The following is a 144,179-nucleotide window of genomic DNA, read 5'->3' as shown; positions in this document are numbered from 1 at the left end:
AGTTGGTTTTTTGAAAAAATAAACAAAATTGATAAACCTCTAGCCAGGCTTCTCAAAAAGAAAAGGGAGATGACCCAAATAGATAAAATCATTAATGAAAACGGAATTATGACAACCAATCCCTCAGAGATACAAGCAATTATCAGGGACTACTATGAAAAATTATATGCCAACAAACTGGACAACCTGGAAGAAATGGACAAATTCCTAAACACCCACACGCTTCCAAAACTCAGGAGGAAATAGAAAGCTTGAACAGACCCATAACCAGTGAAGAAATTGAATCAGTCATCAAAAATCTCCCAACAAATAAGAGTCCAGGACCAGATGGCTTCCCAGGGGAGTTCTACCAGACGTTTAAAGCAGAGATAATACCTATCCTTCTCAAGCTATTCCAAAAAATAGAAAGGGAAGGAAAACTTCCAGACTCATTCTATGAAACCTGTATTACTTTCATTGCTAAACCACACAGAGACCCAGTAAAAAAAGAGAACTACAGGCCAATATCCCTGATGAATATGGATGCAAAAATTCTCGATAAGATACTAGCAAATCGAATTCAACAGCGTATAAAAAGAATTATTCACCATGATCAAGTGGGATTCATTCCTGGGATGCAGGGCTGGTTCAACATTCGCAAATCAATCAACGTGATACATCACATTAATAAAAGAAAAGAGAAGAACCATATGATCCTGTCAATCGATGCAGAAAAGGCCTTTGACAAAATTCAGCACCCTTTCTTAATAAAGACCCTCGAGAAAGTCGGGATAGAAGGAACATACTTAAAGATCATAAAAGCCATTTATGAAAAGCCCACAGCTAACATCATCCTCTATGGGGAAGAACTGAGAGCTTTTTCCCTGAGATCAGGAACATGACAGGGATGTCCACTCTCACCGCTGTTGTTTAACACAGTGTTGGAAGTTCTAGCATCAGCAATCAGACAACAAAAGGAAATCAAAGGCATCAAATTGGCAAAGATGAAGTGAAGCTTTCACTTTTTGCAGATGACATGATATTATACATGGAAAATCCGATAGACTCCACCAGAAGTCTGCTAGAACTGATACATGAATTCAGCAAAGTAGCAGGATATGAAATCAATGTACAGAAATATGTTGCATTCTTATACACTAATAATGAAGCAACAGAAAGATAAATAAAGAAACTGATCCCATTCACAATTGCACCAAGAAGCATAAAATACCTAGGAATAAATCTAACCAAAGATGTACAAGATCTGTATGCTGAAAACTGTAGAAAGTTTATGAAGGAAATTGAAGAAGATATAAAGAAATGGAAAAACATTCCGTGCTCATGGATTGGAAGAATAAATATTGTCAAAATGTCAATACTACCCAAAGCTATCTACCCATTTAATGCAATCCCAATCACAATTGCACCAGCATTCTTCTCAAAGCTAGAACAAGCAATCCTAAAATTCATATGGAACCACAAAAGGCCCCAAATAGCCCAAGTAATTTTGAAGAAGACCAAAGCAGGAGGCATCACAATCCCAGACTTTAGCCTCTACTACAAAGCTGTCATCATCAAGACAGCATGGTACTGGCACAAAAACAGACACATAGACCAATGGAATAGAATAAAACCCCAGAACTAGACCCACAAACGTATGGCCAACTCATCTTTGACACAGCAGGAAAGAACATCCAATGGAAAAAAGACAGTCTCTTTAACAAATGGTGCTGGGAGAACGGGACAGCAACATGCAGAAGATTGAAACTAGACCACTTTCTCACACCATTCACAAAAATAAACTCAAAATGGATGAAGGACCTGAATGTGAGACAGGAAACCATCAAAACCCTAGAGGAGAAAGCAGGAAAAGACCACTCTGACCTCAGCCGTAGCGATTTCTTACTTGACACATCCCCAAAGGCTAGGGAATTAAAAGCAAAAATGAACTACTGGGACCTTATGAAGATAAAAAGCTTCTGCACAGCAAAGGAAACAACCAACAAAACTAAAAGGCAACCAACGGAATGGGAAAAGGTATTTGTAAATGACATATCAGACAAAGGGCTAGTATCCAAAATCTATAAAGAGCTCACCAAACTCCACACCTGAAAAACAAATAACTCAGTAAAGAAATGGGTAGAAACATGAATAGACACTTCTCTAAAGAAGACATCCAGATGGCCAACAGGCACATGAAAAGATGCTCAACGTCACTCCTCATCAGGGCAATACAAATCAAAACCACCCTGAGATATCACCTCACGCCAGTCAGAGTGGCTAAAATGAACAAATCAGGAGACTATAGATGCTGGAGAGGATGTGGAGAAACGGGAACCCTCTTGCACTGTTGGTGGGAATGCAAACTGGTGCAGCCGCTCTGTAAAAGAGTGTGGTGGTTCCTCAAAAAATTAAAAATAGACCTACCGTATGACCCAGCAATAGCACTGCTAGGAATTTACCCAAGGGATACAGGAGTACTGATGCATAGGGGCACCTGTACCCCAGTGTTTATAGCAGCACTCGCAACAATAGCCAAATTATGGAAAGAGCCTAAATGTCCATCAACTGATGAATGGATAAAGAAATTGTGGTTTATATACACAATGGAGTACTACGTGGCAATGAGAAAGAATGAAATATTGCCCTTTGTAGCAACGTGGATGGAACTGGAGAGTGTGATGCTAAGTGAAATGAGCCATACAGAGAAAGACAGATACCATATGTTTTCACTCTTATGTGGATCCTGAGAAACTTTACAGAAACCCATGAGGGAGGGGAAGGGAAAAAAAAAGAGTTTAGAGTGGAAGAGAGCCAAAGCATAAGAGACTCTTAAAAACTGAGAACAAACTGAGGGTTGATGGGAGGTAGGAGTGTGGGGAGGGTGGGTGATGGGTATTGAAGAGGGCACCTTTTGGGAGGAGCAGTGGGTGTTGTATGGAAACCAATTTGACAATAAACTTCATATATTGGAAAAAATAAATAAAAAGAAAAAGAAAAAAAAAAGAAAAAAAAAAAGAAAATGACATTATATGAGAAAGTGGTCCCCATACTGGGAAATCATGAGTGATGAGGCAGGAGCTCTTCTGCCAGCACACTACAGTCGGTCAGATTTCAATAATATCCTTGCCTATTCAGTTTTGTGATCTCACAAATAAAGGATCTTTAGAGGCTTCCTGTTATTATATTGGATGTATTTTCAGATGTGTTAACAAACAAGATTTGTGTTCTTAATAATTTATTACATTTTATTTTACTATCAAAACCCACAAAATCTTCCCAAGCATATATAAGTATATGATTATACCTTTACAGAATGTAAAGTGTTTTAAAATTTACTATGTTAATACATCTCCCTATTGCAGTACAATGGCTTTTCCTTCTGAGAACATCAAACATATACTAAGAATGCATGAGGTGCACTCTACTAAATGCCTTATCTAATTTGGTAGCTTTTATTATCCTCTTTACAGATGAAAATTCTGAGGACTTGGGGAGGTGAAGTAACTTATTTGGGGTCACAGACTTAATAAAAATCAGTCAGGATTTGAACTCTTTACCCCCAGAGTACCCACTTTTAACAACTACTTTCTACAAAAATTTTACTCAAATGATAATTATATCGCGTGACCATTTCCAGTATAACACATGAATTCAAAGGTGGGTCCCTTCACATACTATTCTTTTTTTTTTTATTTTTTTAAATGTTCATTTATTTTTGAGAGAGAGACAGAGTGTGAGTGGGGGAGGAGCAGAGAAAGAGGGAGACAGAATCCGAAGCAGGATCCAGGCTCTGAGCTGTCAGCACAGAGCCCAATGTGGAGCTCAAACTCACGAACCACGAGATCATGACCTGAGCTGAAATTGGACCCTTACCGACTGAGCCACCCAGGCGCCCCAATACTATTCTTGTGGCAAGAGTTAGTATTTTAAAATTTTTATTTTAATGGACGTCTTAATCTAACTCATGGAGCTGACTTGATAAAATAGTAATTTGTTAGGAAGACTAACCAATACAATGAATATCGACTTGAAAATAATGAAAATTTTCACTGTTTATAATTACTATAATTTTTTTTAAGTTTTTTTAAATGTTTATTTTTGAGACAGAGGGAGACAGAGCGCCAGTGGGGGAGGGGCAGAGAGAGAGGGAGACACAGAATCTGAAACAGGCTCCAGGCTCTGAGCTGTCAGCACAGAGCCTGATACAGCGCTTGAAACCACGAACCGTGAGATCATGACCTGAGCCAAGTCAGATGCTTAACCAACTGAGCTACCCAAGTGCCCCTATGAATTTTTATTTTTATTTTTATTTATTATGACATAAGCACCAAGCACTGGAAATGTGAATGTTAACCACATTTGTTATCTAAATATTGCAGTTTTAACAACAAAGATTAAATAGGATAAATTGTAGATACAGAGACTTCATTGATGCTAAAGTCACTTCTAGATCATAAGAAAGATATTCTGAGGGTGAAACTTTTTTTATATATATACCAGGTAATTTAATTTAAATTAAACCAAGTATAAGGCAATAAAACATGTTGAATTAATCAAAGTCAAGGTCATGAACCTTTTATATGAATCCACTTTTCAGCTAAAGTTAAAGCTTCAAGTAATCTTTCTCTGCAGTTCTTAATACCAATAGATTTCTTATTTCTCATAAATGCTGTGAAGTCATTTCTTTACACTCTAACTTTATAACTCACTTTCCCACAGAACTCTTAATATGTGTGATTAAAATTTTCGTTGATTCTCTATGATTTTCAGATTTGCATATTATAAATTCATGGGCAATAAATACATTTAGATGCAATCCACTGTAATTGTAATCACTTACTCCCTGTTAGTGTACATCTCAGTCTTGTTAGATTAACTTAACACTTAAACTTCTGTTCACCAAATTACTTTTTACATAATAGTTATCAAAATCTTTACTTAGAAATCAGGTTTATTGCTGGTTTTCTTTTCTTAAATGATACTGCTTTTAAGATAAGATTATACTTGCCTAGGAATGAAAATACAGTTTATTTTATTTCACGATGACTTAGAGCATGAAAACACAGCTAATATTAGACTGGCAAAAACCTATGAGTACTTTTTATAGGCACCACTGCATGGAACTACTTCTCCTTACTTTGGCCCATAAAGTAAGTCTGTTTTTGTGATAACTTTGGGCTTTATGCTGAGATTGGCCTGAGGCTAGAATGTCACCAAGAGTATATCAGAGGATGTGTAGTCAAGTCTTATGAGTAAATTTATTCAGAAATTTTTCATGTCCATGATGATTTCTGGCATTTGGCCTTCAAGAAATAACAACAGATTCTTTGTTTTTCTCCACCAGTATCACCCAAAAATCTGTCTTCCATCCACAACCCACATTCTTCCAAATACCTAAATAACTGTCTTATCAAAGTGTTTGTTCTATTTCCTTAAAACTTTCCTTTTCACTTCTACCTAAGTAAATGTAATCAGATAAGGATACTTTCCTGTGGGAGTAGTGTCTGGGTAGGAGTAAATGCTTTAGGTTATTGATCATTATTCTATACTATTTTAATCCCTATCTAACTGTGATAAGTAATCTCCATTTTTTGATCTCTTTGACTCATTTATAAATTTTTATTTTTTATGGTATGGTCTATTACTCTTTTAAATCTAATACAAAAGTACCATAGTCCCAGAGCCAATAAATTACCCTTTATGGTAATAAATTACCATAGAGCCAATAAATTTCCTTTTCTGCCACTACAATGGAAAAAAGCAAAAACAAACAAACAAACAAAAACAAAAATCAAAAGTGTTCTGTGCACTTAACAGACCTTAAATTGTCAAAAAATAATAAAGAATACAAACAGTGAGGATTCTCCAACTTGAAGTTTGAGGATGTTAAGTTAGCAATAGCAGAGCTCCCAAATTGTTGTCTGTTGTATCTTTAGCCCCTACCCATTTGTCTACCGACATTGGGACTTTAGGGAACTTGGTAAAAAAAAAAAAAAGGCAGGATATTGGTATATTTGCTGCCTATTACCTTCTTTAATAATATCCTACTAGAAAAAGCCAAGCTTTTATTCAAGCTACTCATGTAAAAAGAGAAAGAAAATATGGCTTTGTTGATAAGCACTGTCTGCTTAGAGTCAGCAATCCAAATGGTTGAGAGTCCAATAATTATGTGCTTTGTGCAGTTGGAAAAGTCTCCAAATTATCTGTCTTCAAAATAACGTTATCACATGGAAGGATCAGAAATTGGAGATGCAATGGGAATAAAATATTAGGACCTAGCTAAAGACAGAGAACAGAGTAAAACTGGATGCCATAGGCTCTGTCTAAACACTTTTCTTCATGTACTACCAGAGGTAATATTTATATTCCTGGAGTGCAGTATGGGATTATAATCATATTAGCTAGGTCTCACGACTATAGCCTATCATTTCTGAGGTAAATGCAAATGGAAGTCTTTTAACTGAGGACTGACAGATAAGCAAAATTATCAGAAGCACTGCTAAAGCAGAGAGCCTTAAGGCAAGGTCTAGATTTAAAGACTATAAATAAACGATATCTTTAGGTTTATTTACTGGATCTTAGAAAATTCAAGTTTTTCCATACCCAAGTTCTAAGGTTTATCTCCAGAGAAATTTCTAGCAAGCAAAGACCTGGAATGCTTAAAATAACATAACAACAATTAGAGTAATGAAAATGAATACAATTTCCAGGTCTTTGCAAACATTCCAGATAAAAATGATAGGCTCAAGTAGTGTAACCCAAAAAAAGTCTTCTCTTTGGCCAGTGAAGAATAAGAGATAAGGGAGATGCCCTTTAAAAACAGAATGTGAGTCAGGCAAAGTGGCTAATAACTCAACAAATGCAAATTGGCTGAATTACACTTGACCAAGAAAAATTCATGTTGCCCAGAGATCCTAGACCCAGCACTAGACACAGGGAGTAAGTTCTCTCTATAAACAGCAGATCTTATTTCTATGGGATATACACACTATGTTAGAGAAAAGAGTATTTATGTTAGACAGAAAGCCTACTTCTAGGCAGGCTTTTTTTTTTTTTTCATTGTTACTATTCTTAAATTACTTCACAACACTTCTTCCTTCCTCTGGTAACAGAACACTTTTTTTCTTATCAAAGATTGTCCTTTCCCATCTGATGAGGTGGTCAATCACATGAGCTCAATTCTCCACTACAAAGGAAGGCTGATACAAGTTTGATGTGATAAAATCAAGGCCAGTTAAAAATCTGATATCCACTAAGCATCATATAACATGTTGCTGCTGAGGACCATCTTTGCCACTGCATGGAGCTCTTGATTATAGCTGATTATAGCTTTGGATCATTTCTGTCTTTTTTACTGATATTTTCTATTAAATGATACCTCATTCTTCTTATTTCCTTTAGTCATATGTCCATGGTTCTCTTTAGCTCCTTTGCAAATCAACAATAGGGCTCAAGCTGAGTGTGGAAGTTTTGTTGGGAATAGGAGTCACAGATTAGAACTTGAGACTGACAGAGTATCTGGAAGTTGAGGGAGGGTCCTTTGAGTACAAATTCTCCTTCAGGAAACTAAGAGCACCTGGAAAGCCTAAGAACTGAGCAAAGACTGATGCTTAGATGATAAGAGGAAGAGTTTGAGGTCCAAATTCAACCAAACTAGTGGAGCAAAGTAAAAATATTGAGCTTAATCTACTTGAAAGGCCAGTAGCATCAGTCACAGTTTAGGAGGACACAGACTAAAGGATACAGTTTAAGGCTAAGAGAAAAACTGAAATAGGTCCACCCCGATAAAGCCTAACCTGATACCAATACTTGGAAAGAGTCTACAGGATTCTTTAGTAACTTACCACCTGTTGGAACAAAGATCAACAATCTTTAGAGAAACACAATGGAATCCATACTCCCTGGTATTCAATAAGAAACTCCTAGTCACACAAAGAGGAAAAAAAAAATGTCTTAATATCAAAGGAAAAAAATCAATAGACACAGTCACACAGTTGACCTAGGCTTTAAATTCAGCAGAACACAACTTTAAAGTAACCTCTGAATATGAAAAATAATATCAAGAAAAATATAAACATGATGGACATCGAGGACTTCAAGAGAGAAGTTGCAGTTTTAAAATTGAAAAATATAATACATGAAATCTTTTAACTGACTTAGCAATGGTATTAAACATTGCAAAAGAAAAGATAAGCAAATCTGAAAATAAGTCAGTAACAATTTAAAGTGAAGCATGGAGAAATTAATGATTGAGAAAAAACAGTGTCAGTGACCTGTGAGACAATATCAAGAGACCTAAAATATATGTAGCGGGGTTCCTGGGGAAAAAAGGGAGAGAGGAAGGGGAAAAAATACATCCCAATATTTAATATTTGAACTTTCTCCGTTCTCACAAAAAACAAAACTCCGTGTGTTCATGGTGCTTCATGACCCCTAACAGGAAACAGACAAACCACACCTAGGCACTTTTCTTCAGAAACAATAATATCAGCTAAGAAATTAATAGAATGACATTTCCAAATACTGAGAGAAAAACAAAACAGAACTGCAAACCCAGAATTCTTTATCCAGCAAAACCAAAATCCTCACAAAATAATGGTGACCTGAGTGCAGTTTCATATCTTTGTCACCAGCACATATACCTGACAAAACATGCTAACGGAGGATCTTCAATGGGGGAAATTACATTCGATGGAAATGTGAATCTGCAGGAAAGAATGAAGAGCACTGGAAATGTGAGTAAATATAGAAGACGCCCTTTTCTCCTGAAATTTTTTAAATGTTCATTGAAAGTGGTAAATGTAGGTATGTTACATTCTTACGTTATACGAAGCACTATGATGTTAAGTCAAGATAGACTGATAAATTTAGGTACATATTTTAATCTCTTGGGCAAATACTAAATAAAGGAGACAGTTATAGTTAAAAATACCAATACAGAAGATATAATGTAATGCTAATAAATACTTAGTTAATGTAAAAGAAGTTAAAAAAAATAAGGAACAGAAACAAAGTAAAAAGGGGGCAAAGAAAAAAATAAGACTCAAGAGGGGAGACTTAAACCCAGTGACATAAACAATTTTAATAAATGTAAAAGGACTAACCAAAACCAAGTTAAAAAACAGAGCTGTCAGGCTGCGCTACAAAGCAAGAACCAAATATGCACACACTTTAATTATATAAAGACCTGCAAACATTAAAAAAAAGTAGGATGGTTATATTAATGTCAAATGAAGAAGATTTCAAAAAAAGGAGTATTTCCATAGTTAAAGAGAGTTTATATCATAATTGTAAAATGTATCTCATCAGAACAACGTAAACAATTTTAAATGTGTTGCACCTAATTAAAATTGCGTGATTCCAAAAAAATACAGATCTAAAGGAATTAACAGACAATTCTATAGCTGGAGATTTTAGCACTCATCTCTTAGAAATAGGCAAAAATGTAGACAAAACACCATCAAAAAGAAAGAAAAATGGAAAAACACTCCTAATTAACTAAAACTACACCAACAACAGCACAAGGCACATCCTTTTCAAGTGAATATAGACCATATGCTGGACTAGGAAACAAATTGAAGGAAATTTTAAAGGATTGAATCATAGAGAGTATTTTCTTTCACTACAAAATAAAATTAAAAAAAAAACCAGTAACAGTCTAGAAAAAAGACTACATTATTGAAATTAAGCAACACAGTATCAAGTAACTCAGCATTGCAATCTACCACATTAACTGAAAACAGTAGAAAATTACATGATCATCTCAAAAGAGGCAGAAAAATCATTTCATAAATAGCAATACCTTTCATATTAAATTCAATACAAAACAATAACTTCTCAGTTACTGAGTTATATGAGTTCCCTTTTTATCTTGGTTGTTAACCCTTTGTCAGATATATGGTTTGCAAATATTTTCTCCTTTCCACTGGTTGCCTTTTCATTTTGTTGATTGGTTCTTTTCCTGTACAGAAGCTTTTTAATTTGATATAGTCACACTTGATTATTTCTTTTGTTGCTTGGCCTTTTAGTGTTGTTGCAAAAAAATCATTGCCAAAGATGAATGTCAAGGAGCTCTTTCCCTATGTTTTTTTTCCCCCTGTAGGAGTTTTATGGTTTCATGTCTTCTGGTTAGGTCTTTAAACCATTTTGAGTTAATTTTTGTGAGTGCTGTAAGATAGAGGTCCAATTTCATCCTTTTGCGTGTGATTATTCAGTTTTCCCAGCAAAATCCTTTCCTCATTGAGTATTTTTGGCTTCCCTGTCAAACATTAGTTGACTGTGTATAACTTCTGGGCTCTCAATTTTGTTCATTAGTCTAAGTGTCTATTTTTATGCCAGTACCATACTATTTTACTACTTTAGTTTTCTAGTATAATTTGAAATCAGAAAGTGTGATGACTCTAGCTTTGTTCTTCTTTCTCAGAATTACTTTGGCTATTCGGGATATTTTGTGGTTCCATACAAATTTTATGGCTGTTTTTCTATTTCTGTAAAACAAAAATGTCATTAGAATCTTGATAGAGATTATATTGAGTCTATAGATGGCTTTGGCTAAAGTGGACATTTGACAATATGAATTCTTTTAATCCATAAACACAAGATACTTTTCCATTTATTTGTATCTTCTTCAATTCTTTTTTTCATCACAGTTGCATAGTTTTCAGGGTACAGATCTTTCAACTCTTTGGTTACATTTATTACTGTTTCTTTGTATCATTTTTGATGTTGAAAATGGAATTGTTTTTCTTAGTTTCATTTTCAGATATTTCATTGTTAGTGTATAGTCATGCATCTAATTTCTGAATGTTGGTTTTATATTCTGCAAATCTCCTGCATCCTTTTGTTAGTTCTAATAGTTTTTTTGATGGTCCTTAGGATTTTCTATACATAAAATTGTATCTTTCTATTCAACCTTTTGTAAACCTAAAGCTGACCTGAAACTAAAGTCTCCTTGTTAAAAATATCATTTATAATGGCGGAGAAATTTAAATACTTAAGAATAAATGTAATAGAATTGGCAAGTAGAATCTAAAATTTATTTAGAAATTCAAAGGATCTGAAATAGTCATGACCATCTTGAAAAAGAAGAACAATGTTGGAGCACTTAAAAGTGCATGATTTCAAGACTTACTATAAAACTTACTAGGAGCTAATCATAGTGTAAACAAATATGTTGTGAAACACAATAAAAATGTATGTAGTTGTTGCCCATGTGGTCAATATGTTTTGCTCAGAACACCAACACAGTTCAGTGGAAATAGTAAAGTACTCTGAACCAAGTAAGCGGGTTTCCAAATGGAAAAACAAACTCCACTTTTCTCTCGTATTATGCACAAAAATTAATTTGGTTAAGAACATAAGCCTTAATGTACAAGCTAAATTTTCTAAAGTAAATACAGAACATCTTCATGATTTGGAAATAGGTAAATATTTCTTAGATAAATTGAAGCATTAAGCATAAAAATTTTAAATTATTAAGTTTTGTTTCATGAAAATTTAAAGTGTAGACAACATTAAAAAAATAAAAATGTAGTTTCTGGACTGGAAGAAAAGATTTATGATACATATAACTGGCAATGGACTTTTTGCCAGGAAATCTATGAAGTTAAAAATATGTAGCCTATGACCCACCAATTTTACCAAGATTTTTATTTTTTTTTATCTAAGAGAAATGAAAGCATATATTCACAAAAGGATTTCTACAATAATGTTAATCTCAGCCTTATTTATAATCACTAAAAGCTAGAAACAATGATGGAAATGTTCTTAATGAGGTGAGTGGCATATTCTTGTAATGGAATAACTGGAAAAAAGTACTGATACACACAGTGGTATGGATGAATCTCAAAAGAAAAAATATGCTGAGAGAATTCAGACACAAAACTCACGCATGATGTGTGAGGCCATTTTTTAAAAGTTAAATATCAGGCAAAACGAATCTACGGTGATAAAAATCAGAATGGTAACTGCTTCTGCTACAGGGGGAGTGGTTTTAATGGGCATGAAAAAACTTTCTTAGATGATGGAAATATTCTACATCTTTGTTGTGGTTTTACTTACATGGTTGTGTTAATTTTTCAAAGCTCAAGAGAATTATGCCTTTTCCTATAGGTAAATTACACCTCTATAAAAATTATTACAAAAAAGAATTCCAGAACAAAGTCTTTAACATTAATTACATTCATTGTGTATTAATTTCTTGGTCCATGATTCCTAATATCTATTTGGAATTTTATTTTATTCATTTTGTGTTACTTGTTGTTTGTGGTTTTGTTGTTTGTTTTTAAAGTTTATTTATTTTGAGAGAGAGAGAGAGAGAGAGACAGAGTGTGAGTGGGGGAGGGCAAAGAGGGAAGGAGACATGGAATCCAAAGCAGGCTCCAGGCTCTGAGCTGTCAGCACAGAGCCCAACTCAGAGCTTGAACTCATGAACCGTGAGATCATGACCTGAGCCCAAGTCAGTCACTTAACCAACTGAGCTACCCAGGTGCCCCAAGGGTTCCTTTTTCTTCATATCCTTGCCAGTACTTATTGTTTCTTGTTTCTTGTGGTTTTGACTTTAGCCATTCTGACTGGTGTGATATATCATTGTGGTTTTGATTTGCATTCCCCTGATGATGAGTGATGTTGAGCATCTTTCCATATGTCTGTTGGCTATCTGTCATGTCTGTTGGCCATGTCTTCTTTGGAAAAATGATGCCTTCTGCCCATTTTTAATTATTTGTTTTTTTGTGTGTTGAGCTATAGAAGTTCTTTATATATTTTGGATACTAACCCTTTATCAGATACGTCATTTGTAAATTTCTTCTCCCATTCTGTAGGTTGTCTTTTAGTTTTATTGATGGTTTCCTTTGCTGTGCAGAACTTTTTTGTTTTGATTAGTCCCAATAGTTTGTTTTTGCTTTTGTTTCCCTTGCCTCAGGAGTCATCTCTAGAAAAATTGTTGCTATGGCTGATTTTACTGCCTGTGTTCTCTTCTAGGAGTTTTATGGTTTCAGCTCTCACATGTAGGTCCTTACTCCATTTTGAGTTTATTTTTGTGGACGGTGTAAGAAAGTAGTCCAGTTTCATTCTTTTACCTCTTGCTGTCCAGTTTTCCCAGCACCATTTGTTGAAGAGACTGTCTTTTTCCCACTGCATATTCTTTCCTCCTTTGTCAAAGATTAATTGACCATATAATTGAGAGTTTGTGGGCTTTCTAAATGTTTTGTTTAAATGCATTATATATTTAGAACCAGCAGCAAATATAAATTATTCTGTGCAAAAAAATTGAAATTTAACATTGCAATATATCAGTCTGAAGCTATATATATCCTACGTAATTTACTTGTTCATTAGTAAATCTTTTTCAGAACTGAATAATATAATTTATAATATTGTAATATTTACCCTGCATAATATTTACCCTGAAGCTATATTTACCCAGTATAATTTATTTTTTTGTTGTTAATAAATACTTCTCAGCACTGTGTAATATAATTGTGGGTACACTAGATAAAAAGCCAGAATCTATGCTATCACAGGAATCACAATCTATCCCGGTACAGATTATGGTATGAAATTGCAGTTAACACATAAGATTAACCATCACAATCATCATAAGATCTAAGAAGCGTCCATCAATCTAGCAATGTGTATGGACATTGTTGGAGTTCCTATAAGAACACTGTCAGTGGGATATTAGAAACCAAAGTCAGTTTAAGGGGGAGTTGGATATGAAATGAATACAGCAAACTGATTTGTTTCATGACTCTGGAGGTGAGAATATGATAAGAAGGCATTTGGAAAGAGATCCAGGGTCAAGTAAAGTGAATTTGTTTTTAAATTGAGAGTTAAGCATATTAAAAGATTAAGAGGAAGGAACTGTTGGTTAGGTAGATATAAAAATACAGGGACTAAGATAATTTTTAAAGAAAATACGGTATCTAAGAGGGTAGAAAGGTATGGGATAATAACTACATCTAGAAGGACTATCTTTATAAAAAAAGGTGGGTGCCTCATCCATTATCATTTGAGGGAAGAAAAGATGTTAAATTTTAAAAATATTTTTTTAATCTTTATTTTTGAGTGGGGGGGGAGAGAGAGGGAGGGATAGAGAGAGAGGGATACCCAGAATCCGAAACAGGTTCCAGGCTCTGAGCTGTCAGCACAGGGCCTGAAGCGAGGCTCGAACTCACAGACGTGGGGCTTGAACTCACAGACAGTGAGATCTTGACCTGAGCTGAAATTGATCATTTAACCGACTGAGCCACCCAGGCGCCCATTGAATTTATTTTTATGGGAGAGAGTAAAGTGCTCTCCTCATGCTTCTGTATTCTGAATGGAATGGGAAGAGACATGATCTTCTGATGATCCTGAGGAAGAGAATGAGTTTTTTGAGGATCAACATATGAGGATATTGATAAGATATGAAACTTCTGTTGTGCACAACTAGGAAGGTGTTGACTGAACAAAAGAAATTCAGAATAGTCATAGGGGCATGGTAAGGTGACAGAATTGATAATTATATCAACCTTTGTGGTGGTGTGAGTTGGCACTATCATGGCTCAATTTCCATCAAGTAGTGATAGAGATGGATAGTTGAACTGACTTAGTGCTTGGGTTTCACCAAACAGGACTAAGAACAGAACAATGGGACAAGTCATTTTAGTACAATGGCAAGAGAATGATTAAAATAATACCAAGGAGACAAAGTCAGGAGGTGGATAAAAGATAAAATACAACCAAAAAGATAAATACAACCCATGAAAAGGAACAAAGAAACAGTCTGTTTTATTTTCTGGCGAATAGATCCAAATTGCAAATAGTGTGCATTACCCCCCCCCCCCCCCGCCCCACCGCAAAGTCTTTATATGTCAGCAAATCAACAGAGTAAAATCAGAAAATGAACAGATGGTCCCTGGAGCTGCCCACTCTTTTTCCAATGCAGAAGATGGTTTTCTAAAGGACAAAAATTAAATTACAAATAATGGTAATGTTTGATCTTTTTAGTTTTAGCAAGCATTTTACCTGGTTGTTATCTGCAATGGCATTGATCACATCATCACAGTAAGTCATAAATTTTGTGAGTAATTATTCTGCTTTATGGGGATATCTAACTTCAGGAGAAATTAAAGATTTTTTTAAATCCCCAGAGGTTTGGCAGAATTGATGTACAGAAAACTTCTTTCAGAATAAAAATCTCGATTTTCCAAAGTGATATCATGAAAGACATCTGTTTATTATAGGCACTAAACTATAAGCGGTCTCCTGAAAAAAAGCAATGCTAAGAGATAGAAGTAGAGTGGGATGAACATGTGAATGTTCCAGAAGTTAAGTGAAAGAAGAAAACATACCTTTCTTTTTAACAGTTAAGTACCTTTCTTCTTACCTTGACTGGCACAATAAGCGAAGAGAGATAGCTCATCACTTCTTTTCTATTCTAATTTAATTTAGTTTAATTCCTCTCTGCTTCTCTAATCTGGGTTACACAATACACATCATGATGTAAGTTTAGTTCTGTTAATCAACCAAGCAGACTTTGAGCACCTCTCTTGTCATTCTGAATAATTCAGACCCTCAAAGTGATTTTTCTTCCATTATTATTCTGACTAGAAGAGATAGAAGAATGTGTTTTTCCCCCTGTGAGTAGACAATAGCTTATTTGCTAAGTGACATGAGACACCCAACCAGGGAGCATTTTTATAGAGTGTCTGCACGCATAGCAATACATGCTTCGGAGATAATTGACGTGTGTATTTATTTAACTTACAGCTTAAAAAAAAAAATGAGAAATGGAGATGAGATGTTGAACAGAAATATATCATAAACCACTTAAATATCTGTATTGTAATTAATCTCATTTTTCTGCAGCACCTCTAGGGAGACAGAGATATCACACTCTAATTTTTTTAAATAGGTAACATAATTAAGGAGTGCACTTGTTGTGATGGGCACTGGGTAATGTATGGAAATGTTAAATCGCGATGTGGTACACCTGGAACTAACATAACACTGTGTGTTAACTATACTGAATTTTCAAATGATATTTGAAAAGGTAACATTTATATTAGATACATGTACAGTATCTCTAGATTATATAGACATATAATAAAAATTTTAAAGGATTTATAAGGTGAGAAATAGAGAAAAATTTGACCTCAAGAAGCTCACGGACTGTACAGTGTTTTGATAATATTTGCTTGACTTATACTATAGTATTCTGCAGTACACTCTGCTATATTTTATCTCTTGCCTCAAAGGATCATGATAGCATACATAAAGAATATATACTACAAACTGACCATAAAATACAAGCACAAATAGGGAATCCATAGCAGTTAAAATATAAATAAGATAGAAACATGTGCAAGCTGTAAGTTTTCTTTAGGCTTCCTAACAGCCAAAGGAAAATGAAAACATGATCAGTAGATACATATAAGGAGAAAACAAATATCAGTAAGATAAAACAAAAAAAAATGTTCATAGAATAAAATTATAAATGAAAGTTCACATGTGATGGGGTGCCTGGGCGGCTCAGTCGGTAAGGCATCTGACTCTTGATTTCGGCTCAGGTCATGATCTCATGCTTCATGAGATCAAGCTTGGCATTGGGCTCTGTGCTCAGAGCCTGGAGCCTGCTTTGGAGTCTGTGTCTCCCTCTCTCTCTGGCCCTCCTCTGCTCACACCCTGTCTCACTCTGTCTCTCAAAAATATATAAACGTGGGGTGCCTAAGTGACTCAGTTGGTTAAGCATCCAACTTACCTCGGGTCATGATCTCACAGCTCATGAGTTCAAGCCAGTGTTGGGCTCTGTGCTGACAGCTCAGAGCCTGGAGCCTGCTTCAGATTCTGTGTGTCCCTCTCTTTCTGCCCTTCCCCTACTCATGCTCTCTCTCTCTCTCTCTCTCACTCTCTCAAAAACAAATAAACATTAAAAAATTTCTTTACAATAAATAAATAAATGTAATTTTTTTATTTAAAAGAAAAAACAAATGGCAGGATCTCATTCTTTTTTTTTTTTATATCTCACTAATATTCCATTATCTCTATACAGGGATAAATATATAGTTAAAATTCTTGGTAAATGATTCACTCTGAAGTCCCTATCTTAAACCACACTTCTTTCTCTGTAAGCACTGATTTTCAGTTGTCTTCTTGACATCTACATCTAGGTTCTTCAAACTCAAAATTTGCAAAACCGAGTTCTTTATACTCTTTTATAAGCCTGGACTTTACTTTTTGTTCGTGTTAACAGTGAGCAGCATCACAGTATTCCTAATTCTCCCCTATCCAAAGAGTTCCTTATTCTTTACATAAAATCTGATTTGCTTTCAGAGATGAAGTCATTCTTTTTTTTTTTTTTTGAGATGAAATCACTCTTAATTCCTTCTCTTATTACATTTCCAATGTTCTAATTCAAATCTCCACATATTTCACCTTAAAATTTGTCATAATCTTCCAAAATGGCTTCTTATTGTCCTTTTTTTTTTTCTAGTACATGTATCATCCTACTGCTTTTTTTTATTTATTTTTTTATTTGAGAGAGAGAGAACACATGCACTCATGTGAGTGAGGGAGGTGCAAAGAGAGGGGAGAGAGAGAATCCCAAGCAGGCTGCATGCTGTCAGTGCAGAGCCCAATGGGCTTGATCTCACAAACCCTGAGATGATCTGAGCTGAAACCAAGAGTCAGACAGTTAACCAACTGAGCTACCCAGGCACCCCTCATTCTACTGGGTTTTGATTGAATCAGTATGATTGCTTATATTGATTGTTTCTCTTTTGGCAGTCTCAATAAAAGACTAAATGACTGAGCCTTGACATTGGAAGTGAGCTTCCAGGAAGAGTTCAGTTCTGAGACACGAGACTAGCAGGTGGTGAGGGAAGGTATTTTCTTAATTTTCCAAAGGCAGAGAATTAGTCCCCATATCTGCAAAGTTTTCCTTCACATAACCCTCAGTCATCAGGGACTCTAAATAGAAATAGTTTCTATATGTCCCTCACTGACTGAATCAGACATCTTTCCCTCTTAGTCTTGACAATTCCACTTTCCCTGAAGGGTGGCGGAGTATATATACCACCCTAAAATATGTCACTTCAGCATAGGATAATTTCAAGCTCTAGGCATTTGAAAAATAGCATATGCAAGAAGGGCACTCTAAATCTTTCCCTTTCTTCCTGAAAGCAAGAAATTTAACTCCCATATAAAAGATTTCCTCCTTATACCAGAAGAGAAAAAAAACAACATTTTTATTTTCTTAGAAGGAGGGCAAAGCTGAGGGAATTCTGTACAAACAGACCTTTAGCCTCTGCATGTATTTTAGTTACTTTCCCACAATTGCCTCTCTTTGTTCAACCTACTATAAAAGTATTTAGGTTTTCCATTTCTTTAGGTCTTCCTTTCCTTACGAAGGCTCCTATGCTTCATAAAACTTAGATTAAATAAATGTGTATGCTTTTCTCCGTTAATATGTCATATGCCAATTTAATTCTCAGCTGAACAGGAGACCCCAAGAGAATAGAGGTAAAGTTTTGCATCTCCTACATACCCATGATTGAGCCCCTTTTTTCTTTCTCTTCAATATCAGCTTCCTTCTCTCTCAAAAAAAGGATTTTTTTTTCTTTTTAGAGAGAAAAGGAGAGTGTGAGCAGAGGAGGGGCAGAAGAAGAGGGAAAAAGAGAATCTTAAGCAGGCTCCATGCCTAGTGTGGAGCCCTACATAGGGCTAGATCTCACAACCATGAGATCATTACCTGAGCCAAAATCAAGAGTTGGACAATTAACTGACTGAGCCACCCAGGTGCCCCCAAAAAATGATTTTTAAATGTTATTTTAAGATTGTTTAGAAAAATTCTGGGTCTCATCCATTTTCTTTCTGCTATGAACTATTTTAATAATCCTGAGGACAATGATTTACTCAGAATTATGAAACTTTGGCATCTCCTTGGTGAAGGTAGTGTGCAGAGAGGAGTGTAAGGAAAATAGCCCTAAATATAAAGGTGCTTTCATCCTGCTTCCTTTCTGGAAAGAAGAGGAAAACACTAACTAATTTCCCAAGATCTTCAATTTGTAATCAAGGATTTAATTCTTGGGGCACCTGTGTGGCTTAGTCACTTAAGCATCCGACTTCAGCTTGGGTCATGATTTCACGGTTTGTGAGTTCGAGCTCAGTCTCCAGCTCTGCGCTGACATCACAGAGCCTGCTTCAGATCCTCTGTCTCCCTCTCTCTGCCTCTCCCCAGCTTGTGCTCACACTCTCTCCCTGTCTCCAAAATAAACATTTAAAAATATTTTTAAATTTAATTCCTGTTTCAGCTATTTCATAATTTTTTGTTGTTATTTTATTTCTCTCTAATTACATAGCCATACTAGAGAGATAGAAAAAATAGTTTAATCTGGGAAGTGCATAAGACAGTCTAATAATTGATATCACCAGTGACATGGCCTGGTCTTGAGTAAACTTAGAAAAACACTCACTGTGAAATAATGGAACACTGTATTTGTTTCATGAGACACATTGCTGGTTCTATCAAGAAGGTGTTAGTATACTGTCACTCACAGTGATGTCCATGAACTACAAAATAATGAACTTCACAGTCCAAGAAGAATTTGGGCAACTTATTTTTGGTATGAAATTTGACTCTTCTTTGTGTAAAATTGAGAGGAGGAAGGAAAGAGAAAGAAGATAACCAGCTTTTAACTGGCTTCAATGTTGTAAACACTACATATATCATCTTATTGAATCCTCACAATTATCATATTCTTATTCCATTTAAAATCTAAAGAAATTGATGCTTAGCAGCCAATAATTTGCCTTGTCTTGTAGACAATAAGGAAAAAATACATAACTGAAATTTGAATTCATACATACTAAATACTGTCCCATGGCTTTGAACTACACAATGATGGTTAATTGACAGAAAGTTTTTATGACTCTAAGATATCCCTGGGTAAAATAATAATTCTCTAACTCAAACTGATATGAAGACTTCCCACTGCTAGCCACTGCTTTGGAGGGTTTGGGGAGGATACAAAATGGATAGCAAGGAACTCTGTCCTTCAACAGTTGAAATATAATAAGTGAGTCAACAAAGTAGTACATATTATAATAAGCCTATTCCTATATGATTAGAAAATTATAGTTCAATAATTGTGATCTGGGGAAAATAGAGGAAGCAATTGATTCTTGAAAGGAAAAAGGGGTACTTTTAAATAGTCAAATAGATGCCCAAAAGATGGCTATGGTCTCAATATATGGAACTGGGAAGAATACTTTAAGCAGCAGAAAATGTGTGTTCAATGTGTAGAAGGGGCAATAACATGAAGAGTAAGTAATTCATCATTGTTGTGATCATTATTTTCTGGGGGAAAAGATATAGAATAAAAATAAGTAGTATTCAGATAATAAGAGCTTTGAATGTTAGGATAAACTGAATATTACTTTCTTACTATAAATCCATCAAAAAGTCTTGAGCAAGGAATGGACATTTTTAAAACTGAACTTTGAGAAGTTTTCTGTAGCTGTATTATCTTGAATTTACTTGAAGGGAGTTGGTGTACGACAGCAGAAAGACCAGATTTGTAAAAAGCTTTTGCAATAATGAAAAAGAGAAGATTAGGTCATGAATTAAGGATATATCAGTGGAAATGGAAAGAGGAGAACACACATGAAAGACATTGAGGCAAGGAAATTAGTCATTTTCATTAATATTTCCCTTTACTGAAGACTTTAATAATCAGCTAGAAGATGCTTCAATATGGCTTCTCAATGATCCCCATCCATTTCAGATTTTAATCAGGCAGTTACTGTCTGGTAATAAAATGACATTTAATGTTATAATGATAGGCCTTTCAAAGAGCTCTCATCAATGATTGAGTTGGTGCTCAGTAATGAGTTGATCTGTATTTAACACACTGTGCTTAGTTTAATGAACTTATATTTAATTTTTGCCGGAGCTGAGAGCTTTAAATCAAAGTTATGCCATTGTATCCTCACTAGAAAAGTTTTAAAGACTCTTCCATAAATGTACATTGCATAATTATTCTTGGGTGGGCACTTGGATAATATTTCTGACTTTTTCTAAACTGGATACTTTCCTTGTTTAACCACTGTTTAAATCACCAGTTCTTCACCAAATAATTCACAAGACTTTATAGCTAGAGGAGATAAAATTTGTTGTCTCCAAATATCTGTTATGAGGGATGACTCATGAAATATATTATAAAAAGTTGGGGTTAAAGAATGTTTTCTCTAAAGTCAATGGACAAGGAAATTACACAACTCAATTAAAAGACATTTGGATTGTATTTCCTCTCTCTTTATCTGTACTTTTGTTTGCAAGTTAATAATTTGAATACAATATTGCTTTATATCCATGTAATCATTCCTGAAACATACCTTTTATGCAATTGATAACAAGTAGGAAACAGAACTATTTAAAGATTCCTATTATTTCTACATATTATCTTTATATCACGAGACATACGAAAATTACAGTAATATTAATGAAACTCTCACTAAGGAAAGGGAACTGTTTACCTGCCATGCGAATTGTTTTCATTTGGCCATGTTCCCTTGTTTTCCAAATGAACATGTAAGTTTTAGTTATAAGTTTAGTGTGAATACAATTTTAATGTAACATCCTTTTTCTACATATATTCACCGTAGAAATATCACCTGAATATGTATACCTTTTATTAGCTGTACAACTTTCCATGTATGTATAATAATGAAAACGGGCAATCTTACCATAAACATCTTTATGCATAGAGATTCATTTTGTTTTCCTTTAGTGTTATTTAAAATATTCTTTTAGAATATTTTTATTGTAAAACAAGTGGCATGATATTTAACATAGCAGTCTAATCTGTTTGGTAGCAGAGGGGATTTGGGGCCAAGTCTTTTTCTTATTTAGACATAGCACCAGATGTACATTTTATAAATTGTTTTCTGAATAACTTTAGAAATACTAGGCTTTTCAAAGAAAAGAATGTCTGCTCAGACATGTAACAATTTTTAAAAGAACTGTTCTATGTCGGTGTATGAGCTCATGTTAGCCAATCTCTTGGGTTAAGTATTCTAGACCTCTAGAGACCATTGCTACTGACCCAAAGACTTAAATACAATCTGTTTGTCCAAGAAAATGAAGCTTTTAATAAGGAACCTAAAATAAAAATGTGTTCTCATTTCTTTTGGCACTTGAGGGGAAACACTGCAGAACAGCTGAGAGATATAACTATAAAAAATGGCTTCTGTGAGAAAGCAGCCACTACTTTTCATGAAGATAATGTGACATTTTAAAAGCAGCACAGTATGTAGGCTACAGAATGAGGGGTCCCAAAGGAAAAATTATGATCATCACATAAATTAAATATTTCCTAAATGTAATTTAGTTCTCTTCCTACTAATAAAAGTAAGAACTTCTTTAAAGTATAGATCCAGGTCATAAATTATAACAATATTAAAGAGGGCCTTTGTGGTCCACTGAACTAAGGATTATTTGGAGTTAAAGGAATTATAACCCTGTCAACAGAATTCACAATGATGTGCAAGCTACTGAAATATTTTGCTTTATTTGATTGATATAGGCAGCTTCTCATGATCACTCAAACCTCAAAGAAGATGCTAGGCTCCAGGGAATGATTTTGCCTCTCTACCATTGTAACTCTACTGAATAATTGTCAATATTTTCCTTCACCTTATGCCTGAGAAACATTCCAGGTATCTGCATAGACTTTTCAAATTGGATTTCTATTTTCAAAGCTATTAAATATGAACTTTTAGCAGCCATTAAGATTACAGCTAGTCTTACTTCCCACACTGCTGGCTGAGATTCACCAGCTCACGTAAGCCTTGGTATCTTGGCATGTGTATGAAAGCTATTCACTATTTAATTACAGAACTAAAACTTCACTGTAAAAGCTCATCTAAGGTAGCCAATCAAGCTCTGATGCATGTCAGTAATGAACATAAAACCAAACGCTTCCCAAAGTAAGTGCTAGATTTGTATCAGTACACATTTGGTGTCATGTAGGACCTCTTTGACTTTAAAATAGGCAGTAGATCAATCATTTCCACATGTCCCAGTCAGGATCAGCCTCCTACTACAAACTGAGTTAGGTAGACTGTTATCCAACAAAACATTATGGTTCACTTTTGAAAAACTAGCCCTGGACCTTCTTGCACTGCTAAGGAAGAAGTAACTAGATAAATCACTAATTTCTTACTCCCAGAAAATCCTAATTGTATAGATATCATATTAAACCTATCAGAATTTATGCACTTGAGGAGAGACATCACCCATCTGAATTTTCATACTGCTTTTTGGCAGGACATTTAACTGAAATGTTTAACAGGTATTCCTGGTTCCCTGTTGTACCACCATCCTTTCAAAAGTAAACCACCAGGGCGCCTGAGTAGCTCCGTCAGTTCAGTGTCTGACTCTTAATTTCAGCCCAGGTCCTTATTCCAGGGTTGTGGGATTGAGCCCCACATCACACTCTGCACTGAAAATGGAGCCTGCTTGGGATTCTGTCCCTCAGTGCCTCACCCAGGCTCATGTGGTCTCTCTTTCTCTTTCAAATAAAAAAATAATAATAATAATAATTAAGAAAAAGTAAACCACCAAATTTTTATCAATGTGAAAAATACTGAACACAATAAAAGGATAACAAATTATATACCCGTGTGTGGGTGTGAGTGTGGGTATCAGTGGGTGGGTGATAGAAATATCAGGTCCTGAGGAGAACAGCATATAACTTGCTACTAGTAAGAGCTGTGAATGTGCTGAAATAAACAATAAGCCTGTTGCAAAAAAAAAAAAAAAAAAAAAAAAAAAAAGCATGTTTTGGGGGGGGCGGGGTTAGAGCAGGGAAGAACACTGTCTTGTGAATATATAAGGGCAGTTAATAGTTCCACTCAGATGCAGTATGGTACTAAAAGGCCACAGAGTGGATAGTAAGTAAATGCAGACGCTTTTAAAGACAATGTGAAACACCATTTTACTGTAGTTGTTATCGCCTGGCAATTATGCTGACTTGTTTAGTGTTGTTTTGACTCTTTTTTTAATTCTTTCAGGTTTAGGGGCTAATGTTCTAGTGTTCAAAGAGTGCTGCCAACACAAAAGGGTCAAGAATTCCTGCCACAGCAGGAATACACAACAAACAAACACACACATTAAACTTTGAGTCAGAAGATTGTCTTCCAGCTGTAAATAACCATCTTTGCATCCTCAGATATGACACTGTGTCTCTTTAAAGCTGACGTATAAGGATCAGTACCCTAAGTATAATAATACCTCCCAGATAGCAAGATCTTTGTGAAATGAAATAGATGAGATGCTGCATGTAAAAGAGCTTTATACCCAATAAGGAAATTTAAAAAGATAAGATTTCCAACTTTCGTAAAGTAGAACTCTGCGGGAATGAGACATAAAACAGCAATGGAAAAATAAAGAGAGATTTACAGACTATGGAGCTTGAATAGTAAAAGGCAGGTATCAGGAGCCTATTCAGTGCTCATGTTCAAAGCCAACAGGGACCAGTCTTGGAAACCAAGTAGATGGAGTTACATGTGTCTCAGTTTTGTCAAAAGCTGACTAACAACTGCTCCCTTCCACGGGCTGTTACAGAGGTTGTGACAACTTCAGGAGAAATGCTGTACATTGCCTAAGATATTATGGCTCCGTGTCCCCTCTGGAGAGTTATATGAAGTTACATCAAGAACCACATGCCTGGCCACTCTCCCACTTAAAATGGAATTTCCTAAAACTGAATGAATTGGAATAACCAGACTGGGTAACATATGGATTACTTTGGAAGAATTTACGGTATAGATCAAATCCAACTAATTTTTATCAAAGCTTACTCCATTCCTAAGTGTGTCTATACAAAAACCCTAAGGGGAAAAGTTATGCTCTTTGCTGTTTCAATTCAGCTATTCTACTGGAAATGTTAGCACTTTATAGAGAAAATAATCTTTAGAATTACATGAGAGTAGAAATCTGTAATGCACAGAAAAAAATAGTAATAAAAAGCACTGAAAAAAAGGGTTTTATTTTTTTCTATAATCCCTCATACTTTGTTATTGTTGACCACCCCCACTAGAGATGAAAAGGTTGATATTTAGAGTTGTGACATTTTTATGAATGATGTCTTGTATAGTTCAGTATTCTTCCATCACAGCATAGTCTTTACATCTCAAAAAATATTTTTAAGTTATTTCAGTAGAGTCCTTCAGGCTAAAATATAAGTACACTAGACAGTAATTCAAATCCACAGGAAGAAATAAAGAGCACCAATAAAGGTAACTACGTGGATACACATTAAAGCATTATAAATGTATGCATTTGTAAATCTTTTTTTTTTCTCAATGTGACTTAAAAGAAAACTGCATAAACAAATGATCATAAAACTGTGCTCACGGGTTTATAAAGTATAAAGATGTAACTTTTATGACAATTTTTATGACAATCTCATGAAAAAGTAGAGAGAATGAGACTATGTTGGAGCAAAGTTTTTGTGCTGAAAATAAGATGATATTAATCTGAACTAGGTTGTTTAAAGTTAAGATGTTAATTGCAGTCCCCAGGCAACCACTATAAAAATAACTCAAAAATATGTTAAAGAAAAAACAAGAGAATTAAAATGGTGCACAAAAAGTATGTTTTTAGCAAAAATACAAAATTGAGAACAGGAAACAAAAAAATCTATAAAATATATGGAAAAAATGGCAAAATAGATGAGGAATCCTACCTTATCAGTCATTACATTGTATGTAAATGATTAAGCATTCAAAAATTCCAGTCAAAAGGCAGATTGCAGAATGAATTTTTTTTAAGTAATACCAATATGCTGTATACCACAAGAAATACACATTAAACTCAATGACGAAAAGAGTTTGAAAGTAAAAGGATCAGAAAAGATAAACCATGCAAACAGTAAGCAAAAGTGAGCTGTGGTGGCTGTACTAATACCAGACAAAAAAATGTTACCAGAAGCCTTTCCCCAAGATATCCATTCGATGAGGAGAAATCATTGCCAGGTTGAAGTTAAGCTGGAGGTATGTTGGATATTTATGCAGCACTTGTCCTGTTTCTAGGCTCAGACTTGATCAGACAGACTCCACCACACCACCCAACTCACCCCCAGTCAATGTCCAACCCTCTCTGTGTTCATAGCACACTGGAAACTTGTTCTTGGAAGTGTCCCCCATTCTGAGGTGGAGATTAGTAGGGATGAGTCTTAGAGAGATGAGTCTTAGTAAGAGAGACAGATGTCCCCTCCCATTCTCTAACCCCAAAGTTATGGGATACCCTGGACTTTTACCATCAAATAATGCACAGGCAGAAGACAGCATATGACCATTCAAAGAAATAAATACATTTGGGAACTATAAAAATCATGATAAAAGAGACCATCTTCTTCAGAGCATCAGGGTCATTAAAGAAATCTAAGCGTATGCATATTTTCTAGAGATTTTCAAGATTTGTAATCCACTTCTAAGTCATTTAGATTGAAGTGACCATTTCCTTGCTGACTGTCATCTGGAGCTACTCTGTGCTCTGTCACATAAACTTCTCCATCTTCAAAGTGGCAATGACATTTTGAGTCCTTTTCACAATTCCAGTCTTTCTGACTTCCTGTTCTGTTACCAGTTGAAGCGAATTCTCTAGTTGTCTGTTTGTTTGTTTGTTTGTTTGTTTTTTCTATTTTGAAAAAGAGAGAGAGCAAGCATGGGAGGGACAGGGAGAGAAGAAGAGAGAGAATTTTAAGCAGACTCCACACTCAACACAAAGCCCAATGTGGGGCTCAATCGCTCAACCCTGAGATCATGATCTGAGCCAAAATCAAGAGTCAGACACTAAAACGATTGAGCCACCCAGGTGCTCTGAAAATTCTCTAGTTTTAAATGGCTATTGTGGTTAAATTGAGCCCACCCAGATCATTTTCCTTCTCACTATCACAAAGTCAATTGGTTAGTAATCTAAATTGCATTTGTAATCCGTTTTTCCATGTGATTTAATGTAATTATGAGTTTGGTATCTCATAATATTCAGTCTTGAGGATTTTGTCTTTTCATCTTTCTTAGCAAAATTTCTATACATATTCACATCCATTAGCCATATTAATAGAGTCTACATCATGGTATTATTAAATGAAAATAACCAATTCATATACCATGTTATAACCATAAAACCTTGGTTAATCAGATTAACAGTAAATACATTGATGAATGCTAATGTAAAAAGAACTTCAATGAGCGTGACTTCCATAAATATATGAATGATCCTGGACTCATTCATTTATACATTTTATTCACTTTATCAGTGAGTTCAAAAGTACTAGGTTATATCCATATTAACAAAACACTCATCAAATCAAAGCTTTTTATTGAGAGAAATAAATTCCACAGTGACAAGTAACAAGAAAATGCAAATTACTTTGTGTATAATTACACTAGATAAGCATTTATTAATAAGGGAGGAGAGAGATCCAGGAGGATAAGGTCATTTCTTCCCCCTAAAAGGAACTATAGTGTTTATACAAGAATTAAGAGTATTTGTTTTTATTTGTTTTGATGTTTCATTAATTTTTCTATTGCTTATACAGTGGTGTGTTCACTTGTACTTAATATAATGTAATTATATGAACCCCAAGTAACTTTAAGAGCTGTCAGGATTAATTGAAGATCTTTAAGAACGACTCTCTCTTAATTATTCAGAAACAAATGCTGTTCAGCACATTGGCCAACTGCCCTCTCATTTAAAACAAAACAAAACAAAAGAAAAAAACTGCAGAAACCTATCTGAAGAAGTTTGAACAAAAAGAAAAACAAAGGATCTTATAATAACTATATGAAATATTAGGAATCTGTCAATACTTTGAGGAGTCATTGCTAAATATGATCCATATTAGACAGGTTTTAAAGGAATGGCTGAAGATGGACTCATTATCCACTCAAAAAGTAACATTTAATAATTATAAACTGAAGGAAGGTATCTGATTATATTAGTAAAAATATAAATAGGGGAGAGGAGTCTGGGTGGCTCAGCTGGTTAAGCATCCAACTCTTGATTTTGGCTCAGGTTTTAATCTCTCAGTTCTTGAGAGACAACTGACAAGGGTCATTAAAGAAATGACCTGCTTGGGATTCATTACACATTCATGCTTCTACCCCTGACAGGCCTACCAGGCTTCCTCTCTCTTTTTATCTCTGGCTGCAACTTCTGCTTTCTGAATGAGTGCCCTGGAAAGGCCAGATGCTGTCAGGACACCTATTGTGAGTTGTGTGCATTTCCAAATGCATTTGTGTGCCTTTCTAAATGCCACAGATGTAGATGTCCTGTGGAAGATGCTGTCCCCTCTTCCTGCTTGGGATTCTCTCTCTCCCTTTCTCTCTGCTCCTCCCCTGCTCACTCACTCGCTAAATATAAATAAATAAACATTTTTAAAATCTGTAAGTAGGGGAATTATGGGATGGAGAAGAATGGGTTATTGGTCTGTTGTGTATAAATTGTTTGGGGGGTTGTGTATTAGTTATTTGCTGCATAACAAATAGTTACAGATCTCAAGGACTTAAAAAAAAAACTTATTCACACTATTAGGTTTCAGAGGCATTGCTACATTCTGTAGGAGCAAACCCTGTTGCTAGAGATTTTTCTCCTTGGAAGGTATGAAGGATGGATTTTTGACTTGCAGAATATCCCCCAAAGCCTGACCTAGGGGGAAAGGTGGTCTGAAGAATCTAGTTTCATTGATCTAAGCTTCAGGACCTTGGATCCTAGCAGAAATTAATCAAAGAGTTTGGGGAAGGAGAATAAATAGGACAGATGACTGATAATTGAATCTGACGGTTTTCCAGGGACATATCTCATGGTTTCTGAAGCCCTTATACCTGCTGGGACACCTCTGACTCCCAGAACCTGTGTTGTGATTGTTGATGGTTGTGTGATGATGCTCTTTTCCCTTCCTTTTACCTGGATAGGAGGAAGCCCTGTTGACTCAGGAATTCCCATCTAAAACCTATCTGTGACTGGAGTTTCCCTTCTATCTTTTCAGACATGCTTGAAGTCTCCCTCTCAGTCCTTATTACTCTTCTAGGATCATGCCCAAGACCTGCATGTAGCCCTGAGTTTCAGGATTATGAAAGTCCATAATATCAGCCCCAATTTCATCTGGGTCTGGACTTAGCACACAGCTGATACTGATTTGTTTATTTCCTGTGAGCCTTCCTACCTCTTGCTTTTTTTCTGGGCACAAAGTCACTAAAAATAGCAAATCTTTGTTCCCATTTTCCTTTTGGAATAAACCTGTATGTTCTTTGGCAAGACTGGTGAGGTGTTCCTCTTTATCAGCCATTCAAACCACATTACTTTTCTGGTTCTTCCTGTAGCCTGAAGCTTAGAGTTCCCCAGCTGGCACAGGCTGCTTCTTCTGACTTCCCTATGGGTACCCAACACCTAAGAAGCTGCTGGGTCCCCAGTGAGTTCACTCTGGTGATGAGACTTAGAGAGCCAAGAAGCCAAGCATTTGGAAGCAAGGAACAATGCAGTGAACAAGCCTGAGGCTGGAGCTGGGCTGGAGCTCTATGTCTAAATGCAGATTTATGTTATCAGGAAGCTTCTCTTTAAAGCATAGTTGTCCTGGGCCTCGGGTGATCAGCATGCTTAGTGCTCAAGACTTTAGACCACACAGATGCCCATCTATCTCCTTGTAACTCCCAGGTCACCAAATCTTCAACTTACTGTTAAGGATAACTAGGGTGTTTGCCCTCAACTTTTTCACAGAATACTTTGACCATAGTGGGAACACTTAGAACCATCCCCACCAACTCCTTCCTAATATACAAATTGGGCTTACAGGAGACTCTCCTGTCTTCTCGGATGAGGCTGAAATGGGCAAGCTGAGTCTCTTGTCTGAGATGGTTGAGAAAGAAGAGGCCAGCCAGGAGGGTTTGTTTGTAGTGGACCTCAGTAGTATCGCAAATGACTGTACAATGAAAGTGGAGGCTGGTGGTGGAGGTGTAGACACAGTGGGTGATGGTGGATGACAGTCAAAGGCATCACTGGAATTTATAGGATGACCCTGAATGTTATGACACTTATGTCCTGAGAGAAGGTGTAGTCAGGAAAAACTATGGAGTCCAGAGGCTTGGTGAGGTGAAGGGGTCCAGTGTCAGTGTGTTCTGTGGAAGAGAGGAAAAAGCAAGTCACGGAGGTGAAAAAAAGGTGCCTTGCAAATTTGGAAATCAGTAGCAAAAAAGGCAATGCTGAAAGAGGATTCCAGAGGTAAGGATGAGAGCAAGGAAAGTATGGGGAAGAAGACCTATAGTCAAAATACTCAGATGAGGAAGAGAACAGGGGAAAATGGAGGAGTCAGGATCTTCTGGTTAAGAGGACTCTGTCAGTAAAGATGAGGCAGTTGACGGAGGGGGCAACGTTAAGATAAGTAAGAAATGAAAAGAGCCACCTGGCAGGGATACCCTTGAGGAGAGGAGATGAGATTGTCACTGAAAGTAGGAAAAGGGGCATCAGGACGCATAAAGCAAATGTCAGTGAGGCCTCTGCTGGTAGGGAAAACATCAGTAATGGAGAGGGAAGCCATGATGTAGAAGTAGAAGGCAGTGGTTAATAGGGGTAGAAAATTATAAAGGGAGATCATGAGGTAGAAGAGGACAGAGCCAAGTTGGGGTGCAGTGAGGGACAAAGGGCCTCTGCAGGTCCTCTGCCTGAGGTTGTCAAATAAAATAATATTAGAGAGGACTTCCAAAGAAGGACAGGCCATTGAAGCCCAGTGGGAAGCAGTGAGAAAGCAGAGACAAGTTCTGTTTACAGGGGCTGCTAACTGATTTCTCAGAGGGTCTGGAGATAGGTTAGAGACCAGAGATTCACATGACACAATTACAGAAGCTCTGGAGGCAAAGGGGACACAGAGGGGACAGCATCTTCCACAGGACATCTACATCTGTGGCATTTAGAAAGGCACACAAATGCATTTGGAAATGCACACAACTCACAATAGGTGTCCTGACAGCATCTGGCCTTTCCAGGGCACTCATTCAGAAAGCAGAAGTTGCAGCCAGAGATAAAAAGAGAGAGGAAGCCTGGTAGGCCTGTCAGGGGTAGAAGCATGAATGTGTAATGGCCCAGTACCTTCCCTTGCACCCCTGACTTTACAGCAGACATTAGACCCTCAATCAATGGCTTCCTTAAACATTCTTTAACTACTCACTCTCCTATCTTATCTACCCTACTCCCAGAATGATGTAGACCAAGCCTGAAAGGATTAAGAGGTGAGTCACCTTTTCTGAAGTGTAGGCATAACAGCTGTTACAAAGCTCCTCCCTGGTAAGCTCTCCAAGAAGGAAAACCAGGAGATTAGGTTATTTGTGGTAAAGGTAGAAACCAAAGCATCTTCTGTAGAGCTGCACATAGCAGCCTTCCAAGAATGTGTACACAATATCATGTTTGACAGTGGAAATAATGGAAACTCCCGCGTGTGTATGTTTTATCATTTACTAAAGGATTTCTCACAAATTATCTGATGTGATTCCTACAATACAAAGATGAGCAAATATTATTTCAAAGGATGAATCTCAGGTTTAGTGCCATTAAACTACTTGTCCATAGCAGAGTCTAGAATTTCTGCCTTCAGAACTAACCAAGATTCTTTCATCACACCTCTCATATGCCCCATTCTCAGTTCCTTCATTCTTTCATTCCCAAGGATAGAAAGAGCAGATAAGTGTCAGGAGCTGATGCCTTTCCTGTGATGACCTTTTCTTCTGAGTCTTTGCTCTCTGAGGAGCATTTACTCTAACAATTGACATCTACAGAAACTGTGCAGGTGGCACACACCCTCCAGGATTGGTGAGACTACATTGTACCTTTAGAGCAGGCATTTTAGAAGAGCAGAACCTTATCTATCAATGAACTGTTTCCTCTTTCTTCCTGTTTTGGCACTGATGCTGAAAATCAAGAAAAGAAGGGTGCATGGGACCCAATTCATAATCTCCCTTTTCTATACTACGTGCAGAGCTTCATTTTTATGAATAATGAATTCTTTATCCTTTACCTGTTATTTATTTTTGAAGGTATAAAATACTTTCTTTTGTTTTAATGTTTGAATAATGCAAAAAAATGGGGGGAGGGGCTTTCTGGAGGGGATCCTCAATTAATTTTGGGTTACTAGTCCTCTTTTGAACAGGGCACAGAATGTTACCCCCAAAGGTGCAGGTATGCTCCACACAATAGAATGTTATTCCCTTACAACATACAATCAGAGCCTTTCAAAGGCTCACCATTGTTTTCCAGATCAGCCCTAACAAAGAAAACACTTGACCCAGAGCCACCTGATATGCGAATAGGGTCAGTGATCAAGTGTTGACAAACTCTTGTCTCCCATGGGTACCCTGAATTTCCTAAACATTATGATACCTAGCCAGTGTACCACGTGTGTTCAGGATTTTATTCTGGAGTCTGTTGCCACACCTATGTGAATGATCTGTGAAATCTAAATATCACTCAGGAGCAGTTGGGTGGCCCAGTCAGTTAAAATGTCCGACTCTTGATTTCAGCTCAGGTCATGATCTCCGGGCTCATGAGATAGAGCCCCACATTGGGCTCTGTGCTGACAGTGTGGAGCCTGCTGGGATTTTCTCTCTCTCTCTCTCTCTCTCTCTCTCTCTCTGTCTCTGCCCTCTCTCCCCCACTCATGTGCTCACTCTTTCTCTCAAAATAAATAAATAAACTTTAAATAAATAAATAAATATCACTCAAACATCTGCTTTGCCCAACCTGTTCCCATAGATGACAGTCTTTTCCTTCTAAAGAGTTCATCTAAAAGGTATCACTCTGGGCCAACATAGATCAGAGAATTAGGAAGTATAACAGAAGAAAAGAGTGTATTATTGTGGGCTAGATCTAGGAATCCCTTGCCTCATTGCTGTCCAGATGTTTCATAGTAATATAATAAGCACTAATACCATTTAATTAGATAGAGAGAGAGTAGGAATATAGGGAAGGGAGAAGAAACTATTTATACACCATGAATTTTCCAGAACTGAGTTTAAAAATCATTCTCAGTTTCAAGAAACACAATGAATTTTTTAAAAATTCATTACTAATCCCATTACAATGGAACCAAAGGAAAGGAAAGCAAAAGAAAAGATTACAAAGCATTCACAACAATGAAAACCAAAGACACTGTTGTATAATCTCTTCAAAAAACTAAAATAAAGTGGATGTTTAATTAAAATCATTTAACAGTCAAAACTATCAAGAACAAAGGATGAATTCTGAAAAATGGCAGCAATGGTGACATAATTTAAGAATCCCCATACAAAATAAAGAGGGGTAAATTAGACAAAAATGTCAAAATTGCATGACAGCATTTCCCACCAACATAGGTGATATGGCATTATGATTAATTCCGTGCTACAAGAAATAGGACAAAATACCAACAGCTATGAACTGCGCATGCTATCCATGTCTGTATAAAAAGAAGCAGAGGGAAGCCATTGAACTTTTGATGGACTTGAGAATAAGAAAATCACAATAAAGTCAATAGGTAGTCATTAGAAGCAAAGTGATTGCTTAAGATTATAGGAAACTGATCTAATCACAATGAAAGGCAGGAGAAAGTTACAAAATTAAAGTAAAGATAAATAGCATTACTAGACATAGATAGAACTTACCCATCACAAGGATAATGGGTTTTATCTAAGTTGAAAATTAAATGATCAAATAAATAACATATTAAAAAGTTATGGGGCATCTGGGTGGCTCAGTTGGTTAAGCATCTGACTCTTGATTTTACCTCAGGTCATGATCTCATGGTTTGTGGGTTCGAGCCCTGCATCTGGCTGTGAGCTGATAGTACCAGCCTGCTTGAGATTCTCTCTCTCCCTTGCACTCTGTCCCTCCCCACCTCAAAAATAAATACATGAATACATAAATACATAAATAAACAAACAAACACACATTTAAAAAGGTATGATTGAGGGAATTTTTTTTTTAGTGAGAACAAAAGACAAACTTACAAATAAAATGGTGCATTGTATATACAAGGAAAATGATCAAGGAACAATTACCATTTAGTGAGAAGTGACTTCATTTTTGAACTTGACCAATTAAGAAAGAATTTTTCGGGCAATCAGGCAAAAAAAGCAACTCACTTATTAGGGGAACATCGGAAATCCATCCACCAGCACTTAACTCCAAAAGTCAATAGAGCCAAACTGAAACATGAAAAGATGCTCACTATCACTCATCATCAGGGAAATGCAAATTAAAACTACAATGAGATATCACCTCACAGCAGTCAGAATGACAAAAATTAACAACATAAGAAATAATACATGTTGGCAGTGATGTGGAGAAAGGGGAGCCCTCTTACACTGTTGGTGGGAATGCAAGTTGGTGAAACAAGTGCAGCCACTCCAGAAAACAGTATGGAGGTTCCTCAGAAAGTTAAAAATAGAACTACCCTACAGTTCAGCGATTGCACTACTAGGTATTTACTCAAAGGATGCAAAAATATAGATTCAAAGGGATACATATCACCAGATGTTTATAGCAGCATTATCAACAATAACCAAATTATGGAGAAAGCCCAAATGTCCATTGACTGATGAATGGATAAAAAAGAAGTGTGTGTGTGTGTGTGTATGTGTGTGTGTATGTATACGTATACACACATACAGGAATATTACTCAACCATAAAAAGAATGAAATCTTGACATTTACAACAACATGCTAGAGCTAGAGAGAGTGTATTATGCTAAACAAAATAAGTCAGCCAGAGAAAGACAAGTACTGTATGATTTCATTCATGTGTGGAATTTAAGGAACAAAACAGATTAACGTAGTGGGGGGAAAGACAGAGGCAAACCATGAAACAGATTCTTAACTATAGGAAAAAAACTGAGGGTTGCTGGAGGGGAGGTGGGCAGGAAAATGGGTTAAATGTGTGATAGGCATTAAGGAGGGCCTTTGTTGGGATGAGCGCTGGGTGCTATATGTACGTAACGAATCACTAAATTCTACACCTGAAAATAATATTACACTGTACGTTAACTGAAATGTGTTAACCAATTGAAATAAAAACTTGAAAAAGAAGAAATGCACATATTAAGTATCAAAAAAAAAAGCAGAGCCTCTTTTAAAATTTTCTCAGGTCAGTGTATCCTAATATTATTCTCAATCAAATTGAAAACAATGACCAAATATTTAGGAGCATTAAGATAAAATAACTAAGAACTACAATTTCTGTTTCCCATCTTTAAAAAAAATAAAAATAGTGGAATGTGAAATTTAGCTAAAGAACTGTTTCACCACATCAAATAACCCAGAAAGAGAATAGTGGTAGGAGGAGGAAAGAAATTAAGGAACACTCAATATTGTAAAGATGTTGGCAAACAGTCAAAAACAACTAAGGTTGATGGGACGCCTGGGTGGCTCAGTTGGTTAGGTGCCCCACTTCGGCTCAGGTCATGATCTTGCGGTTTGTGACTTCGAGCCCCGTGACGGGCTCTGTGCTGACAGCTCAGAGCCTGGGGCCTGCTTGGGATTCTGTGTCTCCTTCTGTCTCTGCCTCTCCCATGCTCATGCTCTGTCTCTCTCTGTCTCTCAATAATAAACGTTAAAAAAAAAAAAAACAACTAAGGTTGAAACAGTTAATTGTTACTCAGTTAACAATTGTGGATAAAGAAAAATACGATGTATCTTTATGATGGCATATTTCAGTAATAACAAGGAATGAAGTGCTGATATATGCCACAACATGGATAAATCCTGAACACAATATGCTAAGTAAAAGAAGCCAACTACTAAACATCAAATAGTGTAAAATTTTAAATAAAATGCCCAGGGGTGCCTGGATGGCTCAGTCAGTTAAGTGTGGGACTTTGGCTCAGGTCACGATCTCCTGGTTCTTAGTTGGAGCCCAGCATCTGGCTCTCTGCTCTCAGCGTGGAACCTGCTTCAGAACCTCTGTCCCCCCATCTCTGCCCATCCCCCACTTGTGCACGCGCTCTCTCTCTCTCTCTCTCTCTCTCCCCACCCCCTCTCCCTCCCTCTCTCTCTCTCTCTCTCTCTCTGTCTCTCTCAAGAATAAATAAACATTAAAATAAATAAATAAATAAATTGGGGAGCCTGGGTGGCTCAGTCAGTTAAGCATTGGACTTTGGCTCAGGTCATGATATCACCGTCGTGAGTTCAAGCCCTGCATCAGGCTCTGTGCTGACAGCTTAGAGCTTGGAACCCACTTCAGATTCTGTGTCTGCCTCTGTTTCTACTCCTTCTCTGCTCACACTCTGTCTCTGTTATAAATAAATAAATAAATAAATAAATAAATAAATAACCAACCAACCAACCAACCCATATGCCAAGGTGTGGGTGATAGAAAGATGGAGAGTCATTGTGAAAAGATACACTATTCCTTTTTGGAGTGATGAAAATGTCTTTAAATTAGATAGTGGTGCTAGTTTAATAAACTGTGAATATACTAAAAAAAAAAAAAAACCTGAATTGTATACTTCAAAAAGGTGAATTTTTTGTTATATGAATTAGTTCTCAATTTCAAAATGTGTCAGAAAAAAATATTTATTATAAGTAAAAAGGTGAAATGGAATGGAAAATAAGGTTGACTGGCCACTCTTGATCTTTTCTACCTAATTTTATATTCTTTAAAGCACAAGACAAAAATAGAGTAAATGTTCTGATAATAACAATTCCTATTTCCTGGGCCTTATAAAGAGGTCAGTAAACAGGAGAAGGAAAATATTCTGCATTTTATTTAATAATTCTAACAATATAATAATATTATAATCTAGTATTTTGTTGAAGTATTATGCTTCAACAAAAAGTAAGACCTTAAAAGACCTTGAAGGCTATTTTCTTTTTTCTTTTTTTGAAAAAAAAAGTTTTATTTAAGTATAGTTGACACACACAGTGTTAATTAGTTTTAGATGTAGAACATAGTAATTCAACAAGTTTGTATGTTATGCTCTGCTCACCAGAAGTATAGCACCATCTGTCACCATACAAGGCTGTTACAGTATCATTCACTATATTCCATATGCTGTGTCCTTTATACCCATGACTTATTCATTCCATAACTGGCTATTTTCAAGTAACATTATTTCTGTTGTTTGTTATATAAGACATATTTTATTAAAATCCAGATGTGAGGTTTTAAATTTTCATTCTTTTCTTTAATATTCCTATATCAATGCCATTATTTTCTAATTAAAGGAAGTGACATTTATTCTCTAAAGCAAATGTAAAAATATGAAAGAATAAGGGCAAAATAAAAATAAACCATTAGAACAATAGAAAAAAGAAACCAATGTTGTTTATTACTACTCACAGGAAAATCTACATATATAATGCTATCTAAAAATTTCAATAGTTTGTGAAATATGGAAATATTTATTAGTTTTTCAGTTTCTGGAATTAATGAAAACTCAGCTCATTACAATGTTTTTAAATTAAATACTCTCATGTAAATGACAATATCTTAATTCATTGTTAATTAAATACATCTAATTTTAGATTTATGTAATAATAGATAATATTGGACAATTTATGTATTATCTTGCAACTGTTTCTCTTCTTGCCAGTTGCCTGCTTATATATTTAATTTGATTTGATTTTTATTGGTGTTCTTCTGATAGAATATTAGAACTAGAAGGAAACATAGATACCATTTACTCCATCATCTTTCACAGATTTGTAGAAAGTTATTTCCCTTAAGTCAATGTGTGTGATATTATATGTAACCTTTAAATTATAAATGAGAATCCATTACTAAATAAATAATTCATTAATTCAGTAACCTTCTTAGGTCACCATTTTGAAAGGTTGTTATGGGTTAGATTCTGTGATGGCTTCTGAGGTTTCTATGAAGAATAAATATGGTCACAGTCTTCAAGGACAAAAAGGAAGATAGAGGTATTGAAGCTACAAGTTAACATGCCTACATATTGAGAAGTAAGTGATATGGTAGGGAGATTACAAATGTAATAGAAACATGTACAACATGCTTTGGTGCTTCAGGAGGAAAATGACTTCAGAGAGGAGGTACTATTTAGCTGAGTTGCAAAGTATATGTTTGGGTTTGTGGAGAGTGAACAGAATACTTTTTTTTTTATTAATTGATATCAATATGTGACCATTCAAAAGTACGTATTAAGAAAGGAACAGTATCTGAGATGGAATAAGAATAACCAGACCCAGGGATGAGTCTGAAGTATAATGATCATTTTCTCAGAGTATAGCACTAATATCTGGGTCTCCTATCTGGAAAATTTTATATGAACTTTTGTCCCTTGAGCTTACGTTGCTCTCAGGTAGTAATCTTAATATGTAGTACCAATACTTTATGTATTCAACTACTTCTCATATTTCTCTCAAAAAAAGTATTTTACTCTGCCATTTTAAATGGCAAACAAAATATTGATAAGTCTTCCCCTTTTTCATAACTATGCTCTATGCAATAAATCAAACAATACAAAAGTGTATATTGAAAAAGTGAAGAGTACTGAGTATTTTCCAACTGCTTTGCTCATGTATAGATAGATGCTGAAATGGAATGTGAATCCAGGAGTGCGAAGTGTCATGGTCTATTTTTAATAGATCCTCTCCCACCAATACCCTTTCATCTGCAGTATCCATACTTAATAGTTTATGAATAACCTTAATCTGGACATTTTAACAGCCAGCTACTAACATGAAAACATTTTATCACAATTGCTTCTTTAAAAAATAAATTGCACCCAATGCTTAAAGCAAGTTTAATTATGGGACAGGATATAAAGGGTGAGAAATAAGAAACGTGAAATGGGTTCTGGGCTACATTAAAACACTTTACTGATAAGAAAGTAAACATCTCATCGGAATTAATGTACATTAAATTTATGGCCCTTAATTTTCTGTAATTAAGGCTTTCAGCATCCTCTGAACTCATGAAATAAGAAACTAACAGAGCACAAAAACAGCCATTAAGAGACATAGACAGAGGTCTTGATTAACATCAGCCATCAGTTACACAGGAGATACTAAGTAAAGAATTCTTTTTCTGGTTTAACCTAATATTGATACTAAGCCCCATAGATGCGTAAGGAATAACTTGTGGTTCAGAGTAGGTATGAATAAAGGACAAGACAAATACAACAGCACTAGTAGTTTGTTTTTACAGGTTATACTGTCTCTGAGGTAATATAGTATCATTTACACTATGATTAAGAACATATCTTGGATTATTTTTTTTAATTTTTTTTAACGTTTATTCATTTTTGAGGCAGAGAGAGACAGAGCATGAATGGGGGAAGGTCAGAGACAGAGGGAGACACAGAATCTGAAACAGGCTCCTGGCTCTGAGCTGTTAGCACAGAGCCCGATGCGGGGCTCGAACTCACAGATGTGAGATCGTGACCTGAGCCAAAGTCGGACGCCCAACTGACCAAGCCACCCAGGCGCCCCATCTTGGATTATTTTTGGAAGCATCCTAACATTCATAGTGCACAATTTATTTTTGTTTTGTTAGGGTCATGAAGTGCCCTCTTTATTCCAATAAAGTTCCCTTAAATTGAACACAGGAGGTGTTGTTTTTTTCCTTAATTTTACTTTCCTTTCCCTTGTACAAAGAGATCATCTGGGATTAGGACAAGTGTCACTTTATTACATTTCTATCTCCTTTGTATCCTTAATTTCAATAAATATGTCCTTATGTTTCCAATTCTATTATACAAGTATAAAACATATATTTTGAAGAATATTTTAAGTGGAACTTTATTTTATTATTGTTTTAATTTTATTATTATTATTTTTAATTTACATCCAAATTAGTTAGCATATAGTGAAGCAATGATTTCAGGAGTATATTGCTTAATGCCCCTTACCCATTTAGTCCATACCCCCTCCCACAACCCCTCCAGTAACCCTCAGTTTGTTCTCCATATTTAAGAGTCTCTTATGTTTTGTCCCCCTCCCTGTGTTTATATTATTTTTGTTTCCCTTCCCGTATGTTCATCTGTTTTGTCTCTTAAAGTCCTCATATAAGTGAAGTCATATGATATTTGTCTTTCTCCAACTGACTAATTTCACTTAGCATAACACCCTCCAGTTCCATCCACGTAGTTGCAAATGCCAAAATTTCATTCTTTCTGATTGCTGAGTAATACTGCATTGTATATATATACCACATCTTCTTTATCCATTCATCCATCGATGGACATTTGGGCTCTTTCCATACTTTGGCTATTGTTGATAGTGCTGCTATAAACATTGGGGTGCATGTGCCCCTTCAAAAAAGCATACCTGTATCCCGTGGATAAATACCTAGTAGTGCAATTGCTGGGTCATACGGTAGTTCTATTTCTAGTTTTTTGAGGAACCTCCATACTGTTTTCCAGAGTGGCTGCACCAGCTTGTATTCCCACCGACAATGCAAAAGAGATCCTCTTTCTCCGCATCCTCGCCAACATCTGTTGTTGCCTGAGTTGTTAATGTTAGCCATTCTGACAGGTGGGAGGTGGTGTCTCATTGTGGTTTTGATTTGTATTTCCCTGATGATGAGTGATGTTGAGCATTTTTTTCATGTGTCGGTTTGGCCATCTGGATGTCTTCTTTGGAGAAGTCTCTGTTCATGTCTTTTGCCCATTTCTTCACTGGATTATTTCTTTTTTGGGTGTTGAGTTTGATAAGTTCTTTATAGATTTTGGATACTAACCCTTTATCTGATATCTCATTTGCAAATATCTTCTCCCATTCTGTCGGTTGCCTTTTAGTTTCCCTGATTGTTTCCTTCACTGTGCAGAAGCTTTTTATTTTGATGAGGTCCCAACAGTGCATTTTTGCTTTTGTTTCCCTTGCCTCCGGAGACTTGTTGAGTAAGAAGTTGCTGCAGCCAAGATCAAAGAGGTTTATGCCTGCTTTCTCCTCGAGGATTTTGACAGCTTCCTGTCTTACATTGAGGTCTTTTATCCATTTTGGGTTTATTTTTGTGTCTGGTGTAAGTAAGTGGTCCAGGTTCATTCTTCTGCAAGTCGCTGTCCAGTTTTCCCAGCACCACTTGCTGAAGAGACTGTCTTTATTCCATTGGATATTCTTTCCTGCTTTGTCAAAGATTAGTTGGCCATATGTTTGTGGGTGCATTTCTGGGTTCTCTATTCTGTTCCATTGATCTGAGTGTCTGTTTTTGTGACAGCACCATACTGTCTTGATGATTACAGCTTTGTAGTATAGCTTGAAGTCTGGGATTGTGATGCCTCCTGGTTTGGTTTTCTTTCTCAAGATTCCTTTGGCTATTCGGGGTCTTTTCTGGTTCCATACAAATTTTAGGATTATTTGTTCTAGCTCTGTGAAGAATGCTGGTGTTATTTTAATAGCGATTTCATTGAATATGTAGATTGCTTTGGGTAGTATCGACATTTTAACAATATTTGTTCTTCCTATCCAGGAGCACAGAATCTTTTCCATTTTTTTTTTGTGTGTGTGTGTGTCTTCTTCAATGTCTTTCATAAGCTTTCTATAGTTTTCAGTGTACAGATTTTTCACCTCTTTGGTTACATTTACTCCTAGGTATTTTATGGGTTTTTGTGCAAATGTAGATGGGATTGATACCTTGATTTCTCTTTCTGTCGCTTCATTGTTGGTGTAAAGTATCCTGCAACTTTGCTGAATTTATGAATCAATTCTAGCAGTTTTTGGTGGAATCTTTTGGGTTTTTCATATAGAGTATCATGTCAGTTGCAAAGAGTGAAAGTTTGACCTCTTCCTGGCTGATTTGGATGCCTTTTATTTCTTTGTGTTGTCTGATTGCAGAGGCTAAGACTTCCAATACTGTGTTGAATAACAGTGTCAAGAGTGGACATCCCTGTCTTGTTCCTGACCTTAGGGGGAAAGCTCTCAATTTTTCCCCATTGAGGATGATATTAGCATTGGGTCATTCATATATGGCTTTTATGATCTCAAGGTATGCTCCCTCTATCCCTACTTTCTTGAGGGTTTTTATCAAGAAAGGATGCTGTATTTTGTCAAATGGTTTCTCTGCATCTATTAAGAGGATCATATGGTTCTTGTCTTTTCTTTCATTGATGTGATGAATCACGTTAATTGTTTTGCGGACATTGAACCAGCCCTGCATCCCAGGTATAAATCCCACTTGGTCGTGGTGAGTAATTTTTTTAATGTATTGTTGGATCTGTTTGGCTAATATCTTGTTGAGGATTTTTGCATCCATGTTCATCAGGGAAATTGGTCTATAGTTCTTTTTAGTGGGGTCTCTGTCTGGTTTTGGAATCAAGGTAATGCTGGCTTCATAGAAAGAGTTTGGAAGTTTTCCTTCCATTTCTATTTTTTGGAACACCTTCAAGAGAGTAGGTGTTAACTCTTCCTTAAATGTTTGGTAAAAGTCCCCTGGAAAGCCATCTGGCCCTGGACTCTTTTTTTTTGGCAGTTTTTTGATTACTAATTCAATTTCCTTACTGGTTATGGGTCTGTTCAAATTTTCTATTTCTTCCTGTTTCAGTTTTGGTAGTGTATATGTTTCTAGGAATTTGTCCATTTCTTCCATATTGCCCATTTTATTGGCATATAATTGCTCATAATATTCTCTTATTATTGTTTGTATTTCTGCTGTGTTGGTTGTGATCTCTCCTCTTTCGTTCTTGATTTTATTTATTTGGGCCCTTTCCTTTTTCTTTTTTATCAAACTGGCTAGTGGTTTCTCAATTTTGTTCATTCTTTCAAAGAACCAGCTTCTGGTTTCAATGATCTGTTCTACTGTTTTTTGGTTTTGATGGCATTAATTTCTGCTCTAATCTTTATTATTTCCTGTCTTCTGCTGGTTTGGGGTTTTATTTGCTGTCCTTTTTCCAGCTCCTTAAGACGTAAGGTTAGGTTGTGTATCTGAGATCTTTCTTCCTTCTTTAGGAAGGCCCGGATTGCAATATACTTTCCTCTTATGACTGCCTTTGCTGCATCCCAGAGGTTTTGCGTTGTGGTGTTATCATTTTCATTGGCTTCCATATACTTTTTAATTTCCTCTTTAACTTCTTGGTTAGCCCATTCATTCTTTAGTAGGATGTTCTTCAGTCTCCAAGTATTTGTTACCTTTCCAAATTTTTCCTTGTGGTTGATTTCGAGTTTCACAGTGTTGTGGTCTGAAAATATGCGTGGTATGATCTTGATCTTTTTGTACTTACTTAGGGCTGATTTGTGTCCCAGTATATGGTCTATTCTGGAGAATATTTCATGTGCACTGGAGAAGGATGTATATTCTGCTGCTTTAGGATGAAATGTTCTGACTATATCTGTTAAGTCCATCGGATCCAGTGTGTCACTGAAAGCCATTGTTTCCTTGTTGATTTTTTGCTTAGATGATCTGTCCATTGCTGTGAGTGGGGTGTTGAATTGTCCTACTGTTATGCTATTACTATCGATGAGTTTCTCTATGTTTGTGATTAATTGATTTATATATTTCGGTTCTTTCATGTTTGGTGCATATATGTTTACAATTGTTAGGTCTTCTTGGTGGATAGACCCCTTGATTATGATAAAATGCCCTTCTGCATCTCTTGATAGAGTCTTTATTGTAAAGTTTAGATTGTTTGATATAAGTATGGCTACTCCAGCTTATTTTGTTAACCATTAGCATGATTGGTGGTTCTCCATCCCCTTTCAATCTGAAGGTGTCTTTAGGACTAAAGTGGGTCTCTTATAATCAGCATCATGATCTTTTTTTCTTACCCATTCTGTTACCCTATGTGTTTTGGTTGGAGCATTGAGTCATTGACATTTAGAGTGAGTACTGAAAGACATGAATTTATTGCCATTATGTTGCTTGTAGAGTTGGAGTTTCTGGTGGTGTTCTCTGGTCCTTTGTAATCTTTGTTGCTTTTGGTATTTATTTAATTTTTTTTACATTTTCATCTTTTCTCCCCTCAGAGGGTCGCCCTTAAAATTTCTTGCAGGGCTTGTTTAGTGGTCACAAACTCCTTTAATTTTTGTTTGTCTGTGAAACTTTTTATCTCTCTATTTTGAATGACAACCTTGCGGGATAAAGAATTCTTGGCTGCAAATTTTTCTGATTCAACATATTTAATATATCCTACCACTCCCTTCTGCCTGCCAAGTTTCTATGGATAGGTCTGCTGCAAACCTGATCTGTCTTCCCTTGTAGGTTAAGGACTTTTTTTCCCTTGCTGCTTTCATGATTCTCTCCTTGCCTGAGTATTTTGTGAATTTGACTATGATATGCCTTTTGATGGTCTGTTTTTGTTGAATCTAATGGGAGTCCTCTGTGCTTCCTGGATTTTTATGTCTGTGTCTTTCCCCAGGTTAGGAAAATTTTCTGCTATGATTTGCTCACCCTTCTACCCCTCTACCCTTCTACCCCTATATCTCTCTCTTCCTCTTCTGGGACTCCTATGATTCTGATGTTGTTCCTTTTTAATGAGTCACTGATTTCTCTAATTCTTAAATTGTGCTCTTTTGCCTTAATCTCCTATTTTTTTTTTCAGCTTCATTATTCTCCATAAGTTTGTCCTCTGTATCACTGATTCTCTGTTCTGCCTCATCCATCCTTGCTGCCATGGCATCCTTCCATGATTGCAGCTCAGTTATAGCAGTTTTCATTTCATCCTGACTAGTTTTTACTTCTTTTATCTCCACAGAAAGGGATTCTAATCTATTTTCAACTCCAGCTAGTATTCTTATTATCATGATTCTAAATTCTGGTTCAGACATCTTACTTGTATCTGTGTCGGTTAAATCCCTGGCTGTTGTTTCTTCCTGTCTTTCTTTTGGGGTGAATTCCTTCATTTCATCATTTTGAAGGGAGAAAAGGAATTAATGAGGTAGAAAAAATTAAAATTTAAAAAATTAAAATTAAAAAAGTATTAAAATCAAAAAATTAAAAACGCACAAAAAATCGAATAAATGATGCTAGATCCTAGGTGTGTTTTTGTCTGGGTGTTGAAAGTGGCTTGATAGATTAGAGAAAAAAGGTGGGGGGGAAGGGAAATTGTTTAAAAATTTGAAAAAGTGAATACACTGTAGTAGACTAAAATAAAATGATGGAAGTAAAACAGAATTTGATAAAAATTACATAAAAGTAAAAAATATAGTAAAAAATTAAAGAAAAAAATTTTTAATAAAAGTTGAAAATGGGGGCACCTGTGTGGCTGAGTTGGTTAAGCATCCGACTTTGGCCCAGGTCATGATCTTATGGTTCGTGAGTACGAGCCCCTCTTCAGGCTCTGTGCTGACAGCGCGGAGCCTGGAGCCTGCTTCAGATTCTGTCTCTGTCTCTCTGCCCCTCCCCAGCTTGTGCTCACTCTCTCTCTGTCAAAAATAAATAAAAACTTTTAAAAAGTTGAAAATAAAAATGAATTTTTTCTCTTTCTGCATTCAAGAAAAAGAAAAGAAATGAAAAAGAGGGAAGAAAAGAAAGAAAATTGAATACATGGACCTACTAACAGATTGAAATACAACTGAAATTACTTCGTTTTCCCCTAGAAGTCAGACTATGAAGTGCTTTATAGTCCATAAACCAAGGAGGCAGTGAGACTTGTGTTCTAGAAGAGGAAGGTTGGCCCATTTGGGTGGAGCTTACTGCAATGCCTCCATTCTCCACTAGATGGCACTGCTAGCCTAAGGGGGTGGATTGTAGTGGTGCTTGTAGGTGCATATGTGCATGTGTGGAAGCAGTGAAAATGGCGTCGCCCAGCTACCCAGTCTCTAGCATCGGAACTCTGTTCTCCCAGATCACCAATCATGCACCCATCCTTTGTCTTCAGCTTTCGTCCACTCCCTGCTTTTACATTGTCTGTGACCAATCTCCAGGTAGTACCCCTCTCCTGAGTTTGCCTCAGATGTGGCTGTTTTCCCTGGCCCCTTACTTCTGAGGGACTGCACCTTTGACCCGTTCTGCCTCTCTGCGGAGGGTCTCACCGAGCAATTGCCGATTGCTGACTGCACCCAGGAAAGTTCGCGAGACTGTGCTGCTGCCGGTGCCCAGAGACTGCAGCCAGGTGGCAGCCCGCCCCAGAAAAAGTTCACGAGATGGTGTAGCAGCAGCGTTTCAGGGATTATGGAAAATCACAACACACATCTGGCACCAGGCTTCACCCTTAACAACCTTATTCCAGCACCAGTGAATGTGGCTGTTTTCTGGGGTCTGCTGGGACCAGGTGGCCTCAACACTCTCTACCAAATGTCCTTCCAGCAGTGGAACCGCTTTTCCCCATGTGGCCCAAGAACCTCCCGGACCCCACTCTGCTCCTAGGGATTTGCCCTTCCCACCAGAGCACCTCCAGGTATCAAGCTGCAAAGTTGCAGATTGTGCGCTCCCCTTGTTTACAGTCAATGGGATTTAAACCCTCCCCTTTCTCCTTTCTCCCTTTTTAGTTTAGTCCCTGTGGCTGTTTCCAGTTTCCACTTTCTCACCAGCTGTTTTTGGGGAGGGGTGCTTTTTCCATATTCTCCCCCCCTCCCCGTCTTCATCCTCTCTCTGCCTGCAAAAGCAGCTCCCTGCCCTCTGTGGCTTCTCTCTCCCCAAGTTCACCTCTCCGTGCTGTGTACCTGCTGAATTCTGTGGTTCAGGTTGTGCATATTATTGTGTTAATCCTCAAATCAGTTTTCTAGGTGTGCAGGATGGTTTAGTGTTGGCCTGGCTGTATTTCATGGATGTGAGACACACAAAAAACTTCCATGCTGTTCCACCATCTTGGCTCCCTCCGACAAGTGGAATTTTAAATAGTCACTGGATAGCATACTTTTTTTCTTTTACATAGAACTCACTTTCCAATTTATAATACTTCATTGAAATTCCAAGTATCCCAGGGGAACTTTTTCCTACAGTTCATTCACTTTTCATTGATTTCATCTCACAGACTTTCAGTGAGGATTTGAGGAATAAATAGAAGAAAGAGGAGATTCATTGAAAATTAAATGATAGAAAATGTTTGTATGTCATAACATGTCACAATAAACTTATTAGATAAGGGTATTACCCTCATTAAAAATGAGAAAATGTGCATTCACTTGTATAGTGCCATACCAATATATGAAGTTATCATTATCATATTATACATAAGGATTTATGGGAGTCAGCATATAGCCATACTCATGACTATGATTTGTTACAGCAATGTAGTAAGGACACTTAGCAGGATCAAAAGAGGAAAAGACAAAGGTAAATTGTGGAGCAATCCATTTGTAGCCCTCCTATGCTTTCTCTCTCTCATGAGCAATTGCAAACATTGCACTCATAGCTGAGCAACAAAAATGCAGCAGTAGTGTTTGATGTTCTGCCTAGGGAAACCCATTAGAGATTCAGTGCCCAAGTATGCCTTGGGGACTGCTCATGGAGGTGCTCTCTGCCTAACACACACTGAAGTTCCAGAGGAAAGCAGGTTTTTAGCATAGACCACCTTGTGTGTACAAATAGTTTAGGCACAGTAAGCCACCCTTATCAATTAGAAAAGGTTTTATATCAGTGTGTGGAACCATCAGCCAAATCCCAGATGCTAACCAAGGGTTAACCTGATAAGCAGTCCTTTCTAAGGGTAACAGTCTCAGGCTTGCTACATTAACTCTTTTCTGCACACACCTTGATTTCTATCTAGTTTTCGTTGGCCAAGTATTCTTAGAATTCTTTGGATGCCTCCTATGTATTGAAAAGTTCAGTATGGTATTGTGACATTAGCTAAGCACTTTGGGTTCTTATACTAGGTCTACAACTCCAATTAAATGTAGTATACAACTCTCTCCCAGCTAGCACCTCATACAGGTTTTTAAAAAAGCATAAGGGGCGCCTGGGTGGCTCAGTCAGTTAAGCGTCCGACTTCAGCTAGAGTGATGATCTCACAGTTTGTGGGTTTCGAGCCTCGCACTCGGCTCTGAGCTGATAGCTCAACGCCTGGATTCTGCTTCAGATTCTTTGTCTTCCTCTCTCTCTCTGTCCTTCCCCAGCTTGTGCTCTGTCTCTGTCTCTCTTTCTCTCTCAAAAATAAACATTAAAAAATTTGTTTAAGCATAAAAGTATGAATATCTGCAAAAGTCATGATGTGAAAATACCCATCAACCTAAAATCCTATGCTTAGCTAAATTTCTTGCATTTACAATGGGTCAAATAAGTGTTGTTTTCAGATTAAAGTAGTTTACTACACTACAGATTATACTTCAGGCACATCAATCAAGTAAACAAATGGGATGCAAAAAAATTGAGTAGAATTATTTGTAAGCATTTTTGTAATTCTTAATAAATAACAGGTGTAAACTACATGAAAATAGTGAAAAAAGTTTATAAGTAAAAAATTTAAAAATGCAGAATGTGGAAAATTATTTAAAACATTCTAGGGTCCTGTCACTTGCAGAAGTGAGAATAGAGAAATTGACTGGCTTTTTTTTGTAAAGCTATTAAGTTTTTAAAAAGACGTTATAGTGCTCACTACATAAATAGCAATGAAGGCATACTGTCCAAATCAGAAACACAGAATGGATGATAAGGAAAGTTTTGTTAAATCAAAAGATATTACATAACAAATAAAGAATGTATTAAAAAAGGGAGAAAGCATTGAAACAAATATATTAATTTCAAACAATGTAATGTATAAATTGAAGGCAAATGTCAAAAACTAAGAAATACAGTTTAACAGAAAAACATAAAACATATTATAGTGTGAATTGGTAGAGCCATTGTGGAGAACAGTTCCTCAAAAAATTAGAAATAGAACTACCATATGATCCAGCAATCCCACTTCTGAATGTATATCCAAAGAAAACGAATTGGTATCTCAAAGATAGATCTTCACTTTCATATTCATTACAGCATTACTCACAACTGTCAAGATGTGGAAACAATCTAAGTAACCCCTGACAAGTGAATGGGTAAAGAAAATGGAGATATATAATGGAATATCATTCAGTCATTAAAAAGAAGGAAATCCTGCTATTTGCAGCACCATGGATAAACCTGGAGGACATTATGCTAGAAGGATGTCCAAATGAAAATGACTTTCTTCATGTAATCAGGAAAACTTAATGGGAGAAATCTTTACTTCTTATCAGTAAGTCATGTGTTCCCCCCCAAATCTTCAAGCTTTCTGTGGTTGGGTGATGTCATATGATTAGTTCTGGCTAAGGGATTGTGAAGAGAAATGATGACCTCAGTTGAAAGCATGCTTAAGAACCAGTGCACAACCCTCTAGCTTTCATTTTCCCTATCATGGGAACCAGGGTATCCTCTTGTTGAGGAAAAGAAGCAATCCCAATTGCTGAGTAATAACATGGAAAACTTGCCCCAAGAGAGTTTCTCACTTTTTTTTTTTAACATTTAGCCTGAATAAAAAGTAAATTTTCTGTTGTATTATACATATGATGTTTGTGGTTATTGATTGCCATGTGGTCTAATCTAACCTAACCTTTCTAAATTAAAAGAATGGTTCTAGCTAATAAACCACAACGAAGACACATATGATTTAGCCTGAATAATGTGTCCATCTAGAGCAAATCATTGTAGCCACTGATATCTGATGGGCCAGATATCAGCTATGTACCTACTTTTGTGGAGGTGGAGACAATCACATAATAAAGCCTGAAATGTATCCCTCCCAGGAGAAACAAGTCTTATTATTAGAAGGAAGGGTTCTGATGATGGATAGGAAGTAACAGCAAATAACTACTATTTATATCCCATTTTACACTATTGCTATCAGCTGAATTGTACCCCCTCAAAATTCATATGTTGAAGCACAAACCCCCAGTAACTCAGAACGTGACCGTATTTGGGAATAGGGCCTTTATAGTGGTGAGTTAAAATGAGGCCATTAGAATGGGCCCTTATCCAAACTTACCTTGGGAAGAGGAAATTTGGACACACACAGAGACAACAGGAATGTATTCACCCAGAGAAAGGTTCATGTGAGGACACAGTGAGAAGACAGTCATTTGAGAAACAAAGAGGCCTCGGGAAAAAGGAAACCTGCTGACACCATGGTCTTAGAAATCTAGTGCCCAGTACTTGAGAAAATAAATTTCTGTTGTTTAAGCCACCCGATCTGTGGTATTTTGTTATGGCAAACTAATGCACCTATACATAAAAATAACAAAATTTCCCTAAATAACTTAATGCTACTATCCCAAATATAGCCCCACACATGCTCCATAATCTGCCCTCTTCAAAGTAGACAACCCAAATATCATCCATTTATTGTACTAGTTCCAAGTTCCAGAACTCTAGTTAATATATATTTCTGTAATCACTCTCAAGTGCTACTACCCCCTTAGAGTCCATAACCTATGGCTAAATGATAAGATTTACAGAGGAAGTCTAATAATCATGAATCTATATTAACAAACAACATTAAGATACACAAAGCAAAATACCTTTAGCATACATACTAAACCTGCTGATACTCAATAGCTACAGGAATCTTTAAATAATAAAAATAGGCAGAAATCTAGGTAACATAAATTATATAATATATATATGTTACATGTATTAAGACATGTATTAAATTATGGGCTGACATAATTAGGACATATATAAGACATTTATTAAAGCATGAACATTTCCACTACAATGCATTCCAAAAACTGATCACATATTAAAACAAAGTTTGGTAATCCTTCAGATGGGTTTCAAATGTATTCAAATATTGATTCCCTCAGCTCTCTGGACAGGTTGGTGAACAGCATCATCTCTGTTAATCTTGATGTGGCACACGATCATTGAAATTTACTATGTATGCCACAATGTGAAAATTATTGAGAAATAACACAGAGAAAACCTCGGTAAATTCCAAATGAGTAATTGTTCAGGCTGCACTAAGTATAGTATAATAAAAATTGAAATGGCCATATTTTCTCAATCCTGAAGTCTATAAATTTTCACTTTTTAAATTTTCTGAAATTATGTTTTGCAATCACTTTTTAAAAGTTCTAGCTGCTGGGTAGAGGAATAAGTCATATATAGTGGTCAATTCTTGGGCATCTGTGAATTAAACATAGTTTTGAATTAATTCTAAACATAGTTGTCTTTTTAATTTAAGTATCTGTAATAGTAATACAATAGAATGTTAAAGTTTGACTCTTTCCATCTCAGTTTTAGAATTTCTGGGCTGCAGTGCCAGCAAAGGGAACTTAAATAAAGCCCAACAGTCTCCGTGAGTTAGAAAAAAAAAGTGTTAAAATGTTGGGGTGGCCAACATGGTCTCAGTTTGCTGGGCAGAATACCAGAAAGGACAGAGCTGCTTGCAGAAAAGAGAACTGAAGAGAGAGAGAGCAAGCTCAGGATAGTTTCCCATGAGTCTTCAGCTGAGCGGTGATAAATATATCACTCTGAGGAAAATTACCAAAAAATTACCAGGAGGAAATAAACAATGGAAAAGCCATTTAAGTGGGTAAGGAAAAACATTTCAACAAATGGCCTTGGAACAACTAGATAGCCATGTGGGGGGGGGGGAGGGGGGGGAAATGAACTCCTCAATCCATACCATAATCATATACAAAAAAAAACTTCAAATGGATTGCAGACAATATAAAAGCTAGAATGATAAAATGTCTAAAAGAAGACAGGAAGAAATCCTACTCAGCATAGTTTTGGCAGAGGATTCATTACACAAAAGCACAAACTATAAAATAGAAATTTAAATAAATTGGACTTCATCAAAATTTTCAAAATTATTTTTCTGCCCTTCAAAAGATACCATTACAGAATGATAAGGCAAGACACAGACTGGGGAAAAATACTTAGCATATATTTAACAAAGGACTTGTATTTAAAATATGTAAAGAATTCTGCAACTCAATTATTTTAAACAATTAAACAAATACTTTACCAAAAAAGGGTGAGAGGTGGATAGCAAATCTATGAAAAAAAAGCTCAACTTCATCAGTATTAGCGAAACACAGTTTAAAACTACAGTGAGATGCCACACCTCACACACACTGCACAAACCTTGCAAGCATTAGCAAGGATCTGGAACAACTGAAACTCCCATATACAGCTGCTGGGAATCTAAACAGTGTTCCAAAATGCTTTGGAAAACAATTTGGCAGTTTATTTAAAAGTTAGACATACAGGGGCGCCTGGGTGGCACAGCCGGTTAAGCATCCGACTTCAGCCAGGTCACGATCTCGCGGTCCGTGAGTTCGAGCCCCGCGTCAGGCTCTGGGCTGATGGCTCAGAGCCTGGAGCCTGCTTCCGATTCTGTGTCTCCCTCTCTCTCTGCCCCTCCCCCGTTCATGCTCTGTCTCTCTCTGTCCCAAAAATAAATAAATAAAAAACGTTGAAAAAAAAATTAAAAAAAAAAAAAAAAAAAGTTAGACATACACCTACAATATGACCCAGCATTCTGCTCTGAAGTATTCATCTGGGAGAAATGAAAGCGTATGTCCACACAAAGACTTACACAGTAATATTCATGACATCTTAGTTTCTATTAGCCAAAAACTGTAAACAAGCCAAAATCCCTTCAGGAGTACAAATTATGGTTATCCGTACAATGGAATACTATTATTCAGAGATAGAAAACAATGAAGTATGAACACTGCAAATGAATCTCAAAATATGCTGTGTTAAAGAAGCTAACACACACATACAAATGATAAATAATGCATGATTCTGTTTATATAAAATTCTAGAAAATTAAAACTAATCCATAGTAACAGAAAGCAGATCATTGGTTTCCTGGATAGGAGGGAGTGGAAAAGAAATGAACGATTGCAAATGAGCACGATGAAACTTTTAGGGAAGGTATATGGTTATTAACTTAATTGTGATAATGATTTCACAGGTGTATACATATGTCAAAACTCTTGAATTGTGCACTACATATGTGTGTATGTGTATACATACATATATATAATTCCATTTTCATATAAACTTTTTAAAGGGTTGACAATTCCACTACTCATCTTAAAACTATGTATGAATACATTTGCAAACAATCCAAAATACAATACCAGCACTTAATCATTTGTTAAGGCATATGAAGTGTATTTTATCAAATCGAATTTATTTAAAGACTATCAGAATGATTCAGTAAAGCAGTTTCTTAGAGAAAAAAGTAAATCAGTATGCTGATAGATCCTGAGAAGACATTGGAAAATTAAATGTCATGATATTCTTAAAATCTTGTCTGAAGAAAAACAAATTCCAATCTCAATCTAAAAACCCAACAATAATCTAAAACCAAGTATAAATTCCAGAACATGTTAAAAATTCCAGTTATCCATGTGGGTAATCACATAATTTATTGTCTGTGCAATATTTTTAATGGTTATCATGTTGCACTCTTAAGGAGAAAAGAATATGTAACATTATTTTTTAGGATGACTTAATTACTTTAAAAAGTAAGTAACCTAATTTCAAAAATCATTCAGTTTCTTTAGAAGTAACAAGAAGGTTTCATAATATAGTTGTATACAAATTACATTTATAAAAATTAATAGCTATGGTCTGTTGCAGCTTGCTGATGAGAATAACTGGTACCAGACTAGCACCCCACCCACTGTAAACAATTAGAATATTGCAAAATATATATAAAAGCCTTTGTTTTAAGACATTGGATGACAAGGGCTTTGATCCCTAAAAAAGGGAACAAATAAAATGCACCTGTGATCTTGCAGGCTTTGTAGATGGAGGCACTTTCCAGATACCAGTATAATGAGGACAGAGAATTGCTGAAGAGACAGAGAGTACAATTTGGGAAGAATTACTGAGGATGTAAAGAGGGGACAACTTTAGAGAAAAACTTCAGAAATCTGCAAGTAATCTCTTTGCTGATAAGCTCATCTGACACGTCTTCACAATGGGTGCATTTTATTAAAGTAAACTATAACTCAATAAAGTTGACTTGAAAATCTTAAACTTTCTTCTATACCAGCCATAATGTTTTACTCCACAAGAGGTAAATTACAATAACCAAAACAAAATCTAAATTCTGGGAATCAATTATAGATGAGTAACATAGAATCTCTTTGAAGAAATATACCAAACATTTACTGGAATATAAAAGATGATCTGGATAAATGAAAACGCATAGCATTTTCTTCTAATTGCAGTGTGCATATACCAATAGCAGTCATGTAAAAATATAATATTTTGTTCCACTTTAAATAAGAATGGCTTCTTATATGACAGACATCTTTTTATTTCCAAATTGTCCTGCAAATTTACATTAACCAATATCTGCTGAAGGGACCTTTCCAAAATGTACCTAAAAGGGGTCTTCGCAGGGTTTGTCTCATTTGTAATAGAACTTAGATATAGTAATTAATCTTGATACTGTAATTTAAAATGAAAATTGACAAGGCTAAGCCTTAGAAGTCACAAAATTTTTGACAGTTCATAGAATTTATGAGTGCATAATCTCATATTTAATCATTGTATAGCTAATGAATTATTTTATGCAAAAATTTAATTAAAAATCTAGGAGACCATTTTGAAAGATAAAATTATATACATTATAGCAAATTATTTATAATATGAAGTACTGCTACTCCTGCCCCACCCCCTTTTTTTTTTTATTTGACATCGATTTCTTGCCTTAAACTCAATGAAGTCTATTGGGTGAGCTTCTCCCAAATATTCACATCTTAAAATTCATCAATCCAAAAATAGCAGTCAATCTTTTAAAATAGTCTAGCTTCATTACTCAAATGTGTTTCTAATTTGAAATTTCAAGCATAGAATAGAAATAATTTATTGAGGATTAGTCACATGCAGGTTCTCAGTAGCTAATAATAAGACTGCATTACAAGAAATAACCTCAATATTTTATTATTCAGAGTTAAGTAGTATCAAATATTAAATTTTTGGTGCATTGTAGGTATCCCCCCTTTATCACCTATCAGTGTGTCTATATGGGGTGTCAGCACCAAAATGAGATGGTTGAACTGCTTCCTTAAGAGGACTGACAGTGTTTAGATCTAGCAAGTGAGGCAGAAATGAAGTCTGTGGTGAAACATTGGGAGACTTCAGTTCCTATCAAGGAGAAGAAAAAGCAGACAATTTCAAGATCAAAAACTTGGGATAATCACAAGAGAATAAATGGACCGGTTCTAAGAAAATGTTCGTAGTCTAGGGAAAAAAATGTTCAAATGGCATTATTTTGTAAGTCTTTTTAGAAGCTCCCTTCTTTAAACAATTCTGCCGTGCATAAATAAACCATCTCCTGAACACAGAATTTAGCAAACAGATAACCTACATATATGCCTATAGCCCTATTCTATTGGAGTAACTGTAAACATGAGATAGTAGAAGAGGAAAAACAACCCAAATTCCAATATTTTGTCAATGTTGGCTTCTTAAAGAAGTGTGAATATTGCTTAAACGATTCAATCAGGATAATCTGGCATGATAAAATAATAGTATTCATAAACTACTACAGAAAATTCATATTTAGTCCCCAGAAAATATAGAACTTCATTCATATGCAAAGAAATTTTTGTTTCATAGCCAGATCCTGGAGGTGCTTTCAATGGGCAAATTCATCTGTGGAAAATAAAAAGAAGATGATGTAGGAAGTGATGTACCAACCATATGCATTTATTTACATTTCTGCCATATGGACTGGATTTAAGCCCTCTTGGTAAGGGTCAAAAGTTATTAGAACTACTGAAAGTTCTGCCTTTCAGATCAGAGGCACAACTATACCTACCAGGATTCAAAGTGTGACAGAGTTGTTCAACAAGTGCTTTTCTCTGTCTCTCCATGGAACCCAGTTTAGGCATAGGAACAAAGGAAGCTTTGAAAACATGGAGAGCAAAAGCAAGAATCATTGATGATTAAAAAAAAAAAAAAGATGATGAGACTTTCCTGAATGGCCTTTCAGGCGTAAGATTTAGAAAAGTAGTATCTAGAGCAGGAGAGAAATAATCTGTTCTGAGGTAGAAAAGAGTGCATCAAGGAACTGAAAGAATCAATTTGGCTAGGGCAGAGTGAGGACATGAATTCTATGAAATGAGATGTACAGGGTTGGCAGGAGTCAGATTACACAGAGCCTTGTGGCTTGTGTTAGGCATGGGTGCACAGGACAGTCATGCAGGATTATTTGCAGAAGTCTAAGGCTTACAGATATAAACAGGAAATGTATACTATTTTCTTTTGTACCTCTTGCACTATATGTAAATACAAAAAGGAAACGTTCATGCATCTTGGTCAATCACATACTTTGCTATTCTGAAAGGTATCACAATAGTTGTGAACTTGTTAATTAATTAAACTCCATTATATTTGCCTTATTTTAGTTATTTCCTAATGTACCTATAGGATACTCAGAATTATTAAAGTAGGTATAATTTCACCAACTTTGAAAAATCTAATAGAAATTAGTTAACTGTCATTGTAGCCTCTATCAAATCTTATCACTCCTTACAATCATTAAAATTCCAATGGTCCTTTTGTGTTTTGTGATTTAATAAGCGCTACTAAAATGCATACCCTAATTATACACTTCACCTAACTCATCAGTGTACATACTACAAGTGTTCATTCAACAGTCAGACAATTATTTACTGCGGTCTTGAATTTATAGCCAAATAGCTACAATTTAAGGAAAGCACTTCTTTGCAATGTATAATGTTAATGATGCATGAGAATGCTTACAGAGGGCTGAACTAATAAAATCCATTTCATATCAGCCCATTAAATGTGTTTCCTTGGTTCAAATTGGCAAACCAACCAATAGAAGAGAACAAAACAGAATAAGGAAATAAAACATCTTGAAACAATTGTTATTCTTTTAAAATAATCTTTTGTGGTTTTAACTTGTGTGCTCTACAATGTGATTTTTATTGACACATATTTTTCTCTAGTGTATCACTAGCTGGTTTAATGTTATGTATTTATTGCAATTTTATAGCACCATTTCAAGTTTATAGAATATCTTCAGAATATGTATTTCATAAGTATAAGTATATTTTTCTTGTTAACCTTAAAAATAAAATAGCCAGTTATTTTACCAGCAAAATAAGTTTAGCAAAGGAACTACAGAGGACTGACAACTCAGAACACACAAGCCATGTGAAACCACAGGTAAATCTGAGTAACAAAGGAGGGGACAGTTACGTTATAGAGAAAAAGGAGGGAGTGGGAGGGGCTACTTTGAACTAAAGTCCATTAAAGGAAAAGGATTGGTCAGAGTGGTGATGATTTCTCATTGGCTGAGTTGTGGCAGCCTATGGCTAGGCTGATGCTGGACAAGGAGAGAAAATAAACTAGTTAAAATTCACTTAAAATATCTGCATTTGTAATCAATACAGTTAAATGGGAGGGAGGAAACGGTTAGTGGACACTGATTTAGGAAATTAGGAACAATTGGTGTTGAAGAACTTCTCTCTATAGGCTGGTCAGAGAAGCCCTTTCCAACAAGGTGTGTTTTAATGTGAGGCTAAGAACAAGTGAGTCATGTGAAGAATAGGGTGAACAGTGATATAAGCTGAGGGGAAAGCCCAAGTTACAGGTGGGGGAAAGTCTTGGGCATGTTTGATGACCTACCTACTGGTGTCCAGTGCATCTGAAGAGTAGTAAGCAGAGGAGAGAGCATCACTGGAAGAGGTATAGAGGACCCACATTGGTTCCACCAGTTCCTCACAACACCCAATTTTCTTCTTTCCTCTAGCTTGTGTTACATAATGTTACCTCCCTAACTCCTCTACCTTCCTCAGAGAGAACCAGAAAGAAAAGTCACTATTGTGTCTAATTAGTTTCATCATATGTAAGTTCTATTTATACAGTCATTTGCACTTTAAAATATGTTGGGACAGGGGCACCTGGGTAGCTCAGTCATTTGAGCATCCAACTTCAGCTCAGGTCATGACCTCATGGTTTGTGAGTCAGAGCCCCACACTGGGCTCACTGCTGTCAGAGCAGGGCCTGCTTTGGATCCTTTTTCCCCTCTCTCTCTGCCTCTCTCTCTCTCTCTCTCTCTCTCACTCAAAATAAATAAAACTTTTTAAAAAAATAAAAAATAAATTTAAAAAACTATGTTCGGACATTTGTCCTTTCATTTGATCCTTATATCAACTTTCTGAGGCAGCTGATTCAGGACTTCAAACCTTACACTAGACTTGATTGAACACTAGGGTACAAATTTTTATTGTTATGTATTTTTGTTATCCATTTTCTAACACTGGCCTGGTCGGCCCCTTGTGTTTTCTGTATTTTGTTTTCATTTTCAAATGTAATTGTCTTACATTGTAGTGCTCAGAGATTTCTACCTTGAGGAGAATTCCTGGTGTTATCACATGTCCTTCGGGGGCAATTTTCAACCACCACATTTGCTTGTCAGCTTGTTTTTGTGACTTTTTTTGACACTCACACACACAAAAAACCATTTTTTATCACGGATAAACCCTTAAGATTCTATAAAAATTCTCTTAGTTTTACTTTGGAAAGAGAAGTTGTGAAATATTCAGTCATATCCTTAGCTGTTCTCATAGAGTCTTCAGTGTGTATGTCTAGAAGGACACCCCAGCATAGAGGAATTGCTCACACAGGACCACTGAAAAATAAAGCCCATGACTCTCAGCAGGCCATTGTGCAGGAAATTCTGTGCTAACTTGGGATTCTTCTTCATAATAAGCTCCCCAAGAAGACACAAAGTAGCAAAGTCGAGCAATTGCCCTCATATTTCATAGGTCCTTACATTACTATGAAAAGTAATAGGTAAGAGTGGTAGTCATATAAGAACACAAGAACCTTCTGACCTTCCCCATGGTGTTTTAATATACTTGGGTTTGCTAAGTAGGAGAGGTTATTTTCCTCTTTGTTCTCATTCCTAGAATTCTATTATTTTCCATCAGGTAGAAGTAGAACCCTGGAATGTATATATTTACTTCATAGATAGGACCAGTATATACACAATCATTCATTCATTTATTTTTATTGAGATATAATTGATATCATTATATTAGTTTCAGGTATACAAGATAATGATTCAATATTTAAATATATTGTGAAATGATCACCACAGTAAGTCTAGTTAACATCCATCACCACACATAGTTACAATTATTTTCTTATAGTGAGAACTTTTAGGATCTATACTCTTAGCTACTCTCAAACATGCAGTGTAATAATATTAGCCATTGTCACCATGCTGTACATTGCATCCCCAGGACTTATTTCTTTTATAACTAGAAGTGTGAACCTTTTGACCACCTTCAGCCATTTTGTTCTGTGTGTCTATGAGCTCATTTTTTTTTAATTTTTATTTTTTGGTTTTTAAGATTCCACATATAAGTGAAATAGCACAGTATTTGTCTTTGTCTGACTTATTTTGCTTAACATAATGCATCCATGTTGTTGCAAATGACAAGGTTCCTTCTTTTTTTATGGCTGAATAACATTCCTGTGTGTGTGTGTGTGTGTGTGTGTGTGTGTGTGTGTGTGTGTGAATTCCACATTTTCTTTATTGCTTCATCCATTGATGGACACAGGTTGCTTCCATGTCTTGGGTATTGTAAATAATACTTCAGTGAACATGGGGGGAGTGCATATATCTTTTTGAGTTATTGTTTTTGTTTTTGCATAAATACCCACAAGTGGAAGGGCTGGATAATATGGTAGTTCTATTTTTAATTGTTTGAAGAATCTTCATACTCTTTTCCATAATGGCTTTATTAATTTACATTCCCACAAGTCCATACCCTCACCAACACTTGTTATTTCTTGTATTTTTGGTAATATCCCTCCAACTGTGGTTTTGATTTTCATTTCCCTAATGATTAATGATGTTGAGCCCAATTATTCATCTACTAGTTGGAACCATTTTGAGTACCTTCTATTCTGAATCCTATTCAAGGTGCTGGGAGCACAAAGAAAGATTTATAAAGAAAAACACAGAGACATACTAGACAAAAAGCTACATAATTAAAACATGCAAGTATTGCATCCAAATAGGCAACATTTAAATTAGAATATAATAAATGCAGGGGCGCCTGGGTGGCTCAGTTGGTTGAGTGTTCGACTTTGGCTCAGGTCTTGATCTTCTGGTTCCTGAGTTCGAGTCCTTCGGCCGGCTCTGCACTGACAGCTCAGAGCCTAGCGCCTGCTCTGGATTCTGTGTCTCCCCCTCTCTCTACTCCTCCCCCGCTCACACTCTGTGTCTCTCTCTCCAAAATAAACATTTTTAAAAGAATATAATAAATGGAGCAATAGTGGTATGCACAGGACAATTTGGGGTCACATGATAGTTGCCCTTGACCCAGACTATCTGAACTGAATCCTGAAAGATGAGTGCAATGGACTAAATGTTTCCTCCAAAGAACAGATATGTTAAAATCTTAATCCCCAATGTGATATTTGAAGGTGGGGCCTTTGGGAACTAATTCAGCCATGAAGGTCGAGTTCTTCTGAATGGGATTAGTGCCCATATAAAAGAGACTCCAGACAGCTCTCTCACCCTCTTTCTGCCATGTGAGGACACAATGAGAAGACAGCTGTCTGCATCCTAGAAGAGAGCTCTCACTATAATTTGACCATACTGGTGCTCTGATCTTGGAATTCTAGCCTCAGCAACTGTGACAAACAAATTTCTGTTGATTATAAGCCACCCATCTATGGTACTTTGTTAGAGCAACCTCAACTAAGACAAGTAACAGATTAAAATTAAATTAAAACATTTGATAGATTTTATGTTAAGAAATCTTATTAAGAAGAAGCAAAGACATTATATAAGGAGTCAAATTTCAGGAATTAGATTATCCAAGGACAATTTAATGACATACCACAATTATCTCAGCATCAGGGTCTAAAATAATCTTGTATTTTAATTTTTTCTCTTTTGCAGACTTTCAGGTACAAAAACATCCCTGTATATGTTTGTATGCAAGCAGCTCTGTCGAACTTTATAGAAAATAACTATAGTAAAAAAACTTTTACTTTTGTTTTATTCTATCAAAAGTACATAAAATAAATCTTTTTGTAGTATCAAAAAAGAGAGAGATATTTTTACCTAACCCTGCTGCTTTATTAGTTATCTAAATTTTACTTTGAAGGCAAAACCCAGAAAGTGGCTTCTTAGCACCAAAGTGCTCAAAATCCAATCTCCCTCTCTTCTTTCACCCCATAAACTTACATCTCTCTGTGTTATATTCAAATATTGCTCTAGGGAACACAATATGTATCTTTAACCTATCACACACACAAAAAATCTGCTTAGAGTTAATACTCTCCTGCATCGCAGAAAATGTGAAAACACTGCCAGACTGTGTTTTATGCTATTATTGTCATGTTTTCATTTACATTATTTATGCAGTACACTACACAATGTTGTGTTAATATTTCTTTCTTTAAGCGTTGTTTTTTTCAAAACATTTACTAGTTTTGATAATTCAATCCTTTCTTATATCTGATGTACTTTCCTTTAGCCCAAATAATTTTCTTTAGCACCTCATGTAGTATAAGTTAGCTGTCAAAGAATTGGGGTTTTTTTATTTAGTAGTTTCTCATTTTTATTTATTTTTATTTTTCCCATTGTTTTTTTAAAGTTTTTATTTAAATTCCAGTTAGTTAACACAGTATAATATTAATTTCAGGTGTACAATATAATGATTCAACACTTCCATACAATACCTGGTGCTCATCACAAGTGTACTCCTTAATCTCCTTCACCTATTTCACCCATTTCCCACCCACCTCCCCTCTGACAACCATCATTTTTTTCTCTATAGTTAAGAGTATGTTTCTTGCTTTATCTCCTCATTTTATTCCTTTTGCTCATTTCTGTTGTTTCTTAAATTCACATTTGAGTGAAATCATATGGCATTTTTCTCTCTCTGACTTATTTCACTTAACATAATACACTCTAGCTCCATCCAGGTCATTGCAAATGGCAAGATTTCTTTCTTTATTATGGCACACACACACACACACACACACACACACACATATGTATACACACCACTTCTTTATCCATTCATCATTCTTTTTTATTAATTTTATTCTATTTTTTTAAATAGTGATGGTTTTATCAGTAATTTATTAAAAATGACTTTAATGAGTACAATAGAATGTCATGCTAAGTAATAATTATTCTTTCTATCATGAAATCAGTACATCCCAGTTAGTACCACTCTTTAGTATCCAGGCCTAGTATTCTTTGAATATTATTTAATGTTGGGGTACCTAGGTGGCTCAGTTGGTTAAGCATCCAACTTCAGCTCAGGTCATGATCTCACAGTCCATGAGTTCGTGCCCTGCCTACTTTAGATTCTGTGTCTCCCTCTCTCTCTGCCCCTCCCCTGCTTAAGCTCTGTCTCTCTCTGTCTCAAAAATAAATAAAAACATTAAAAAAATTTTTTAAATATTTTTAATGTTTATTTTTTTGTCATTTTCCTCTGCTTTTTTTTTTTAATTTTACTTTTTATTTTTTTAAATTTACATCCAGATTAGTTAGCATATAGTGCAACAATGATTTCAGGAGTAGATTCCTTAGTGCCCCTTACCCATTTAGCCCATCCCCCCTCCCACATCCCCTCTAGTAACCCTCAGTTTGTTCTCCATATTTAAGAGCCTCTTATGTTTTGTCCCCCTCCTTGTGTTTATATTATTTTTGTTTTCCTTCACTTGTGTTCATCTATTTTGTCTCTTAAAGTCCTCATGTGAGTGAAGTCATATGATTTTTTTCTTTCTTTGACTGACTAATTTCACTTAGCATAATACCCTCCAGTTCCATCCATGTAGTTGCAAATGGCAAGATTTCATTCTTTCTGATTGGCGAGTAATACTCCATTGCGTGTGTATATATATATATATATATATATATATATATATATATATATACACCACATTTTCTTAATCCATTCATCCATCAATGGATATTTGGGCTCTTTCCATACTTTGGCTATTGTTGATAGTGCTGCTGTAAACATGGAGGTGCATGTATCCCTTTGAAACAGCACACCTGTATCCCGTGGATAAATGCCTAGTAGTGCAATTGTTGGGTCATAGGGTAGTTCTATTTTTAGTTTTTTGAGGAACATCCATCCTGTTTTCCAGAATGGCTGCACCAGCTTGCATTCCCATAATTTTATTTTTTTAATTTACATCCAAATTAGCATATAGTAAAGCAATGATTTCAGGAGCAGATTCCTTATTGCCCCTTACCAATTTAGTCCACCCCCCCCCCACAATCCCTTCAGTAACCCTCTGTTTGTTCTCCATATTTAAGAGTCTCATGTTTTGTCCCCCTCCCTGTTTTTATATTATTTTTGCTTCCCTTCCCTTAAGTTCATCTGTTTTGTTTCTTAATGTCCTCATATGAGTGAAGTCATATGATATTTGTCTTTTTCTCACTGACTAATTTCGCTTAGCATAATACCCTCCAGTTCCATCCACATAGTGGCATATAGCAAGATTTCATTCTTTTGGATTGCCAAGTAATACTCCATTGTATATATATACCACATCTTCTTTATCCATTCATCCATTGATGGGCATTTGGGCTCTTTCCATACTTTGACTATTGTTGATAGTGCTGCTATAAACATTGGGGTGCATGTGCCCCTTCAAAAAAGCATACCTGTGTCCTGTGGATAAATGCCTCGTAGTGCAATTGCTGGGTCATAGGGTAGTTCTATTTCTAGTTTTTTGAGGAACCTCCATACTGTTTTCCAGAGTGACTTCACCAGCTTGCATTCCCACCAACAATGCAAAAGAGATCCTCTTTCTCCGCATCCTCGCCAACATCTGTTGTTGCCTGAGTTGTTAATGTTAGCCATTCTGACAGGTGGGAGGTGGTGTCTCATTGTGGTTTTGATTTGTATTTCCCTGATGATGAGTGATGTTGAGCATTTTTTTCATGTGTCGGTTTGGCCATCTGGATGTCTTCTTTGGAGAAGTCTCTGTTCATGTCTTTTGCCCATTTCTTCACTGGATTATTTCTTTTTTGGGTGTTGAGTTTGATAAGTTCTTTATAGATTTTGGATACTAACCCTTTATCTGATATCTCATTTGCAAATATCTTCTCCCATTCTGTCGGTTGCCTTTTAGTTTTGCTGACTGTTTCCTTCACTGTGCAAATGCTTTTTATTTTGATGAGGTCCCAACAGTGCATTTTTGCTTTTGTTTCCCTTGCCTCCGGAGACTTGTTGAGTAAGAAATTGCTGCAGCCAAGATCAAAGAGGTTTTTGCCTGCTTTCTCCTTGAGGATTTTGATGGCTTCCTGTGTTACATTGAGGTCTTTTATCCATTTTGGGTTTATTTTTGTGTCTGGTGTAAGTAAGTGGTCCAGGTTCATTCTTCTGCAAGTCGCTGTCCAGTTTTCCCAGCACCACTTGCTGAAGAGACTGTGTTTATTCCATTGGATAATCTTTCCTGCTTTGTCAAAGATTAGTTGGCCATATGTTTGTGGGTGCATTTCTGGGTTCTCTATTCTGTTCCATTGATCTGAGTGTCTCTTTTTGTGACAGCACCATACTGTCTTGATTATTACAGCTTTATAGTATAGCTTGAAGTCTGGAATTGTGATGCCTCCTGCTTTGATTTCCTTTTTCAAGATTGCTTTGGCTATTCAGGGTTTTTTCTGCTTTCACACAATCCATTCATCATTCAGCGGACACTTGGCCTACTTCCATAATTTGGCTATTATAGGTAATGCTGCTATAAACATCAGGGTACATGGATCCCTTTGAATTAGTATTTTTGTATTCTTTGGATAAATACCTGGTAGTGCAATTGCTGGATTGTACGGTAGTTTTATTTTTAACTTTTTGAAGAACTTCACATTGTTTTCCACAGTGGATGCACCAGTTTGTATTCCCACCAACAGTTCAAGAGGGTTGTTTTTGTTTCCCTGAAGATGTCTTTACTTAAAAATTGTTTCAGGACTTTAATAATGATAATCCATTGTTATCTTTTCTTCCTGCTTCCACTGTTTCTGGTGCAAAGTGAGCATCATCTGTATTGTCCCCCTGTAAGTAATGTGTTCCTATTAAACCCATCCAGTCATTTGTTTTTATTTCAGTTATTAGAATTTCATTGCTAGAATTGTGACTTTGGGTTTTCTATTTTTCTGCTGAGAATTCCATCTAATTATATTTATGAGTTATGTATATAATTTTTAATTTCTTGAATATATTTATAATAATTGCCTTAATGTTCTTGTCTCTTAATGGCAATATCTGGTTACACTCTGTTTTGATTTCTATTGACTACCTTTTTTCTAGAATATAGGTCACACTTTTTATGGGTCTTTTTGTGTGTGTGTCTAGTGATTTCTGATTGAGTAGTGAGCGTTTTGAGTGATATGTATGAAGAGTCTATATTCTGTTATGTACCAATAAAGAGTGAATTTTATTCTATTTATTCTCTCCTCCTTCAGCCCCTAACTCTGTATTCTTCTCTCAAGCCAGTAAGCCTAGGCTTTCTGCCCTCAGAGCTGCATTTGATTGGGAGCACCCTGCCCAGAAGTTACAAACACAACACTCACCTACAGCATTTCATCTTCGAACAGTAGATGCCTCTCTGGTTTCTGCCTGCAGTCTGTTGTTTGCTAGTGTTTTCAAATTTCAAATAGGTTTGCTTTTATGATATTACTTTATTTCCCCCTGTGAGAATGTTGGTACTAACCAGTGACTCTGCCATTACCCTAGAAACTCTTTTTATAAATTATATATTTTTCATTTGATTGAATCTTGAATAATTTGAATTTATTAATGATGAATCTCCATTTTGTGTATATAATCAGTTAAGATTTATCTAGTCTTATTTTTTGTTTTTGTTTTCCAATCCCCTCCTGGTAGCTGTTAGCATCTTTTGCTCAGAGTGCCTCGCATTAATAAGTATATGATGTAAATGTAATTACCAATTCAGTTATCTAGCTTCTTTACTGTAGATATGAGATAGCCAGAGCTATGAGTAACCTAAGCAGTGAACTTTATATTTGTGCCCGTGTGTGTGTGTGTGTGTGTGTGTGTGTGTGTGTGTGTAAATTTTACCCACACCTAGGTTCCTACTTTCAGCATTCTGCATAGGTTAATCTACAATAATGAAACACAATGTAGTTACCTTAGCTTCCTTCCTTAAGCTGGCCTACATTATGTCAGGAATAAACTAACCCTGCCCTGTTGACTTGTGTTTGGATTTGTTACAGCATAAACCCTGACAAATCTTATTTAGGTTAAGAATTTTAGTTAATTTACACACTATAAATTTATCCATTTTAAGTGTGCAGTTCAGTAAGTTTTAGTAAATGTATAGATCTGTGCAACTGTCACCATTATTGTTTTAAAACACTTCCATCACCCCAAACTCTCCTTGTCAGTATTGTAGTCAATCCTCACTCCTATACTCAGTTGAAAGAAAACAAATACATGTTTCTATAATTTGAGTTTTTTAGAAATTCTGTTTAAATAAAATCATATAGTATATAATTTTTGTCTAGATTGTTTCACTTAGCAAAATATTTTTGAGAATTATTCATGCCATCACATCTATCAGTAGTCTATTCCTTTTTATTGCTGGGTAAGGGTAGTATTTTATCATATGTATGTAATGCATTCACTAGTCGATGGAAACCTGGGTTTTGCCAAGGTTTTTTGTTGTTGTTGTTGGTTGGTTAGTTGGTTTTTGGTATTATCATTCACGTTTTTAAATGTTATACATCCAAAATGATAAGATTCCAGTGCTATCTTTGCAGTGTGATCCAATATCTTCCTTTGTGTGCAATTTTAATTTTTATACACTTATTTCCCCATAATGGAAATTCTTAAGAGATTTCACAGTGTAAGTACATCCATTCAGTTTCTTTAATTGATGTTTCTGAAGTGTAAATGATCCCCTTCCCCTCTAGGAAGAATTATTGTAAGTTTGTACACTCGTTTTAACATTTCAATATTTAAACCACTTGCAATCTGTGACAAGAATTTACTCTGCTATTTTTGAAAGTCCTTAATTAAGCTTTCCCCCAAATTTGACATGTAAAACTCTATATATCTTATTTTTCTATAATGTCATTAAGAGTATATAGGTCACAATCTGTTCTCTAATAACATTTAAAGAATATGATGCTCGGGGCACCTGGGTGGCTCAGTCGGTTGAGTCCAACTTCACCTCAGGTCATGGTCTCACAGTTCATGAGTTCAAGTCCGGCATGGGGCTCTGTGCTGTCAGCTCAGAGCCTGGAGCCTGCTTCAGATTCTGTGTCTCCTCTTTCTCTGTACCTCCTCCACTTGCACTTTGTCTCTCTCCATCTCTCAAAAATAAATAAACGTTAAAAAATTTTTTAAAGAATATGATGCTCAAGCAATGAATTACTATCACTAACAAATTATGCCTGAAAGGTCTAGCTCACACTAGTGACCATTAACTTAAATTAGTACTACATATCTTCTTACTTTTCCATAGACCCTTACAGTTTATGTTCTGCAGGTGGCCTTGCTTCAATCATACAAATGATTATCTGTGAGACCTTGCAGGGATAAGGGAAATTTTAGAGATATACCATGAACAGGTTCATTAAGCTTTTACACAGGAGTATACATATTCCTTCCACTTACATTTTATTAACCCACATTTTATTGGCCAGAGCAAGTTACATGCCTGCTTTAATTAGTTGCATGATGTATAATTGCACCAGGGAGGACAGCAAATATTGAGAGCAATGGCATAGTATTTTAAACAGGGTAATGACATGATCTTATTTATATTAGGGGATGAATTGTAGGAAAACAAGAATGGGGGTTTCCTGGGTGGCTCAGTTAGTTGAACATCTGACTCTGGATCCCTGCTCAGGTCATGATCTCACGGACAAGATCCAGCCCCAAGTCGGGTTCTGTGCTGACACAGCAAAGCCTGCTTAGAATTCTCCCTCTCCCTCTCTCTCTCTGCCCCTACCTGCCACTCTCTCTCATGTGTGATCATGTGCATATGCATGCTTGCTCTCTCTCAAAGTAAATAAACATTAAAAAAAGAATCAAACAATGAACTTAGATATATTTCAGAAGTCCATGAAAAGTATGGTCATGGCTTATACAGAGGTGCTGGAGGTGGAGAGAATTTAATGCATGGTAACATCAACATGACTTGCTAATGGATTAGATGTGGAGGATCAAGGAAAAGGATAATTCAAAGATGACTCTTAATTTTTTTTTTTTTGCTTTCAGTTATTTATTTTGAGAGAGAGAGAAAGAGAGCAGGGGAGGGGCAGAGAGCAAGGGAGACAGAAAGAATCCCAAGCAGGCTCCGCACTATCAGCACAGAGCCCAATATGGGGCTTGAACTCACCAACCATGAGTTCACAACCTGAGCCAAAATCAAGAATTGGATGCTTAACGAACTAAATGACCCAGGTGCCCCAACTCTTAAGTTTTTAAACTTAATTAAAACTTAATTAGCAATTCATTTGAGAAAGCATATAATCCAGGAAAGATGATTCACTATACAAAAAAAATGAAATGTTTTTCACAACTACCATAGAAAAGGTACCAAAGCATTAAAGAATATATAAGACCTATGCTGTACAAAGTGATACAAGGCCAAAAAATATGAATATTTTACAAAGTAATTATAGTGCTAATAACACATAAGGAAGAACGTATTAAAATGGGGAAAATATAGACTAATAAACTTAAGGTAGATTTATGTGAATAATCTGAATTCATACTAGCAAATTAAAAACCAGGGGCGCCTGGGTGGCTCAGTCATTTAAGCATCCGACTTTGGGTCAGGTCATGATCTCGTGGTCCGTGAGTTCGAGCCCCGCATCGGGCTCTGTGCTGACAGCTCAGAGCCTGGAGTCTGCTTCAGATTCTGTGTCTCCCTCTCTCTGCCCCTCCCCCACTCATTCTCTCTCTCTCTCTCTCTCTCTCTCTCTCTCTCTTTCTCTCTCTCTCTCTGTCAAAAATAAACTTAAAAAAATAAGACACACCAGTCTTTAAAAAAATAAATAAATAAAATCCAAAGAACCTTAAAATAATAATGTACAATGACTAAACAGTGTCTAATCCAAGAATGCAGGTATGATTCAAAATTTAGGAAATCTGTAATAATCACAAAAATAGTTCAAAAGAGAGTATAAATCTTATCACCTCCTACCCCTGTTTGTCCTATGAAGTTTACCAAAGTTTTTGTTCTTAGAATTTCTTCCCAGAATATTTGCCTAACAAGGCAGATAGAACAATGAAATTCAGCTACCTTCCACTCAATTTTTCCTAGTCCAAATCTCTAGTGAGTAATTTATGTCTCAGTGATCTCCAGTCTAATTGACTCTCAGTTTAATGGGCCCCAAGCTTCTCCATGCAGGATTGATTACCTTAGAGTACTTCCACGACAAGGCAATAAGTGTTTCTGGGTTGTTTCATTTAACATTTTTTGCTACTTTTTTCCCTATCAATAGTGGATGAGAAAATTGGAGATAAATATATAATGTAAATACTGAAGCCAACAAACAACTATATACAGCTAATTGATGCTATTTGTTTATTCCTTTATTCATACATTCATTCATTCACATTTATTTATTCACACATTCAATGAATATTTACATTGTTTCTAATATGTTCCAAACAAAATGATAGGTTCTTTGAGTGACATTTCTTTCTTGGAGTGAAAAATCTTATTTTAAAGTTCTCTACATCTAAACATAGAAACATTTTTTAAAAAGAAAAATAATAAGGCTTAAATTAGGTAGAAACAAAAATCACAAGATATTCTTGATACATAGATCAATAAATTGATAGAATATGGGATGTAATAACGTAGCCAAATGTTTGGCTGGTATCTTATAAGTGGACCACATAAGCACAACATGGGTATCTTGTACTAAGAGTAGAAAACAGAGAACAGAAAACTAGCTTAATTTGTCTTTGTATCAATTGTGGTTTCATTGAAAAATGGATGGCTCAAACATAAATTATGGTAATATATGGAGGCGTTAATAAACAGACTAATTGTGAAGATACAAGGAGGATATAGGGAAAACACGAGATATATTGTAGCCTCTCCTGGGTCTAGAGACAGCATGGTTGTTACCACCATTAGACCCAAGAACTATGAAGAGAGGGCATTTCGAATAGTCTTGGAGAAGGGACTGTAAGAGGGAGGCAGCTAGCCTAAGACAACCCAACAGAGAGGATATTGGAAGAAAAAATACCCAGAGTTCACTTTCCTTTTTTTCACCACCAGTCTCCCATGGGGCTGCTCAGTAGCCAAACCTAATTAGACATGAGAACAAAAGTTGATACAGTCACTAAGGCAGAGAAGAGGAGGGAAGGAGAAAATGGATTATTTCCACCAAAACCTGTTCAAATATGCTGTAAATTTGTAAATATTAAACTTATAACTAAATACTATGATTATATTATCACAGTCGTGAGTCATATCATACAGTTGAAAACTCATAGAGCATTTATATTATAATACACTAATATCTGCCTAGCCAGAACTTATATGACTTACTGCTGTCTTAGAGTATCATGTTCCCTTGCACATCTCCTACCAATAAATAGAAGCAGGTACCTCAGTACAGAGTCCACATCTACATCAGCAAAATATTGTCTTGATGACTCTGAGAATTCCACTGAGTGATACTCTTTGCTTCCACCTTATCGTGGGACAGAAACACTTCTCATCAGCCACCAGAAAGAACAAACAACTGTGCAAATGAGATAGAGACCTCATTTATGAAAATAGCTGACTGAGAAGTTGCCTCAGAGAAGAAACTCTCTGTCTCTGGTAATGCTAGAGTCAGAGGTGTCTATGTAACATGCCTAGGGTGTCTATGCAACATGCCTAGGACTGAGCCACCTGCTCCCCTTGTTGCCATTAGCCTAACATAAATCCTGCTCAGTTTGAGATGATTCTTAAAAGTCCTACGAAGAAAATTATCCATAGCCTATCCTCTTCAGCTAAGGATATCACCACAAAAAGAAAAAGAAAACGTTTACTTTTACTCTGTAGTTTATCTTGGGCACAGTCCTACCATGACTTTACTGCCTTCTTGGTGGAGATCCACTATTCTTCTTCAATCCATTTAACATTTATCTCATTTATTGAGATAGTTGAGATTTAGCTCTACCATTTCACAACTTTTTTTTATGTTTATAAGGCTTCTCTTTAGAAAACAATAATATCTATTTTCCTTGAAGAGTCTGATATTACTCTAGAGACCCACCAAATGCAACTTGAATTAGAGAGTCAAAAATCCTATCATAACATTTTTCTCCTTTTTCATGCAGTTGTTCATGAAATAGTCATTCATTTTGTTTTTACTCTTTGCCAAACACTGAGATGGTAGTTGGAGCCAGAAAAACATATTCCCTCTCCTCGAGATTTCAGAATACTGAGAGAGGCAGGCTTAACAAAAAGAAACAAACAAAAAATTCTAGTAGACATTTGCCTCACTTATTTTTAACATGTGGTGGTATCTGTGGTTTGCTTGGAGAGGGAAAAATGCTGTCTATGGGAGTTTTCACTTTGCAAATGACAGATTAATTGAACCCTGAGGGATAGCATAGAAAGAATCAGAGATGGACAGAGGAAAAGAAGGAGGTAGTGGACTTATTACACAGGATTAGCATTTGAAATGCTTAGGGTTGGGACCAGGATGTAGCTGTGAGCACTGTAGCATAAGCTTCATCTATAGAATGACAAGCTGCAAGCCTGGAAAAGTAGACAGGGAGGTGAGTCATGAAGGACCCTGTATGTCACTAATACTAAAAATTGCAGGTTTTATCACTGGTTTACCAGTATACATCTTTAAAGTTATATTCAAATAAAATCACATTTTATAACAGGAATAGCTTCCATCTATCATCACTAAATGAAATAATTGAGATAATTTCAGTTTAATTACATTCAAAATGGACAAATTCTAAAATGTCTCTGTAATTTAATCTAATATCTATCTTTTAAATTAGCCTGTCTTATGGAGTCCAATGTCTTGAACGTATTAATTAAAATAATGGTAACATTATAAAATATTGAAGGTTGCAAAATGCACTATCAAGCCATTCCAGATGGATAAAATAGTAATTGTATGTGCTACAGTGGGAAAATGCTAATAAGAGCAATTGAATTTCCTTCAGCTGAATCATTAATAAAACTCTGCAAGCAAGTTAGATTTAAATATATAGTTTAATGGTGCTGATTATCTTTAGATTTGTGGTTTCTCCCTAATGATAAGAACAATATGTGTGACATTTTTCAATAATAATTATGAAAATATTACTAATTATTACTAACATTTATTGAAAGTGTCCTGCATGCCCAGCCCAGCACCAAGCACTTTCTATTACTTATCTCATCTTATTCTCATAATAACCATATAAGATAGGTACTATTATTAACTGCATTTTAAAGGGAAAAAATCTGAAACTTAGTCTAAATAAATTACCCAAAGTACTTTAGCTAGTCATTGTTAAAGCTCTGATTCAAAGTCATGCACTTCTGCTTTCTGAGGCCAGGATGAGGAAAAGACTTGAGGTAAGCTCGCTTTTCCTTTATCTATAGTGATTCATTTCATGTTTTATAAAATATAGCAATCTGCTAAATTAGGAAAAAATAAAACTAATACTGAAATCTGTTAATGTGAAATAATTTCTTCTTCCCCCTTAATAAATCAATTTTTATTCTGAAGCATGACAATTAATGAGGTTTATCATGGTATGCCTAACTATGGGCTGTTATTAACAGTCGTAAAATTATCAGGACACAGCATTTGACTTGATAACCTGGCATGAACAAATTTCCAAAGATTGATTTTTATGGTGCCTACATTAGTCCTCTCATTCATTTGTTCTTAGGTGGTTGACTGCTAATTCCAGCAAAAGAGAAGGAAGAAATTCTTAAGGCTGCTTTTCCCCCCTAGAACAATAAAGCTTTGGTCTCATTACATTAGCATGATGGAAGTATTTGTGGCAATTTATTTATGCAAAGTTCATATTCCATAAAAATTGTTTAGGTTTAAAGCAGTTGTTATCACCAATTAAAGATGTTGTTTAATGGAAAGATGAATTAATTTCCTATTCGGACTTGCTTTTTAGAAGCAAAATAGGCATTTCCTATTACTGAACATAAGAAACTTGCTTCCCAAACATAGCTTACTTTTTCTAGATACAGATTCAATACCTCTCACAGCAAAAAAATTTTGAGGTTAAAAAAAAACTCATATGGATAGCCCTAAGAATATGAGGATGATCTATATGTAGGGGGAGGGAAAAACCATTTAATCTTGCCTACTGATATTATACAACAGAAGACAAGCTGTATTTCCGTGTTGCTTAGACTAATGAAAACATTTTCTTTTAAGAAATCATGTAAAGAGCTATCAACTGTTCCTCTGCCACAGCAGAAGTTAGAAATTTTTTAAAGTGAGTTTTTCTGCTATCAATGGCCTTTTAAAAAGGTCATTATGGGGCACCTGGGTGTCTTAGTCAGTTAAACATCTGACTCTTGATTTCAGCTCAATTCGTGATCTCACGCTTAGTGAGTTTGACTCCCACATCGGGCTCTGTGCTGACAATGTAGAGCCTGCTTGGGATTCTATCTGTCTCCCTGTCTGCCCCTCTCGCACTCTCTCTTGCTCTCTCTCTGAAAATAAATAAATAAACTTTAAAGTAAATAAAATATAAAAAAATAAAAAATGATCACAATGCCATTATAATCTTATACTTTGCTTACTGTGTATAAAGACTCTAAATATACAATATATTTTACAATATATACTTGCAACATTAATAAAAATAAAGAAGTTGTATACTTTGGGCAAACTCTTAATGCTCACTACATATGTGTTATTGGACACACACATTTAAAAAAATTTTTTTAATGTTTATTTATTTTTGACAGAGAGAGAGACAGAGCATGAGCAGGGGAGGGGCAGAGAGAGAGGGACACACAGAATCTGAAGCAGGCTCCAGGCTCTGAGCTGTCAGCACAGAGCCCGACGCGGGGCTTGAACTCACAGACCGCGAGATCATGACCTGAGCTGAAGTCGGACTCAACCTACTGAGCCACCCAGGCACCCCAGACACACACGTTTTAAACACATAAGTATTATGGATAATAAAAGGTTCCAGAAAAAGGGTCAGGAATCCAAACCAGAGAGATAAACATTAAGGTTGGGAATACAAGTTAGGGGCCAGGCTGAGAAGGATCATAACCTACTGGTTATGGTTTTCCTTTCCTCTCCATCTCAAATACCACATTATTGCACTCAACTGTAAATCCTGCCCCTACCCTCAACTCTCCTGCCACATACCCTCTGCATAAAACCAGCTACTATCTTATTTTAGTTTACAATTTTGGCACTGCTCTAGATATTCATAATTGAGTATGTATCTCTTTAAATTCATGGCATTGAACTTTAGCTAAAGTCCATGATACTTCTTGAGAATCCTTTCTTGCTTGACTAGTCATTTCCATCTGCCATTTTCCTCAGTGATATCTTCAAATTTCCAGTGCTTTCTCAAAACTACCTCTCCAGTTCCTTACATGTTCAGGGTGTCCTGTAATTTAGCATTTGAGTGGATATGCTGTCCGATTATCTTGCCAATAAACCTATTTGCACAATCTCATATCTACATACTTCCCCCCATTTCATCACTTCTGCCAAGGCCCATGAATAGCATCCCTGGGCTTGGACATCCATTCTTATCATATACTACTGCTAAGAGGCTTGAGGTGTCTTCATGCAGAAAGCAGCCCTCTGAGAAATGATCTATCATTCTGGCCACCACCACAACACAAAACAAAAGAAACAAGGAAAACAAACAAACAAAAAACATCATCAAGGATCCTTACTACCCTTTCCCTACCTACAATCACCCCTGCCAAACAAAGATCAAAACATGTCCTGAAAATGTGCATCCCTTTTCCAGTTTTCATCCAGGCGGAAGCACTGATTTAGTAACACAAGTAGCACATGAGTCAAATAGGCTCAGATGTAAAGTACAGTCAACCCTTGAACAACTCAGGGGTTAGAGGCATGGACCCGCCCCTGTCCCCCATGCAATCACAAAACTCAGTATAACTTTTGACTTCCTAAAAGCTTAACCACTGATAGCCTACTGCTGATCAGAAGCCTTACTAATAACATAAACAGTAGATTAACACATATTTTGTAGGTTATATGTATTATATACTGTATTCTTACCATAAGCAAAGCTGAAGAAAAGAAGGTGTTATTAAAATCATAAGGAAGAGAAAATGCATTTACAGTACTGTACTTCATTTATGGGAGGAAAAATGCATATGAGCAGATCTGTGCAGTTCAAACCCATGTCGTTCAAGCATCAATGGTATTTTGTGTTTTGTTTTTCTGTCCACATTTGAAATTCATTTCAACCCATGATCTTAACAACAGGGACAAGTGAGTATCCCTAAAAACCATAAATCCAGGCAATGGATTCTGAAAAACAGTAATGAATTCTGAACACTCTAGGGCAAAGAAGGGCCTGATATGTATGAGAGGGATGAGATTGGCCCATGGGCAATAAAGCATAGAGCCACTATCATCATGTGGAAAAACCAGGATTAAAGAAAATAAATTGCTACCAAAGAATCTGAAAGTTCTGGGCAGTGAGGCAGAAACTAGAAATGAAGAAATAAGGAGGAAATCACATACATGAAACCAGTGTTAAAAGGTGTTGGAATTAAGGGAAGAGAAGGGGCCTGGTGAGACTCCTCGTGGTGCCGGATCACATGTGATTTTTCTGGGGGCCTCTGATTCACGCTTGCAGAACGAGAGACTGGTTGACCTATTTGAAAGTGACCAACTTAATTGCTGCCTTTTCTTTTACATTTAAAATCTTTGAAAATGGCACAGGTGAGTTGGGCTTTTAATTATGTTAATATCCTTCCTGATATAAGGAGATGTTAAGAGATAGCCATCCTTAATCAGCTTCCTACTGATACCACAGAGCTCATCAATTAGCCAAGGGTGTGTTCCCCTCAAATCCACCACGTGTTTTACTCCAGGTACCAGCCACCATTCCTTGTGTATATTCTCAAGCCATAGTGAACTGGGTTAGACTACTTGAGCTATGAAATAGCTTTGGTCTTGCTGACCTAAGACATATATTTATTTATTAATTCAACAAATACATAAGGAGTGCCTATGTTTTTCTAGCTATCTTGTGTATGCTCAGAGTTACATATACAAAGAAAACATGTATAATCCCTGACTTCATTAAGGTCACAGACAATAAGGGAAGAGAGAAAGTTAATTGAGTAGATAGGTTAGCTAGCCCTTTCTATACCAGTATGACCAGAATGGAAAGAATTTAATCCAAGTTGAGGAGCAATCCAGTGACAGTTTTAGTGATTCCCTGAGGTCTTAAATGAGGTAGGAAACACCCATCTGCTCATAATCACAATAATTTAGAGGTGGGGAGTGAGAGCCAGTAGAAGAAATAATCTTCTCCATATGTTAAATTACACTATATTATCTCCAGTGATAATTAGCACTAGTTTTCATATGATAAGCTTACTACATAGGCGAATCATATGGAAACAAATGTCTCTAAAACACCAGATAGTAGGTTTACTGATCTAGAACTGTAAGACCCAGATGGATTAGAGCCCTTTTTTCTCAGGAACCTGTGAATTGGGGAAAAGGGAAATGTCAATGCTCATCCAGATGAAATCCAAAAAACAAACTTCCTTTTCTAAAAAATAGGAAGAAACAAAAAAATTAAGCTTATTCCTATAGAAGGGATCGTTTTTCCTGAGAGAAGGAATTGGGCTGCCACCTAAGTAGGGGATTATAGTGGAAAAGGAGAGGGCACCTGAGGGGAGAAATCCAGATCAGGAGCAAAAATATTGCACAGATGATCTCTTCTGTTAGGGCTAAGTTGGGAAGTACTTTCCCTGGAGATTTTATTTGTCTTCCCGGTCTCTAGTTGCACTTTTCCTATCAGAGGTTTTTCCATTTCTTGTCTCCAAGGAGTAAGGGAATGCAATAAGGGTAATGTATAAATTAGCCAATATGCTAGCGTTTATTCTTTATACCCCCTAACTCCCTTCTGAAAGTATTCAACTTTTTGGATTATCTTAGTAGTTAGATGGATTCAACTGATGTAGAGATTTGGGGTCAGGATTGTGAAAGGAGGGATGGGCACATACTGCTCAGTTTTCCCTTCAGCCTTTGAAGAGACACTGGGTAAAGGAGCAGGCAACTCTTGGTGGATAATGGTCCAATATCCTTGGAAATTATTGGTGTCATGAGAAAAATTCAAGACCCAGGAAGTGCCAAAGAAATTCCAGGCATAGGGAATTATGTCTAAGTTTTATGACTTCTCTGAGTAAATGAAAACCATCCTTTGACAAGATAAAGAGAAGGAGCTGAGTAAAACTCAGATAAAAGGATAATAATTTCTTAAATGGTACTAATAGGGGAAATTGTGGGAAACATGAGAGCTCACAGTCGCATTCCAAGCTCATTTGGACTCTCCATTGTTTTGATGTTCTCTGATGCTGTCTATGTCAAATTCATGGCTAAATTCAAATCATGTCCATATGGTCCTGGGCTCTTTTTGTCTGGGACAGGTTTTAAAACAGAGGTCAAGAAAAAAAGGTGGAATTTAACAGTCCATTTGTTGAGCATATAGCTGCTTAATTCTTGCTGAATAACTTTGGTTATGAATATATCTTGCCAGTCACAAGGTTTGCAGCAGAAGGGAGAAACCACACCTAAGAGGAAGGTTTCAGGGTGAGAACAGGAACAGATCCACACAAGTCTCTTCCTCTTCCTCCTAGAGGAGAAGGAGATGTCTAGAATAAAGTTTCCAAAAAAGGTATGGCCAATCCAAACCAGGAATCCTGTGGTCAAAAGCACAGCCTGTTTGATGAGAGGGAGGAATGGTGGTAGTTCTAGATAGTTCTAGAAAGTTCTAGAAAGCAGAGTTGCTGTGAGGATGGTAAAAGTACTATAATCAAAATCAGTTATTCCAGATATCTTATCTAGTTGAGAAAGAACACGGAGGAGGAGGACTCATTGCTACTCTCCCAGTTCCCTTCTCCTACCCTCACTACTGCCCTGCTCTATTGGGACTGATTAGGGCTGAGAGATGTAAGAAGGAGGCAGATCTCCATTAAGAGTCAGGGCACAATTCAGGACTTAATGGTCAGAGAACTCAGTGAAGTTTCTGACCAGCCTATGGCTACCTCAGATAGTGTTTTAACCTCTGTCCGTAGACATAGAACATAGAAGATACTCCCAAATGCGGGAGGGAGGGAGGGAGGGAGGGAGGGAAGGAAGGAAGGAAGGAAGGAAGGAAGGAAGGAAGGAAGGAAGGAAGGAAGGAAAAGAAAGAAAGAAAGAAAGAAAGAAAGAAAGAAAGAAAGAAAGAAAGAAAGAAAGAAAAGGAAGAGGAAGTAAGGAAGGAAGGAAGGAAGGAAGGAAGGAAGGAAGGAAGGAAGGAAGGCAGGCCCGAATATATCTGAAGACTCCATGGGGTACATTTAAGCCAGGCCAGAGAATGAGAGTTGACTCACAGACCCAGTCCTTCTTTCTCCAATAATGACCTCAAGCTTTTTCTTTTTTAAATTTTTTTTTCAACGTTTTTTTTTTTTTTATTTATTTTTGGGACAGAGAGAGACAAAGCATGAACGGGGGAGGGGCAGAGAGAGAGGGAGACACAGAATCGGAAACAGGCTCCAGGCTCCGAGCCATCAGCCCAGAGCCTGACGCGGGGCTCGAACTCAGGGACCGCGAGATCGTGACCTGGCTGAAGTCGGACGCTTAACCGACTGCGCCACCCAGGTGCCCCATCAAGCTTTTTCTTTTTAATATTTGTTATGTTTGTTATTTAGTTTTATTTTTTATTGCTTTTGTTTCTCATCAGTGGTCTTTTATTAAAATGACCATTGTTTGCATGGAGTACAGGGGGAGGAGAGCTACTTAAACCAGGAACACCTTTATCCTGAAGCTAGACCTCTGATTTTAACCGTGTTCTTGTAGCTCTCAAAGTGTTTCCAACAGATTTCCTCCTTGAAGGATTTTACCCATAAGTCATCAGCTCTACGTTATGGACCTGCTACCCTCTTAGCTACCTAGTGGATAATCTCAATTCTTTTTCTTTTCTTCTTCCAGATTTTGTGGCTCTATATTAATCATTAAAAGTGCAAAGTTCTGAGAATTAACAATGTACAGAAATGCTTAAAACTAATTGAAGGATTGGGGTTTCCTAGGAGGATACATATGAATTTATAAAACCTCTGAAATAGTGATCCAAATGAATCCACTTGGGGAAAGGTTTACTTTAAAAAATTTTTTGAGTTGTCTGTCCCTAAGGTAACTGGAATTTCTACATAAGTCAGTAGGAATTCCTCATGGATTTTGCAGTGCTTCTGTGTGTGTGTGTGTTTTTATTATTTCAAAGACAAACATTTCTCAATTCTGTCAATCTTTTGTGGTATAAGATGGCTTATTTCACAGATAAATTGTTATTATAACTCACAGTGGAATCCAAAATAATCCAAAGCACAGTAGTAGTACAATCCCCTGGAGAACATCGAGCCAAATAAATCACATTTTGTAGCATTTCTCATCTCACCAGGGAAACATTTTTATCCAGGTGAAATAAGGATAAATACCATAGGCATTCATAATTCATAGGAGGACAATATGGGAACTAAGAAGGTGTGTACAAGAGAATTGCATGCCTTCGGTTGACTATGGAAAGCCCTCAAAGAAATTAAATTAAGAAAACTAAATTTTCCCCTGGGTAGTTATATTATAAGCCTTGATATAATGGGTTGCATCACAGATATTCTTTTTAAAAAGGCATGCAAGGAGCAAGCAGAGAAAAATGATATTGAAGAAGAGCATTCTCCCTGGTGACAGACAATACAAGATCCATCCCAGAGTTGAAGAAACACTTGGTTTCAAAGAAGGAACACTTTCAGAGCGGTTAAGGAAGATAAAACCTGGAAAGGTCCACTGACCTTGGCAATTTGATAAGGGATTCTGGGAATTAAGGCAAACTTTCTTCTTTCCCATAATCCCCTTGAAGTATCTCAAAGCAGTTGGTTTTGCAAGATCAAATATTTGGGTTTTTTCTGGGCACCTGGGTGGCTCAGTCGGTTAAGTGTCTGACTTCAGCTCAGGTCATGATCTCACCATTGGTGAGTTTGAGCCCATGTCGGGATTTGTGCTGACAGCTCAGATTTTGCTTCAGATTCTGTGTCCCCCTCTCTCCCTCTCCCGTTCATGCTCTGTCTCTCTCACTCTCAAAAATAAATAAACATTAAAAAAATTGTTTTTAATATTTGGGGGTTTTTTTCTTCCCTAGCTAATTGATTTTACATATTTTCCTTTAAAAGATGCCTTTAGGCCTCAGACTCTTTTACTCTACCATGTGTAAACAGAGCAGGAAAAGGAGAGGTTTATAAACACACACACACACACACACACACACACACACACACACACGAGAGACAAAGAGACAGAGGGGAAGAGACAGAAAGAGAGAGAGACAGAGAGAAAGACAGGGAATTTACTGCAGTGAGGGACCAGAATCTAGATTGTTTTAAGTAGCCTTGAACTGTATTAATTTTTTAAACATTTTTTTCCTTTTCCTTTGAGAATGGTGGAATATAGAAAAGCATATAAAGAAATATAGGTAACTATAATATGGGAGTGGGAAGACAGAAAATAAAGGAAATTCACATCTAATAGACCTCTTTTCCTGTGAAGTAGAAAGGTAAATTTCAGAAAATATGTAGTAGATGTGGGATTTAAGAAAATAAATACGAATTTATTTAGTAATTTAATTTAGACTAACTTATTGAGGGGAATTATAAATGGAGCCCAACAGAGATAAATAGTAACATAGTATGAGTGTTTTGGTTATTCACAAATCCTTTATGTCACAGATGCAGAAGATCCCCCTGCAGTTGTATTAATATATGTCCTGATTACTATGTCACATTTATCTCTGAGCTGCATCTCTTGAAGGACTTTTTGAGAGGTTTGCATGATAATTTAACTGTAATGTAATATAAGCCCAAGTGGCAGAATGTCTGCGGCCGAAAGCTGACAGAGTAATGAGTAAACCATTTGTTTTCCAAAGATAAGCAGTGCAATTTTGGTAAATAGTTATGTAGGCTCTGAGAATGCATACCCCCCCACACACACACATCAACTACACATACACACATGTTAAAATATGTGCATCCACAGTCTAAAGGTAAATAAATACAAAATAACATTAGCTTTAGAGTGGTTTCATTGAAATATAATATGTAGAAGAAATGGTTTAACAGACAGGCTCACTGTAATTTGTTCCAATTAGACCACATCTACTGTGGTCACTTCTGTGAGTCATTTTTGGAAAGATTACCAGAATAATTAAAACAACTGAGATCGTTTCCTTTCTTCTAAAAAGAAATTCATGGGGGGATATAGTGGCTCTTTCCAAATATTTGAAGGACCATCAAATAAAGAAGAGGTAAGACTTACTTAGAGCACAAAATCTAGAAGTAGAACTAATGGGTAGAAGTCACAAGTTATAGTCAATACAAATTGAATTTTCTTAGACATCGTTGTTTAACAATAGAATGAAATTTCTTATGAGGAAGTCAACTCTTTGTGGCTGAAAATGAACAGGGGGATTGACTTTTTGCTGCACATGCTCTCATTAAAAGGATTTGTGGTGAAGAGAGGATTATTTGTAGGGAGATCCATTATAACTCTAGGATTTTGTGGTGATTATATGTGAGGCAATACTATGTACAATTTCTGTGTGCATAAACAAATATATTTAACTTTACTCTTAGGCCCCCTTGCATTCCATCAATAAATGAAATAACTTTCTTCAGTCATGTTGAAGGTTATGAACACCATGTTTAATAAGAGTGTCTCACATTTTTACAAATGGTGTTAAACTAATCAAAGACTAGAACTTGGCTGTTACTTCATTTTTTTAATTTTTTAAATTTTTGTTTATTTTTGAGAGAGAGAGACACACACACATTGTGAGCAGGAGAGGGGCAGCAAGAGAGGGAGACACAGAATCCAAAGTAGGCTCCAGGCTCTGAGCTGTCAGCACAGAGCCCGACGTAGGCTTGAGCTCATGAGCTGTGAGATAATGACCTGAGTTGAAGTCGATGCTTAACTGACTGAGCCACTCAGGCACCCCTGATACTTTTTTATTGAAGTACAGTTGACATACAATATATTAGTTTCAGGTGTATAACATAGTATTTCGACAATCATATACATTATGAAATGCTCACCACAGTAAGTGTAGTTACTACCTGTCACTATACAAAGTTATTATAATATTATTGACTATATCACCATGCTATATTTTTCATCCCCATGACTTATTTGCTCCATAACTGGGTTATAAAATAAATGTGTCTTTAATGAAGAAGTCTCATATTGATCAAGTTATAAAATAATATATCTCTGTTCTGCATATAAAACATTTGCCCATATTTTGAAATGAACTTTGTGCATTTCATTTTTAATAGATCCAGAACGGATCCAAAGATATATGAAATGTTTAATAAAAACTCACATTTTTCTTTATACCTATGGAATGTATTTTATATTAGAACACACATGAAAATACTACATGTCAAAGTTTTAAAACAGCTTTAAAAGTTACCTAATTTTTTACAGTAAAGGAGCTCATGAGTGGTTAAAACTCCTTTTGCTCCAAGATATGATAAATATCTAGAGAATCTCTTAAGATTTAAAAGTATATATATTTTCTAAAATGATAAACCCAATCAAGATGTTAATGAACCCTAATGATTATAGAGAAAACATGTTAGTAGAAGCATTATTAAAATACAGGCTAACTTTATATTGTCACTTCAAGGCACAGAGTAGGGCAGTTGGACACAGTTGGAACCTACAGACTAAAGGTCTTAATAACATTGGGTGGACCAGGATCTTGATGCAAAAAAGAAAGAGAGGGAGAAGGAAAGAGAGATGAGGAGGATGAGAAAGAGAGGAAGGGAGGGAGGAAGGAAGGAAACAAGGAAGTGAGGCAGTGAGTGCAGGCAGGCATTTTTATCTGAACATCTCTGAAAAGAAAAAAAAAAAACGTGTAGTATTAATTAGAGGTTCATAAACTGTGCTTCACTCTGGCCAACTCAGGTATGAGAGTGTAGCCCAGGATGTTGTGTGTATCCTGCTTTTCACAGAGATATTTTTCATACTTTATCATATCATGAATGTTTTTTATGCTCAAAATATAATGGTCAATATGAGATATATTGACATTGGCCTCATCTTCAGAAAATTATAAACTAAGGAGAAAATAGAGATGAATATATGTAAGAACAAAAGAAGAAGGGACATAAATATACATAATCTAACTCATTACATTTCAAAGCATGTGCTAAAATACGATTATTATTTTTAATTCACCATATTTATCAACAGAACATGTATGCTAATGCACGTTGTTCATCACTAGAAAACAAATGAACCATTAAACCTATTGGTAGTAACAGGCGGTTAACTTACATTACGTACTTATTATGTGACAGAAACATTACATGCAGTTTCATGTGGGAATCTCACAACAATTCTAGGAAAGGTAATATTAACCCCTCTGTTTGATGAGAAAATGAAAAAACTCATGATTAAGGAAAGTATAAGTTTATTCACCCAGCTGCAAAAGATTAGCAGCTGGTTTCAAATTACTTCAAGTGTGTTTACTCCAGTGCAAGGCGATAAACACTGATGCAGGCATTCTCATATTCCAGTTAGCGTGACCCTATATTTTGGCTTGCTCAGGGCAGTTCCCTCTCTGCCTGTCTTCCTTGTGTAATTATAAATAGGGCCACCTTTCACTTTCAAAGTGTGCCAGTTTGGTAACACACATATGCTCATTGTAATAATACTCTATATTGCTAGAATCCACATATTTCCCCTTCAAAATTCAGAACAGTATACAGGCCTTTCTGTGTGCGTGCACAAGCCCATGTGCATAGGCATGTGTTCCTGTGGGTGTGTGTTTCACTAAATTATAGGAAGGGATGAAAAATGACCATAATGTAGCAATTCTTTTGTAGAGTTGATGTTCTATTCCTCATTTTGAAGAAATGTATTTAATAAAAACCTGAAATAAGAAGTAGATAATTATGTGCTGAATCTGGATTGCAAGTATAATCAACTTGAATAATTACAATAAAAACTTAGTGATCCGTCTATAAAATAGGCCCTTAATGGAATTCAAGAAAACTTTTTCAAAAAAGGTAGATTAACATCCATATGCCAGTCAAGTGTGTACAGCAGTCATATTAGGCCTACTGAATATTGTTTATTCAGGAAATGATAATGTTTATCCTCTAAATTTTGATACTCCAACATCAGATAATTTAATGTAATTGTTTTCTCCTTTAGATATATGAGTTTATAAGTAGAATGATACACATATAAGTTGAAAATGACTTAATATACTGTACAGAATCAATTTTATAAAATTCTAGAACTCTAGAAAATACTAGACCAGTAATCTAAATATTTGTATACAAATGTTGAATGAAAAATATACAAAACTTAATTTATATATATATATACATATATATGCTTAATGTAGTCTGTACATCTATAATGTACATAATTTTACTAAAGTCTATTAAATATATAATTTATAATACACATATATATTTCCCACATCAGCATTTCATTTATTATTTGTATAACATGGAATGACAGAAACTAACATTTATCAAGCATTATATTACGTGCAAGGACTCTCCCAACTACGTTACATTTATTTTATTATCTAATCCTCATAATGACCCTGTGATTGTAAGGTACTATTAAATTCATGATCTCAGGATTAGAAAATTGAGTCATTCCCCAAGATGATACCATTATTAAGTAGTAGGGCCTGGAATCAAACGTGAAATTCATAGACATATCTTCTAGCTTAAAAACTAGTATTAACTCCTGGGCGCCTGAGGGTTTAGTTGGTTAAGTGTCTGACTCTTGATTTTGGTTCATGACCCTGAGCTCTGCGTCAGGCTCTGCACTCACAGTGCAGAGCCTCCTTGGGATTCTGTCTCTCCCTCCACCTCTCTCCGCCCCTCCTGTGTTTGCCGCACATGTGCTCATATGCTCGCTCTCTCTCTTTCAAAATAAATAAATTTTAAAAAATAGAGAGGCTTCTGGGAAGATGGTGGCGTAGGAGGACACTGAGCTCACTGCGTCCTGCGCATCACTTAGATTCCACCCACACCTGACTAAATAACCCAGAAAATTGCCAGAAGACTAGCAGAACGGATTCTCCGGAGCCAAGCGCAGACGAAAGGCCCACGGAAGAGGGTAGGAAGGGCGGCGAGATGGTGCGCACTACACGGACTGGTGAGAGGGAGCCGGGGCAGAGGGTCAGCCCACCAGCAAAGCAGAACCCCTGAGTCTGGATGGCAAAAGCAGATGGGCCGGATGGAGTGTTTTTGGACAGCAAGCAGGACTTAACATCAAGCGGGACTTAACATCGGGAAGGTTATAAATTAACAGATCTGGAGGGCTGGAGGACAACGGGTGGGAGAGCTGTTGAGCCCCAGACCACAGAGCTCAGCTTGGCAGGGAACAAAGGCACTCGCCAGCGCCATCTCCCTGGCCCATCCCCCAGCCAAAATCCCAAAGGAAACCAGTGACTGCCAGGGAACTTGCTTGCACCGCACAAACACCCAACACTGTACTTCTGCGGATCCATCCCTCCAGTGGATCTGACTCCCTCCTGGTGCCGCAGGGCCCTTCTGGAAAGGAAAAGCGAGCTGAGCCTGCCCCTTCCGCCCCTGTGCACCTTGCCGATCCACCCCAGCTAATACACCAGATCCCCAGCACCACAAGCCTGGCAGTGTGCAAGTAGCCCAGATGGGCCATGCCACCGCAGAGGGAATCCTGCTCCTAGGAGAGGGGAAGAGAAGGCACACACCAGTCTGACTGTGGCCCCAGCGGTGGGCTGGGGGCAGACATCAGGTCTGACTGTGGCCCCGCCCACCAACGCAAGTTATTCAAGACAGCACAGTGGAAGTGCCCCCCAGTCCCGCACCACTCCAGGGACTATCCAAAATGACGAAATGGGAGAATTCCCCTCAAAAAAACGTCCAGAAAATAACAACAGCTAACGAACTGATCAAAAACGATTTAAACAGTATAACAGAAAGTGAATTCAGAATAATGGTCATAAAATTAATCGCTGGGCTTGAAAACAGTATAAAGGACAGCAGAGAATCTATTGCTACAGAGATCAAGGGACTAAAGAACAGCCAGGAGGAGCTAAAAAATGCTATTAATGAGCTGCAAAATAAAATTGAGACGACCACGGCTCGGACTGAAGAGGCAGAGGAGAGAACAGGTGAACTAGAAGATAAAATTATGGAAAAAGAAGAATCTGAGAAAAAGATAAAAAAAATCCAGGAGTATGAGGGGAAAATTAGAGAACTAAGTGATGTACTAAACAGAAATAATCTACACATAATTGGTATTCCAGAGGAGAAACAGAGAGGGAAAGGTGCTGAAGGTGTACTTAAAGAAATCATAGCTGAGAACTTCCCTGATCTGGGGAAGGAAAAAGGCATTGAAATCCAAGAGGCACAGAGAACTCCATTCAGACGTAACGTGAATCGATCTTGTGCATGACATATCATAGTAAAACCGGCAAAATACAAGGATAAAGAGAAAATTCTGAAAGCAGCTAGAGATAAATGTGCTCTAACATATAAAGGGAGACCTATAAGACTCGTGACCAATCTCTCTACTGAAACTTGGCAGGCCAGAAAGGAATGGCAGGAGATCTTCAATGTGATCAACAGAAAAAATATGCAGCCGAGATTCCTCTTTCCAGCAAGTCTGTCATTTAGAATGGAAGGAGAGATAAAGGTCTTCCCAAAGAAACAAAAACTGAAGGAATTCGTCACCACTAAACCAGCCCTACAAGAGATCCTAAGGGGGATCCTGTGAGGCAAAGTACCAGAGACATCGCTACAAGTTTGAAACCTACAGACATCACAATGACTCTAAACCCATATCTTTCTATAATAACACTGAATGTAAATGGACTAAATGTGCCAACCAAAAGACATAGGGTATCAGAATGGATAAAAAAAACAAGACCCATCTATTTGCTGTCTACAAGAGACTCATTTTAGACCTGAGGACACCTTCAGATTGAGAGTGAGGGGATGGAGAACTATTTATCATGCCACTGGAAGTCAAAAGAAAGCTGGAGTAGCCATACTTATATCAGACAAACTAGACTTTAAATTAAAGGCTATAACAAGAGATGAACAAGGGCATTATATAATAATCACAGGATCTATCCATCAGGAAGAGCTAACAATTATAAATGTCTATGCACCGAATATGGGAGCCCCCAAATATATAAAACAATTACTCACAAACATAAGCAACCTTATTGATAAGAATGTGGTAATTGCAGGGGACTTTCACACTCCACATACAGAAACGGATAGATCATCTAGACACACGGTCAATAAAGAAACAAGGGCCCTGAATGATACATTGGATCAGATGGACTTGACAGATATATTTAGAACTCTGTATCCCAAAGCAACAGAATATACTTTCTTCTCGAGTTCACATGGAACATTCTCCAAGATAGATCATACTTTCAGACCACAATGCTATGAAGCTTGAAATCAACCACAGGAAAAAGTCTGGAAAACCTCCAAAAGCATGGAGGTTATAGAACATCGTACTAAAGAATGAATGGGTCAACCAGGCAATTAGAGAAGAAATTAAAAACTATATGGAAACGAACGAAAATGAAAATACAACAATCCAAACGCTTTGGGATGCAGCGAAGGCAGTTCTGAGAGGAAAATACATTGCAATCCAGGCCTATCTCAAGAAACAAGAAAAATCCCAAATACAAAATCTAACAGCACACCTAAAGGAAATAGAAGCAGAACAGCAAAGACAGCCTAAACCTAGCATAAGAAGAGAAATGATAAAGATCATAGCAGAAATAAACAATACGGAATCTAAAAAAACTGTAGAGCAGATCAACGAAACCAAGAGTTGGTTGTTTGAAAAAATAAACAAAATTGATAAACCTCTAGCCAGGCTTCTCAAAAAGAAAAGGGAGATGACCCAAATAGATAAAATCATGAATGAAAATGGAATTATGACAACCAACCCTTCAGAGATACAAGCAATTATCAGGGAATACTATGAAAAATTACATGTCAACAAACTGGACAACCTGGAAGAAATGGACAAATTCCTAAACACCCACACGCTTCCAAAACTCAATCAGGAGGAAATAGAAAGCTTGAACAGACCCATAACCAGCAAAGAAATTGAATCAGTCATCAAAAATCTCCCAACAAATAAGAGTCCAGGACCAGATGGCTTCCCAGGGGAGTTCTACCAGACGTTTAAAGCAGAGATAATACCTATACTTCTCAAGCTATTCCAAAAAATAGAAAGGGAAGGAAAACTTCCAGACTCATTCTATGAAACCTGTATTACTTTCATTGCTAAACCAGACAGAGACCCAGTAAAATAAAGAGAACTACAGGCCAATATCCCTGATGAATATGGATGCAAAAATTCTCAATAAGATACTAGCAAATCGAATTCAACAGCATATAAAAAGAATTATTCACCATGATCAAGTGGGATTCATTCCTGGGATGTAGGGCTGGTTCAACATTCGCAAATCAATCAACGTGATACATCACATTAATAAAAGAAAAGAGAAGAACCATATGATCCTGTCAATCAATGCAGAAAAGTCATTTGACAAAATTCAGCAACTTTCTTAATAAAGACCCTCGAGAAAGTCGGGATAGAAGGAACATACTTAAAGATCATAAAAGCCATTTATGAAAAGCCCACAGCTAACATCATCCTCTATGGGGAAGAACTGAGAGCTTTTTCCCTGAGATCAGGAACACGACAGGGATGTCCACTCTCACCGCTGTTGTTTAACACAGTGTTGGAAGTTCTAGCATCAGCGATCAGACAACAAAAGGAAATCAAAGGCATCAAATTGGCAAAGATGAAGTGAAGCTTTCACTTTTTGCAGATGACATGATCTTATACATGGAAAATCCGATAGACTCCACCAAAAGTCTGCTAGAACTGATACAGGAATTCAGCAAAGTCTCAGGATACAAAATCAATGTACAGAAATCTGTTGCATTCTTATACACTAATAATGAAGCAACAGAAAGACAAATAAAGAAACTGATCCCATTCACAATTGCACCAAGAAGCATAAAATACCTAGGAATAAATCTAACCAAAGATGTCCAAGATCTGCATGCTGAAAACTATAGAAAGCTTATGAAGGAAATTGAAGAAGATATAAAGAAATGGAAAAACACTCCGTGCTCATGGATTGGAAGAATAAATATTGTCAAAGTGTCAATACTACCCAAAGCTATCTACACATTCAATGCAATCCCAATCAAAATTGCACCAGCATTCTTCTCGAAACTAGAACAAGCAATCCTAAAATTCATACAGAACCACAAAAGGCCCCGAATAGCCCAAGTAATTTTGAAGAAGACCAAAGCAGGAGGCATCACAATCCCAGACTTTAGCCTCTACTACAAAGCTGTCATCATCAAGACAGCATGGTACTGGCACAAAAACAGACACATAGACCAATGGAATAGAATAGAAACCCCAGAACTAGACCCACAAACGTATGGCCAACTAATCTTTGACAAAGCAGGAAAGAATATCCAATGGAAAAAGACAGTCTCTTTAACAAATGGTTTTGGGAGAACGGGACAGCAACATGCAGAAGAATGAAACTAGACCACTTTCTCACACCATTCATAAAAATAAACTCAAAATGGATGAAGGACCTAAATGTGAGACAGGAAACCATCATAACCCTGGAGGAGAAAGCAGGAAAAGACCTCTCTGACCTCAGCCGTAGCAATTTCTTACTGGACACATCCCCAAAGGCAAGGGAATTAAAAGCAAAAATGAACTACTGGGACCTTATGAAGATAAAAAGCTTCTGCACAGCAAAGGAAACAACCAACAAAACTAAAAGGCAACCAACGGAATGGGAAAAGATATTTGCAAATGACATATCGGACAAAGGGTTAGTATCCAAAATCTATAAAGAAGTCACCAAACTCCACCCCCAAAAAACAAATAACCCAGTGGAGAAATGGGCAGAAAACATGAATAGACACTTCTCTAAAGAAGACATCCGGATGGCCAACAGGCACATGAAAAGTTGCACAATGTCACTCCTCATCAGGGAAAAACAAATCAAAACCACACTCAGATATCACCTCACGCCAGTCCGAGTGGCCAAAATGAACAAATCAGGAGACTATAGATGCTGGAGAGGATGTGGAGAAACGGGAACCCCCTTGCACTGTTGGTGGGAATGCAAACTGGTGCAGCCACTCTGGAAAACAGTGTGGAAGTTCCTCAAAAAATTAAAAATAGACCTACCCTATGACCCAGCAGTAGCACTGCTAGGAATTTACCCAAGGGATACAGGAGTACTGATGCATAGGGGCACTTGTACCCCAATGTTTATAGCAGCACTCTCAACAATAGCCAAATTGTGGAAAGAGCCTAAATGTCCATCAACTGATGAATGGATAAAGAAATTGTGGTTTATATACACAATGGAGTACTACGTGGCAATGAGAAAGAATGAAATATGGCCCTTTGTAGCAATGTGGATGGAACTGGAGAGTGTTATGCTAGTGAAATAAGCCATACAGAGAAAGACAGATACCATATATTTTCACTCTTATATGGATCCTGAGAAACTTAACAGAAACCCATGGGGGAGGGGAAGGGAAAAAAAAAAAAGAGGTTAGAGTGGGAGAGAGCCAAAGCATAAGAGCCTCTTAAACACTGAGAACAAACTGAGGGTTGATGGGGGGTGGGAGGAAAGGGAGGGTGGGTGATGGGTATTGAGGAGGGCACCTGTTGGGATGAGCACTGGGTGTTGTATGGAAACCAGTCTGACAATAAATTTCATATATTGAAATAAAAATAAGTTTAACTCCTTATTCTCCCATAATATTCTGAAGTAAAATAACTTTTCCCATTTTCCTTTCCAGCATCATGCTGGTTCCACGTCCTCTGATCTATTCCTATCACCCACTCTGGTCTGTACTGTATGTTATTACTCATAAGTAGAACCAATACTTCCATTGAGGAAGAGGATTTTTAGGTTAGTTTGTTCTCCTGTGCAATTTTCTTGAAGTTCTCATAAAATTCTCCCAATTTTATTTGCTCCTTGTCTTTTGCTTTACTAAAATTTTATAGTCATATATCTGAACAAATATTAGATTTCAGGCAGTCTGGGTCATTTAAACATGTCTCTTCTGCAATATTCTTGTTGCACCTATTTGGGAAAAGATTTTACTCTCTCCTATGTGAAAAGACCATAGAGAGGACATGGTTTATGGGCTTCCTCATGGGGATGCTGTCAGATTGTGAGAAGTATGTTGAAAAATATCTTGCTCCATTACCCAGAAATAAATTATCTCCCATGACTTACTGCAACATGCTATTAAAGGTTTCTTGTAGTTACGATTAGCCTTGGCTTTTGTAACTTAACACAGTTTTAAACATAATGTGTTGGGGGATGGGGCATGTGTATATATGTGAGTTATACATAAGCAGTTACCGTATCTATTATTTATAACAATGAGAATCCTTTTTAGATATTAAATGTTTCCTGGAATCATATGATTACTCATGTCTCAGTTTTATGTGAGATAAGACAAAATTGGAAATAAGTAAAATTCTGCCAATTTTCAGACCAAGTAATTGAATGTACATGTTTTTCAGCCCATGCATTTAAAACATAGTAGTTTAGGGGCACCTGAATGGTTCAGTCAGTTAAAAGTCCAACTTCAGCTCAGGTCATGATCTCACAATTCACTGGTTTGTGCCCTGTGTCGGGCTCTGTGCTGACAGCTCAGAGCCTGGAGCCTGCTTCAGATTCTGTCTCCCTCTCTTTCTGCCCCTACCCCCTTCCTCTCAAAACTAAATAAAACATATAAAAATAAAATAAAACATAGTATTTTATACTGAATGTAATCAGTATGTTATTTGCATTAACATCTATTAACATTTATATCTGTGTACTTCCAAAGATTGTCTAATTAGATGTCATGGAAAGGTAAGAACTCCAGATTTTTGATTGTTAAATATTTAATAGAATCCTATTTTCTTGCTCCCCTGAAACCTTGCCTGTTTTCCTCAAATGGGCTTTCCATGGTTCTTTAACTCTGAATATGTAATTGCATCAGACAGGCCTATAGAGGAATGAGGCATGTACCCAGAGGATCTATGATGAAATCTTTTAATAGCAAGAGACACTTCTGGTGATATATTTGAAACCATCTCTAGTTTTCTGCTCAAATAACTAAGTTATTGACACAACAAAAGGAATGTTAAAATGTTTGGGTTTTTTGTTTTTTTGGTTTTTGTTTTTTTGTTTTTTTGTTTTTTTGCCAACTTGCTCAGTATCATTTGAGCACTACTAAATCAGATAAAAACAGAGAAAATTCATTTTGACTAGGGTACCTGATATCAAATGTAACTCCAAAGTTTATCACAGAGGGGAGTTCTTTCTTGATGGAAAAATAGAAACAATAGTTACCCTTGTTCTCTAGGATGGCCATTTATGTCATTACCATAAAAATATATTCTAATTTTGAATCTTATTTTTAAAACAAATATTTGAAACATTATCCACTGTAAAAAAAAAAACCCTCAATACTCATTCTAACCTCTTGCGAGAGACACAAATAATATAAATTCTCTCCAATGAAGAGATACCGACTTCAACAGGTAAAGAGGTTGGAAGTTGCCATTCTTGTACTTAAAACAAGAAAAATCTGGACAACTGAAAATCACTGACTTTTCTTGGACGCATTAGAGAATTGAGGTTTCAAGGCAAGCTACCACTCTGAAAAAGGAGAGACAGGCACATCCAGAGGAACACTGGGGAGATCTGCTGACCTGGGGACAGAGGCTCCTAAAACCTGAAACTGGTAGGATCACTTAAATGGTAGTTTTAAAGAATAGCTGGAGGCTGAGTGTGCACCGGCAGGGGGCAGGGAATAATAACCATTATGAAATACACTCAGTGACTTTTCTATAGCAAAAGCCTACACTCTGGGGGGAAAAGACTTTACCAGAGCCTTTTGCCGGTTGGGGAAAGGAAATTCCTCCCACTCCAGCCACCTCCAGGCTTTCTGTATCTCTTAAGGGGAAAAAAAAATAGTCAACAGTGGTCAGGGGTTCAAAAACTAGATTGGGAACACAGCACTTAGGGAAATGAGGTGAGAGGGAGTTTTACCACTAGAAAAACACATGTGAAGGTCATAGCCCTGAGATACAGGCTCACTAAAAGATTTAATCAGAAGATTGCAGAACCCTCCCTCTCCATCTCACCTAACCACAATACCAAAAAGGACTCAGTATAATAATGGCAAATTACAACTGAAACTGGTGTGAGGCTCAGACCTTCTCTGAGGAGTACTCATGGAAGCCCGAAGTCATAAGGAGACAACAACAAACACACAAGATGATTTTACAGTCTCTGTAATCCCACCCCCTGGATGCTTGGGTGGCTCAGTTGGTTAAGCATCCAGCTTTGGCTCAGGTCATGATCTCACAGTTTGTGGGTTCAAGTCCCAGATTGGGCTCTGTGCTGATGGCTCAGAGCCTGAAGCCTGCTTCGGATTCTGTGTCTCTCTGCCCCTGCCCTGCTCACACTCTGTCTCTCTCTCAACAATAAACATTACAAAAAATTTTTTAAGTGTCTGGAGCCTCTAGTTACAATAAAAATTTTAAATGGCTCAATTTCTAGCCAGAATTTATAAATCCTTATAAATAAATCCTCATACTAAATGCTCATTTTCATCAGTTCATATTACCTTACCCATTACAACATATCTAGCTTTCAACAAAAAATTACAAAGCATGCCAAAGGCAAGGTAATATACAGTTTTAAGAGACAAAGCAATCATCAGAACCAGACTCGAAATGATACAAGTGTTAGACTGATCAGACAGGGAATATAAATGATCAACATGTTTAGGCTTCTAATGGAAAAAGTATACAACATGCAAGAACAGATCACTAATGTATGCAAAGTGTCTCTAAAAATAATAAAAGTAAATGCTTGAAATTAAAAAAAAAAAAAAACAAAACACCAGCATAAATGTCCTTTATAATTTCATCAATAGATTCAAAAAGGCTGAGGAAAAAAATCAGAGAGAATCCCTAATTTGAAATGCAAAGAGAAAAAAATAATGAAAAACCAGAACTACCTTCCAAGAATGGGGAGACAATATTTTTAAAAAATGTAACATATGTACAAGTGGAATACCAGAATGAGAAGAAATAATAGAGCACAAGAAATATTTGAAATAGGGGCGCCTGGGTGGCTCAGTCTATTTAGTGTCCAACTCTCAATTTTGGATCAGGTCACGATCTCACAGTTCATGGGTTCAAACAATGCATTAGGCTCTGAGCTGACAGTTGGGAGCCTGCTTGGTGTTCTCTCTCTCTCAAAATGAATAAAATCTTCAAAAAAAAAAGAAAGAAATATTTGAAGTAATATGGCAAAGAACTTTCCAAAATTAATGATGACTACCAAGCAATAGAATCAGGAAACTCAGAGAACACAAAGCAGGATACATAGCAGACAAACTACACATAGACATAACATTTTCATACCTGTGAAAATCAAAGACAAAAAGAAAACCTTGAAATATGGTGCATGAGAAACTTTAATATAAACAAAGGAAAAGTATCAGAGAAGGAATAAATAAATAAAAAAGTATCAGAGAAGGATAAATAAAATAAAATATTTTATTTGTTATTTTTTTTAATGTGTATTTATTTTTGACAGAGAGAGAGAGAGAGACAGAGCATGAGCGGGGGAGGGGCAGAGAGAGAGGGAGACACAGAATCCGAAGCAAGCTCCAAGCTTTGAGCTGTCAGCACAGAGCCCAACGTGGAGCTCGAACTCACAGACCGCGGGATCATGACCTGAGCTGAAGTCAGAAGGTCAACCGACTGAGCCACCCAGGCGCCCCATGTTATTCTTAACTGATCTAAAAGTTAAGTGTTTCTTTAAAATTAATTGTAAGAATATATTAGGTGATTACAGCATATGGACACTTTAAACGATTGACAGACATAAGGAAGAAATGGAAGAAATTAGAAATATTTGGGTATAAATCTAACAAAGTATGAACAAGATCTGTATGTGGAAAACTGTAAAACAATAATGAAAGACATCAAAGAGTATCTAAATGGATATATGTTCTCTGTTTCTGAATTAGAACACGAATATTGTTAAGATCTCAATTTTTCCCAAGTTGATCTAAAGATTCAGTATGGACACCAATCAAAATCTTAGTAAGCCATCTTGTAGATATTGACAAACTGAAAAATTTATCTGGAAACATGAAAGACCTAGAGCAATCAACAGAAACTAAAGAAGAGAACAGTTAAAGGACTTATACTGTGTGATTTCAAGGCTTAAAATAAAGCAACAGCAAATAAAGCATGACATATAAAATAGTGGGACGTAATAACCAGAATTGGACCCACACAAATATAGTCAATTTTTTTTGTTTTATTTATTTATTTTGAGAGAGAGAGAGACCACGCGCGCGCAAGCAGGACAGGGCATAAAGAAAGGGAGAGAGAGAATCCCAAGCAGGCTCTACACTCTTAGTACACAGCCAGTTCACAGCTTAAATTCATAAACCGTGAGATCATGATGTGAGCCGAAATCAAGAGTCACACGCTTACACAATTGAGCCACCCAGGAGCCCCTGTAATCAAGTAATTTTTAACAGAGGAACAAAAGCAATTCAATGGAGAAAGGATAGTCTTTTCAATCTTTGGTGCTATCCATATGCAAGAAGAATGTCCATATGCAATGGTGGATATCCATATGCAAGGGGAAAAAAAAGAATCCAGACATAGACTTCACATATCACATAACAATTTACTCACAGTGCATCATTATAGCATGCAAAAGGATAAGCTTCAAAAACAAAACATAGGAGAACATCTTTTGTGACCTTGGAGTTTGTGGTAAGTGTTTAGATACAATATTGATACTATGATTTATGAATGAAAAATCAAGTTGGATTTTATTAGCACTAAACATTTTAAAATGCATATCTGATAAGGGAAAAGTAGCTAACATATACAAAGAATTTATAAAACACAAAAAAACAAACAACCCAACTAAAATCAGCAAAATATTTGAAGACATTTGACCAAGAAAATATACAAATGTAAAATAAACATATAAAACACACTCCACATCATTTGCTATTAGGAAAATGAAAATTGTTAAAAAATGAAATATGACTCCATGTCATTTTATGCTACAGAGAAATCATTCCTGAAAGGAAGAGTACATCATTGCAGCAAACTTTATTGTCTTATTTTAAGAAATTGTCACCAACACCCCAACTTTCAGCAACCTGATAAGTCAGCACCATCAAAATTGAGACAAGATCCTCCACCAGCAAAAAGATTATGACTTGCTGAAAGCTCAGATGATGATTAGCATTTTTTAGCAATAGAGTACTTATTAATTAAGGTATATACATTGACATTGGTGTTTTTTAGACATAATGCTATTACACACTTAGTAGATTACAGTTTAGCATAAACCTAACTTCTACATGCACTAGGAAAAAAAATAAATTTTTAGACTAGCTTTATTGCAATATTCACTTTATTTCAGTGGTCTGTCACCAAACCCACAATATCCTTAAGGTATGAGAGGACCGATAAGCAATGACACTCCAACAGTAATGTGTGCATCTAGAACTTAGAACTTATTTTCTAATACCATTCTCCAGTAAAAGAAATGGGGTCCTTGGAGATATGGCTGATTCTACCACTCAGGCAAGAAATATACATTGTCCTGGAGCACTGGACAGTAAGGAAGTGCTCTAAAATATAACAGAATAAAAACACTGGTTGGAGTATATAAACAAGACATAGGAATCAACAGAGCCCCAAGTGGTCAAATCTGGAACAGTGTAAGCAAAAATAAATAAATAAATATAGTATTGTATTATAATCCAAAGTATAAAATAAATATTCATGAGTCCATACCAATATAAATATATGATTGAATCAATAAATACTTGGAGCAAAAAATAGACAAAACCCCATGGAGAAGAATGGCAAATGATTTATTTAGATTTTTTGCTCACAAGAAGGTGGAGCCTAACTCTCCACTTCTTAAGTAAGAGCCACACATAGTAAAATCTTTCCACAAAGTAGGGGACATGGGGAAAGGGAATTACTTTACAATGAAAAAATATAGCCAACACTGTCACAGCCTGCTGATCAAGGTTAACATCAACAGTGATAATTCATGTTGGCAGTGCATACCCTAGATATGATGTATTGAGAATGACACTTTACCTCTGTGGTCTTCCTCACAGAAAAACAATAAATCTAGTCTAATCATGAGAAAAATATCAGATAAATCCCAGTTGAAGGACAGTCTATAAAATATTTGACCACTACTCCTCAATTCTGTCAAGGGCATCAGAAATGGAAAATCTGAGAAATTGTCATAGTCAACAGGATCTTAAGGAGACATGACAACTGAATATGTTATCATAAATGTTATACTGGAACGGAAATAAAAACTAAGGAAATATGAATACACTACAGACTTTAGTTAATAATAATGTATTAATATTGTTTCCTTTATGGTGATAAATTTACTAATGTAAGGTTTCAATAGCAAGTGAAACTGAGTGTGGAAACTCTCAATTCATCTATGTATATATGGAAATTTTTGCCATGGTTTCCTAAATCTAAATCTATTTTAAAATTAAAGTTTATTACAAAAATTTTTTAAAGATACCCAAGAACAGCTTATCTTTTTTTCAAAGATACCCAAGAATATTTTTGTATGTAAAAATTTACACTCAAATTACTAGACAATGATTTTGAATAAAAGGGACTATTGTCTGAATTCTAGTATGATAGATGTGGGGTAGACCGTATTATTCAATCCTGGGCCCCCTTTCATATAAGTTATGAAGAAACTGAGCCCATGAGAAATAAAGAGGCTTGGGTCAAGGTCGTACTTTTTGTATTATTTCTATACAAAAACTGAATTCTTCAAGATGATATTGTTACTTTTCACTTTTCCAAAACCCTCTAGTCTAAGAATTGCTGAAATACTTTTATTTTTTTCTGACTTGGACATTTACCTGAGGTTTACACTCTTATTTTATAAAGAGTACTTATGAAAATAAATTCTTGGAATAACTTTATTAAGGCCAAAATAATACTAATCATAAATTTGAAGGTACTGCTTTCCAAAAAAAGGAATGTCTCCTCTCTTACTCCTTTGTTAACATCTATATGTAACTATACTCTATAAAATATTACTCTACAACTGTATATTTGCATCAAGAAGGTTTTTGAATAAATAATTCTTTCTCATATATTTGGAACTGTTGAAGTCTTTGGAATAACGTTTTCCCACTATTATTCAAATGAATTAGTTTCCATAAAGAAAGGATCTGCTTGTACAAAATTTTGAAAACCAAAACATATTAACAGCAGCCCTATAGCTTTATGGGGGCTTCCAAAATATTGTAGAGTAGCACGATTTTATAACATTTCTAGAAATCCTAATCTGTGATTTCAAATCAGTAAGGGGGTATTTTGAAACTACTAGAGGGTGAAGGTAAACAGAAAGCGTGTAATCCTTTTCCCCCTCTGAGGCCTGGGATTTTCCTAACTGCTGCTTTCTTTTGGCAAATGATGTAACAGTGCAGATATCTTCCTAGCTGTATCACACGGAAGAGATGACAGTCCGTCATTCAACAGTTTCTTACAGTGATACCTGCATATGTACAAACACAGGTGGGCAAAGAATTTAATTTTTTTTTAATTTTTTGAAGTTTGTTTCTTTTTGAGAGACAGAGCACGAGCGGGGGGCAGGCAGAGAGAGAGGGAGACAGAGAATCCAAGCAGGCTCCAGCCTGTCAGCACAAAGCCCAACATGGGACTTGACCTCACAAACCCCGAGATCATGACCTGAGAGCGGAAGTGGGGCGCTCAACCAACGGAGCCACCCAGGTGCCCCAGAACTTCATTTTTTTTAAACCACAGAATCATTACATGCTTTTAAGTCTAAGATGAACAACTGGTAGTGAGAACTGAAACAGTTCAGAAACTGAAAGCAGTTTGTCTGCCTTTCTGTATTTTCCTAGCATTTGCACATAAAATATTCCCGTTAGAGCAGTCTGCTTATGTTCTGTATGGAATTCTCCTACTGGGCAGAGGTGTGCGTGAAGTCTTCTCAAGAGGTGCTTGGCCTTCCTTTTCCATAGTTACCTCTCTGTATGTGGTTGCCTTCGCCTCACACACTGAGCATGCGTCTAATGATTTGAAGTTGGGAAACAAGTGTAGCTTCCTTCCCATCCTGAGTATAAGATACGGGAACTTCCCAGAAAGGAACATGGAGAGGCAGGTTCTTCGAGTTTCCATGGCATTTCTATGGTAAGAAGCGATGCGGAGATGAAATGTAATTTCTTTGTGATACAAAACAAATGCATGCCCTTTACACTTAGTCCATAAGTAAATCCTTTATATTATAAATGATTGTTGTATGTGTAAAAAACAGAAAATAATTCATTTTTTAAAGGGTTTTAAGTTTTGTAACTTTATGAGTAGGACCAAAAAAGATCAGTGGACATATGTTGTCCACCAGATGAAAATAGATTTTATAATGCAAACAGATTCTGAGTGATGGCATGATCTGTAATGATATTTTACCTGTATTCAGTTGTTTAACCCTGTCACTATTCCCGCAATTTCTAGATGAAGGAAACCATTGCATATTCCAAGCAGGTATGCTCACCGACATGATATTAATGAATAGTGGCACCATATCAGGTTTGGAGGAGGACCAGCCACAAGGAAGTTATTTATGTAACTTATTATTCCAGGCTGCAAACCAAGAAGCAATGGCTCTTTAACAGCCAGAGCCAAGAATTAGCAGAGCAAGGAATGTCTTCTTCCTGACAAATCAATAGTGTGAGGCTTTTCACTTCATTCCACTGGAGTAATTAAAACATTTGTATCCAAGGGGATCCATAGGACATGATGCATAACAAATTTTAGCCACCATCCACCACCATCTCTAAACAGCACTACAGCCAACCATTTCCAGAAATTGCAGCCAAAAGGGACAAGTGAAACATAAAGCAGTGTTCTTCATTAATTCATGCAGAGGAGCTCTATAGTGATGGCATATGTTTCAGTGGTATATTTTCTAATCGAAATGCAGTAATCCATAAAGTGTCCATAGGAACAAGCAACCTAAGGTTTTATCGTATGCTCACAGAGAATTGTTTTCAGTGTTACGGTTTAGGAGGTTCGCAATTTTGACTTCATGGGTTAAAGAAGTCTCAGCTGCTGTTTAACTGCATTGTAAATGATCAAAAGTAATAATGCACATAATTAAAAGAATAATGCAGACGTTTTCATTAAAAGGCCTTCTTTTCCATCCTGGTCATCTCCAGTCACTCTCCTTAGATGTAATAGTTTGTGTTTTCCTTATGCCAGTGGTTATTTCCATCTCTCTAAATCAAATATTTGTGTACAGCTCTTTATGGAGTTATTGATTTTATAAATTATGTGTTGCTTTCCTACTAGGATAAATAAGAATTTAGCTTAATTATACTTCTCCTTCCTTACCTTTTCTCTCTCTCAATTCTATATATGTCCAGATATTAGGAAATTGTTCACGCAAACCTTTATTCAGAAATGAGCCACCTTATATATAAGCCCTAAAACTCTCCCTTATTATAGGCCATTTTCTTTTTTAGTTTGTTTTGAATAAGGTAAAATATTTTGAGGAAGAATATCATATGTGCTTAGTTGTCCAAAAAGCTTAAGGAAGCCTGGTGTATGAGTAAAAACAAGAGGCAAAGAAATATAAGAAAAAGTTACTGACTGTTGCTAAATATGACATCAAAATATGAGTTAGATATCTTTATAAATATGTCTTTGAAACTCATTTTTAAGGCAATGGAAAAATTATATTTTTATGAAGAAAATGTTTCTTTAGAATTAATAAAATGCTTAAAAGATTATAATATTATATTATACAAATAGTACTTGAAATTTGGACTAGCTTTTCCAGTGACAAGATTATGTATGAATTTAAAAAGTGCTGCATACCACGTCATTTAGATGGAATTGAGGATGATGGCTCTGAAAACCTATGCTAGATGATTTGAAAAGTGGTTCTAATGGTGACAAAGACAATGTTGTAGAAGATGCAAGTAGAATCTGAATAAAATTTGAGAGTGGAGAGAGCAAATATGTATTTATATATTACATAAATGATTCTAAGAAATTAAATATTTTAAGAAATTAAATATTACAAGAAGAATTTGACATATTCACCTATAAATTTATTTGTAGTAAATCTAAAGAATTTCTCATTGTAAAAAAATGTGGGTTTACTTTATATTTGGGTTCTCTCTCTAAACATTTGCTCTACAACATAGTGCTGATAGTCAATAATGTTGTAATGTGTAAACTTCAAAAGTCATTAAAAGGGCAGATTTCGCATTAAGTGTTCTTACCACAGAGGAAAGGAAGGAAGGAAGGAAGGAAGGAAGGAAGGAAGGAAGGAAGGAAGGGAGGAAGGAAGGAAGGAATGGAAGAAGGGAGGGAGAGGAGGGAGGAAGGCAGGCAGCAGGGAGAAAGGGCTAAATAAATACATACATACATTTCTGTTTTAAATCACCAAGGGGGAGGGAGAGGAAGGGGGAAAGAAACTCATTTCACTCCTTAGATTTCCCCTAAATTAGAGCCCCAGCACACTCACTGAAGTTCTTTGGATTAGATCAATGCCTTTGGATCCTACTGGTCTGTCATGTTGATGCAAAGCAAGGGACTGCAGTTACTGGGAACCATTGTTAAGGAATCTATATACCTGCAGTCTGACCCCCTCTGCCCATAGTTCTGTTAATCCCGTTCCCTCTTACTGAGTTCCAGACACCCAGTCTGAATCCTGCTTACTTTTCCTGGAAACTTTAGGAAAAAAGTCTGATGCACATATCTTGTCTGCCATTAGTCTTTGTCCTTCCTTGGTGAAACCTTCTTCAGTTTATCATTTATAAATGAGCAGTAAACATGCTTATTACCTAAGGTTATTGTGAGAATTCCGTGAGTATTCTAAATATAGTCTGGACCCAACACAGAAACTTTGACAAATGTTAGATCTCTTTCAACTTTATACTTTCTCATTTTTATTAAGAAACTCTGTGGTACAGTCATTAAAAGTGGAGATCTATATGAGAAGACAGCTTTCATTTTGAATCTTGGCTCTATATTTTGTTAACTGTGTGACAACCACAAGTTATAAAATATGTCTAAATCAACTCTTGTATAAAATAGAAATTATAATAGCATCTCCCTCATAGGTTTGTTGTGAGACCTAAGCAAGAATCTCCACAAAATTTTGAGATATTCAGGTTGAATATCTCATTTATCAAAACAGATAACACTAGAAAGATACATTCCATGGGCCAGTAAAAGTAGTAGTTGAGAATCTAATGTCCTGTTCTGAAAAATGAATATTTAGTATGTGTCTTAGATATCCAATTGACAATATGAGGTAAGGAATTTGATATACAAGCCTAGAGTTCAGAAAACATTTAAACTGAAAGATGAAAAGTGTTTGACATCATCAGTATATAAGTGTTATTATAAAGCATAAGACTAAATGAGATTATCTGGGAAAAGTGTTTAGTTAAAGAAGAGAAATCCTCTCAGGATAGTTGGCTAGGATACTTTAGTGTTGAAGGTTGAACAGAGGAAAAGTTGTCCCCTGAGAAGACTTTAAAGTAGCAACAACAACAACAAATAATAATAATAATAATAATAATAATAATAAAAGGAACAATGGAAGAATGTTACAGACTGCTTCAGTCAGAATTCACTTGCAAATAACAGAAACCAGTCTATCAGTTTTAAGCAGATTAGAATTAAATACAGGAAATTAGATGCTTACAAACTTGATGGCTGGGCTCGTCCCACAAAAATAATTCCCGGAACAAGGCAGTTAAGGTTTCCTATCAAGGGAAGAGTTTCGAAGGTCATAAGAAACATATAGGCATGATCCTTCTGCTTCAGGATCATACTACCATAGCCACAGATCAGTTGGTTTTATAGTCATGTTGTACTGTGAAAAACCACCAGGTCAATTGGTTTTAGAGTCATGTTGCACAAGCAAAAAGAGTGCTTCATGCTCTATGCTTTGCTCCCTCCATCAATTTCAAATTTTAGACTCACTAGTGCATCTCACTGGCATTACTTAAATCTCTATGTCTGTAAATGGATATATACAGAAGTCTGGAAAATATGGTTTTTATCTTTCTACCTACCTAGTACAGGAAGGTAAAACAGAAGACTATTGGAACAGATATTAAAGAGTAAATTTACTATAGGTATCAGAAGAGATGCAAGAGGAGAGAGCTGTTTCAAGAAGATGTGAGTAGTCAGCTGTGTGCAATTTTAGTAATAAGGCAAGTAAGATGAAAACAGAAATAGTAATTGGATTTGGCATCGTTTGAGGTTCTCAATGATCTCAGCAACAGCAGAGGGGCTGAAAACTTTAGGGAGATGGAGTAGGTTGAAGAGTGAATAAAAAGTGAGGGAAGTGAGACAAGAAGAGAAACAACTCATTCTCAGAGTGTCTTGTGAAAAGAAGCAGAGATATAGGACAATAGTTGGAGGTGAATGGAGAGGTCAGTGAAAAAGTTTTGTTGGGTTGTTTTTTTTTTTTTTACTTTTTTTAATGTTTATTTATTTTTGAGAGAGAGAGATAGAGTGCAAGCAGGGAAGGGCAGAGAGAGAGGGAGACACAGAATCCAAAGCAGGCTGCAGGCTCTGAGTTGTCAGCACACATCTTAAAGTCAGATGCCACCCAGGCACCCCTTTGTTGTTGTTGTTGTTTTAATGTTTACTCATTTTTGAGAGAGCATGAGTGGGGGAGGGGCAGAGAGAGAGGGAGACACAGAATCTGAAGCAGGCTCCAGGCTCTGAGCTGTCAGCACAGAGCCCACCATGAGACTCAAACCTAGGAACGTGAGTCATGACCTGAGCCAAAGTCTGACCCTTAACCGACTCACCCACCCAGGTACCCCAAGTATATTGTTGGTTTTAAATAGGGAATATCGGTAAAATGATGTGAATAATTCATTAGGGAAGGGAAAATGATGTTCCAATGGAAGTAAGGAATAACTACAGGATAAAGTCTTTCTATTCAAGGATATCCTATTGATAACCAAAATCAGATCTTTTCCAAATAGAGAAAATGAAGGGAGAATGGAAAAAGGGAATCCAGAGTGCTTATAAGGAACTGAATATCATGACTGTGAGCTTGACTGGATAAAAAGAGAAATGAAGACAGAACATGAGGGATGAATAATAGAAGTTGAGTAGATGAGTAAGTTAGAGGTCTAAATCAGGCCAAAATATTTTGAAGTGGACCGACTAACGTTGAGGGTAAATGGAACTAGCCTGACTAATGTGTTTATGGCTAGTGGTTATGAGCAGGTCTAGGGCGTGATCATAGGAATGTGGGGCTGAGGAAAGTTTAAGAAAAAGTTTGTTGGAAGTGAGGAGGTCATGAAACAGAGAACCAGGGGTAAAGTATGTGTTATCTTGACCTAATCACTAATAATAACAGTAACACAAATGGAGAATAAAATGCGGATCTGGGGAGGGGGGAAATACAGAAAACAAAAATATCTTTAGTGAGTGAGTGAAGATGGTTTAGAGGTCTAGACATACAGGGAGAGTAGTTACAATGAGAGTAGAGTAAAATGGTATGAGCATCAAAGAAACTGTGATTTTGAACAAGGAAAGAGAAAATACATATATGCTGAATTTAGATTTTTTGTAAGGACTACAAATGAAAATCTGTGTAAGGCACCATCTCGAACACACGCGTGCGCGCACACACACACATCCACGCCCCATGGATTGCATTGTTAACTAGAAAATCTCATTTCGTGGCATAAATATAGGAAGACTTCAGAGCAAGTAAAATTTGAGCTATTATATGTTACTTTGTAATAATACCTCTAACAAAGACAAGATAATCAAAGAATTTTTTAATTCTGAGTATTAGTTGGCATGCTTTCCTTCCTACAAGGAATTCCTTGATGATATTGACTATTTGACTGATCTCTATGTTCCCAGCAACTGGCACAATGTCAGGCACACTGAACCAGTATTTGTTGAATTCAGAGTTCACAGAGCATCAATTATGTGAAGAGATTCTTCTCAAATTAATGATGATATATGGGGAATTTGAGAGAGCCTAAATTAGCCATTGTACAACAAGTGGAAAATGTATTATGCTATAGCAAATCACAAGAAACTTGAATAACATTTTCACTTATCAAGCATTATACTCTTTGTATTTCAGTGTCTAGTATATTTCCAATTTACTAAAATAAATGTGGATTGAAAATGTGATGTATTATTTTTGTGCATGTAATAGCAAATAATTATTATGCATATTTTCAAGAAAATAAAAAGATAGGACCCCACCTGACCCTGGAAATTTGTTCAGACAATCTGTGTTCATGGTTCATTAGTGATATGCTCTACCAAGCTGGTGAATAAATAATCATTTTCATTCCCTTTCATTGCTTCTCCTGCTTATGGAGGCCATTAGCAGATAAGAATGACATTAATGCACATTTTGTATAATAAAAATTCCATGAACCTAAGAATCTTATTTTCGCTGTCAAGGGCCTATAACCACAGTAGGGGGATGATGAATAAGAGATAAAAAGCCAGGAATAGCAAAATTCAATACAATTTTTAAGTGAAGTGCAACCAGAAATGTGGGTAAAGAAATACAATTATATGCTAGCAGAAGGAGACTGCTGATAATTAAATATAAATGTATAATGCATATATAACAAATATACATAATACAGATGAATTCTGTGGACACAATATGCATGCACACTTATGTGTGCTTATATATAAATAGAAAGATATTAAATTATATTTTAGTGTGATTACATGAAGAACAAAATAATTTTCTTAAACCTTTGCCCGACAGATTTTATGGATTTTTCTTTTTACCTGTAGATCTAGGTAAAGTTAGTTGGCACAGAGCAATTAATGTAAAGCAGACCATTTCAAAGCCTTACACAAATAACGCACATACAATTCAATAATGGCACAGATAACACTCTGCTAATGGAAATTACCTCCCTGATTATTGTCTTATTGTCTCTATTTCCTCTTATATTGGTGGAAATAATTGGTGAAGACATTGACTTACTCAAAAATAAATGGATCATGTCAGCTGTTGATGGCTTGCCTTAGTAAATGCAATTAGGGATATCAACTGCTTCCTCAATTCTATGAGTAAGAAACAGATTTCAACTAAAATGGTCATGTTGCAAAGAGGAAAATCCTATTGGCTTGGTAAGTGATATATTTTTAAATATAATGTACAGGAAAAATATCTTTGAAAAATATTTTATTTCATATCATATTCAGCCACCTGTGTGATTATTTTGGCAAGATTAATAAGAAAAGAGACTGTGGGTTCCATGTTTACTAACGACAAGTATGCTCAGAGCTTTTTAGGATTGGACCTGAAACAAAGGCTTAGAGTCTAATAATGTGCATTGACTTTCACAAGGAAACGCCTTCTTAACACCACAGCACCTTTGAAAGCTTGGAATAAGCCCCTGCTCTAAACAAGGAATCAAAACTAGCAAGCTTACCTAAGTATACAGGATGGGCCCCAGTTGTTCAATTTTGCTTTAGGTTGGGGTTAAAAAAATGAATAAGAAATTGTGATTCCTTTGTGTTGGATCTTGTTTTAATGAAGAGCTTTTCAGGGGAAGTAAAATGACACTTAGGTTTCTCAAAAGAAATACAAAGAGACAGCTGATTTTTTTTAATGACTCATAAAGATGCAAATGACAACAAGAAGAACCACTTGAAGTAACTTCAAAGCAATTCTTTTTCTGCCAAGGGAAATAAAGAACTAAAGCAATATTAACACAATCCACATTACAATGCCAACTAAATTTTATAGAATGTCAAAATATTTGTATTTATTTCCTTTTTTAAAAAATGTTTATTTGTTTTTGAGAGAGAGGGTGCCAGTGGGAGGAAGGGCAGAGGGAGAGGGGGATAGAGGATCAGAAGCAGGCTCCACACTGAGGGCAGCCTGTTCAAACTCAGGAACCCTGAGAGTATGACCTGAGCCAAAGTCAGACATTCAACCGACTAAGCCACCCAGGGGCCCCTTTATTTTCATTTTAAATTTGTAAATATTTTAATTATAGGAAGAATAATGTAACAGGTACTAATGCAGTCACTATCTAAAAAAACAAGCTAACATAATAGAAATTTTCCTTCACCTTTTTTGAAGGAAATATCACATTTTCTTGTTTCTTTTTGTTTCTTTTCCTGTTGATCTGTAGAGATTCTTACTATATTCTAAACATTAATCTTTTTTTCCTTTATGTGTGTTGCAACTAATTAATAGTATTATATAAATTTTTCTTTACATATTTCTAAATTTTGTGTAGCCAAATATTAATTATTTTCTTTCTAGCTTGTATGATTTATTCTTTGCTACTTGAAGTCACTACTTTTTAAAATGAATTTAGTATATTTCTCCATTTATTTAGATCTTTTTCATGTCCTTCCGTAAATATTATTGCTTCCTCTGTAATACCTCTGCACATCTTTGATAAATTTATTACTGGGTATATTATAGTTTTTCGCTCTCATGGATGGTATGTTTTAATTTTGTGGTCTAATTTATATTTGTAACATAAGCATGTTATAGATAGAAGTAGCAACCTTGCATCCAGGCACCTTGCTAACTTATTAATCCTAATAATTTATAAAATCTCTTGGGTTTTAGGAATAGAATATCATTCAACTGCAGATAATTACAGCTAGTCTGGTCCTTGATTTTTCAGCCCTAGTGACTTTTGTCTTTTTTATTACTGTGATATAATAACTTTATACTAGTTAATTCATTAATAATCATGAACTATTTTTATGTCATTATAATAGTAAAGTTTACTATAATAAAGTTCGATAGGAGTGGTAATGGCAGTAATTCTGATGTTTTAACAGCAAAAGGGACTCTATCATTTCACAAGTAAGTGTCATGTTTTCTCTAGGCATTTGGAAGTTTCCTTTCATTAGATTAGAAAGGACCATTGTTTCTAAGTTTCCAAACATTTATGATGATGAAGAAAAATCAGTACTGTATTGTAACAACATTTTTCTGCATTTTTTTGTGTGTGGCCATTCACCTTTAATCTGTTAATGTGGTCAGTTACTTTAATAGTTACCATTAAACCATTTTGCATTTCTGGAATGAACTCTTAATAGGTCATGATGTATTTTTTGTACACATTTACAGATTAAGTGCATTAACGTTTAGTTGCCTATGAATTTAATTTCTTTTGCTGTTCCTATCTCATTTGTTAAAAATTTTATATTGGGCTTATATAAATATTGCCTACAAAACAATGCAGGTGAGATGTTTTTAATTATGTATTATTTGGGGTTTATACAAAATTAAAACATGGAATTTTTTGGATTGTAATCGATTTTTTAAGATTTTTCCATTTTTTGGATGCTCAACATTACTCATCATCAGGGAAATACAAATCAAAACCACAATGAGATACCACCTCACACTTGTCAGAAGGGCTAAAATTAACAACTCAGGAAACAACAGGTGTTGGAAAGGATGTGAAGAAAGGGGAACACTTTTGTACTCCTGGTGGGAATGCAAACTGGTGCAGCCACTCTGGAAAACAGTATGGAAGTTCCTCAAAAAAATAAAAATAGAACTACCTTATGACCCAGAGACTGAACTACTAGGGATTTATCCAAGGGATGCAAAAATGTTGATTCAAAGGGGCACATGCACCCCAATGTTTATATCAACTATAAACAATCACTATCAACATAGCCAAATTATAGAAAGATCCCAAATGTCCATCGGCTGACAAATGGAAAAGATGTGATAATATGTATACAATGGAATATTATTCGGGGATCAAAAAGATGGAAATCTTGCCATTTGCAACAACGTGGATGCAACTGGAGTGTATTATGCTAAGCGAAATAAGTCCATCAGAGAAAGATAAATATCATATGATTTCACTCATATGTGGAATTTAAGAAACAAAACAAATGAATATAGGGGAAGGGAAGGAAAAATAAGATAAAACCAGAGAGGGAGGCGAACAATAAGAGACTCAAATACAGAGGGTTGTATTTAACTGAGGGTTGCTGGAGGGGTGTTATGAGGGGATGGGCTAAATGGATAATGAGCATTAAGGAGGGCACTTGTTGGGATGAGCACTGGGTGTTATATGTAAGTGATGAATCCCCAAATTCTACTGCTGAAATCATTATTACACTACATGTTAACTAACTTGGATTTAAGTAAAATTTAAAAATTTAGAAATTATAATAATAAAGTGGGAAAAGTCTAAAAAAATTCTCCATTTTTTAAAAACTGATTTGATAAAATTTACCATTTCATCTATATTTTAAATCTCCTGGCATAATAAAGTTATTCAAAGCATTCTTTTATGATTTCTATAGATATGTAAGGACTCTGTTTTCATTATTAATATTCTTTGTTTTCATCACTCTGTTTTCCTGTCCAATATTTCTAGAAATTTATCTATGTTCTTAGTCTTTTTATACTCAGTATTGTTTCTTAGCTTTCACTTTTTACTATATTTATCTATTTATTATTATAAATAATAAAGCTTGTTTAGTTTTCACTTTCTTCTTGCTAATATGTTTTTCCAGGGCTGTCCATCTCTTTCTGGTATATCACAAATCTTTAGTAATATTGCTATTGTCATTCAGTTCTATGTTTCCTAATTTCTGTATTTTTCCCTACAAACATGCGTTCATTAAAAATATTTAATCAATTTTTATCTTTTCTCTTTAAGATAAATGTATGCTTTAGCTTGCTTTGAACTAGCCTTTTTTAGACCTTATTTTGTAATGGCAATATCAAGCAAAGAGACTATCTTTCAAAATCTGAAACAAAGAGAAGCTGAACATAATGCTTGCTAAGCCAGAGAGAGTTGCACTTGCAAAGCAAGTCTCTCCAACACTGCAAGTACTGATTTTTTATAGGGTTGAAGTAGCAAGTTCAGGGACTAGTGGCCTTTGAGAAGCAATATTGTCCTAAACCTAAATGACTTTCAGCTTGGGAAGCCATGTTACTGTTGTGACCTTGTTGTTGATGGGCTTCCAAAAGCATGGGATCTGTTTCTGATTGATTAAGATGAGTTTTGAAATTTCTTGTGGTTACTTATTCATGGCCTGCAATTATGCCCAAGGAACTCTTTCCTTTGGGAGAATAGGATTTTTTATCCTGAGAAGCACTAGCTCTGCTCTGTCTGTACTAGGTTAAAGAATCTTGGTAGCATTCAGGGGTGCCTGTGTGGCTCAGTGGGTTAAGCATCTGACTTTAGCTCAGGTAATGATCTCACAGTTTGTGAGTTTGAGCCCCATATTGGGCTCTGTGCTGACAGCTCAGAACCTGGAGCCTGCTTTGGATTCTGTGTCTTCTTCATTCTCTGCCCTCTTCCTGCTCATGCTCTGTCTCCCTCTCTCTCAAAAGTAAATAAACATTTTTTAAAAAAGAGAGATAGAATCTTGGTAGCATTCGTAAATCAGTATTCTGGAATTTGGAAATTTCTAAAGGTAAAAGTGACTAAATGAGACTCACTGATACCATATTAGGAGTAAACTAGATATGGTTTACTAAATGGTTAGGACGTGGACATAGGCAGAGCAATAGTGATATATACTGGCAAAATTGTAGATATAATAACTTATCTAATTAACATTTAAGTATAGATATGTTTAATTAACTTCTGATTCTTCTTTCTAAAGATTAGTAGAGACACTCCAAAATAGCTATAGCAAATAGGCTTGTATTGACTTGATCCTAGAAAGACTTTATTTTCCCTCCTCATTTGCCAGTTAATGCTCTATCTTAGCCTCCTTAGTGTGTTTCAACATGATGACTTTCATGTGTCAAGGATAATTTAGCAATTCAGTGGACTTTTAATTTCTCTGAAATTGCTCAATAATTGGAATTCAAATGCCCTCTATGCTAATTTTGGTAATAGCTGCTCTCTCTGGGTGCTATACAGTCAACCAAAGAGTCTTACCCCTTCTACCCCCCCAACCCCCTCACCACACACACACAGAGCTTAGGGTCTCATCAAACTTAGGCAAGTTTCTTGGTTTTCAGGCTCTACTCTGCCTTTGTAGGGCAAGTGATAGAAGAATTTTTCAGAAAACTGGAAGAATTGAATGATCGATGACTCTTAATATTTCTTCCAATTCAACAAACTTGGAAAAGAAAAAAGATACATTAACTAGTGTAGAAGAACATGATCCAACTTTATGAACCATTCCTTGAGGAATCAGAATGATGGGCTTGAAGCTGGGAGCGGGGTTTCTCTCAAGCAACATAGGAATGATATTAATTCACTACTGACAGGTAACCTCACAAAAATTACTCTACATATTTTTCACCAATTTACAATCAACAGTGCATAAGCATACCTATTTCACTGCATCTTTGCAAACACTAGAAATGATACCCATTTCTTTACTTTATGATATGTACATCCATATATACACGTATATACACATATATATAATCTTATTAATTTGAGTATCATTATGACTTGGTGACATGAGACATATGGTTGGAAAGCAGAATAAGAAGGTAACGTCTTACTAAAAGAGGATGGAGTACTTAAGGAGTGAGGCAAAGTGCCACTGAATATCAAGAAGGTAAACTTGTAAGGAAGTCAATACCCTAGATCACAAAGAGCACCACGAGAGGATGTGATTAAGGTTAAAGAGCAGCTAAAGGAATATCGCTGAAAAATTGTTCTTCAAATCTGGCAAAATGGAAAAGTTTGTGATGTATTTTAATATCAGTTATAAAACTGATATAGTGTGAGAAATTTGTGAAAATTCCAAATACGTGGGTATTTTATTCTGCTTAAGAAAACTATTTTATAATTACTTATTCTGCTTACAGTTTAATCTCTTGGAAAAAGAATAGGTAAATAAACAAGATACATTCTGCTTAGGATTCAATTCTGAGCAAAAAAAAAAATTATTTGTAAAATGTAAGTAAATGAAAGTTTGGAGAAAGTGAATATTTAATTTTATCCTTTGGGTTTAAAGAGGTAAGAAAGGCTAGAGATATTCATACATGTATCTGAGATTGGAAAAAATGCTAAATACTCTAAGCAAACATAAAGATTTCATGAGAAAGCTGTATATATCTCACTGTTACACCAGAAATTACAGTAAAACATTGGATTGTGAGTAACTTGTTCTGCAAGTGTTCTGCAAGACGAGCAAACATTTCTAATAAATTTTAACTTGATAAACAAGCAATGTCTTGCAATGCAGATAGTACATGACATCAAACATCACATGATCACAATTGAGCCAATGGTTCTTTAAGTTCACTTTGATATACAATTGCTTTGGATTATAAGGATATTTCCGGAATGAATTGCTGTATTCTTTATTCCAAGGTTTTATTGTATTCTGATATTTCAGAGTAGTTACTAGATAAAATACATTGAAAAATTTGCAAAGCAATGTGTCACAAACAAATCCTCTTTGTTGTCATTAGTAATAAGACTTATATGAACATAGTAAAATACTCAAACAGCTCAAAAAATCATTTCTCACCATTTTTTCTAACAAGAAAAAATAAATTTTTGTGCCTTTCTAGACTGCCAGATTCACTTCTAAAGATAACCATTAACAAGAGTTTCTTATACTTTCTTACAGAAGATGTGTGGGGATATCTAGATATTTATCTAGACAACTATCTATCTAAATATATGTATATATGTATGTATATATATACATGCAAATAACATTTGTCATTTTATGTTGTTACTTTGTTACATTATGTTGCCACAAGTAAAAGCTCACTGAATGTACTGTTCAGTAGCTATTAGAAGGTAGGGTTATGTGTGATTTTAAGTACTGACTCAGGGCAACACAGTTGGTTTGGGTAGAAATCCAAACTCTGCCCCTTGCCAGCTATGTATCCATGGGAAAATTAATTGCTCTGTGTTTCATTTTCCATATTTATAAAAAAATGTGTGGATGATAAGATAGTAGTTACTTCATAGGGCTGTTCTTAAGATAAAACGTGTAAATTCATAGGAAACACTTAGAATAGTGCCACATAATAAAAAAAATACTCAATAAAGATTAGCTACCATTGTAGTATTATCCTACTTTTCACACTTACTAATGTATCTTAGAGATTTTCTCCTATTTGCACATACAGACAAATCTTTTTTTTTTAAGGCTACATGGTATTTTCTACTCTCTGATTACTGGACATTGTGGATGTTGTGATGATCAATAAAACAGTATCATCATTGCACATTTTACATGAATGTGCAAAAATATACTTAAGATAATATTCTCAAAAGGAGAATTACCAAAGAATATAACATATACCATATGTGAAAATAATGGCCCAGAGTAGATAAAGAGCGACACCAACCTCTACAAGTTATACCTAATAGTTTATGATGTATTGGAAAAAGGATTGTGGAAAATACCATAAATAACAATTTTTTTTACACCTATGTTTGGAGTGCAGACCACAAGGCATAGCCAATGTTTGTGGTTGGTTCATGGTGACAAGTAGAAAAATGAATAGGAATAAAACACCTAATATCCATATTTTCCACCTCTCTTCTTTTTCAGGGATATGGCCTTCAGATGAAAAACCTGAAAACCTAAAATCCAGTATGTACAAAAAAAGACGATGTGTACCTTCCTACATGCTTTAGAAACTTGTGGATAAGGTTATTTGATGACCAGTGAAAGCTATCTTGAGATGAAAAATGCCCTGGATCTGAGATTGGAGGACCAGGTAAAAGTTTTCTATTTCTCCTAATGATCTGCTAGGTGTCTTTTGCCAAGCTAACTTTCTGAGTTTACTGTCCTCAGTTATAAAATAAAATACGAAGAAGAAGAAAAATAAGATGTATTGCCAAGGATGATTTTGAGAATTAAGTAAACGTAGCAGTCCACCCTTATCTGGGTTTTGCTTTCCGTGGTTTCTGTTGCCCTACTGAGGTCAACTGTGGTCTGAAAGCAGATACTCCTGAGGTAGCATCACTTTCTGTTACAACGTACTAAGTCCGTCACCTCCCTTCATCTCATCACACGGGCACATGTTATCATCTCATATCATCACAAGAAGGGTGAGTGCAGTACAATAACGTATTTTGAGAGAGAGACCACATTTACCTAACTTTTATTACAGTATGTTGTTATAAGTGTTCTATTATTACTTATTGTTGTTAATCTTACCATGCCTAACTTACAAATTAAACTTTATCATGGGTATGTATGTATGTACAGGAAAAAATAGTATTTATGGGGTTTGGTTCACTCCACAGTTTCAGGTATCCAGGGAGGAATCTTGGAATGTATCCCCCATGGATAAGGGGTAAACACTATGTTTATAATTTTATAAATAACAGTTGTTACTGCTCATGATAATTTTGAAGACTAGGAGAAATGTCAAAATAATGGCTGCCAAAAGTACTCTTGATTTTTTTTTTAAAGCAGAGGGAAGTGAGGCTAATGTGTTAGTCTCATATGTGTATAAAAAAAATCTCTAAATGAAATGTAATAGAGGTTTTAGAAAGACATATTGTGCATAAATTCACCTACACAAGTCATAATAGACTAGCCTCCTTCCTTTTCTGAGAGGACTACTAGAATAGTACACAGGAAATACGGTGTATGTAGTATATCTGAAATTTAGGAAGTCATTTGAAAAAATCTCTCAGGATACTCTTGTAGACAAGATTAAAACATAACTAGTTTACTCAGGAGTGACCAGAATCATATGCACAAAACAAAAGTCACTTGATAATCAGTGGAACAAGATAGTGACTTCTAAAAGGGTATTATTTTTATTCCTTTCTACCGGAAGTCATATCTGTCACTTCTTTGAAATAGAGAACAATACATACCAATTGGGGAGCTGATATGAGAGCTTAAATGGACAGGAGGCCATGTCATTGAAAAACAGACTGAGGAGCCACAAGGATTCTCACATGCAGAACATAAAATGCGTCATGCAATGATACAGAAGATCAAATTAACAAAGAAAAGTTTATGTTTACCACAAACATAAAACGTGGAGAGAGACAAATTAGCTGTGTCAAGAGTGCAAAAGGCAGGGATGCTATATGGCAGGGGAGGGTTGTGTAGGTAACCCATGTTGAATGGCTCTCCAAATGCTAACAGGCTGTGCTACTACACTATAATAAAAATAAAGTGTCAAGATTGAAAGAAATTATAGTCCCTTTCGATCTCAAGTTGCTAAATTCATGTGAGAATTTTTTGCCCAAAGCAAGAGACCGCATTTTCAGAAAGACTGATAATCCTGAGAACATTAAGATGGAAGAGAATGGAGTAGTGGGGATGTCAAAAGCACGTATGAGATCTACTTCACTGAACTGGAAATTTTTAACACAAAAACCTGAGAGAAAGATATTGGCTTTCCTTAAATATCAAGAGAGCTACAGGGGAAAACTAAAAGGGTTATACATAGTCTATGTAATATTACTGTGGAGAACAAGAACTTATGTGGAGAGTTTACAAAACTAAAATGAAAAACTCTTGCAATAGTTAGGATTATTTCATAACTGGAAAGGGCTGCCTTTGAGTGATAATCTTTCCCTGGAGTTGTTCCTGAGGAAGGGGGATAGTCACTTACAGAAGTAACTTCCATAAGGATTGGAACCCTCTTATGTTTAAGCTTGTATAGTTGGGTACCAACTACTTTCTTTTTTCTTCCTTTGTCTAGTTTTTAACTGTCTTTTTTTCCTTGGCTTTCTATTTCCATTTTCCGTGTGCTATACTGTAATAGACTGATTTGAAACATATCATGCCAGCCTCATCTTTTATGATTCTCTTCCTTCAGCTCTTTTCTATTACTCTCTGTTAAGGCTTCATAAGGATTTATGTATTTGGCTTAAACTTTGCTGCCTACAGGTATATGCTTGTATCCTTCATCGACCTGTTGTTTTATTGCTAATAAGCCATATTTTTTAAATGCCAGATTCAACATACTTTTATCCCACTTTATAACATTTCTAGTTATTATTTGGAACACCACTCAATAGCTTACTTTTAAAGTTAACTATTATAATACAAGTATATGTCCTGGTGAACAAGACAAAAAAATCTCTGATGTTATCATTGGATTGATATGAGTTCACATTCCTCTGTAGTTCATTTAGTTGATAGTCTATTATTTGATGAAGATGAAAAGGTAGAAATTTCCATAATTCATAGTGTGCATGCTAATGTAAAATTCCTACATATTTTCATACACTATATATTTTTTAATTTTTTTAATGTTTTAATTAGTTTTAAAGGAGAAAGAGACAGAGCATGAGCGGGAAAAGAGCAGAGAGAGAGGAAGACACAGAATTCAAAGCAGCCTCCAGGCTCTGAGCTGTCAGCACAGAACCTGATGCAGGGCTCGAACTCACGTACTGGGAAATCATGACTTGAGCCAAAGTTGGACGTTTAACTGACTAAGCCACCCAGGCACCCCAATACACTATATTTTTTAAATTATGAAATTATTATACTTACAACGTTTGAAAATTCAAAAAGTATGAGCATAAAAATTTAGATTACAACTAAGAGATAAGTCCGCTTAATGTTTAATTATATTTTCTGCCATACTTTTTTCTATGCCTATTTTAACTTAATTCACACGCACACATACACACACACACACACACACACACACACACACACACACACACATGCTTTCTGCTTAGTTCTTTCACCATTATATGCATATAATTTATCCTCTGCTTTACAACTCTTATAGACATCATCTTAATGAGTGCAATATATCATATATCTGTGTCATTTTTACATTTAGGTTACTTTCATTTTTTATTATTATAAATAGTACATCTATGAATAAATTATTGCATAACACATTTTATGTATTTAGAATTATTTCTGAACCAGAGTATGAAGATTTCAAAAGCATTCATGTGCACTCCTCTCAAAGTTAAGAAGGGTTGACCTGGAATGCTGATAAACTAGAAATAGTCCTGCATTTGGAATCAAAATACCTGGACCCACAAATCCAGTGTTTTAATCCATAAAATCTGGACAGTATTTGCTATACGAGAATTATAGTAATAATCAAATGAGGTAATATTTGTGAAAGTACATTGTAATAGATAAGTATAGATCATATTCCTAATTATTATTTGCAAAAACAAATATCAGTTTGATGACCAATGCAGGTTTAAGGAAAATTGTTTGAAGACAAATCTATGCTATGAGAGTATACAGTTTTATACTTCATGCGTGACATTTCATACTGCAAATTCTATGAATTGTTTTCCTAAAAAAAGATGAAATTCGTGCTTATACAAGATATTGATCCTCAGAGACCTACTCATGGGTTTATTACCTACTCTCTTTGCTTTCTGCTTGTCAGTTATATAAACTCAAATTGAACAATATCCAATTTATAACATAATTATGAAGCTAATTTAATTAATATTTTGAAATTAAATTAGACTGTAGAAAGGAAGGTATGCAGGAATAATTTTAAGTAACATTAGAAGATTCTTCACATAAAGGCTCTTTTTTCTTTTTTTTTTAATTTTTTTTTCAACATTTATTTATTTTTGAGACAGAGAGAGACAGAGCATGAACAGGGGAGGGGCAGAGAGAGAGGGAGACACAGAATCTGAAACAGGCTGCAGGCTCTGAGCAGTCAGCACAGAGCCCAATGCGGGGCTCGAACTCACAGGCCGTGAGATCATGACCTGAGCTGAAGTCGGACGCTTAACCGACCAAGCCACCCAGGCGCCCCATAAAGGCTCTTTTTTCAGCAGGTAAACCGACTCCCACCTATCCCCTAATCTTTATATGTACTAAACTTATAAGTAGTCTCAGATCAACTTTCCCCTTACTCTTACTGTATTGACCAACTCCCTAGGTGAGTTAGCACAAATGGTTGACTTTTAGAGTAGATTCTAAGAATCTGCGACATTATTCTTTACTAAGCTTTACTAATTGTTTCAAGAATAATCACCAGGCATGAGCAAAGCAGAATAGGATACAGGGTCACCAGTGCTGCTGCAATCCTGGTCCTTTCTTGCCCCATTAGATTGCTCTCTGACTCAGATGTAACATAATAGTTTTCAAAGTAATGTAATGCAGCCAAGTCACTTACATGAAAGGGAGCTATTTTGGTCTTGAAACATCTCCCTTTTTTTCCCTAATAATTAGAGAATTATGTGACGTATTTGAGGAAGCTATGTCCCATAAATCCAGAGATTCCAGGATTATATAGTATAGACAAACCAAGATAGACCAAGTACATCTTCCTAGAAGCATTTCATACATGCACTCTCCCACTAGCAAGTAACAGTAGTGTGTTTGTCAAAAGATCTAACAATAGCATATTTTCAAGGAGATTTGGCCACGTAGTTTGGTTAATTGGTTGGTTTTCCTGTATGCCTTCCAAAGGTAGAGAGTGATTGCCATCCCACTACTAACCATTTCCTGTCCTCTAGGTCTTAGCTTTGTATTAACATTACTTCATGGAGTGCCTGAGTGGCTCAGTTGGTTAAGCATCTGACTCTTGGTATTGGCTCAGGTCACGATCTTGCAGTTAGTGAGTTCAAGCCCTTCATCGGGCTCTGCACTGACAGCACACAGCCTGCTTGCAATTCTCTCTCTCCCCCACTCTCTCTCTGTCCCTCCCCCACAGGCTCTCTCTGTCTCTGTCTTTCAACAAAAACACTACTTCAATAAATATTCATAGAATACCTGTGTTGCAGCAAAAATAATTCTAGATGATTGTGATATAAGGATAGACAAGGTGAGTAAGGTCTTTCCACTTGTGAGGCTTATATTCTAAGGGAAAGAGACAGGTAATAAGGAAGTAAAATAGATGAGATCATTGCAAATTATAATATAAGCTATGAATAAAATGAAATAACAGTGATATTAAAGAAAGAATGTGGGATGGGGCTAATTTTGGTTGTGGAGTCCATGAAAGCCTTAAGGAGTTGTCTTTGTGCTCAAACTTTGATTTCCCAATATCAAATCAAGGGCCTAATACATAAATTGGAGCCCTACCTTTAAAACTGATATAGTGTTATATGTATGTGATGAATCACTAAATTCTATTCCTGAAACAAGAAAAGAAGAAAGGAAAGAAAGGAAAGGAAAGGAAAGGAAAGGAAGGAAAGGAAAGGAAAGGAAAGGAAAGGAAAGGAAAGGAAAGGAAAGGAAAGGAAAGGAAAGAAAGAAAGAAAGAAAGAAAGAAAGAAAGAAAGAAAGAAAGTTACCTGATATAGCCCAGGTTTTTTTCCCCAAAGAAAGAATGATTTGAACTACAGTAATTCTAGTTTCTGGTTGTGATCCTACTCCCAATATTCTGATTGCAAAGAGTCCTTATGCTGCTACTCTAATGTAATCCAAGAATTGCTTAACATCACTACTTCTGCTAAATCCCTAACAGTAGGCTGAATGTCTTGAGATGGAACTAGAGTTCATACACCCCTTTAGTTATCACACTTTGAATTTATGCTTCCTCAGACCAGGAGAAATATCCACATCATATCCTCAGGTTTCTCACTTATCTTTACTCAACTGCTTAATGTTGTTAAGGTCACAATGTGACTACTCTCTTGTTTTTTAAATGTTTATATATTGGGGTGCCTGGGTGGCTTGGTTGGTTGAGAGTCCAGCTCTTGATTTCGGCTCAGGTCATGATCTCACAGTTCATAACTTTTTTAAAAAAATATTTATTTATTTATTTATTTATTTATTTATTTATTTATTGCGAATCAGAGAGAGAGAGAGAGAGATGGAGGGAGGGGCAGAGGGAGAGGGAGAGTAAATCCCAAGCAGGCTCTATGCTGTCCATGCGGATAATGATGCAGGGCTCGTTGCAGGGCTCAAGCTCACAAACCATGAGATCATGACTTGAGCTAAAATCAAGACCTTAACTGACTAAGCCACTAACTACCCCACAATGTGACTTCTGTCAATGAGCTGATAAGAATTATTATCTAAACTGAAGTTCTATTATCCTGAAATATAGCAAACAAAAACTACATATTAGTCTCTGAAATGTTTATGAATGATTATACAGTTATTATGTTGGTATTTAATATTTAATGGTGATGATTGGCAATGATCTGAGAGCCACACATGAATAATGCTAAGGAGAGCAGTAGACTCAATTTGTATTTGGAAAGGTCACATCCCTCCTTTGAAATCGGGCAATTTCAATTTTATGAAACATTTTCAGTTGTTAAGCTAGGCTTACCTGTCTGTTTTTATATTCTAATTCCTTAAGCAGTGAACCACAATCCAAGAGAAAATATTGCTAGACTAATCAGTTCAGTTTTAAGTACTAGAAATCAAGAGAAAATTTAGATGTGGAGCCATAACATTTTGCTTTCAATCACATGCCTTAGACTTTATTATCAAATGCTATTGACTCTAATTTCTACATACATCACAAATCCATTCATCCCTCACTACCTCTACCACTATTCTCTCTCATAGAGAGCGAGCCAATTCACTCTCATCTAGCACCTAACTTCTATCACCAGCTAGACTTCCTGTAACTGTGCTTAACTCATTAAACTCAGTTTCTCATATAGCTGATGAGTGACTCTTCTCTAAAAACTGTTTCTTTTTGGGGAAGTCCAAATGTACAAAGTACACAAATTAGTATAATGAACTCCAGGTATTCATTAACAATTACACAGGTTCTTCCATGCTCTACTCATTTCTTTTAACTTACCTGATAATTGTAAAATGACATAATAACACTTACTGTTATTTTTATAGAAGTGAAGCTCATGTATTTTTGCTATAAAAAAGTTATCCTATTCCCTTTCCATTGCTTTGCCCTTGCAAGGTGCTTTATCAAGACTTCTGCTTTCAGAATCATCCAGGTGGGAAGCAAATCTACATGGGTGACAAATTCCAGGGGACACACCAAGTGTTTAATTTATCTGAATATTTCCCAAACTGCTTCACTTTGGTTCCATATAACATTGAGGCCATCATTCTGAAGTTAAAGTGAGTAGTATGCCAGTTACCCCTGAATTCTCTATGAGTGGTTCCTTTAAAGGAATCTCTTAATTCTCTGGGGACTTGCCCTTTACTTCCCCACAGGTATGAGAGTTACACTGCTCTCTACATCATCAAGGACAAGAAAGATAACGGTTCTCATGGGTACATTATTTTTTAAGCAAGTTACCATCTCATGTCAACTGTACTTTAATAAAAAACAAAAACACCCAACAGATTTGGAATACTCATGCCTCCAACAAGTTAAATAAATTAAGTAAATGGCATTAAAAGAAAAAGAAAGGGCACCTGGGTGGCTCAGTCGTTAACTCTCTGACTTTGGCTCAGCTCATGATCTCACAGTTCAGGACTTCGAGTCCCACATTGGGTGAGCATGAGCCCCGCTTTGGGTGAACACAAGCCCCACTTCTGGTGAGCCCCACTTCTCTCTCTCTCTCTCTCTCTCTCTCTGCCACTCTTGGGTTTCTTTCTCTCTGCCCCTCGCTCACTTGTGCCCTCTCTCTCTCTCTCAAAAAAAAAAAAAAAGGAAAAAAAAGGAAAACAAAAGTTACCATCACTTCAAATATTTTTGAGGTGTGCCTTTTAGCCCCAGATTTAAAGTTAATAGGATGAAAATTCCATAGCTATGAATAAAATTAAGTAATTAATTATGAATTCATAATTTATATAATTCATGGAAGTTATGTCTACAGTATATTGTATTTACTTAGAATGAAGAATATCTGAAGGTATGTTCTAGTTAAGCTTTGCTAGTTCCTTTAAAAAAAGAAGATTTATTTATCACTGGGCAAAGGGGAACGGAAGCTTGGGGAGGTGAAAAAGCCAGAACGAATAGGATAAAATAAAGAAAAGGAAATGTAGTCTATCAGAGAAAAAAAAATAATGCACTGACAGTGAAATCTGACATGTTGTTGAGTAAGTCCCTGTGCACATAATAGGAACAGTATCTTCTGGGTAATTAATGGTAGTCTGATCTCATTGAAAGGGCATATAAATAGGAAACATGGAAAAAAGTTCTACTTTCAATTTTATTACCTATATAGGACTCCTGTATGAAAAGGTCTTAGAACATTTGTCTGGGCAACATAGTGCATTTGACTGAGTAAATTTATTTATCCCTGGTCACCTTTTCTAAACATGAAAAAAATATTTCTGTATCTTACTTCTCAAACCTAGCAAATGGTGAAAATATTTTTCTTCTTCACTATTTTTAAAAAGTTTTTTTTACTCTGTTGTATTTAGCCAAAGGTGGGGGGGGGGGGGGTGGAGGGGAGAAACATAGATGAATCAATATTTTAAAGTGCTACATTGTCTATAATAATTCCCTGACCTAGAAAACTAAATAATTTATCCTTGACATTAATTAAAACTCCTTATCATTTGAAATGCTGTTGGATTATCTTCTCGCATATTTAAGAATAATAAGTTTTACTTCTGTGTCAGTGAGGGTGGGCTAGCTATTTTAAGAAACAATACCCAAACCCATCTTAGCATCCTCTGCACAGTGAGGGTCTATTGATTCCACAGTGCAATATGGTGTACATTTGGCATGGGTGGATAAGAGTGCTTTACTCAGTGCAGTTATTCAGGACCCACATTCTGTTTATCTTTTGATGCTGTCATCTATAGAAGAAAATAAAGTAGATTGAATATGTAGAAAATTATTTTTCCCCAAGGCCTGTAAGTGGCATACATTGCTTCTGTCAACATTCCATTGACTTGAACTCTTCACATGGCCTAAATTAGATGCAACTGAATTGAGATTTGTAGTACCAAAAATGTTTCATGAAAAAAGCATTTGGTTCATAAAACATAAATCTTTAATTTTCAAATCTGGAGCCCTATTCTCTAGTCAAGAGAGAATGGGCTAATTTTAGTAACATGCACGTAGCAAATAAGTGCTTAGACTCCTAACATTATTTTTAACTTAAAATCACAAAATGTAGAGATTATGCTTTTCTTAAAATATTCTAATATTTTATTAAATGTGTATACATGGTCCCCTCCTTCTGCTGTTCTGCGCTTGAGTGTCAGCATGACCTGTGACTTGCTTCTAGAAAACAGAGTATGTGAAGTGATGGGATGTATGCAATTACATGTAAGTGAATATGTAATCACATTACATAGGACTGTGGCATCCAATTTGCTGGCTTCTGTCTCTCCTTTACGGGCTCTGAGGAAGCAAGTGGCAATGTTGGGAAACTTGATGTGGAACGAAAATGTGGGTGGTCTATAAGAGCTGAAGGCAGCCTTTATCCCACAGCCAGCAAAAAACTAAACCACTCACTTTTACAGCTGTAATGCGTTGAATTATGCCAACAACCTGAGTGAGCCAGTCACCCCTCAGATAAGACAAAGCCTTGGCTGACACCTTGACTGCAGGCATTCAAAGGACCCAAGTAGTCTATGCCTGAACTCCTGACCCACACAAACTGTAAGGTTAATAAATATGTGTTGTTTTAAGCTGCTGGGTTTGAGGTGATAGTAGTATTATGCAGCAATACGTCGCTAATACCCATGTCAAGAGCAAGACTCAAAATTTTACATAAATGAGGAGCAAATACTTTGAGTAAGAGGGAGTGTTGTCCCCATTCTTACCCAAGAGGATTGTAGGAAGGAAAAACTGGCAAGGGATCAAAAAGTGAAATATTCATGCTGTGTGTCTAACTTTTCTCTTCAGCCAAGAAAAGAGGCTGTACTTTATATAAATAGAGTTTTATTGAGAGCACAAAGAAGCCTTATCCTTCTTTCCTGCTTACTATCCTGTAAAGACATCACCTTCTAGTTTGTCTCTGCACTGTGTTCATTTAGCCATGAGGGATGTGTGTGTGTGTGTGTGTGTGTGTGTGTGTGTGTGTGTGTGTGTGTAAGCAGGGGGAGAGGAAGGAAAGAGAGAGAATGAAGTGCAGAAACTGTTTTTTGGCACTTATGCTTGAACTGGATGAGCTTAGCAATTATAATCAACAAGGAAATAAATCTGCCTGATTTTGAAAGTAAACAGGAAGAAAGAAGAAAATTTTTCTTATTTTCAAGATGAAAATCCCTCTGTTTTTAATATTAGAACATTTGTAGAAACCTTTATGGATGTTCCTGGGTATTAAGGAAAAGATTCTCACTCCTAATGGAAGATTTGTATTGGTCTGTATTCAGCAGTAGAAAATGAAAACTTCTTTTTAATGTGTAGTTAGTAAATGAAGTGTGAAGCTTCCCTTTTAGATGAATGCAAAAACAGTTCTTAAGGCTTAGTGCCAAAAGGGAGAGAAATAATGAAATGACTCACATACAGCTTCTCCTGAAAATCAATGAAAGAATGGAGGTGCAAACAGTGCTAGGGAAATAAATAAGAGCATGTACTTTACAAACTTAGTTAAAAAATATGAAATTCGTATTGTGGAATGAAAGCAGCTTCTTAATCTAAAAATTATCAAGCTTCAAAAGAGAAAAGAAAAAGGTTTTTGCTAAAGGGCATCAGGAAATAAACTGATCCTAGAGAAATATTTAAGTGACTTCCAGAAAACACTAAAGAGAAAATGTGTTAGAGGAAAGGTGAGTAAAAGAAGCTGTTTGTGCTGAATCTCCCATTGTTCTCGTCTTGCTCCCTTGTCATAGACTATAGACCCCATTTCAGGCTCCTTGCCTTTCTTCCAGTAGCTGCCACCGCCAATTTGATCCTTCATTGTTCTGAAATCTCTAAGTCAGCTCCTGTAAGTGAAATGTACTCTTTAAGTATATCCTTTTTTTTCTGCTCCTAAAGATAAACACTAAGCCTTTTGTTTGCGGTTTCTCTCTACATGAAGTTTAGTTTTTCTTTACATTTTTATGGAAAGACAGAAGCTAACACAACTACAGATTTGATTACCTGGATGTAACACATAATCCTCAGCAGGCTGTATAGTTCGAGAGGTCTGCTAAGGTGACATACAAAATTTGAAGACTTCCCAAACTCTCCCCAGTTCCTTAGGAACCATGATGGAGTTCCTTCTCCACATGCTCTATCTCTATTCTGAAGAGCTTTTCTAGAATTCTTGACAATCCTCTTTCCTTTTCCTGAAAGTAATTATATTTGACCTCTCCATCCCTCTCTGACTCTCGCTCTTGCTCTCTGTCTGTAATGCCATGAATAAACAATGCAAGGTCTGAAGAGATGGACTTGACAGCTAGAAGGATTTATTTTCCTGTTTGTATTTTTTTAAGGTACTTTTCTGTAATTCATCTCAACACACAGTGAAAATCACTGCTCAGTGCATCTGATATAGTCTTATCAATTTTGCTTTCTCTTTTTTTCTCATTTGGAGATATTTTCTCTAGCTCCTCCCTTTCTAATATTACCATTTGTTCTCTAGCTATCTCTAATCCATTCGTCTATATTCACTTTAATTATAAAGTGCTACTTTGTTACCTGTTTTTAACATATATGTGTGTATGTATGTGTGTGTGTATATATATATATATATATAGTTCCTTATCTAAGAATATATTTCTCTCATCCACCATCATTCCTAGTGCTTGAATATATTGTTTCTTTAAGTTGCATTATGAATATTTTTGAGTTTCCCCTTCAAAGGATATTTACTCATTCTCTATCCTTCTCTGTTCCCTGGAAGTATGACTCATATGGACTCATTGCCTTTGGCTTTCAGTTGAGTTCAGCCAATGGGAGACTGTAGCAGGAGATCAGAAGGCAAATGGAGAATGAGATCTGATCCTTGGCTCTCTGTCTACAAGGTCTCGGTGCTGGTTGAGCCTTTAACCAAAAGCCAGATGGCCTGTAACTTTGCCTTCCTCCCTGTGCTACAGTCACTCTCTCTGGGTTCATTCAGTTTACCCATTCAAACTGGAAGTGATAATGGTTCTCCACTTTTTGCTAACCTGAGGGTGGTTCTTCATTCCTTTTTTATTTACCTCAGCCCGCCCACACCAGTTAAATTGTTCCTTTATTAAAATCTGCTCTAAACATCCTGTTTGTGCTATTTGTTTCTTACTGGGATCCTGACTAATATAATAAGTGGCACCAGGAGTCACCTCAGAAAACAGAAGGCAAACCTCTGAAAATACCCACCTTCAGGTGGGGGTAGGAGTAATATTAGTAATCTCTGGCATTAAATGGCATCAAAACTGGCAGCTATAACTGTTAGCAGCATAGGATAAATTTCAGGTGCAGAGCCAGATATTGGGAGATCGAGTGGCTGTGGCACTTAATTGCTGTGGTAATGATAGTAATTATAAAGTTTTAGGGTCATCTGGTAGCCTAGATATTATATACATTAAAGAGAGCAAAAAAGAGAGGGAGTGGGGAGAAAGAAAGGAAGGAAGGGAAGAAGGGGTGGATGGAGGGAATAAGTGGAGGAAGGAAGGAAGGAAGGAAGGAAGGAAGGAAGGAAGGAAGGAAGGAAGGAAGGAAGGAACTAAAATCCTTCAATGCCCAACTGAGAACGCAGGTGGAAAAGCAGGGAGCATCTATGGAAGCTTAAAAAAATTTTATATCCTAAGAGGACACACAAAGGGTTAACAATTACATGAAGAGATGCTCAACTTCACTAACAAAGAAATGAATATCCAGACAGCATTGAGACATCATTTACACCAATTTTGATAGAAAAACATTAGGAATTCTGAACCTATCAAGAGACGGAAGAAGAGTTACTGGTAACAGTATAAATTAATTCAAAGGCTTTGGAAAATAATTTAGCTTTTTCTTGCAAAGCTGAGTGTTTCGATGCCCTGTGACCAAAACTTCCACTCATACATTTTCCACTCATACATATATTTGGGTAAACATTCAAAAAGTATCATGTACAAAATGTTCATTACAGCATTGCTCATTAAAAAAAGATGTAAATATCTAAGCACACATTGACAGGAGAGAAAGGATAAATGTGAATAAATCTGATAAAGGTGTTCATTTCCCAGGTGAAGTGTTTCCATGTCTTTATTAATCAGGTGTCGTACCTGGCCTGAAAGCTAGATTATCTAAGGATATCCTGATAGATACAATAATAATAGTAATAATAATAAGATATTAATAATAATAACGGTAGGATAAAGAAAAAGGTGTGTTTTATGTCAAAGGAACAATTTATTTATCTAAAAACCTTATCTAAAAGGGTGCATTCTTTTTCATTGTCATCTGCCTTAAAAAAAATGAGATTTAATGTCTTGTTACATTAATGTAGTTGTTACAACTACTAACAGACACAATGGTAATGGTCATATTAACATTAAATAAAATTTGATCTTTTCATTAGAAAAATAAAGCAGCTTAGGGATAAGTAGAAACATTATTATGCATTCATCGAAGATGTTTTTGAACGGCATAATGGATCCAAAACCTAGGTTATGATTACTGTTAGAGAAAGTCCTGAGAGTCCTGGCCTCTGAGTAGAAGATAGAAATGAGACTATATATGGTCCTGTGTGAAGGGCAATTTCTTTGGCTGTCCAACAACATCCATTTATTTCTCTTCTGTCCATTATTAATACCTCTTCCTGACCATGCTCCACATCATGAGGGATGTAAGATATAGTACAGGAAAAAATTTATGATTTTTATTTATTTCAGCTCCTTCTGTTTTGTGCCCTGTCATGGTTGGTACTATTGAGTTTGTTACTTCCAGATGAACAATAACCCTTTTAGAATTCCCTGATGAGATCCTATACAGGACTTACACATGCACATCAACAATCCTAGTGTTCTGTAATAGAAAAGACCCTAGATTAGGGAGGTCTTAATTTTGTACTAATTCTGAAATAAACAAAATGACTTCCAGCAAGTTTCTTCATCACATTGTCATTGTTTTCTTTTTTTTTTAATTTTTTTTTCCAACGTTTTTTATTTATTTTTGGGACAGAGAGAGACAGAGCATGAACGGGGGAGGGGCAGAGAGAGAGGGAGACACAGAATCGGAAACAGGCTCCAGGCTCCGAGCCATCAGCCCAGAGCCTGACGCGGGGCTCGAACTCACGGACCGCGAGATCGTGACCTGGCTGAAGTCGGACGCTTAACCGACTGTGCCACCCAGGCGCCCCTGTCATTGTTTTCTTGTTGGAAAAATAAGAAGACTGTGTTCTGTGTCTGATAAAGATGGTTCCAGCTATAAATCATTGCCTGTAATTTTTAAACCTTCTTACTATAAACCCACTGTAATGGATTGAATTATGTCCCCTAAAAATTTATCTGTTGAATCATTATATTTATAATTCAAACTAATATAACACTGTATGTTAATTATACTTGAATATATATATATATTTTTTTTTTTAAAGATTCAAAAAAATTCATATGCTGAAATCCTAACCCCGAGTACCTCAGAATGTGACTTCATATCCTTTATCTGGTCATTACCAAGGTAGTTAAAGTTAAGAAGACATCATACTAGGGTAGCGTGGGCCCCTAAACTGATATGACTGGTATCTTTATGATTTTTTTTTAAAACAAGTCATGTAAAAGAGACACAAAGAGTTGATGTGAATAGACACAGGGAGAAAACAGTCTACATACTAAGGAATACCTATCATGACCAGAAGCTAGAAGTGAGCCCTAGAATAGGTCCCTCCCTAGTGTCTTATAGGGAATGTGGCCCTGCCAACAGCTTGATTTTGGACCTCTGGTCTCCAGAACTGTGAGATAATGAATCCCCCTTTTTCTACCCAGTTTGACGTATTTTGTTATGGCAGCCCCAGGAATCTAATACACCTACTTCTAGGCATCCCTTCCCTGACTTTTTTCATAGATCCAAAACCCTTCGCTCCACCAGCACTGTGCTGCAACCCACACTCTCACCAGGGCCCAGGAAAGGGAAGACCGAAACAAGAGGTTCTTCTACAATCAGTTTCTGTGAATGTGAACTGGATTATGTCACATATTCTTTCTTTGTATCTAATTAAATAAAATATATTTATTAACTGCTGCACCATAAATTATTAAATCATTAAGAAATCCTTGAGAAACAAATGCCCATTCAGCACCTACTATATGTCAGAATATCCCTATAAGTAATTTGTTTCAAGGGTATTAACATAACATACACCTGTACACAGTGTGCCTAAGTATATATGCAAAGCTCAATAAATAAGTCAAAATGTTTTATTATAAAGTTAAACATATTTTAATAATATTGTATAACAAAAATATTAAAAATATTTTATGTCCTTTTTGAATTTTCTAGTTTCACAGTGTTAGTTTGGAGAAAGTCATGAATTACTGTTTTGGTTTGTCCAACTGAATTAGTACTTTTCCTATGGGACTAGAAAACTGCTTTTCATAACTACTGGGTCCTATAGTAGTTGGATTTACAGACTTTTGAACTCTTTAATATTATAGTTTATACTGATTAGCTATAATTTTATTTTTTCCAACTGAAAGTTTATGAAGTCAGCCCTTAGGATATTGTTATAGACTGAATGTTTGTGCCCACCCCCCAAAAATCACATGTGGAAGCCCTAACCCCTAGTCCCTAATGTAGTGGTATTTGGAGTAGAGTATTGGGAGGTAATTGGGTTTAGATAAGGTCTTGACTATGAGAAGTAAATGTCTGTTGTTTAAACCATCCAGTCTATGGTTTTTGTTATAGCGGCCTAAGCTGACAGAGACAGGTATGTTGGACCTATGATATGTTATGTCACTAATCCCCAAAACTGTGATGTGTGATTGTTAGGATCTTGCTTTTATAAATAAACAATAAAGATCAGAAAAAATAATTAGCCCAAGGTTCCCCAGATCATAAGTAATTGAACCAGGATTTGGAATTCAGTCACTATGGTTTAATATACTATTTTGTTTGCCTCATCATAAGTGACATAACCATGTCACTACACTACTTTCAAAAGCAAATTATTTCATTTAGTTGGCTTATATACTTTTGGAGAAAAGTGATTATTATAACCATCGAAATCTTTGAAATATTGAAAATAAACATTACCACAATGATTCAGGGACCCCAGACTTGGAAGTAAATACTGGATTTGCCTTTACTGACATGCTGGGTATAATATCCAAAAAAAGGAAGTGTAGCTAAGGATCTGACTTCACTTTGGTTCTAGCAGCCCAATTAGCATTTCTTTCATTTTGCAACGTGTACAAATCTTACCTGCTCTCTCTGCCCTTCTCTATAATACTTCTTTTTATTTCTCCTTAGGAAACATACTTGATTTCATTACAAATATTTAATTTTTAAAGGAATAAATGTTTCAGGTACTTTCTGTCTAGAAATGCAAATTGGTTTATATTCAAAGACTTTAAGAAGCCACGTTTCAAAGTCTCCTTTTAAACTGATCTGAAACCTGAAGAATGAAATTATACACTAGAATTTCTCTTATAAATGTGATCATCAAAGAAACCCATATGCTGTTTGGTTCCTATGTCATTAAATTTCATAATGGACTTTGAATGAAGAAGGATAAAAGTGAACATCATTAAAGCAGATGATTCATGCAGATTGGGTCTTTAAAGACAGTTACATATTGGTGAAAGATGTATCAAGATGTACTTATAAAGTAAAAAGAAATAAAAAATGTAGAACCTAGAAAAATGTAAGATTGCATAACCTAGACACCAATCTTAATAGGAAACAACCAATTACTTACAGTAATTAAATAAAAGAGGAAAAGATAGTAGGCATTTATTTTATAATGTAAAATGCCAGACACTGGGCTAAATGACAGACTAAGCTTCAGTTATTCTGTCTTCATTATCTTCATTCATTCATTTGTTCATTCAACTAACTTTTATTGAATAATTATGGAGAAAGAGGCAGTGATGCTAACCAACTCTTCAATTTCCTTTCCTAAATTTCCTAATCCCACTTGCAGTTAAGGGGAAACATGTGACTAGTTCTGACCAATTCTGACTAGTTCTGTGAGCTGAAATAACATGTGTTCCTTCTGGGCTAAGGCAATGAAAAGCCCCTGGGCAATTCTCAGTTTCTCATTTCTCCTGCTATATTAATCACAGAGAAGGTCTCATATTTGAGGTGATGGATCTACAATTCTTAAACAACCTGAATTGCTGAAACATTACGTGGATGACAACTGGCCTTGAGAGTTGCCAAATCAGCAGTGGACTCATCATGAGCATTAAGTGAAGGTTTTGTTTCAGTGAGATTTGGGGACTGTTTGTTACCATACACCAATTCAGTTTTTCTTAACAAACACCCATAATGTTTACTCAGTTATCTGACAAATATTATTGAGTACCTTCTAATTATCAGGCCATGTACTAGTTTCTAAGGATGTGGTGGTTAAAAAAAAAACCTGACATATGGAGCTCTTAATCTAATAGGATACAGATATTAAATAAGTTCTCAAATAATTGCTTAATATCCTATATCTCACTATTTTTATTAATTTGCTCCTACTAATTAATTTTATACTACTACTCATGTAACATAAACCATGCCCAAATAAGAATATACCTTGTTCAAACCTCATTCTGCAAAGGAACTTATTTAACTCATATGCTCACTCTGACTATAAAAATCTTGACTATAATTGTCAGACATAAACATCAAGATCTATCAGATAACCATCCGGTTAAACATTTCTCATCTTAAGTTTTCTAAAAATAATACATGACTTTGTTTACCAAAGTCCAATCTTAGGCATTGCCTCCATTCGACAGGAGCATATTATATGTGATACAGTTCTGATTTTAACTTCCACTCCTTTCTCTATTTACACATATCTATAAGTATTTATAGATAATGTGTGAATATTATATATATATATTCTTTTTTTATCTACATTAGCTAAATATGATTTGATGTCTTCAGTTCTAACCTATTACCAAGTGGATCATTCAAGTTTCTTCCCTTGCTTCTTTGTAACCACCTTGTTCAACAGTGAGAAACCTGGCTTCCCCAGTCCACCATCCAGCTACTCATTTGGTTGATTCCAGCATACACATAAAGAGGTTTCAACATTGTTAGCCCATGGAAAATAATTTTAGCAACTGGACTGTAAGACTCATGTACAATTTCTTTTGCATTAGGCTTAGTCTATACTCATTTCCAAAATTGTTTTGATCAGCACGTTTTTTTCCCACCCCCTTCAATGAGATTGTTTCACAAATTTATAATACAGTTGGATCATTTTGTCACAGTTTACATCTCTTCCTGGTATAACCTAACCTTGTACATGTTTTAAATTTGTAGGTATTAAGTTTAGCCTTTTGTGCTCTAAAGTTCAAGGGATTTTGGCAAATGCATAGTGTGATGAATCCACCAGTAGTGTATCATACAGAATAGTTTTATCACCCTAAAAGATCCTCTGTACTTCATGATTCAACCCTCCTTCCTTCCCAAATACCTGACAGTCGCTGATTTACCTACCATCCGTATAGTTTTGCTTTTTCAGAATGTCATGAAATGGGATCATACAACGTGTAGCATTTTCAGACTGGCTTCTTTCACTTAGCAAAATGCATTTAAGATTTAGCAATGCTTTTGTGTGGCTTGATAGCTCATTCTTTATTATAGCTGAATAGAATTCCATTGTATGAATGTACACATTTTGTTTACCCATTTACCTATTGAATGGCGCCTTGGTTGCTTCCAGTTTTTGCTGCGTATGAGTAAAGGTTTTGTAAACATTCACATGCAGTTTTTCATATCAGGCGGGTAAGTACCTAGGAGTACTATAACAGGAGTATAAATAAGATTATGTGTACATTTTTAAGAAACTGTCAAACTGTCATCCAGAGCAGCTGTCCCCTTTTGTATTCCCACCAGCGTGAATAGAGTACTATTTGCTCTGAAGCCTTATCAGCCATTGATATCATCAGGAGTTTTTGTTTGTTTGTTTTGTTTTTTAGATTTTAATCATTCTAATAGATGTGTATTATTGATTCTTAATTTGCATTTTCCTAAACACAAATGGCAAAAGACAACAGTCTATAGGTTGTCTTTTTATTCTTTTAACAGTGGCTTTTGCAAAGTAGAAGTTTTTAAATTTAATAAGCAGTTTGTCAATTTTTTTTTTCTCTCATGGAGCATGCTTTTGGTGTTATAACTAAAAACTCATCATGAAACCCAAATTACCTAGGTTTCCTCCAACTTTTTTTTGAAATTATATACATTTGCACTTTGCATTTTAGTCTATGGTCCATTTAGAGCTATTTTTTTTTTCTTTTTACTATTTATTTTTGAGAGACAGAGAGACACAGAGCACAAGTGGGGAGGGGCAGAGAGAGAAGGGGACACAGAATCTGAAGCAGGCTCCAGGCTGTGAGCTGTCAACACAGAGCCTGACGTGGGGCTCAAACCCACAAACTGTGAGATCATGATCTAAGCTGAAGTCGGATACTTAACTGACTGAGCCACCCAGGTGCCCCTAGAGCTAATTTTTGTGTAACATGTAGGGCCTGTGTCTAGGTCCCTTTTTTATGCATATAGACCTACATCGTTTCAACATTAATTATTTAAAGACTGTTTCTCCATTGATCTGCCTTTGTGCATTTGTCAACAATTTATTATTTAGTGTGGTTTGGTTTCTGTCAATTCACTTCCATTGATCTGTGTTCATGTTATTTCACCAATACCACACTGTTGTAGTTAATGTAGCCTTTTAGGAAACCTTGAAATTAGGTATTATGAGTACTCTAACTTTGTTCTTCAGTACCATATTGCTATTCTAGGACCTTTGTCTTTCTATATAAATTTCAGAATCAGTCTGTATATGTCTACAAAATAGTTCTGGAGTTTTGGTTGAGATTGTGCTGAATCTACAGATTAGATTGCAAAGAATTATTATACAGACAGTATTGAATCTTCCAGTCCCTGAACATGGAATAGCTCTCCATTTATTTAGTTCTTTTTTTTTTAATCATTTTGTTTTGTAGTTTTCTGCATGTATATCCTACACATATTTATTTGGGTTTATATAAAAGTACTTTATTTTGGGTACTATTATAAACATTTTTTTATTTCAATTTTCCAGTGTTCATTTCTGGCTTATAAAACAGCAACTGATCTTTGTGTATTAACATTGTATCCCACAATCTTGCTATACTTGTTTATTAATTCCAGAAGGTTTGGAGGGTTTTTTTTTGTAGTCTTTAGGATTTTCTACATAGACAGTCATGTCATCTGCAAATAAAGGCACTTTTCGTTCTTCTCTTACAATCTGTATAATTATTACTTTTCTTCTTGCAATTAGGTAGTTCTTCCACTATGATGTTTTATAGGAGTGGTGAAAAAGGATATCCTCACCTTGCTGACAGACATAAAGGGTAAGTGGACATCATGTCATCATTAAGTAAGGTGTTAGCTATAGATTTTGACATTTTCTTTATTAGGTTAAGGAAGTTCTGTATTTCTGGGGTTTTTGATAATATTATCATGAATGATGTTCAATTTTCCTTAATATTTTTCCCTGAACCTATTGATATGATTATGTTGCTTTTCTTATTCAGTCTATTATGATGAATTACATTGATTGATTTATGATTATGCAAGAAGCTTTGTAGTTCTGTAGTGAACCCCACTTAATCATGATATATTCTTCTTTCTACATAGCGTTGAATTCTGTTTGTTAATATTTTGCTTCTATTTTTGGAGAGATATTGGTACATAATTTTCTTATGTTTTTATTTGGATTTGATATTAAGATACTGCTGGCTTAATTAAATCTAATTAAAATTTCTGTTTCTATTTTCTATGAAAGATTATGGAGAATTAATTACAACTTCTTCTTTAAATGCTTGGTAAGATTTATCAGAAAAAAATCTGGGGGCACCTGGGTGGCTCAGTCAGTTAAGCGTCCAAATCTTGATTTCGCCTTGGGTCATGATCTCACGGTTCATGAGTTTGAACCCCATGTTGGGTTCTGCACTGACAGCCTGGAGCCTGCTTGGGATCCTCTCTCTCTTTCCCTTCTCTGTTTGCTCATTCTCTCCCTCTCTCTCTCAAAAATAAATAAAATAAACATTTAAAAATGTATTTAAAAATATGTCCCTGATACTTTCTTTTTTTCTCTAATTTTTATTAGTTATTTCTTCTGTTTATTGTAGCTTAATTTTCCCTTCCTTAAAATTTCATAATGTAGAACCTTAGGTTATAAAAAAAGAGAAGCTTAGGTTATAGATACTAGATCTTTCTTCTTTCTAATTTATGATATAAATTTTCCTCTAAGCACTGCTTTAGCTGCATCCCACAAATTTTGTTAAGTTGTATTTTTATTTTCTTTTAATATCATGAATTCCTCTTGAAACTTTTTCATTGACCTTTGAGTTATTTAGAAATGTGATGTATAATACCAAGAGATTTGGATATTTTCCAGCTGTCTTTCTATTATTAATTTTTACATGGAGTCCATGAACTGTGAAGATATACTATATATATGTATATATAGTATGTATGTATTATATATACTGTGTGTATATGCATACACACACACACACACACACACACACACACACACACACGTAATTTTATGTATTAAAGTATGTTTAATGGCAAAAAATGTAGTCTATCCTAGGAAATTTTCTACAAGAACTTGAGAAAAATGTGTATTCTGCTGTTTTGTACACAGAGTATTTTATAAATGTCAATTAGATAAAGTGATTGACTGTACTGCTCAGGTTGTCTACATCCTCATTGATTTTTGCCCACTTGATATATCAATTACTGATAGAGGAGTATTGAATGCCTCAAATATAATAGATAATTAGTCTCTTTCTCCTTTCAGTTTTATTAGTTTTGCCTCATGTATTTTGACACACTGATGTTAGATGCATACCTGTTTAGAATCATTATGCCTTCTTGGAGAAATGAACGATTTACCCTTATGCAATGCCCTTTTTTATCCATCCCTTTTAATCCTGCTTATTCTTAAGACTGCTTTGTCTGAAATTAATATAGATACTCCAGCTTTCTATTGATTGGTGTTGGCATGATACATCTTTCTCTATCTCTACCCTTAACTATCTGGGTCTTTGTATTTAAAATCAGTTCTCATGGACAGTAGATCTTGCTTTTGTTTTTGTTATTTTGTTGTTATTGTTCTGCTCTGACAAGAGTTTATAATAAACATTTTTAGACTACTCTATGCCCACCATCAAATAACACTATACCAACCCATGTGTAGTGCACGCACCTTATAAAAGAGTATTTCCATTCCCTGATATTGCTGTCACTCATTTCACTTATCCAAATGCTAGGGGCACCTGGGTGGCTCAGTCAATTAAGCATCTGACTTTTGATTTTGGCTCAGGTCATGATCTCATGGTTTTGTGAGTTCAAGCTCTGCATTGGGCTCGGCATGCCAACCTCATGGAGATTACTTGGGATTCTCTGTCTCCCTCTCTCTTGCCCCTCACACTTTCTCTGTCTCTCTCAAAATGCATAAGTAAACTTAAAAAAAATCCCAAATGCTATAGTTACTGTATACATTTCTACTGTTATTTATTCAAAGAGTTATATTTAGATAAATTAAGAATAAGAAAAATAAAAAATTTCATTTTACATTCATTTATTTCTTCTCTAGTGCTCTTAATTTCTTTATGTAGATCCAGTTTTCTGATCTATATCATTTTCCTCCTGCCTGAAGAACTTCTTTTACCATTTTTTTAAGGCAGGTCTGCTGGTGTCGAATTCCCTGGCTTTTTGTTTTTCTGAGAAAGTCTTTATTTCTCCCCTACTTTTGAAAGATAATTTCAATAGAAAAGTCTATGTTGGTAGTTATTTTTCTTCTTTCAACACTTTAAATATTTTACTTCATTCTCTTTTTGCCTTCATGGATTCTGATGAGAAGGTACTGTAATTCTTATCTTTTCTTCTCTCAATAGGTAAGATTTTTTCTCTTTAAGTTTTCAAAGACTTTTTTTCTTTGTTTTTAGTTTTCTATAGTTCAAATATGATATGCCTCAGTGTGTATTTTTGTTTGTTATTGTTGCTGTTTTGGTATTCTCTTAGCATCCTGGATCTGTGGTTTGTTAGTCATTATGTTTTTCTAATATAGTTAGCAGACAGTGTTATATTAGTTTCAGGTGTACAATATAGTGATTCAACACTTTCAGACATCACCAGTGCTCACTCAGTATTGGCCATTATTAATTTTGGAAAGCTTCTGGCCTATAACACTTTATTTCCTGTGCTGCTTTCTCCTTCTTCACATTTGTATATTCCAAATATATGCATGTTCAACATTTTTTACATTATCCCAGTTTTTAGGTGTTAGTTCTGGTTTTTTTTTTCACTCTTTTCCTTTGGAATTCTCTGTTGTCCTATCTTTAAATGAACATGGGGCGCCTGGGTGGCTCAGTAGGTTAAGCATCTGACTTTGGCTCAGGTCATGATCTTGTGGTTTGTGAGTTTGAGCCCTGCGTTGGGCTCTGTGCTCACAGCTTGGAGCCTGGAGCCTGCTTCAGATTCTATGTCTCCCTCTCTTTCTGACCCATACCCCACTCATGCTCTGTGTGTGTGCGTGTCTCTCTCTCTCAAAAATAAATAAACATTAAAAAAAATTTTAAATGAACAGATCCTATCTTATTTCTATTACAATGTTTATTTTATTTCTAGCATCCTTTTTCATTTCTTTTTAGAGATTTACTGGGTATACTGCCTATCTTTTTATGCATTTTTTTCAGTAGAGCCCTTAGCATATTAGTCCCTATTTCTTTAAATCACACGTCTGATAATTCCAACATCTGTATTATATCGAGTCTGATTCTGATGAGCTAGAAGGAAGGATCTTTCTGAGATCTTTGCTGTGAGAATCAGGAGCTTGTAGGGGACCTGGTTTGGGATGGTGGGGGGGGGGCAGGAGGGAACCATGGTGGGGTATCCCTTAAGAATAAGACTATAGCCCTCAGAGTTTCTCACACTTAGGCGTATCTGCTCCTGGTCTCCACAATTCATCAAAATTACCAAATAAATGTTCCTATCTATTTATGGCTCAATGGCTTCTGCTCTAAGTAAGTGGATCTCAGTAGTGATTCTCTGTATTTACCCATCTCTCCATTTTAGGGTCGTTAGTTCTCCCTGTAAACTCAATTCCCTTAGGAATCCAAGGAAAGTAATTTTCTCGTAAGGGTGTCCTGATGACTACCAATCTCTAAATAGCAGAGCCGACCTAATAATTTTTTTAAAAAAAGAAAATTTAAAATATATTTTATTTAATGAAACAGTCTTATAAAGGTACATCAAGGGGCACTTGGGTGGCTCAGTCGGTTGGGTGACAGACTTCGGCTCAGGTCATAATCTCACAGTTTGTGAGTTGGAGCCCCAGTTGGGCTCTGTGCTGACAGCTTGGATGGAGCCTAGAGCCTGGAGCCTGCTCTGGATTCTATGTCTCCTTCTCTCTCTCTGCCCCTACCCAGTTTGTGCTCTCTCTCGCTCTCTCTCTCTCTCTCTTTCTCTCTCTCTCAAAAATAAACAAACATTAAAAAAAAAAAAATCTTAAAATAAATAAATAAATGACTAAAGGTACATTGAAATGAATTCTAGAACTTTGATTCCTAATACAACAGACTACCTTTAGAAGACAATAGTGGCTAATTTATTTCAACCCCAACTTCATTTTTGTATATCATTTTATGTCATTGTATCATTATACAAGATTAGATAACTTTTTTATTTAATTTAAAAGTTGATCAAATTATAGTGGATTCAACCAAGACTAAATTTTTACTCATGGCTTTAGTTGTACATATTTCTGCATTATTCAGCACCAAAAAGGGACAGATAATAGTTTTCCATTATATGATTCTTCGAAGGCTCTTGTGCCAATATTTTTCAATAAACTTAATGCTAATGCTCTTCTTTCCAAATGGCTGATTATTAACCAGAGGGAAAGTATTAGATAAACAGCCTAACACTTAGAATTAGAAATTAGTATAGAATTAAAATAATTGGGGCAGTAATTTTGAAAAATCAAGTTTTAGGTTACTGTTTCCAATATTTTCACTGGCATTAAGGAATCTTTATAAACCGTGAACCTCATTAACTAGGGCCATCTTAAGAGCACTCCAGGATTCTGCTTCGTTATTATGCAAGCAGCACAAAGATCAAAGAGGGAGTAGCCACCTTTATTTTAAAGGATGTTCTAAATTAAATCGTGTAAACTTCACACCAGCACATGTCCAGTTCCCCCAATTAGCATAACTATTTCTTTCTCCAGGAAACATTTTAGTAATGCTGGCTGAATGCATTTTTCACATTCTGCATTTTAAAAACTGTACTTATCCTGACAACCTATTTTTGTGTTCATCTCCGTGAAGAAATCTTTCTACCTCCCTCTACAGACACACTAAATCTCAATGGCTTTCCTGTGCATTGATTGGGTATTTCCTTTACATTTATGTGGTCATTACATCATACATCATAAAGCAGATTGACTTGGTTTCACTATCTTTTCATTTAAAGTGTTAAGAAAAAGAATCTGTTTTTCTCAGCCCAAATGATGGATCTGTTTTTCTCAGCCCAAAGATGGATTGATTCACTTTGATTCAATCAGTTGTAGCCTTGAGGTGAATAGTGTCACATGGCCTGAGGCTGTCCCTTTCAGACCATAAGGAATCATCAGTCCAAGAGGTGGTTTAGATTGCAGAGGACAATGATGGCCATCTTGCTGTATACAGGGACTGAGAGCTTCTAACAAGTTGTTACAAGTAATTTTAAATTCTATAAAAGACAAAAGGTATGATTTTCTGCAAAAATGGTATAAAAGGAACATTTTGTATTGTCTCAGAATTATAGGTAGAAATCCAAAACCGAGTTTAACAAACTCTAATTTCTCCCATATTCTAGAGACAGGTACCAGAAAGTTAAATGGTGTATTTTCTAGGATTCACTAAGAAATGCTCAAATTGATCGTTAAACTATGACTTTAAACCATTTATCAAATGGTCTTTAAACCATTTATGAGGGTCACCTGGGTGGCACAGTTGGTTAAACGTACTAATCTTGATCTTGGCTCAGATCATGATCTCACGGTTTGTGGGTTTGAGCCCCACATCATGCTCTGCACTGATGGTGCGGAGCCTGCTTGGGATTCTGTCTCTCCTCTCTGACTCTCCCCCTCTTGTGCTCACTCTCTCTCCCTCAAAATAAATAAATAAACTTAAAAAAAAATAAAATAATCTTTTAAGCCATTTTATGAAAAAGAGAGAGAGAAAACTATTTAAAATAGGTGTTTTGAAATAGGTAACATATAAGAGTCAGTAACATCATCCTAAGGAAAACTTACTGTCCTCTTAGACCAAGAGATAGGAAAGTCAAGAGAACAACTAGAGTACAAAATAAGGTTCCCTAGGAGAAGAAGAAATCAGCAGTTCATGCCTTGAACAGAAAACTGCTTGTTTAGAACAGTGGCTGATCGACACCATGTTTTTATTTGCATTGAGGCATAAGGAACAGAGTCAGAGAGACATCAGGTTAGAAAGACAGAGCCTGAACTTTCACAGTTTGACCTGGAAAGATCGTTTTTGTGGGTTTCCCATGAGCCAAGTGAATATGTAATAATAATTGACCATGTAACCATTTGTCAGTTTCTGCACCCATAAAGGAAGAAACGTTGGGCTAAATTAAAATAACTAAACACGATTCACAAGCAGCTATTCCATGAATAACAAGGAATGAAACAATGGGCACAGGGACGAATAGTTCTAATAAGCTTTCCTGAAGAATATACTTGTGTAACTATTTAGCATTTGGATGCCTGTCCCTTGGAACACATTTATACAGACTTCAAGAGTGCCACCAGATAACACGCCTCTGGTCTCTTTCATATAGTTCTATGTCCCCTTTACCTGAGCCCATAGAAGCCAAAAATAAAAACAACAGTGTGTGGAAGAAAGGTGGGGGGGGGGGAATAACAGAACAAATTATCTTCTTTCAAGTTTAGGTCTCTCAGGTCATAGTTTAGATCTGAGCTAGACTGGGAAGCAATGGTACAGGAGAAAACCCAATTTCAGTACAAGAATGAAATTTTAAACTCACTTAGAAATAAAATTCTTAGTACTTAAAAACAACTGGAAAGAAGGGACATCCGAGAGAGTATATTTGAAGGCAGTAAACTGGAGACAGTAATAAAACTGGCATGTCTATACCCCACTAAAATCAGAGTGTGAAACATACCAGTTTATTATCAGAATAAGAATCTTGAAAATCAAAAGTATGTGGCAAAATAAATTAAAAATATGAAATTAAAATTATGAAATTATTAAACTATGAAAAATTATTATTAAAAATATGAAATAAAATTTAAAATATGAAATATTTTTATTTCATAAAATTTTTTTTTAATTTTTAATTTTTAAAAAATTATTTTAAAATTTTTATTTTCATAAAAAATTAAAAATATTAAATACAAAATTATTAAAAATATGAAATAAAATTAAAAATATGAAAAACATACAAACCCAATGAAAAAATGAATAAATAACCATGATATATAAATGGGAAATGACTTTGAGTACACAATGGCTGTAAAATAAGACACAGAGAAAACATAGTTTTGGCTACCCAGCATTTAAACTATCATTAAAAGTTCAGTAAACATCCATAGATTTCTATTTTTTGTTTCTCAGTATCAAGTTACTAATTTTAACAGTATCATTCAAGGAAAAAAATTCTTATTTAAATGTCAGAAGTTCTTAGTCTGTATTCTTTAGTTTCTTAGATATGTGGTTTTAAAAAATCAGATGTGTGTATTAATTATCAGCCCATCATTTGCTTACACCATATCTTATTTGAATTTGCTCATTGAAATTCAGATTACGTGAATATGCCCATTTGTGTACTTTTGTCAATATGTATGCAAATTTTACTCACCACCCCTTCCTGAATCATTGATGTCAAAGGGAGTGTTACTTTGAATCAGTCAGCTCAAGTGTCTCTTCTCCCTCTCAGATTCCAGGCATTATCACAGGTATTTTATTGGTTCGGGGTTGTTTATTTATGTTCTTGGTCCTTTTGATGGGATGAATTTTATTAACAAACTTCCCAAGTTTCAGCTTCCTGGAATAACCTTTCTTGGTCATTGTAGGCAATTCTTAATGAACTGTTCACTTGATTTCTCGGAATTTTAATTTTAATTTTGCATTGCCCCCAACTTACCTCACTGGGAGATAGAGAGAAATAGAGAAAGAGAAAAGAGAGAGAAATAAAATCAATCCAGATTTATGCTTCAGGGGAACAATTGATATTTGAAATTTACTGCAAATTTTAGTGTGATTGTGCTTTCTTCTGGCAAGAATATGTTTTTCACAAGGTTCTCAAGAAAATGTGTGACTCAAAAATACTTAAGGATCTGTAGTCCATAATTATGTAGTCCATAATTTTTGTCCCTTGTGCTGTATAAATCAGGTTTTGTGACAATTTTATGAAATAAATTGGTTAAGAAAGCATTGAAAATATTGTTGATAGATATTTCTAAGTTGCTTTCAAATTGACAACCATACAAATATTTTTTAGAGTGCTTGTTGAACTGTCATCCCTAACCACTAGTTGGGGTTTATATTGAAAGAAAAACACAAGGATTTTGATAGGGGAATTCTTCCATGTTTATTTAAATTTTTATGAATGTATTCACTTGAGGATTAACATTTTTCCACATCATTCTTGCCTCTCCTTATATACTATGTGTCCTCTGACCATTTTTCTTAGGCAGTCTGAATGTTTGAACTATTTAAATGTGAATGAAAAAGAGTTCTATGAATGCGGCGGGGGCAGGGGGTGTGGGGGGGGGGTTCCTTTTGATCATTAGTCATGATCCATGAGTCCAAGCTCTCTCATACAGACTCAGTTCTCTCTCCACCACTACTGTGCTGGCTACGGTTATGCTGAAAGAAAAATAAGCACCGTCAGTGCCCTAGAGATACAAAATTCATCATAGAAAATAGGTGCAGCCATTACAGAGTCTGCTACATAGTACTCAAGAAAATGTACATTGAATGAATGATTTTTTTTTCTGAGCAGCAGTTTGTCCGTGAATCGGCGTAAGCCCAAGTGACAATATATTGTTCAGAAGACCCACTTCTTTTTTGTGTTCCCCCAGCACTTGTTTATATTTCATTATATTATTCTCATATCTAATTTAATTTTATTGCACTTATTCCATTTTAAATTATAGCATTCACCTTTGCTATATTTGGCCTTCACCTTTCCATGTAGATCTAAATTTTTCAGGTCTGTAACTGTGACAAGCCTCATATTTGAAAAATCCCTCAAGAGTTAGGTCTTAGTTTATATATCTTTTAAATAATGTAAATTATCCATTCACATACTACTTTCCAAAAATGAATTTCACTTACTTTAACATGTGTAAGCACTCTAAACTCTTGGGAGGAGAAACCAACTAAATCTATAGTAATAATATCTGAAACAATAATATTGTAGAACATAGGTCAAAGAATTAAGTTTAGGAAGTATGTTCAATTAATGGGAGAGCTGGTAAAACCTCATTATATTCAGTGTTACTCTGCTAAGCATAAGGTTCATCTTTCGGTCATCTGTAAGAGATTTATTAGCCTTCTAAATTTTTGTATTATGATATTTAGTTTACAAGGACATGCCCAGGGACTTTAGTAATGGAAACATTTGTTAAAATTACAAACCAATAAAAAGGAGTACAGATGAATGAATCTCAAACTCATTTTAGCAGATGCTGTTTTTCTATTTATTAACTTTAAATGACTCTAACGTTGATTTTCCTAACAATTACAAGGTGACAATATGTCAATATGAATGATAGAGCATTTGTGGTACCATGTACTGTAGTGAGTTAAATGGTGCCCCCCCCCCAAAAGACAGTTCAAGCCCTAATCCCTAGTACATGTGAGTGTGACCTTATTTGAAAATACAGTCTTTGTAGAGGTAATTACGTTAAGATGACAACATGCAAGATTAGAGTAGATCCTAAAGCCAATGACTGGTATTTTTCTAAGAGAAGGAAAGGGAGATTTGGACATAGACACAGAGGGAAGAAGGTCATGTGATGATGGAAACATGGTGATGGAGCTGTAAGCCAAGAAATGCGAAAGACCACAGGCAA

Source organism: Panthera pardus, unplaced genomic scaffold (genome assembly GCF_024362965.1).
Source record: "Panthera pardus isolate Hobbes unplaced genomic scaffold, ASM2436296v1 HiC_scaffold_20, whole genome shotgun sequence".
Lineage (NCBI taxonomy): Eukaryota > Metazoa > Chordata > Mammalia > Carnivora > Felidae > Panthera > Panthera pardus.
Note: the sequence above shows the minus strand (reverse complement) of the source record.